Consider the following 144,179-nt stretch of genomic DNA (forward strand, 5'->3'; position numbering starts at 1 on the left):
TGATATCTCAAAGTGCTGTACAGAAACCCAGCCTAAAACCCCAAACAGCAAGTAATGCAGATGTAGAAGCACGGTGGCTTAGGAAAAACTCCCTAGAAAGGCCAAAACCTAGGAAGAAACCTAGAGAGGAACCAGGCTATGAGGGGTGGCCAGTCCTCTTCTGGCTGTGCCGGGTGGAGATTATAACAGAACATGGCCAAGATGTTCAAATGTTCATAAATGACCAGCAGGGTCAAATAATAATAATCACAGTGGTTGTCGAGGGTGCAACAGGTCAGCACCTCAGGAGTAAATGTCAGTTGGCTTTTCATAGACGATCATTCAGAGTGTATCTACTGCTCCTGCTGTCTCTAGAGAGTTGAAAACAGCAGGTCTGGGACAAGGTAGCACGTCCGGTGAACAGGTCAGGGTTCCATAGTCGCAGGCAGAACAGTTGAAACTGGAGCAGCAGCACGGCCAGGTGGACTGGGGACAGCAGGTGGACTGGGGACAGCAGGTGGACTGGGGACAGCAGGTGGACTGGGGACAGCAGGTGGACTGGGGACAGCAGGTGGACTGGAGACAGCAGGTGGACTGGGGACAGCAGGTGGACTGGAGACAGCAGGTGGACTGGGGACAGCAGGTGGACTGGGGACAGCAGGTGGACTGGAGACAGCAGGTGGACTGGAGACAGCAGGTGGACTGGGGACAGCAGGTGGACTGGGGACAGCAAGGAGTCATCAGGCCAGGTAGTCCTGAGTCACGGTCCTAGGGCACAGCTCCTCCGAGAGAGAGAGAAAGAAAAGAGAGAAAGAGAGAGAGGGAGAATTAGAGAGAGCATACTTAAATTCACACAGGACACTGGATAAGACAGGAGAAACACTACAGATATAACTGACTGATCCTAGCCACCAGACACATAAACTACTGCAGCATAAATACAGCATAAAAAGGGAACATGGTGTCATTAGGGATGCAGCCCTGCCAGCATCTATAGAGTGGATACCAGAGGACTGGGTGGTCCCAGGTTGTACTGGTGGATACCAGAGGACTGGGTGGTCTCAGGTTGTACTGGTGGATACCAGAGGACTGGGTGGTCCCAGGTTGTACTGGTGGATACCAGAGGACTGGGTGGTCTCAGGTTGTACTGGTGGATACCAGAGGACTGGGTGGTCCCAGGTTGTACTGGTGGATACCAGAGGACTGGGTGGTCTCAGGTTGTACTGGTGGATACCAGAGGACTGGGTGGTCTCAGGTTGTACTGGTGGATACCAGAGGACTGGGTGGTCCCAGGTTGTACTGGTGGATACCAGAGGACTGGGTGGTCCCAGGTTGTACTGGTGGATACCAGAGGACTGGGTGGTCTCAGGTTGTACTGGTGGATACCAGAGGACTGGGTGGTCTCAGGTTGTACTGGTGGATACCAGAGGACTGGGTGGTCCCAGGTTGTACTGGTGGATACCAGAGGACTGGGTGGTCCCAGGTTGTACTGGTGGATACCAGAGGACTGGGTGGTCTCAGGATGTACTGGTGGATACCAGAGGACTGGGTGGTATCAGGTTGTACTCGTGGATACCAGAGGACTGGGTGGTCTCAGGTTGTACTGGTGGATACGAGAGGACTGGGTGGTCCCAGGTTGTACTGGTGGATACGAGAGGACTGGGTGGTCCCAGGTTGTACTGGTGGATACCAGAGGACTGGGTGGTCCCAGGTTGTACTGGTGGATACCAGAGGACTGGGTGGTCCCAGGTTGTACTGGTGGATACCAGAGGACTGGGTGGTCCCAGGTTGTACTGGTGGATACCAGAGGACTGGGTGGTCCCAGGTTGTACTGGTGGATACCAGAGGACTGGGTGGTCTCAGGTTGTACTGGTGGATACCAGAGGACTGGGTGGTCCCAGGTTGTACTGGTCGATACCAGAGGACTGGGTGGTCCCAGGTTGTACTGGTGGATACCAGAGGACTGGGTGGTCTCAGGTTGTACTGGTGGATACCAGAGGACTGGGTGGTCCCAGGTTGTACTGGTGGATACCAGAGGACTGGGTGGTCCCAGGTTGTACTGGTGGATACCAGAGGACTGGGTGGTCCCAGGTTGTACTGGTGGATACCAGAGGACTGGGTGGTCTCAGGTTGTACTGGTGGATACCAGAGGACTGGGTGGTCTCAGGTTGTACTGGTGGATACCAGAGGACTGGGTGGTCTCAGGTTGTACTGGTGGATACCAGAGGACTGGGTGGTCCCAGGTTGTACTGGTGGATACCAGAGGACTGGTCTGTAATACCAGTAGATACCAGAGGACTGGGCTGTAATACCAGTGGATACCAGAGGACTGGGCTGGGCTGTAATACCAGTTGATACCAGAGGACTGGACTGTAATACCAGTAGATACCAGAGGACTGGTCTGTAATACCAGTAGATACCAGAGGACTGGTCTGTCTGTAATACCAGTGTATAGCAGAGGACTGGTCTGTAATACCAGTAGATACCAGAGGACTGGTCTGTAATACCAGTAGATACCAGAGGACTGGTCTGTAATACCAGTAGATACCAGAGGACTGGTCTGTCTGTAATACCAGTTGATACCAGAGGACTGGTCTGTAATACCAGTGGAAACCAGAGGACTGGTCTGTCTGTAATACCAGTGGATAGCAGAGGACTGGTCTGTAATACCAGTAGATACCAGAGGACTGGGCTGTAATACCAGTAGATACCAGAGGACTGGTCTGTAATACCAGTAGATACCAGAGGACTGGGCTGTAATACCAGTAGATACCAGAGGACTGGTCTGTAATACCAGTGGATACCAGAGGACTGGTCTGTAATACCAGTAGATACCAGAGGACTGGGCTGTCTGTAATACCAGTTGATACCAGAGGACTGGGCTGTAATACCAGTAGATACCAGAGGACTGGACTGTAATACCAGTAGATACCAGAGGACTGGGCTGTAATACCAGTAGATACCAGAGGACTGGGCTGTAATACCAGTGGATACCAGAGGACTGGTCTGTAATACCAGTGGATACCAGAGGACTGGGCTGTAATACCAGTAGATACCAGAGGACTGGTCTGTAATACCAGTGGATACCAGAGGACTGGGCTGTAATACCAGTGGATACCAGAGGACTGGTCTGTAATACCAGTGGATACCAGAGGACTGGGCTGTCTGTAATACCAGTGGAAACCAGAGGACTGGGCTGTCTGTAATACCAGTGGAAACCAGAGGACTGGGCTGTAATACCAGTAGATACCAGAGGACTGGTCTGTAATACCAGTAGATACCAGAGGACTGGGCTGTAATACCAGTAGATACCAGAGGACTGGGCTGTAATACCAGTAGATACCAGAGGACTGGGCTGTAATACCAGTAGATACCAGTGGACTGGTCTGTAATACCAGTAGATACCAGAGGACTGGGCTGTAATACCAGTAGATACCAGAGGACTGGGCTGTAATACCAGTAGATACCAGTGGACTGGTCTGTAATACCAGTAGATACCAGAGGACTGGGCTGTAATACCAGTAGATACCAGAGGACTGGGCTGTAATACCAGTAGATACCAGAGGACTGGGCTGTCTCAGGTTGTACTGGTGAATCTTTAAGCCCTATTTGGTGATAGTGATATCTCAGACTATGTTCTCATACAACAGAGTCATGTTGAGAAGGATGGCAGGGCGGGAGCAGGGAGAACATACAACGCTGTATTTACAGCTACTGCAACTTAGAATTTCACATTTACATTTTACATTTACGTCATTTATCAGACGCTCTTATCCAGAGCGACTTACAGTAGTGATGCATACATTTCATACATTTCATACATGTTTTTTTCTTCCCCGTACTGGTCCCCCGTGGGAATCGAACCCACAAACACCATGCTCTACCAACTAAGCCACACGGGACTAGAATTGTCCTAAATAAGGCAGGCTAAACTCATAATCAACAGATTTTTTGCTGCCAACATTTTTTACACTTTACCAAGCACACTACATTGCATTTTTTTGGGGGGGGGTTTCAATGAAACTTGATCAGATCAAGGTTGGGGTTGTATCTCTGTGTCTGTTGGCCTCGGTATTGTAGTCATTGCAAGCGAGGTACTGCCCCTTATTGGAGAACAGTGGAATGAAATGTGTTTTGATTGAGAGTTTAAAAGTACAACAGCTGATAAAACTAACAGTGTGTAAACATTTGATCAGCGTTATTTCCTGATAGTTACGATCTACACAACACTTTCTAATCAGCAGGTTTTGTTTTAATGGGTGGAGTTTTGACTTGCCTGGTGATGTCACCAGGCGGTACATTAGTTATTAAAGGCCTAGTGCTGTCAAAAACATGACATTTGCTGTGTTTCATATATATATTTCCACAATATGAGGTTGGAATAATACTGTGAAATTGTGAAAATTATGATAATGCCCTTTTAGTGTAAGAGCTGTTTGAAAAGACTACCTCAAATCTCAGCCTGTTTTGGTGGGATGTTGTTTTGGCCTGCCTGGTGACATCACGAAGCCGGTACATTAGTTAAAGGACCAATAAGAAAGAGTTCCAATACTTTCTCTGCCAATAACAGCTAGTTTTCAGTTTTCCCCTCCCCACTTAAACCCCTCACAGACAGTCCTAGCTAAATTCTTGCTTAGTATTTAATAGTATTTTTCAAAAAAAAAAATATATATATATTTTGTTTCTTTTTGACCATTTTAATGGAAAACAAAAAAATTACCCAGAAAATGTTTTGATATTGATATAAAACGGCTGCATTGGGCCTTTAAAACGTTGAACGTTGTGAAGAAGCTTTAGTAAAGAGTAATGTGCTCTATGCAGGAACATAAACGAATAACCGCAACCCTTCAGGATGCTAAATATATCACCCAGAACATCTGCAAAATGCATCAGGGATCATTCTGGAATGTATTTGCATTGCCTTTCCCATAGCTGAGCGAGGAATCCCAAGCTCTCAGCACGGAACAACATATGGGCCTTTCAGTAGTAAAGTAAATGTTCTCACCTCTTGAATTGACTTCTACATTTTGTTGTTTCGGGCCTGAATTCAAAATGGATTAAATATTATGTATTCCCCCCCCCCCTCACCCTTCTACACACAATACATAATAATGACAAAGGGAAAACATGCTTTTAGATATTTTAGCAAATGTATTGAAAATGAAATACAGAAATATCTATATTCACACCTCTGAGTCAATACTTGAAACACCAGCGATTGGCAGTGATTACAGCTGTGAGTCTTTCTGGGTAAGTCTCTGGGTAAGTCTCTGGGTAAGTCTCTGGGTAAGTCTCTGGGTAAGTCTCTGGGTAAGTCTCTGGGTAAGTCTCTGGGTAAGTCTCTGGGTAAGTCTCTGGGTAATTCTCTGGGTAAGTCTCTGGGTAAGTCTCTGGGTAAGTCTCTGGGTAAGTCTCTGGGTAAGTCTCTGGGTAAGTCTCTGGGTAAGTCTCTGGGTAAGTCTCTGGGTAATTCTCTAAGAGCTTTCCACACCTGGATTCTGCAATATTTGCCCATTATTCTTCTCTAAATTCTTCAAGCTCTGTCAAATTGGTTGTTGATCATTGGTAGACAACCAGGTTTTCAGGTCTTACCATAGATTTTCAAGTAGATTTAAGTCAAAACTGTAACTCGGCCACTCAGGAACCTTCACTGTCTTCTTGGTAAGCAACTCCAGTGTAGATTTGGCCTTGTGTTTTAGATTACTGTCCTGCTGAAAGGTGAATTAATCTCCCAGTGTCTGGTGGAAAGCAGACGTAACCAGATTTTCCTCTCGGATTTACCCTGAGCTTAGCTCCATTCGGTTACTCTTTGATTCTGAAAAACCCCCTAGTCCTTGCCGATGACAAGCATACCCATAACATGATGCAGCCACCACCATGCTTGAAAATATGGAGAGTGGTACTCAGTAATGTGTTGTATTGGATTTGCCCCAAACATAAATCTGTGTTTGAAATTCACTGCTCGACTGAGGGACATTAAAGTTAATTGTATGCGTCACGAACCGGCTCGAAGTTCGTAACTTAAAAGGGGAGTCAACGTGTAGATTAGGAATAACATAAATATATCTATTACCTGAGGTAATGTAAATACAGTTAACAATGGTGTGTGTAGTCAGTAGTCAGTAGTGTGAGGGAGTGGTTGCGTGCATAAATGTGATAATGAGGGGTGTTGAAAGGTGCCAAAGCAAAACAAACAAACAAACAATCAAACAAACAAACAAAACAGCCACAAAAAATGCAACAACCAAAATCTGTCAGTGTTTCTGCATGGAGAGAGTCTCCTCAATGAATGTGGAAGAGGTGTATTTATCTTGGGACATACCTGGGCCCAGGTGTGTCTGCATGGAGAGAGTCTCCTCAATGAATGGGGAAGTGGTGTATTTATCCTGGGACACACCCGGGCCCAGGTGTGTCTGCATGGAGAGAGTCTCCTCAATGAATGGGGAAGTGGTGTATTTATCCTGGGACACACCCGGGCCCAGGTGTGTCTGCATGGAGAGAGTCTCCTCAATGAATGGGGAAGTGGTGTATTTATCCTGGGACACACCCGGGCCCAGGTGTGTCTGCATGGAGAGAGTCTCCTCAATGAATGGGGAAGTGGTGTATTTATCCTGGGACACACCCGGGCCCAGGTGTGTCTGCATGGAGAGAGTCTCCTCAATGAATGGGGAAGTGGTGTATTTATCCTGGGACACACCCGGGCCCAGGTGTGTCTGCATGGAGAGAGTCTCCTCAATGAATGGGGAAGTGGTGTATTTATCCTGGGACACACCTGGGCCCAGGTGTGTCTGCATGGAGAGAGTCTCCTCAATGAATGGGGAAGTGGTGTATTTATCCTGGGACACACCCGGGCCCAGGTGTGTCTGCATGGAGAGAGTCTCCTCAATGAATGGGGAAGTGGTGTATTTATCCTGGGACACACCCGGGCCCAGGTGTGTCTGCATGGAGAGAGTCTCCTCAATGAATGGGGAAGTGGTGTATTTATCCTGGGACACACCCGGGCCCAGGTGTGTCTGCATGGAGAGAGTCTCCTCAATGAATGGGGAAGTGGTGTATTTATCCTGGGACACACCCGGGCCCAGGTGTGTCTGCATGGAGAGAGTCTCCTCAATGAATGGGGAAGTGGTGTATTTATCCTGGGACACACCCGGGCCCAGGTGTGTCTGCATGGAGAGAGTCTCCTCAATGAATGGGGAAGTGGTGTATTTATCCTGGGACACACCCGGGCCCAGGTGTGTCTGCATGGAGAGAGTCTCCTCAATGAATGGGGAAGTGGTGTATTTATCCTGGGACACACCTGGGCCCAGGTGTGTCTGCATGGAGAGAGTCTCCTCAATGAATGGGGAAGTGGTGTATTTATCCTGGGACACACCCGGGCCCAGGTGTGTCTGCATGGAGAGAGTCTCCTCAATGAATGGGGAAGTGGTGTATTTATCCTGGGACACACCCGGGCCCAGGTGTGTCTGCATGGAGAGAGTCTCCTCAATGAATGGGGAAGTGGTGTATTTATCCTGGGACACACCCGGGCCCAGGTGTGTCTGCATGGAGAGAGTCTCCTCAATGAATGGGGAAGTGGTGTATTTATCCTGGGACACACCCGGGCCCAGGTGTGTCTGCATGGAGAGAGTCTCCTCAATGAATGGGGAAGTGGTGTATTTATCCTGGGACACACCCGGGCCCAGGTGTGTCTGCATGGAGAGAGTCTCCTCAATGAATGGGGAAGTGGTGTATTTATCCTGGGACACACCCGGGCCCAGGTGTGTCTGCATGGAGAGAGTCTCCTCAATGAATGGGGAAGTGGTGTATTTATCCTGGGACACACCCGGGCCCAGGTGTGTCTGCATGGAGAGAGTCTCCTCAATGAATGGGGAAGTGGTGTATTTATCCTGGGACACACCTGGGCCCAGGTGTGTCTGCATGGAGAGAGTCTCCTCAATGAATGGGGAAGTGGTGTATTTATCCTGGGACACACCTGGGCCCAGGTGTGTCTGCATGGAGAGAGTCTCCTCAATGAATGGGGAAGTGGTGTATTTATCCTGGGACACACCTGGGCCCAGGTGTGTCTGCATGGAGAGAGTCTCCTCAATGAATGGGGAAGTGGTGTATTTATCCTGGGACACACCTGGGCCCAGGTGTGTCTGCATGGAGAGAGTCTCCTCAATGAATGGGGAAGTGGTGTATTTATCCTGGGACACACCTGGGCCCAGGTGTGTCCCATGTCGTTGACGACCCTCCAGGCTCCGCCCACCGACATCCTAATAAGGAAAACAAGAGCAAAGAGAAAGAATACAGCAGACAGAGTTCGAGGATACAGAGATGAAGTAGTCATTCAAAAATCATGTTAAACACTATTATTGAACACAGAGTGAGTCCATGCAACTTATTAAGTGTCTTGTTGAGCAAATTATTACTTATTTAGTCTTGCTATAACAAAGAGGTTGATACTTATTGACTCAAGACATTTCAGCTTTTCATGTTGTGTTAATGTATAAAAACATAATTCCACTTTGACATTATGGGGTATTGTGTTTAGGCCAGTTAAAAAAAACACAACATTTCATTCATTTTAAATTCAAGGCCTCCCGAGTGGCGCAGTGGTCTAAGGCACTGCATCGCAGTGCTAGCTGTGCCACCAGAGATTCTGGGTTTGAGCCCAGGCTCTGTCGCAGCCGCCTCTGGCGCTGTCGCCCAGGCTCTGTCGCCCAGGCTCTGTCGCCCAGGCTCTGTCGCCCAGGCTCTGTCGCCCAGGCTCTGTTGCCCAGGCCCAGGCTCTGTTGCCCAGGCTCTGTCGCCCAGGCTCTGTCTCGGAGGCCCATGGGGCAGCGCACAATTGGCCTAGTGTCGTCCGGGTTAGGGAGTGTGTGGCCGGCAGGGATATCCTTGTCTCATTGTGCACTAGCGACTCCTGTGGCGGGCCGGGCGCAGTGCACGCTGACCAGGGTGCTAGGTGTACGGTGTTTCCTCCGACATGTTGGTGCGGCTGGCTTCCATGTTGGATGTGCGTTGTATCAAGAAGTAATGTGGCTAGGTTGAGTTGTGTTTCGGAGGACGCACGGCTCTCGACCTTCACCTCTCCGAGTCCATACGGGAGTTGCAGCGACGAGACAAGACTGTAACTACCAATTGGATGCCATGAAAATTGGGGAGAAAAAAAGGGGGTAAATAAAAATATTAATAATTAAATTCAAGCTGTAACGCAACAAAATGTGGACTGGCCGGCCCCAGGTGGTTTAGTAGGCAACAACACGTCTGCCACGCTGATCCTCAACACTGCTTAGTCCCCTCCTGTTCTCCCAGTTCACCCACGACTGCATGGCCAAACACTGTTGTTGACACAATAGTGGTAGACCTGATCACCGCCAATGATGAGGCAGCCTATAGGGAGGAGGTCAGAGAACTGGCAGTGTGTTGCCAGGACAACAACCTCTCCCTCAATGTGAGCAAGACAAAGGAGCTGATCGTGGACTACAGGAAATGGAGGGCCGAACAGGCCCCCATTACCATCAACGGGGCTGAAGTGGAGCGGGTCGAGAGTTTCAAGTTCCTTGGTGTCGACATCACCAACAAAACTATCATGGTCCAAATACACCAAGACAGTCGTGAAGAGGGCATGACAAAACCTTTTCCCCCTCAGGAGACTGAAAAGATTTGGCATGGGTCCTCAGATCCTCAAACAGTTCTACAGCTGCACCATCAAGAGCATCCTGACCGGTTGCATCACCGCCTGGTATGGCAACTGCTCGGCATCTGACCGTAAGGTGTTACAGAGGGTAGTGAGTACAGCCCAGTACATCACTGGGGCCAAGCTTCCTGCCATCCAGGACCTATATAATAGGCGGTGTCAGATGAAAGCCCATAAAATTGTCAGAGACTCCAGTTACCCAAGTCATAGACTGTTTTCTCTGCTACCGCACAGCAAGCGGTACCGGAGCGCCAGTCTAGGACCAAAAACAGCTCCTTAACAGCTTCAGCTTCCTGTTGTAGGAGGAAATCGGCTCCAATTTACAGCCGTCCAAAGGGTATGGCATGGCGTTGCAAAATGGAATGATAGCCTTCCTTCTTCAAGATCTCTTTTACCCTGTTCAAATCTCCCACTTTACCACCACCAAAGCAGCCCCAGACCATCACATTGCCTCCACCATGATGACAGATGGCGTCAAGCACTCCTCCAGCATTTTTTCATTTTTTCTCATGAATGTTCTTCTTTGTGATCCGAACATCTCAAGCTTAAATTTGTCTGTCCATAAAACTTTTTTCCAATCTTCCTCTGTCCAGTGTCTGTGTTCTTTTGCCCATCTTAATTTTTTATTTTTATTGGCCAGTCTGAGATATGGCTTTTTCTTTGCAACTCTGCCTGGAAGGCCAGCATCCCGGAGTCACCTCTTCACTGTTGACGTTGAGACTGGTGTTTTGTGGGTACTATTTATTGAAGGTGCCAGTTGAGGACTTGTGAGGCGTCTGTATCTCAAACTAGAGACTCTAATGTACTTGTCCTCTTGCTCAGTTGTGCCCCGGGGCCTCCCACTCTTTCTATTCTGGTTAGAGCCAGTTTGCGCTGTTCTGTGAAGAGATTAGTACACAGCGTTGTACGAGATCGTCAGTTTCTTGGCAATTTCTCGCATGGAATAGCCTTTCTCGCATGGAATAGAACAAGAAGAGATGAGAGTTTCAGGAGAAAGTTCTTTGTTTCTGGCCATTTTGAGCCTGTAATCAAACCCACAAATGCTGATGCTCCAGATACTCAACTAGTCTAAAGAAGTCCTGTTTTATTGCTTCTTTAATCAGGACAGTTTTCAACTGTGCTAACACAATTGCAAAAGGGTTTTATAATGATCAATTAGCCTTTTAAAATTGTCACAACCGTCGTCTAAATAACTGGACTAAGGCGCAGCGGGAGTAGAGTTCCACATTTTATTGCTCGTGAAACTTAAAAAACAACAACAAAGATATAACGATCATGCAAAGGCACTCACACAAAACAATATCCCAGATCGCAGGTGGGAAAAGGAACACACTAAGTATGATCCCCAATTAGAGGTAACGATTATCAGCTGCCTCTAATTGGGAACCATACACATACACCAACGTAGAAATAAACTCACTAGAAATCCCCCTAGTCACGCCCTCACCTAAAACACTATAGGGAACCCCGAGGGCTCTCTATGGTCAGGGCGTGACAGCACAGTGAGGGAAAAAAGTATTTGATCCCCTGCTGATTTTGTACGTTTGCCCACTGACAAAGAAATGATCAGTCTATAATTTTAATGGTAGGTTTATTTGAACAGTGAGAGACAGAATAACAACAAAAAAATCCAGAAAAACGCATGTCAAAAATGTTAAATCCCTGCGGTTGTGGGCAATGCATTTTCCATACCAGGCGGTGATACAGCCCGACTGGATGCTCTCAATTGTGCACCTGTAAAAATTTGTGAGGGTTTTAGGGGCCAAGACAAATTTCTTCCTGCCTCCTGAGGTTGAAGAGGTACTCTTTTGTTTTGTGAGGTTGTTTTCCTGACACCACACTCCAAGTTCCCTCACCTCCTCCCTGTAGACCGTCTCCTCATTGTTGGTAATCAAGCCCTACTACTGTTGTGTCGTCTGCAAACTTGATGATTGAGTTGGAGGTGTGCGTGGCCACGCAGTCATGGGTGAACAGGGAGTACAGGAGGGGGCTGAGCACACACCCTTGTGGGGCCCCAGTGTTGAGGATCAGTGAAGTGGAGGTGTTGTTTCCTACCTTCACCACCTGGGGGCGGTCCGTCAGGAATTCCATTTCTACAGTTGATCTTACTGACAGATTAAAAACTTGATGGAGTTTATGTTTTATAGAGATTAACATTTAATAATTTTAATAAATTTTTCTTCATTCAAGTGGTTTACAAAATAACAATCTAGTTTTTCCTCAGTTGTTTTTATGACTCTAAACCCTAATTAAAATAAACATATTGGAAACAAAATCTAAATCTATCAGGGAAATGGAGTTGACAGTTTATGGTTGTGACCATGGTGATTTGAATATTGTTTGTTTAACTTCACTAGGGTAGGGGACAGCATTCGGAATTTTGGATGAAAAGCGTGCCCAAATTAAACTGCCTGCTACTCAGGCCCAGAAACTAGGATATGCATATAAATTGGTAGATTTGGATAGAAAACACTCTAAAGTTTCCAAAACTGTTAAAATAATGTCTGTGAGTATAACAGAACTGATATGGCAGGTGAAAACCTGAGGAAAATCCATCCAGGAAGTACTATTATTTTGAAAGGCTGTTTTTCCATTGAAAGCCTATCCACCATACAAAGACTTAGGACCTAGTTCACAATCTCTATGGCTTCTTCTACATGTGGCCAGTCTTTAGGCATTGTTTCAGGCTTTTACTCTGAAAAATGAGGGAGATACAGCACTTTCAATGAGCGGACAGTGGAAATATCCAGACATGACCGAGCGCGTGATCGGCAGTGTGCCTTTTTTGTTTCTCCTTTTCTATTGACGAAGCTTTTGTCCGGTTGAAATATTATTGATTATTTATGACAAAAACAACCTGAGGGTTGATTTTAAACATCGTTTGACATGTTTCTACAAACTTTTATTGTACTTTTTTGACTTTTCGTCTGGATATTGAGAGCGCGCTTTGTGCCTTTGGATTACTGAACTAAACGCACCAACAAAACTGAGATTTTTGGACATAAAGAGGGACATTATCGAACAAAACGAACATTTATTGTGTAACATGGAGTCCTGGGAGTGCCACCAGATGAAGATCATCAAAGGTAAGTGATTAATTTAATCGCTATTTCTGACGTTTGTGAGTCCTCTCCTTGGCTGGAAATTGTCTGTATGGTGTTTTGTGGCTAGGCACTGTCCTAACATAATCACATGGTGTGCTTTCGCCGTAAAGCCTTTTTTGAAATCGGACACTGTGGTTGGATTAACAAGAAGTGTATCTTTAAAATGGTGTATAACACTTGTATGTTTGAGGAATTTTAATGATGGGATTTCTGTTTTTGGCGCCCTGCAATTTGACTGGCTGTTGTCGAGGTGGGACGATAGCGTCCTAATGATACCAGAGAGGTTAAATCTATCAAAAGCAGAGAACTTTCCAGACAATGAGGTCTTGTTGCACTAGATGTAATGAGGACATGAAAAAGGGGTCTTTACGGTGAAACGCACCCTGATCCATTTTGGATTTTAAACAAATCTGACAGAGTTGACCAAATCTGCGGATCAATGTTTTGGAATCACAGTTTTGGGAGAGATATTCTTTAAAGTCAGAGAGAGCTATTGCAAGCAACTACGTAAGATCCTTTTTCAGTTAATATTCATTACTGAGTTGTGGTATCCCGGAAAACTACCTCGGGGGGGTTGTAATAGAGGGGAGATCCGTTCTGCGACGTTGGCTCCCTCTGCTGGGAGTACACGAGCTTGGGCACCCCGACACGGATGGCTCCAAGTGGAGGTAATTAGGGGAAAGTGCCAACCAGCCGTGGAGGCCACAGAGAAGGAGAACTGTGGCACACCGCGAGACAGAAACCGGGAGAGACCGACCCAGAGCCAACGCTGAGAAGAAGGACCGAGCCAAACCTATGGGATTTTCTTTGTTATGTTTATTTTATGGCCTAGTAAAGTTGTGTTTGCTGACTGAAACTTCCCGGTCTCTGTGTTAATCTCTGCATGCTCAACCCAACACCCCACGGGTTCACCACACAGTTTACATAATATCCTTTTTCAGTTCATTTTCATTATTGACCGTTTTTATTTTATTTTAAACACTTTTTTTTAGAGAGTTAGAAATTGGAATCCTTCGCTCCAGAAAAGGTGATTTCTGGGCATGACAAATATATATATTATGAACATTCCTAAAACAAATCTTTCCCTTTATAAAATGTGCCTAAATGTAATTTTTATGCTCAAATAATGCAACAAAATACACTTAAAAAAAAATTAAGGTTCCTGAAGGACAAGGATTGTCTCGACGTTCCAGAATCTACATGCATTACGAGAGTGAAAGTACATATGATCAGAATCATTTATAAACAGAGTTTCTCCATATTTGATTTTGGGGTTTTCAGTTTTTTCCTTGTAATGTGGTGTCCTTTTCAGTCTGACAAGTGCACAAAATAAACCGAATGTCCTACAACAACGAAACAGATATCCTGCACAACTTAAGCCACAGCCTATAGGCCTACAATGGGCAAGAAGGTCAAATAGGCATCAGTTAAAGCTGACATGTCCCCTTCCTCTCCTATTAAATAATCATCAGTTAAAGCAGCCAGTATCCCTGCAGCAAGGGCATCTGTTATCCTAACAGGTAAAGGATATGTTTTAGTTGTCACCTTATAGGATCATGTATCATAACCGTAGGGCTGGAAGGTTAAACACATTTCCTCTCTGAGTTGAGGACATGTCTCTAATCCAGGATCAAGCAGCGTTCTGCCCACGGGGCAAGGCACCAACCCTCCTCCATCCATCCATCCATCCATCCATCCATCCATCCATCCATCCACCGCTCTGTGCTTCATCTTCAGGAGTGAGTCCCAAAAATGGCTCCCTATTCCCTATATAGTGCACTACTTTTGACCAGGGCCCATAGGGGTCGTGCACTATATAGAGAATAGAGTACCATTTGGGAAGCAGACGAGTTGTAAAAGATGTATAAAGCCAAACTCTGGATCAGCTGCCATATAAATGAGAGCAGAGCAAATAAAAAAGGTAGCTAGAGCTCTCCAGATGAATTCACTAGGTAAGGTTTCACAACCTCTTACTGCTGAGGAACATTAAATGAAGATGTCATCCCAATTTATTGTATGTACTGTAAGATACTTTGCATTCCGGTATAACAAATGTAGCAATCAGCCAAGTCAAGACTTCAAATACTGTCCGAGACTTAATTACGATTTACGGGTTGTAGACATCGCGGCTTTTAAAAAAGGCAACGTGTCATTCAGCTGACATGTGAATAAATGCGGTATCCGCGAACATTGCCTTTAATCAATCAATCAATAAATAAAATGTATTTATTAAGCCCTTTTTACATCAGCTGATGTCACAAAGTGCTGTACAGAAACCCAGCCTAAAACCCCAAACAGCAAGCAATGCAGGTGTAGAAGCACGGTGGCTAGGAAAAACTCCCTAGAAAGGCCAAAACCTAGGAAGAAACCTAGAGAGGAACCAGGCTACGAGGGGTGGCCAGTCCTCTTCTGGCTGTGCAGGAACCTAGGGAGAAACCTAGAGAGGAACCAGGCTCTGAGGGGTGGCCAGTCCTCTTCTGGCTGTGCCGGGTGGAGATTATAACAGAACATGGCCAAGATGTTCAAAGATGACCAGCATGGTCAAATAATGATCACAGTGGTTGTCGAGGGTGCAACAGGTCAGCACCTCAGGAGTAAATGTCAGTTGGCTTTCCATAGCCAAGCATTCAGAGATCGAGACAACAGGTGCAATAGAGAGAGAGAGAGTTGAAAACAGAAGGGTATGGTATTTTGGTATTTCATTAGGATCCCCATTAGCTGTTGCAATAGCAGCAGCTACTCTTCCTGGGGTTCCACACAAAACATGAGCCATCACATAAAACAGAATATTAATAGACAAGACAGGGGGGTGTCAGGGGGCACTGTGGCCCCGTCGGATGATACCCCCGTACAGGACCAACCAGGCAGGATATAACACCACCCACTTTGCTAAAGCACAGCCCCAACACCGCTAGAGGGATATCAACAGACCACCAACTTACTAACCCTGAGACCAGGCTGAGTATAGACCCCACAACACTAGAGGGATATCAACAGGCCAGGCTGAGTATAGACCCCACACCACTAGAGGGATATCAACAGGCCAGGCTGAGTATAGACCCCACACCACTAGAGGGATATCAACAGGCCAGGCTGAGTATAGACCCCACACCACTAGAGGGATATCAACAGACCAGGCTGAGTATAGACCCCACACCACTAGAGGGATATCAACAGACCAGGCTGAGTATAGACCCCACACCACTAGAGGGATCTCAACAGACCACCAACTTACTACCCGGAGACAAGGCTGAGTCTGGCCCACGAAGATCTCCTCCACCGCACAAACCCGAGGGTGGAGCAAAACCGGAAAGGAAGATCACGTCAGTGACTCAACCCACTCAAGTGACGCACCCCTCCTAGGGACGGCATGGAAGAACACCAGTAAGCCAGTGACTCAGCCCCTGTAATAGGGTCAGAGGCAGAGAATCCCAGTGGAGACAGGGGAACTGGCCAGGCAGAGACAGCAAGGGCGGTTCGTTGCTCCAGAGCCTTTCCGTTCACCTTCACACTCCTGGGCCAGACTACACTCAATCATAGGACCTACTGAAGAGATGAGTCTTCTATAAAGACTTAAAGGTTGAGACCGAGTCTGCGTCTCTCACATGGGTAGGCAGACCATTCCATAAAAATGGAGCTCTATAGGAGGAAGCCCTGCCTCCAGCTGTTTGCTTAGAAATTCTAGGGACAATTAGGAGGCCTGCGTCTTGTGACCGTAGCGTACGTGTAGGTATGTACGGCAGGACCAAATCGGAGAGATACAGTTGAAGTCGGAAGTTTACATACGCCAAATACATTTAAACTCAGTTTTTCACAATTCCTGACATTTAATCCTAGTAAAAATTCACTGTCTTAGGTCAGTTAGGATCACCACTTTATTTTAAGAATGTGAAATGTCAGAATAATAGTAGAGAGAATGATTTATTTCAGCTTTTATTTCTTTCATCACATTCCCAGTGGGTCAGAAGTTTACATACACTCAATTAGTATTTGGTAGCATTGCCCTCAAATTGTTTAACTTGGGTTAAACGTTTCGAGTAGCCTTCCACAAGCTTCCCACAATAAGTTGGATGAATTTTGTCCCATTCCTCCTGACAGAGATGGTGTAACTGAGTCAGGTTTGTAGGCCTTTTTGCTCTCACACACTTTTTCAGTTCTGCCCACAAATTTTCTATATGATTGACGTCAGGGCTTTGTGATGGCCACTCCAATACCTTGACTTTGTTGTCCTATTTTGCTACAACTTTGGAAGTATGCTTGGGGTTATTGTCCATTTCGAAGACCCATTTGCGACCAAGCTTTAACTTCCTGACTGATGTCTTGAGATGTTGCTTCAATATATCCACATCATTTTCCTCCCTCATGATGCCATCTATTTTGTGAAGTGCACCAGTCCCTCCTGCAGCAAAGCACCCCCACAACATGATGTTGCCACCCCCGTGCTTCACGGTTCGGATGGTGTTCTTCGGCTTGCAAGCCTCCCCCTTTTTCCTCCAAACATAACGATGGTCATTATGACCAAACAGTTCTATTTTTGTTTCATCAGACCAGAGGACAATTCTCCAAAATGTACAATCTTTGTCCCCATGTGCAGTTGCAAACCATAGTCTGGCTTTTTATGGCGGTTTTGGAGCTGTGGCTTCTTCCTTGCTGAGTGGCCTTTCAGGTTATGTTGATGTAGGACTCGTTTGACTGTGGATATGCATACTTTTGTACCTGTTTCCTCCAGCATCTTCACAAGGTCTTTTGCTGTTGTTCTGGGATTGATTTGCACTTTTTGCACCAAAGTACGTTCATCTCTAGGAGACAGACCGCGTCTCCTTCCTGAGCGGTATGACGGCTGCGTGGTCCCATGGTGTTTATACTTGTGTACTATTGTTTGTACAGATGAACGTGGTACCTTCAGGCGTTTGGAAATTGCTCCCAACAATGAATCAGACTTGTGTCTTGACTGAATTCTTTTGATTTTCCCATGATGTCAAGAAGAGGCACTGAGTTTGAAGGTAGGCCTTGAAATACATCCACAGGTATACCTCCAATTGACAAAAATTATGTCAATTAGCCTATCAGAAGCTTCTAAAGCCATTACATAATTTTCTGGAATTTTCCAAGCTGTTTAAAGGCACAGTCAACTAAGTGTATGTAAACTTCTGACCCACTGGAATTGTGATACAGTGACTTATAAGTGAAATAATCTGTCTGTAAACAATTGTTGGAAAAATTACTTGTGTCATGCACAAAGTAGATGTCCTAACCGACTTGCCAAAACTATAGTTTGTTAACAAGACATTTGTGGAGTAGTTGAAAAACGAGTTTTAATGACTCCAACCTAAGTGTATGTAAACTTCCGACTTCAACTGTAGGTAGGAGCAAGCCCATGTAATGCTTTGTAGGTTAGCAGTAAAACCTTGAAATCAGCCTTAGCCTTAACAGGAAGCCAGTGTAGAGAGGCTAGCACTGGAGTAATATGATCACATTTTTTGGTTCTAGTCAGGATTCAAGCAGCCGTATTTAGCACTAACTGAAGTTTATTTAGTGCTTTATCCGGGTAGCTGGAGAGTAGAGCATTGCAGTAGTTTAATCTAGAAGTGACAAAAGCATGGAATATCTTTTCTGCATCATTTTTTGGACAAAAATATTTAAAAGATGTATTGTTGACAAACTGCCATCAAATTGAGTTCCCGCATTAATTTCCCTTTACAGTTAAAGTTCATATTAAACTGAGTTTGGTTATGTCTTGAAGTGTCCATCCCCCCCAAAAAATCTTGTTTGTTTTACTGTACATACAGTGAAGGCCTAGCTATAGTTTAGAAGGCTATAGTTAGTTTTACACACCGGAATGACTGTTTCCGCTGATGAGTTATTGTAATCACTCTGTCATAATCATCTTTAGTTAGAATAAAGTTATATATAATCATTCCTGATGTGCTTTCCTGTATCAGTACCCATTGATATCATAATTATATGTTTCATTCTTCATGAAGCTGTGTTTTTATGATGCTGATATTCATGGGTAATTGACAATAATTAGGTGTGTTTTTCACCATTCCAGATCAGACATCCCCCTCTCTCCCTCTCTTTCTCTCTCCCTATCTCTTCTGTTTTCATAATAGACAGCAGCAACAATTTATGTGTTTTTATAAGGGTCTTAGAGTGTTCTTGAAAATATGTGATTCACTCGAAGCCAAAACGTGTCCAAACGACAGTAGTGTCCTTGGATGTTCTTCTGATTCCATTAGAAGACTTCATGTTTGGAGCTTTAGAACACGATGTTTACTGATTACATCGTATCGTCATGGAAACAAAACAACAGGTTTTATGTCTAATTAAACAGTGATCTCAGGTTTTATGTCTAATTAAACATTAATTTCAGGTTTTATGTCTAATTAAACAGTAATCTCAGGTTTTATGTGTTACTAAACATTAATTTCAGGTTTTATGTCTAATTAAACAGTAATCTCGGTGGAAAATGACACTTTTGTGTCTCCTCATGGCAGAATTATGAATATGTCAAACAAAAGATTTGTAAATGAATCATGAAAATACCAGAAGTCAAATGATGCGTTTCTGGGTGAAGGAAGGCATTGTTAGAAGTCTTCTAGTGGAAAGGTGTAGAAAGGTACATTTTACAAACTGCTTTAAAAAGTTCCAGTGATCCTTACCTGTGCATTCAGGGGTGTATAATTCAACTGTGTATAATTCAGGTGTTTATCATTCAGGTGTGTGTAATTCAGGTGTGTTAGAATGTCTGCATGGGCGAGGTGCAGAGTGGGGATGATGAATCGCCTGAGAGGTGTTCTAGTTAGCGTTCCATTTTGGGAAGGTAAGCCAACGCCCGAGGAAGAGAATATGGGCTGAACTTCAATCCAATTATACTTACTAAAATAGCATCTAACTGACGAACTGGCAGCTTGAGTCTCCCTTCCTTCTGACAATAAATCAGAGATTTTACATTTTCTACACACATGTATCAGAAAGACAAGCTACATACAGTACCAGTCAAAAGTTTGGACACATCAACTCATTCATGGGTTTTTCTTTATTTTGACTATTTTCTACATTGTAGAATAATAGTGAAGACATCAAAACAATGTTCACCGGACGTGCCAACCTGTCCCAGACCTGCTGTTTTCAACTCTCTGGAGACAGCAGGAGCGGTAGAGATACTCTCAATGAACGGCTATGAAAAGCCAACTGACATTTACTCCTGAGGTGCTGACCTGTTGCACCCTCGACAACTACTGTGATTATTATTTGACCATGCTGGTCATCTTTGAAAATCTTGGCCATGTTCTGTTATAATCTCCACCCGGCACAGCCAGAAGAGGACTGGCCACCCCTCATAGCCTGGTTCCTCTCTAGGTTTCTTCCTAGGTTCCTGCACAGCCAGAAGAGGACTGGCCACCCCTCATAGCCTGGTTCCGCTCTAGGTTTCTTCCTAGGTTCCTGCACAGCCAGAAGAGGACTGGCCACCCCTCGTAGCCTGGTTCCTCTCTAGGTTTCTTCCTAGGTTTTGGCCTTTCTAAGGAGTTTTTCCTAGCCACTGTGCTTCTACACCTGCATTTAGGCTGGGTTTCTGTATAGCACTTTGAGATATCAGCTGATGTAAGAAGGGCTATATAAATAAATTGGATTTGAATTTGATTTGATAATAACACATATGGAATCATGTAGTAACCCAAAAAAGTGTTTCACAAATCTAAATATATTTTATATTTGAGATTCTACAAAGTAGCCACCCTATACCTTGATGACAGCTGTGCACACTCTTGGCATTCTCTCAACCAGCTTCATGAGGTAGTCACCTGGAATGCATTTCAATTAACAGGTGTGCCACGTTAAAAGTTAATTTATGGAATTTCTTTCCTTCTTAATGCGTTTTTGGCCAATCAGTTGTGTTGTGACAAGGTAGAGGTGGTATTCAGAAGATAGCCCTATAGAATAGAAAGGTGATTATGTAGAAAAAATAGATTTTGAGAAACAAACATTCTGAGCCAGAGCTAGAGGTAGTTTTTATAAGTGTTGCAAAAACGCTACATTGGGATGTACGGACATAGTGTCACGCCCTGACCTTAGAGAGACGTTTTATTTCTCTATGTGGTTAGGTCAGGGTGTGATGTGGGGTGGGCATTCTATGTTATCTATTTCTTTGTTTGTTTTGGGAGAGTAGGGTTCCTAATCAGAGGCAGCTGTCTATCGTTGTCTCTGATTGGGAATCATACTTAGGCAACCTTTTCCCACCTGTGTTTTGTGGCTAGTTGTTTTCTGTTTTGTTATTCTGTACCTGACAGAACTGTGCGCTTTCGTTTTTCCCTTACGTTATTTTGTTTGAGTGTTTTTGGTATAATAATAAACATCATAAACACGTTCCACGCTGCGCTTTGGTTCCACTCCTTCCGACGAAACCCGTGACACATAGGGCCACACTCATATTGATAGAGATAGTTTCCCTTCCAAATTCTGCAAATATGGAAAATATTTATATATATAACCAAAAACTTCAAGAGTAACTTTGATGTACTAGCAAGCTAAGAACATTAACTTGCTAGTAAAAAGTAAGAAAGGAGATTCTCTCCAAGTTAAACCAGAAAAGACAAGTAAAATATTACCAAAACCCACAAAATAATTAATCCTTTCAAAAAATATATGTTTTTGATAGGAAACTAATACAATTCAGATAGATGAAGTTGATAAATGTTGAAATTTCAGACAAAATATGACTTAATTTCACTGACTGTATATACCATAAGACAAAACACATGTCAATGGATTGTTTTCTTACCACAAATTTCTTACCAATTATCAGAGTCCTAACAGAAGTTTTTTTTCCCGCTAATTTGGATCTATGCTTTGGTCTCACAGTGTTAAGAAAGGGATTTGAGATGAATCAACCTCGTTCTCTGCTGTACAGTTGAACGTAGAACAACCACCCATTCAGAACACTGGGGGTACTGGGTAATAGTCACACTCATGCTGTACATCTTCGGTTATAAATGAGAAGCCACAAATCTGGGAGGAGGAACGTTGAGGTAAAGGTGACACTTCTTTAAAGGTGACGATTCTTCTCCCTTCTAAGAGGTCAACCGCCAGTCTTATTGCTGTAGTGTGAGTCCCAAATGGCACCCTATTCCCTATATAGTGCACTACTTTAGACCAGAGCCCTATTCCCTATATAGTGCACTACTTTAGACCAGAGCCCTATTCCCTATATATCAAATCAAATCAAATCAAATTTATTTATATAGCCCTTCGTACATCAGCTGAAATCTCAAAGTGCTGTACAGAAACCCAGCCTAAAACCCCAAACAGCAAGCAATGCATGTGAAAGAAGCACGGTGGCTGGGAAAAACTCCCTAGGAAAAACTCCTGAGAAAGGCCAAAAACCTAGGAAGAAACCTAGAGAGGAACCAGGCTATGAGGGGTGGCCAGTCCTCTTCTGGCTGTGCCGTGTGGATATTATAACAGAACATGGTCAAGATGTTAAAATGTTCGTAAATGACCAGCATGGTCAAATAATAATAATCATAGTAATTGTCGAGGGTGCAACAAGCACGTCCGGTGAACAGGTCAGGGTTCCGTAGCCGCAGGCAGAACAGTTGAAACTGGAGCAGCAGCATGGCCAGGTGGACTGGGGACAGCAAGGAGTCATCATGCCAGGTAGTCCTAGGGCTCAGGTCCTCCGAGAGAAAGAAAGAAAGAAAGAAAGAAAGAGAGAATTAGAGAGAGCATATTTACATTCACACAGGACACCGGATAAGACAAGAGAATACTCCAGATGTAACAGACTGACCCTAGCCCCCCCGACACATAAACTACTGCAGCATAAATACTGGAGGCTGAGACAGGAGGGATCAGAAGACACTGTGGCCCCATCCGATGATACCCCCGGACAGGGCCAAACAGGCAGGATATAACCCCACCCACTTTGCCAAAGCACAGCCCCCACACCACTAGAGGGATATCTACAACCACCAACTTACCGTCCGAAGACAAGGCCGAGTATAGCCCACAAAGATGTCCGCCACGGCACAACCCAAGGGGGGGGCGCCAACCCAGACAGGAAGACCACGTCAGTGGCTCAACCTACTCAAGTGACGCACCCCTCCCATGGACGGCATGAAGAACACCAGTAAGTCAGTGACTCAGCCCCTGTAAAAGGGTTAGAGGCAGAGAATCCCAGTGGGAAGAGGGGAACCGACAAGGCAGAGACAGCAAGGGCGGTTCGTTGCTCCAGCCTTTCCGTTCACCTTCACACTCCTGGGCCAGACTATACTTAATCATAGGACCTACTGAAGAGATAAGTCTTCAGTAAAGACTTAAAGGTTGAGACTGAGTCTGCGTCTCTCACATGGGTAGGCAGACCATTCCATAAAAATGGAGCTCTATAGGAGAAAGCCCTACCTCCAGCCGTTTGCTTAGAAATTCTAGGGACAATTAGGAGGCCTGCGTCTTGTGACCGTAGCGTACGTGTAGGTATGTACGGCAGGACCAAATCGGAAAGATAGGTAGGAGCAAGCCCATGTAATGCTTTGTAGGTTAGCAGTAAAACCTTGAAATCAGCCCTTGCCTTAACAGGAAGCCAGTGTAGGGAAGCTAGCACTGGAGTAATATGATCAAATTTTTTGGTTCTAGTCAGGATTCTAGCAGCCGTATTTAGCACTAACTGAAGTTTGTTTAGTGCTTTATCCGGGTAGCCGGAAAGTAGAGCATTGCAGTAGTCGAGCCTAGAAGTAACAAAAGCATGGATTAATTTTTCTGCGTCATTTTTGGACAGAAAGTTTCTGATTTTTGCAATGTTACGTAGATGGAAAAAAGCTGTCCTTGAAGCAGTCTTGATATGTTCTTCAAAAGAGAGATCAGGGTCCAGAGTAACGCCGAGGTCCTTCACAGTTTTATTTGAGACGACTGTACAACCATCCAGATTAATTGTCAGATTCAACAGAAGATCTCTTTGTTTCTTGGGACCTAGGACAAGCATCTCTGTTTTGTCCGAGTTTAAAAGTAGAAAATTTGCAGCCATCCACTTCCTTATGTCTGAAACACAGGCTTCTAGCGAGAGCAATTTTGGGGCTTCACCATGTTTCATTGAAATGTACAGCTGTGTGTCGTCCGCATAGCAGTGAAATTTAACATTATGTTTTCGAATGACATCCCCAAGAGGTAACATATATAGTGAAAACAATAGTGGTCCTAGAACGGAACCTTGAGGAACACCGAAATTTACAATTGATTTGTCAGAGGACGAACCATTCACAGAGACAAACTGATATCTTTCCGACAGATAAGATCTAAACCAGGCCAGAACTTGTCCATGTAGACCAATTTGGGTTTCCAATCTCTCCAAAAGAATGTGGTGATCGATGGTATCAAAAGCGGCACTAAGATCTAGGAGCATGAGGACAGATGCAGAGCCTCGGTCTGACGTCATTAAAAGGTCATTTACCACCTTCACAAGTGCAGTCTCAGTGCTATGATGGGGTCTAAAACCAGACTGAAGCGTTTCGTATACATTGTTTGTCTTCAGGAAGGCAGTGAGTTGCTGCGCAACAACTTTTTCTAAAATTTTTGAGAGGAATGGAAGATTCGATATAGGCCGATAGTTTTTTATAATTTCTGGGTCAAGATTCGGCTTTTTCAAGAGAGGCTTTATTACTGCCACTTTTAGTGAGCTTGGTACACATCCGGTGGATAGAGAGCCGTTTATTATGTTCAACATAGGAGGGCCAAGCACAGGAAGCAGCTCTTTCAGTAGTTTAGTTGGAATAGGGTCCAGTATGCAGCTTGAGGGTTTGGAGGCCATGATTATTTTCATCATTGTGTCAAGAGATATAGTACTAAAACACTTTAGTATCTCCCTTGAGCCAAGGTCCTGGCAGAGTTGTGCAGACTCTGGACAATGAAGCCCTGGAGGAATACCCAGATTTAGAGAGGAGTCCGTAATTTGCTTTCTAATGATCATGATCTTTTCCTCAAAAAAGTTCATAAATTTATTACTGCTGAAGTGAAAGCCATCCTCCATTTGCGAATGCTGCTTTTTAGTTAGCTTTGCGACAGTGTCAAAAAGAAATTTCGGATTGTTCTTATTTTCCTCAATTAAGTTGGAAAAATAGGATGATCGTGCAGCAGTGAGGGCTCTTCGATACTGCACGGTACTGTCTTTCCAAGCTAGTCGGAAGACTTCCAGTTTAGTGTGGCGCCATTTCCGTTCCAATTTTCTGGAAGCTTGCTTCAGAGCTCGTGTATTTTCTGTATACCAGGGAGCTAGTTTCTTATGACAGATGTTTTTAATTTTTAGGGGTGCAACTGCATCTAGGGTATTGCGCAAGGTTGAATTGAGTTCCTCGGTTAGGTGGTTAACTGATTCTTGTCCTCTGACGTCCTTGGGTAGGCAGAGGGAGTCTGGAAGGGCATCAAGGAATATATAGTGCACTACTTTAGACCAGAGCCCTATTCCCTATATAGTGCATTACTTTAGACCAGAGCCCCTATCCCCTATATAGTGCATTACTTTAGACCAGAGCCCTATTCCCTATATAGTGCATTACTTTAGACCAGAGCCCCTATCCCCTATATAGTGCAGTACTTTAGACCAGAGCCCTATTCCCTATATAGTGCACTACTATAGCTGCCTGGGATCAGTGGGATGCTAACACCCTGATCAGAGCTGCCATTTAGGATGCTAACACCATTAGCGGAGCTGCCATTTAGGATGCTAACACCCTGAGCAGAGCTGCCATTTAGGATGCTAACACCCTGATCAGAGCTGCCATTTAGGATGCTAACACCCTTAGCAGAGCTGCCATTTAGGATGCTAACACCCTTAGCAGAGCTGCCATTTAGGATGCTAACACCCTGATCAGAGCTGCCATTTAGGATGCTAACACCCTTAGCGGAGGTGCCATTGAGGATGCTAACACCCTTAGCAGAGCTGCCATTTAGGATGCTAACACCCTTAGCGGAGCTGCCATTTAGGATGCTAACACCCTTAGCAGAGCTGCCATTTAGGATGCTAACACCCTTAGCAGAGCTGCCATTTAGGATGCTAACACCCTGATCAGAGCTGCCATTTAGGATGCTAACACCCTTAGCGGAGCTGCCATTTAGGATGCTAACACCCTTAGCGGAGCTGCCATTTAGGATGCTAACACCCTTAGCGGAGCTGCCATTTAGGATGCTAACACCATTAGCGGAGCTGCCATTTAGGATGCTAACACCCTGAGCAGAGCTGCCATTTAGGATGCTAACACCCTTAGCGGAGCTGCCATTTAGGATGCTAACACCCTTAGCGGAGCTGCCATTTAGGATGCTAACACCCTGAGCGGAGCTGCCATTTAGGATGCAAACACCCTTAGCGGAGCTGCCATTTAGGATGCTAACACCCTTAGCGGAGCTGCCATTTAGGATGCTAACACCGTGAGCAGAGCTGCCATTTAGGATGCTAACACCCTTAGCAGAGCTGCTATTTAGGATGCTAACACCCTGATCAGAGCTGCCATTTAGGATGCTAACACCCTGAGCAGGGCTGCCATTTAGGATGCTAACACCCTTAGCGGAGCTGCCATTTAGGATGCTAACACCCTTAGCGGAGCTGCCATTTAGGATGCTAACACCGTGAGCAGAGCTGCCATTTAGGATGCTAACACCCTTAGCAGAGCTGCCTGGGATCAGTGGGATGGTCGGGGGCGTCAGAGTAACATAAGACACATTTTTGGAGACACTAGCGATCCTGATTTGGCACGCAGCTCTGCATATCCCTCCCTGGAACACCTTCAGAGATAGTCATAGCCCCTAGACTAGAGAGATAGATACACAGATACACACACACACACACACACACACACACACACACACACACACACACACACACACACACACACACACACACACACACACACACACACACACACACACACACACACGTACAAACACACATACAGTATGCATCCACACAAAGATAGATAGTATGTCGGTTAGGATGGTGAGCTGTTTTTCACGGGTCATGTTATCTCCAGCCTCCATGTAAATTTTTCTCCCGTCCATCTGCATGCCTGGCCTGTTTGTTCGGTAAACATGCTGCACCTGTCCATGGAATGCTGGTTGCCAACCAACAAGACTTGCTGGTTATTATATTCTATGACCCTCTTCCTGGCCTGTCTGTCTGTGACCCTCTCCCTGGCCTGTCTGTCTGTGACCCTCTCCCTGGCCTGTCTGTCTGTGACCCTCTCCCTGGCCTGTCTGTCTATGACCTTCTCCCTGGTCTGTCTGTCTGTGACCCTCTCCCTGGCCTGTCTGTCTGTGACCCTCTCCCTGGCCTGTCTGTCTGTCTGTGACTCTCTCCCTGGCCTGTCTGTCTGTGACCCTCTCCCTGGCCTGTCTGTCTGTCTGTGACTCTCTCCCTGGTCTGTCTGTCTGTGACCCTCTCCCTGGCCTGTCTGTCTGTGACCCTCTCCCTGGCCTGTCTGTCTGTGACCCTCTCCCTGGCCTGTCTGTCTGTGACCCTCTCCCTGGCCTGTCTGTCTGTGACCCTCTCCCTGGCCTGTCTGTCTGTGACTCTCTCCCTGGCCTGTCTGTCTGTGACCCTCTCCCTGGCCTGTCTGTCTGTGACCCTCTCCCTGTCCTGTCTACCCCTCGCTCCTTATTCCATCTGTCGCCCCTATAAAGCTGTGTGTAAGTTTGGTTTAAATTTGAAGATGGCGCCGTACTGCGTGGCAGCTATCTTGCGAGCTCTGACCCAACTTTGCTATTTTGTGATTCTTCCGCGACGCGTACAAGGCCCTCCCTCGCCCCCTTTTGACAAATCTGACCATGAATCCATCTTGCTGCACCCCTCCTATAGGCAGAAACTAAAACAGGAAGCGCCCGTGCTTAGGTCTATCCAACGCTGGTCTGACCAATCGGATTCCACGCTTCAAGATTGTTTTGATCACGTGGCCTGGGATATGTTCCCCGGTAGCCTCAGAGAATAATGATGTATACACTGACTCGGTGAGCGAGTTTATAAGGAAGTGTATAGGAGATACACTGTACCCACTGTGACTATTAACACCTTCCCTAACCGGAAACCGTGGATGGATGGCGGCATTCGCGTTAAACTGAAAGCACTTTCCACCGCATTTAACCATGGCAAGAAGACTGGGAATATGGCCGAACACTAACAGTGTAGTTATTCCCTCCGTAAGCCAATCAAACAAGCAAAGTGTCAGTAAAGAGACAAAGTAGAGTCGCAATTCATCGGCTCAAACACGAGACGTATGTGGCAGGGTCTACAGTCAATCAAGGATTACAAACAGGAAACCAGCCCCTGAGTCGCAGACATCGATGTTTTGCTTCCAGACAAGCTAAACACCTTCTTTACCCGCTTTGAGGATAGTACAGTGCCACCAATGCAGCCCGCTACCAAGGACCCTGGACGCTCTTTCTCCGTGGCCGACGCGAGTAAAACATTTAAACGTGTTAACCATCGCAAGGCTGCCGGCCCAGACGGCATCCCTAGCCGCATCCTCAGAGCATGTGCAGACCGGCTGCCTGGTGTGTACATATTCAATCAATCCCTATCCCAGTCTGTTGTCCCCACATGCTTCAAGATGGCCACCATTGTTCCTGTTCCCAAGAAAGCAAAGGTAACTGAACTAAATGACTATCACCCCATAGCACTCACTTCTGTCATCAGGAAGTGCTTTGAGAGACTAGTCAAGGATCATATCACCTCCACCTTACCGGTTACCCTAGACCCACTTCAGTTTGCATACCGCCCCAACAGGTCCACAGACGACGCCATCACACTGCACACTGACTTATCCCATTTGGACAAGAGGAATACCTATGTAAGAATACTGTTCATTGACTACAGCTCAGCATTCAACACCATAGTAACCTCAAAACTCATCATTAAGCTCGAGGCCCTGGGTCTCAACCCCACCCTGTGCAATTGGGTCCTGGACTTCCTGACGGGCCGCCCCCAGGTGGTAAAGGTAGGAACCATCACCTCCACTGATCCTGAACACAGGGGCCCCACAAGGGGGAATTATCAGCCCCCTCCTGTACTCCCTGTTCACCCACGACTGCGTGGCCATGCACGCCTCCAACTCAATCATCAAGTTTGCAGACGACACTACAGTGGTAGGCTTGATTACCAACAACGACGAGACAGCCTACAGGGAGGAGGTGAGGGCTCTCAGAGTGTGGTGTCAGGAAAACAACCACTCACTCAATGTCAGCAAAAAAGAGACAATCGTGGACTTCAGGAAACAGCAGAGGGAGCACCCCCCTATCCACATCGACGGGACAGCAGTGGAGAAGGTGGAAAGTTTTAAATTCCTCGGTGTACACATCACGGACAAACTGAAATGGTCCATGCACACAGACAGCGCTGTGAATAAGGCGCAACAGCGCCTCTTCAACCTCAGGAGGCTGAAAAAATGTGGCTTGTCATCGAAAACACTCAAACTTTTTACAGATGCACAATTGAGAGCATCTTGTCGGGCTGTATCACCGCCTGGTACGGCAACTGCACCGCCCACAACGGCAGGGCTCTCCAGAGGCTGGTGCGGTCTGCCCAACGCATCGCCAGGGGGCAAACTACCTGCCCTCCAGGGAAGACCTACACCACCCGATGTCACAGGAAGGCCCGAAAAAGATCATCAAGGACAACAACCACCTCGAGCCACTAGCCTGTTCACGACAACAAGAAAAGGCATTTCACTGTACTAGTGTACGTTACAATAAAAACTTGCAACTTGTGTATGTGCATGTCGTGTGTGTGAGAATGTGTCTGGGCCAGATGATATACAAGATATCTCTCAGGCGACGATAGAGATGTTGTTATTTATCCCTCCTCCTCCGTCCGGCATGCAGCGCTGTGTCTGAAGCAACACTTGGGGGGGGGGGGGGGTTTGCATCCCAAATGGCACCCTATTTCCTACATAGTGCACTACTTTAGACCAGAGCGCCCCTTATTGGATTCCCAATGGGTTTCTGGTCAAAAGTAGTGCACTATAGAGAGAATAAGGTACCATTTGGGACACATGCTTGGAGAACCTCCAACCTCTCCGAACCTCTTCCTGTCCTCCAGATATGTAGGAGAGTTAGAGAGCTGACAGAACACACCCTAGATTCTTCCCATTGGAAAACATTAGCTATGTAGAATATGTCAGACATGTTCAACTTGTTAATTATGGATGTGGTTCCTGTGTGAACTAGCCACTGGTGCTATTTGCTTATTTATTTTTTTACAAACAAGATAAACGTTTTACCCAGACTTGAATTATAACTCCACATGAATCTAATGGGACAGGCTGCAGGGGGATGTCCAGCATTTTGATACAGACTTGACGAGTGGATGTCCCTTTGATAAACAATAGCAGCTGTATAAATGTTTCTGTTTATAACCTCATGTTGGTGACAGAAAGGAAAGTGTAAACATGAAATCAATTAACATATACTGTATATAGGCCTCTCATTTCTTCATTAGATTATTCTCAGTGGAGAAAGGGTTGTATTGTTTTATGTCCTGTGTAGTTTAGTGAAGGAGAAGGTGTTGTATTGGTTTCTGTCCTGTGTAGTATAGTGAAGGAGAAGGTGTATTGTTTTCTGTCCTGTGTAGTTTAGTGGAGGTGTTGTTGTATTGTTTTATGTCCTGTGTAGTATAGTGAAGGAGAAGGTGTTGTATTGTTTTCTGTCCTGTGTAGTATAGTGAAGGAGAAGGTGTATTGTTTTCTGTCCTGTGTAGTTTAGTGGAGGTGTTGTTGTATTGTTTTATGTCCTGTGCAGTTCAGTGGAGGAGAAGGGGTTTGTATTGTTTTCTGTCCTGTGTAGTTCAGTGAAGGAGAAGGGGTTTGTATTGTTTTATGTCCTGTGCAGTTCAGTGGAGAGTGTACAGTACGTTTCTCCCCTCGTACCGGTGTTGGTGTAAATTCAGTCAGCCATTGTTATTTCTGTGAATGTGGAGTGGGGGGGGGGGGGTGCCTGCTCCTCCGCAGACAGGTACAGTATCACATGACCGAAGAATACAACAAGTAAATGAACTAACTAGGTTGTAGAACTCCTACAAAATTAACAAAAAGAGAAACGCAAAACAAATCAACAATTTCTAAGATTTGACTGAGTTACAGTTCATGGCGGTGGATGAATGGTACGACAATGGGCCGTGAAGATCTCATCACGGTATCTCTGTGAATTCAAATTACCATCGATAAAATGGAATTGTGTTATGGTATGGTCCAGTTTATGCCTGTCCATACCATAACCCCACTGCCACCATGGGGCACTGTGTTCACAATGTTGACATCAATAAACCGCTCGCCCACGCGACACCATACACGCTGTCTGCCATCTGCCCGGTACAGTTGAATCCGGGATTCATCCATGAAGAGCACACTTCTTCAGCGTGCCAGTGGCCATCGAAGAGGAGCATTTGCCAACTGACGTCGTAACTGCAGTCAGGGAAAGACCCTGGTGAGGATGAACGAGCACGCAGATGAACTTCCTTGAGACGGTTTCTGACAGTTTGTGTAGAAATTCTTCGGTTGTGCAAAACACACAGTTTCATCAGCTGTCCAGGTGGCTGGTCTCAGACGATTCCACAGGTGAAGATGCCGGATGAGGAGGTCCTGGGCTGGCGTGGTTACATGTGGTCTGCGGTTGTGAGGCCGGTTGGACATACTGCCAAATTCTCTAAAACGACGTTGGAGGTGGCTTATGGTAGAGAAATTAACATTCAATTCTCTGGCAATAACTCTGGTGGACATTCCTGCAGTCAGCATGTCAATTGCCCACTCTCTCAAAACTTGAGACATCTGTGGCATTGTGTAGTGTGACAAAATTGAACATTTTAAAGTGGCCTTTTATTGTCCCCAGCACAAGGTGCACCTGTGTAATGATCATGCTGTTTAATCAGCTTCTTGATATGCCACACCTGTCAGGTGGATGAATTATCTTGGCAAAGGAGAAATGCTCACTAACAGGAATGTAAACAAATTTGTGGGATCTTTTATTTCAGCTCATGAAATACCTCATCCCCATATTGTTTTTATTTACTTTGCTGCTCTTTTACACACCAGTATCTCTACTTGCACATCATCATCTGCTCATCTATCACTCCAGTGTTAATCTGCTAAATTGTAATTACTTTGCTACTATGGCCTATTTATTGCCTTACCTCCTCACACCATTTGCACACACTGTATATAGACTTTCTTTTTTTCTATTGTGTTATTGACTGTACGTTTGTTTATTCCATGTGTATCTCTGTGTTGTTGTTTCTGTCGAACTGCTTTGCTTTATCTTGGCCAGGTCACAGTTGTAAATGAGAACTTGTTCTCAACCGACCTACCTGGTTAAATAAAGGACTTGTTCTCAACTAGCCGACCTGGTTAAATAAAGGACTTGTTCTCAACTAGCCGACCTGGTTAAATAAAGGACTTGTTCTCAACTAGCCGACCTGGTTAAATAAAGGACTTGTTCTCAACTAGCCGACCTGGTTAAATAAAGGACTTGTTCTCAACTAGCCGACCTGGTTAAATAAAGGACTTGTTCTCAACTAGCCGACCTGGTTAAATAAAGGTGAAATAAAATAAATGATAAAAGATGGGACAAACACTTTCCATTTGTATTTTTTGTTAGGATATGTACTGTAGATAGAGTAGGAGTGAAACCCAGCAGGTCAGATGAGACAAGAATGACCTGACAATAACCTATAGTCTGGTGAACAAAGCAAGAAAACATATTGTATTGTCTACTGAAAGAATAAATCCAGGGGGAGAATCTCAATTGTATACTCCTTGCGTCCTCTCTCCTCCTCAAAAACCCATTGGATGAGAAAGCCAGAGGTCCCGCCCCTCTGACCTTTTCCTCCAATTGATTTTGAGAAGGAGGTGAGGAGAGAGGACGTGAGGAGTATGCAATTGAGATTCTCCCCAGGCATTAATATCCTGAACAAAATTATAAAGGCAACATGTAAAGTGTTGGTCCCATGTTTCATGAGCTGAAATAAAAAGATGCCAGTAATTTTTCATACTCACAAAAAGCGTATTTCGTTCCCAATTTTGTGCACACATTTGTTTACATCCCTGCTAGTAAAGATTTCTCCTCATTTCAGTTTGTGACAAAATAAGGAAGTATAGTTTAGAGAATCATTGTACTGTGTAATATCTTTTCCATAACAAAAATATTGTATTTCAGCAGTTTGAAGCTGGTGTACAAAACTGAAAGTAAAAGACGCCATTTTTTTTTACTTAGGAACGGTAAGCACAGAAAAAGCAAATATAGAACAAATCTACTGCTTCTTAGATTTGCTTTCAATGAGAATGACAGATCTATAACTCACATTTCTATGTGTATTTGGTTGGGTCACCCAAAAACGTACATATTGCCGCATTAAAAGCGAGATTTTCACTGGAAAGTTACTTTAACAGATACCCAGACCCTTTTGGTATTGAGATTCAGCAGGTAGTGAAACACACAACAAAACACAATCCCCTCATTAACTGGGACAGGCTCATTAACTGGGACAGGCTCATTAACTGGGACAGGCTCATTAACTGGGACAGGCTCGGCTCATTAACTGGGACAGGCTCGGCTCATTAACTGGGACAGGCTCGGCTCATTAACTGGGACAGAATCAGGACAGGATGGATAGGATTTACCAGGACAGGACAGGATGGATAGGATTTACCAGGACAGGAGAGGATGGATAGGATTTACCAGGACAGGAGAGGATGGATAGGATTTACCAGGACAGGACAGGGTGGATAGGATTTACCAGGACAGGACAGGATGGATAGGATTTACCAGGACAGGAGAGGATGGATAGGATTTACCAGGACAGGATGGATAGGATTTACCAGGACAGGACAGGATGGATAGGATTTACCAGGACAGGAGAGGATGGATAGGATTTACCAGGACAGGACAGGGTGGATAGGATTTACCAGGACAGGAGAGGATAGATAGGATTTACCAGGACAGGATAGGATCGGCAGGCTGGTTATTGTCTGACATGGGCCCAGTGCTATTGATACAAGCATGGCAACAGGACATGTGGAATATACTCACAAATCAGGGGAAATGACCAGTACCTTGCTCACTGTATTAACACACTATACACCTTTAAACAGAGCTGACAAACACACCCTCTTTGCTCCAGTGAGTCTGTAAGAGAATGACACAGGGATAATATCTCGTTCGCGTCCAAAATGTCATCCTATTCCCTAAGTAGTGCGCTACATAGGGATTAGGGTGCCATTTTTGGGACACATCCAAGGACCATGGAGGGAGAAACTCCCATTGCAAACAGTGGCGAATTATTATAACATCAGTGAAGAGGTCAATGTAAAGCTCCTGGAATACCAATGGAATCAATCATCCATAGCCAAAGAATCTGGTGAAATGTGGATTTTACTGGCTGTTTGTACATTAAGCTAAGTTATTAAGTTAGAGAACGGTAAATCAGATGAGCTGTAGAAGAGAGTCACGGTGTTGTATAAACTTTATCAACTCTGGGACGGCAGGAACAAATTTGGCACGGTAACTACGTAGGAAATCAACCCTAAGGAGATCAGAATGACAGAACTACCATTTACACATTAACACTTTTCTACTAAAACGTACAGAAAACTAAACTAACAAACACCAACATTTTCAAAATTGAACTCTGAAAATACATTTTAAATTAGCATCAAAACATAATCCTTCCGACTATTAAATTATATAAAACTACTTCAAATCTGTAAATAGGCCGAAATGAATGTAAACAAAGAAACAGAAAGAAATGAAGAATAAATTCTAGTCTAGTTAAAGCTTAGTTAAAACCAGAGCGTGGACTATAAGGAATGCCCAAGGGAAGATTAGACACCAGATTAAAAATTATTTATAATGTTACTTCATATCTATAACTAAGCCACAACTGCAAACTATGATTAAGTAATCAAGTAGTGATGTACATTCAAAGATTCTAGCTAAAGCGTTGTTTAAAAGCCAATGTTTCCCCGTGCCAGGCAGTATCCCAGCTTGTTCTGGTTCCCGATGAAGGACATCAGACCCACGTAGGACTCGATGAGCAGGGGCTGGTTCAGCACCAGGACCCCGTTGGCCTTCCCAGGGATGGGCTTCTTAAGGTGGGCCTTCTGGGCTGCCTCTGTCAGCTGCTCACGGAAGCTCTGGATCTGAGAGAGGGAGGGAGGAAAAAGGGAGGGAGAGAGTGGAAGGGAGGGAGGAAAGAGGGAGAGAGAGAGCAGAAGGGAGGGAGGAGAGAGGGAGGAAAGAGGCAGGGAGAGAGAGGAAGGGAGGGAGGAAAGAGGGAGGGAGAGAGAGAGAGGAAGGGAGGGAGGAAAGAGGGAGGGAGAGGAAGAGGGAGGAAAGAGGGAGGGAGAGAGAGGAAGGGAGGGAGGAGAGAGGGAGGGATGGAGAGGGAGGGAGAGAGAGGAAGGGAGGGAGAGGGAGAGAGAGGAAGGGAGGGAGAGGGAGAGAGAGGAAGGGAGGGAGAGGGAGAGAGAGGAAGGGAGAGAGAGAAAACAGACCGCATTGACAAACTGTTAAAAACAATAGTTGGTCGACCAACTGTCTCTGACCAAAGAACATTATCCGTCATTTTTTCTGTTAATTTCCTGACAACTCATTTGAATTGCAGCTTCTCGCCAACACCCAGCAGGAGGTTACTAACACAGTGGACACCCGCTGCTTTTTACTGTTGAACAGTCTGGAGTGTTTTCTCTATAAGAGAGGGAAGGAGAGAGAGAAGGAGAGAGGGAAGGAGAGAGGGAAGGAGAGAGGGAAGGAGAGAGGGAAGGAGAGAGGGAAGGAGAGAGGGAAGGAGAGAGGGAAGGAGAGAGGGAAGGAGAGAGAGAAGGAGAGAGGGAAGGAGAGAGGGAAGGAGAGAGGGAAGGAGAGAGGGAAGGAGAGAGGGAAGGAGAGAGGGAAGGAGAGAGAGAAGGAGAGAGGGAAGGCAGGGTGGCTCCATCCCATCAAAACATGAAAAACATCCCAGTGGTATAAACCCTCAACCCACGCTGTAATGTAACCCAACCCACTCTGTAATGTAACCCACGCTGTAATGTAACCCAACCCACTCTGTAATGTAACCCAACCCACACTGTAATGTAACCCAACCCACTCTGTAATGTAACCCAACCCACACTGTAATGTAACCCAACCCACTCTGTAATGTAACCCAACCCACTCTGTAATGTAACCCAACCCACTCTGTAATGTAACCCAACCCACACTGTAATGTAACCCAACCCACGCTGTAATGTAACCCAACCCACTCTGTAATGTAACCCAACCCACACTGTAATGTAACCCAACCCACTCTGTAATGTAACCCAACCCACTCTGTAATGTAACCCAACCCACTCTGTAATGTAACCCAACCCACTCTGTAATGTAACCCAACCCACTCTGTAATGTAACCCAACCCACACTGTAATGTAACCCAACCCACTCTGTAATGTAACCCAACCCACACTGTAATGTAACCCAACCCACGCTGTAATGTAACCCAACCCACTCTGTAATGTAACCCAACCCACTCTGTAATGTAACCCAACCCACACTGTAATGTAACCCAACCCACGCTGTAATGTAACCCAACCCACTCTGTAATGTAACCCAACCCACACTGTAATGTAACCCAACCCACGCTGTAATGTAACCCAACCCACTCTGTAATGTAACCCAACCCACTCTGTAATGTAACCCAACCCACTCTGTAATGTAACCCAACCCACTCTGTAATGTAACCCAACCCACTCTGTAATGTAACCCAACCCACTCTGTAATGTAACCCAACCCACTCTGTAATGTAACCCAACCCACTCTGTAATGTAACCCAACCCACCTGTAATGTAACCCAACCCACTCTGTAATGTAACCCAACCCACTCTGTAATGTAACCCAACCCACTCTGTAATGTAACCCAACCCACTCTGTAATGTAACCCAACCCACTCTGTAATGTAACCCAACCCACTCTGTAATGTAACCCAACCCACTCTGTAATGTAACCCAACCCACTCTGTAATGTAACCCAACCCACTCTGTAATGTAACCCAACCCACTCTGTAATGTAACCCAACCCACTCTGTAATGTAACCCAACCCACTCTGTAATGTAACCCAACCCACTCTGTAATGTAACCCAACCCACTCTGTAATGTAACCCAACCCACTCTGTAATGTAACCCAACCCACTCTGTAATGTAACCCAACCCACACTGTAATGTAACCCAACCCACTCTGTAATGTAACCCAACCCACTCTGTAATGTAACCCAACCCACTCTGTAATGTAAACCCAACCCACTCTGTAATGTAACCCAACCCACTCTGTAATGTAACCCAACCCACGCTGTAATGTAACCCAACCCACTCTGTAATGTAACCCAACCCACTCTGTAATGTAACCCAACCCACTCTGTAATGTAACCCAACCCACTCTGTAATTTAACCCAACCCACTCTGTAATGTAACCCAACCCACTCTGTAATGTAACCCAACCCACTCTGTAATGTAACCCAACCCACTCTGTAATGTAACCCAACCCACTCTGTAATGTAACCCAACCCACACTGTAATGTAACCCAACCCACGCTGTAATGTAACCCAACCCACTCTGTAATGTAACCCAACCCACTCTGTAATGTAACCCAACCCACTCTGTAATTTAACCCTCTGTTGCAACTTCCTGTGAGCTTTTCCTGAATATTTATATTAAGGTTTGCTGAGCTGTGTAGGACATCTTGTGTTACAGTTGATTGGGTCTCAATACAGTTTATTCAAATGACATCAAATAGCCTATCAGAAGCTTCTAAAGCCATGACATCATTTTCTGGAATTTTCCAAGCTTTTTAAAGGCCCAGTCAACTTAGTGTATGTTAACTTCTGACCCACAGGAATTGTGATACAGTGAATTATACGTGAAATAATCTGTCTGTAAACAATTGTTGGAAAAATTACTTGTGTCATGCACAAAGTAGATGTCCTAACCGACTTGCCAAACGTTTGTTAATAAGAAATTTAGTGGAGTGGTTGAAAAAAACGAGTTTTAATGAGTCCAACCTCAGTGGACGTAAACTACCCACTTCAACTGTATATCTGGGAATCACTGACTAAGAAATGTGTACCAGGATGTGATGTCGCATTTCAACATTTCAGTGGAAAGGCGAGGTGCCGGGCCCATTAGCATACCTTGCTGATTAACCATATGAAAAGAAAGAGTATTTTGAGGGAAGGTGGTTACACAATGTACAGTATGATATACGTGTTTATTCATATAAAAGCACAGTGGTTGCATTTTCAGGTGCAATTCATAATGCTGACCCTATCAAAATCATATTAAATGATACCTTGAACTCTATAAATCTACCTTTTGAAAATGTGACGATGCAGTACACCTCTACAAATACACGTACAAATACATCTACAAATACACCTACAAATACACCTACATCTACAAATACACCTACAAATACATCTACAAATACAAATACACCTACATCTACAAATACACATACACCTACATCTACAAATACACCTACAAATACACCTACAAAAACATCTACAAATAAATCTACATCTACAAATACACATACACCTACAGGACAGACATAACTACTGCTGTTGTCCTCAGGCTACAGGACAGAGAGATCTACTGCTGTTGTCCTCAGGCTACAGGACAGAGATAACTACTGCTGTTGTCCTCAGGCTACAGGACAGAGATAACTACTGCTGTTGTCCTCAGGCTACAGGACTGTTGTCCTCAGGCTACATGACAGACAGATCTACTGCTGTTGTCCTCAGGCTACAGGACTGTTGTCCTCAGGCTACAGGACAGAGAGATCTACTGCTGTTGTCCTCAGGCTACAGGACAGAGATAACTACTGCTGTTGTCCTCAGGCTACAGGACAGACAGAACTACTGCTGTTGTCCTCAGGCTACAGGACAGAGATAACTACTGCTGTTGTCCTCAGGCTACAGGACAGAGAGATCTACTGCTGTTGTCCTCAGGCTACAGGACAGACAGAACTACTGCTGTTGTCCTCAGGCTACAGGACAGACAGAACTACTGCTGTTGTCCTCAGGCTACAGGACTGTTGTCCTCAGGCTACAGGACTGTTGTCCTCAGGCTACAGGACAGAGAGATCTACTGCTGTTGTCCTCAGGCTACAGGACTGTTGTCCTCAGGCTACAGGACAGAGAGATCTACTGCTGTTGTCATGTATGGTGGAGATAGAGCCCATAAACCTCTACCCTACAACAGATGGATACCGGAGCTGAAATCTACTTCACAGAGGGCATTGAACTTGTGGTTTATGTCCTGACAGGGTGCAGGGTAGTAGGATAGGGTGATAGGGTGGTAGGATGGTAGGATGGTAAAGTGGTAGGATGGTAAAGTGGTAGGATGGTAGGATGGTAAAGTGGTAGGATGGTAGGGTGGTAGGATGGTAAGGTGGTAGGGTGGTAGGATGGTAAAGTGGTAGGATGGTAAAGTGGTAGGATGGTAAGGTGGTAGGGTGGTAGTGTGGTAGGATGGTAAAGTGGTAGGATGGTAAAGTGGTAGGATGGTAAAGTGGTAGGATGGTAGGATGGTAGTGTGGTAGGATGGTAGGATGGTAGGGTGGTAGGATGGTAAGGTGGTAGGGTGGTAGTGTGGTAGGACGGTAAAGTGGTAGGGTGGTAGGATCCTCACCTCACAGAGAGCAGTGAACCTGTGGTCTATGTTCCTGACAGGGTGATAGGTAAAGGTGCTGAATGGATAGTCTGTAGTGAACGGGTTCCATTTAGACAAGAACGAGGGTTCCCTTAGCCGGTCCCAGAACACACGCACACCCTCCCCTTCTCTCCTGGAAACACAGGAACAACATTATCACACCCTCTCCTTCTCTCCTGGAAACAACATTATCACAACACACCCTCTCCTTCTCTCCTGGAAACAACATTATCACAACACACCCTCTCCTTCTCTCCTGGAAACACAGAAACAACATTATCACAACACACCCTCTCCTTCTCTCCTGGAAACACAGGAACAACATTATCACAACACACCCTCTCCTTCTCTCCTGAAAACACAGGAACAACATTATCACAACACACCCTCTCCTTCTCTCCTGGAAACAACATTATCACAACACGCCCTCTCCTTCCCTCCTGGAAACACAGGAACAACATTATCACAACACACCCTCTCCTTCTCTCCTGGAAACACACACAGCCACAGAACAACACAGTCGGACCCTCGCCTTCCCTCCCGAAACCACAGAAACAGAAAACCAGCCGGTTAACGGATACAGACAGACACTCTCTCCTCTCCTCCAGTCCTGAAGGAAAGCATAGACGAAAACAACACAATCAGTCCAGCTGGTAGAGAATGATACCTGCACCGCCAGGACCACCCAAACATATAATGTAGGAACACATGACTATAATACGCTTTGGATAAAAGAGTCATGTTAAAATGTCATATATTATATACAGTATTTTTTTATAACATTATGAAACCATAAACAAAAAACAAACAAACAACAATAAACAACAACAACCAGTCAACACAAACAACAACAATAAACAACAACATTATGAAACCATAAACAAAACAAAAAAACAACAATAAACAACAACAACCAGTCAACTGCACATGTATATTTATCATCTGATTTCAATTATGCATTCATCTTCATTCTGTCACAAAACATCAAAATCAAAACTTGATGTTTCCACATTCTAAGTATGTTCCCCTCTCTTTCAGAAGTAAACAGGAAGCTCAGTCTTATCATTGGTCTATTACTAAACATTGCTATCATGTTAAAACATTACAGCAGTTTCTCTGTAATCTCTGGCCATAACCAGAAATCTATCTCAACGGTCAGTCTTCCTGCCTGGACAGTCTTCCTGCCTGGTCCATAAGGATGTGATAGACTAGGATACTATCTGCCTGGACAGTCTTCCTGCCTGGACAGTCTTCCTGCCTGGACAGTCTTCCTGTCTCGACAGTCTTCCTGTCTCGACAGTCTTCCTGTCTGGACAGTCTTCCTGCCTGGACAGTCTTCCTGCCTGGACAGTCTTCCTGCCTGGCCCGTATAGATGTGATAGACTAAGATACTATCTGTCTGGACAGTCTTCCTGCCTGGACAGTCTTCCTGCCTGAACAGTCTTCCTGCCTGGACAGTCTTCCTGCCTGGACAGTCTTCCTGCCTTGGACAGTCTTCCTGCCTTGGACAGTCTTCCTGCCTTGGACAGTCTTCCTGCCTTGGACAGTCTTCCTGCCTGGACAGTCTTCCTGCCTGGACAGCAGATTTTTAAACAGGCATTGCCCAGGGCAGCAGATTTTTCAACAGGCATTTCCCAGGGCAGCAGATTTTTCATCAGGCATTGCCCAGGGCAGCAGATTTTTAAACAGGCATTCCCCAGGGCAGCAGATTTTTCAACAGGCATTGCCCAGGGCAGCAGATTTTTCAACAGGCATTCCCCAGGGCAGCAGATTTTTCAATCTTTTACTAATGACCTGAGACTGGCTCTGAGTAAAGGCAGTGTGTCTGTGTATGCTGATGGCTCAGTACTATACCCATCAGTAAAATCACTGAAATACTTAAAGAGCTGCAGTTAGTTTCAGAGTGGGTGGCAAGAAATAAGTTAGTCCTAAATATTTCCAAAATGAAAAGCATTGTATTTAGGACAAATCATTCACTAAACCCTAAACCTCAACTACGTCGTTTAATAAATAATGTGGTAATTGAGCAAGTTGAGGTGACTAAACTGCTTGGAGTAACCCTGGATTGTAAACTGTCATGATCAAAGTAGCTAAGATGGGGAGAAGTCTGTCCATAATAAAGCGCTGCTCTGCCTTCTTAACAGCACTATCAACAAGGCAGGTCCTACAGGCTCTAGTTTCTACCTTCTTAACAACACTATCAACAAGGCAGGTCCTACAGGCCCTAGTTTCTACCTTCTTAACAACACTATCAACAAGGCAGGTCCTACAGGCCCTAGTTTCTACCTTCTTAACAACACTATCAACAAGGCAGGTCCTACAGGCCCTAGTTTCTACCTTCTTAACAACACTATCAACAAGGCAGGTCCTACAGGCCCTAGTTTTGTTGCACCTGGACTACTGTTCAGTCGTGTGGTCAGGTGCCACAAAGAAGGACTCAGAACAGGGCCTCACGGCTGGCCCTTGGATGGACACAGATAGCTAACATTAATAATATGCATGTCAATCTCTCCTGGCTGACTTCAACACTACTTGTATTTATGAGAGGTATTGACTTGTTGAAAGCACCGAGCTGTCTGTTTAAACTACGGACACCCATACATACCCCACAAGACATGCCACCAGAGGTCTCTTCACAGTCCCCAAGTCCAGAACAGACTATGGGAGGTACACAGTACTACATAGAGCCATGACTACATGGAACTCTATTCCACATCAGGTAACTGATGCCAGCAGGGGAATCAGATAAAGCAGTAAAACCATTTTTTAACGTATAAATATAAACCTTATTGAACAGCGTGAACTGTGAAGAGTCACACACACGGGTTCAAACACACTACACACACACACTATACACACACTATACACACACTATACACACACTACACACACTATACACACACTATACACACACTATACACACACTATACACACACACACACACACACACACTATACACACACTATACACACACACACACACACACACACTATACACACACACACACTATACACACACTATACACACACACACACTACACACACACTACACACACACACACACACTACACACACACTACACACACACACACACTATACACACACTACACACACACACACACTATACACACACACTACACACACACACACACTATACACACACACTACACACACACACACACACTACACACACTATACACACACTATACACACACACACACACACACACACACACACACACTATACACACACACACTACACACACTACACACACTATACACACACACACTACACACACTACACACACACACTATACACACACTATACACACACTATACACACACACACTATACACACACACACACACACTATACACACACTATACACACACTACACACAACCTATACACACACCCACCAATATACACACACTATACCACACCACTATACACACACTATACACACTTACACACACTATACCACACACACTATACACACACTATACACAACCCCACTATACACACACACACTACTACACCACCACTACTTACCACACACTACACACACTAGAACACACTATACACACACATATCACACACACACTATTACACACACGACCACACACAACTATACACACTACACACCACACTATACACAACACTATACACACACTATACACACTAAACAAAACACACTAACACAACAACATACACACAGACACTATACACACACACACACGACACACACACGAACACACACTATACACCACACTGATCACTACCACACACTAACACCCACTATACACACACTATACACACACTATACACACACTACCACACACACTACACACACACTATACACACACTACACACACACACACCCCACTACACACACCTACACACAACACACACACACCACACACACACACTACACACACACTACACACACACACTACACACACTATACACACACACACACTACACACACACACACACACACACACTATACACACACTACACACACTATACACACACACACACTACACACACACACACTACACACACACTATACACACACTATACACACACACACTACACACACACACTATACACACACACACTATACACACACACTATACACACACACTATACACACACTACACACACTATACACACACACACACTATACACACACACTATACACACACACACGATACACACACACACACACACTATACACACACACACACACACTATACACACACTATACACAACACACACTATACACACACACACACACACACTATACACACACTATACACACACTACACACACACACTATACACACCACACACACACACTATACACACACTATACACACACTATACACACACACTATACACACTATACACACACTATACACACACTATACACACACACACACACTATACACACACACTATACACACACACACTATACACACACACACACACACATACACACACTATACACACACTACACACACACACTATACAACAACACACACACACTATACACACACTACACACACACTATACACACTATACACACACACACACACACTATACACACACTACACACACACTATACACAACACACACACAACACACACACTATACACACTATACACACACTATACACACACTACACACACACACACACTACACACACACTATACACACACTACACACACACACACTACACACACACTATACACACACTATACACACACTATACACACACACACTATACACACACTATACACACACTATACACACACTTAACACACACTATACACACACTACACACACTATACACACACTATACACACACTACACACACTATACACACACTATACACACACTATACACACACTATACACACACTACCACTATACACACACTATACACACTACACACACACACACACACTATACACACACTATACACACACTATACACACACTATACACACACTATACACACACTATACACAACATACACAACATACACACACACACTATACACACACTATACACACACACTACACACACACTATACACACACTATACACACACACACACTACACACACACTATACACACACTATACACACACTATACACACACTATACACACACTATACACAACATACACAACATACACACACACACTATACACACACTATACACACACACTACACACACACTATACACTACATACACACACACACACACACTATACACACACTATACACACACACTACACACACTATACACAACATACACAACATACACACACACACTATACACACACTATACACACACACTACACACACACTATACACTACATACACACACACACACACACTATACACACACTATACACACACTACACACACACTATACACACATACACACATACACACACACACTATACACACACTATACACACACCTACACACACCTATACACTACTACACACACACACCACACACTATACACACACTATACACACACTATACACAACACTACACACACACACACTATACACACACTATACACACACTATACACAACATACACACACACACACTATACACACACTACACACACACCACACTACACACACACTATACACACACTATACACACACTACACACACACACACACTACACACACACTATACACAACACTACACACACACTACACACACACTATACACACACTACACACACACTATACACACACTACACAACACACACACACTACACACACACTATACACACACTATACACAACACTACACACACACACACCACTACACACACTACTACACACACACTATACACACACTACACACACACTATACACACACTATACACACAACACACACACACACACTATACACACACTACACACACACACACACTACACACACACTATACACACACTACAACAACACACCACACCACCACACTAATACACACACTCACCACACTATACACACACCATACCACACACACCCACACACTATAACACACACACTACACCACACTACACAACACACTATACACACACTACCATACACACTATACACACACTACACACACACTCAGACACACACTATAACACAATCACACACACGACCACACACTAATAACACACACTACACACACACTTAACACACACTACCACCACTACAGAACACACACTATACACACAACACACACACACACACTATAACAACACAATATAACACACACCTACACACTACACACCACACTATACACACACTATACACACAACACCACACTATACACAACGACACACACACTATACACACACTATACACACAACTAACACACACTATACACACACTATAGCACATCACTACACAACACAACTAATACACACACTATACACACACTACACACACACACCCTATAGCACACACACTATACACAGGTTCAGCTACACACAACACACACAACACTATACAACCACGATCACAAACACACTTAATAGCACAACACACACAACACTATACAGCACACGTATCACACACTAATAAATACACCACACTATACACACATATACACACACTACACACACTATACACACACTATACACACACTATACACACACTATACACACAACACACACACTATACACACAACACGGATACCACACACTATACCACAACACATAGCACACAACTATACACACACTACACACACTATACACACACTATACACACACTATACACAACAACACCCACACACTATACACACACTATACACACACTATACACACACTATACACACACTAACACACACTACACACACACTATACACACACTAACACACTACTCACTATAACACACACATGATACACACACTATACACACACATTATACACACACATGATACACACACTACACACACACTATACACACACTACACACACAATACACACACTATACACACACACTATACACACACTATACACACAACACACACACACTATACACACACTATACACACAACAACACACACTATACACACACTATACACACAACACACACACACTATACACACACTATACACACAACACACACACACTATACACACACTATACACACACTATACACACACTATACACACACTATACACACACTACACACAACTATACACACACACTATACACACACTATACACACAACACACACACACTATACACACACTATACACACACTATACACACACTATACACACACTACACACACACTATACACACTATACACACACACTATACACACACTATACACAACAACACACACACACTATACACACACTATACACACAACACACACACACTATACACACACTATACACACAACACACACACACTATACACACACTATACACACAACACACACACACTATACACACACTACACACACACTATACACACACTATACACACACTATACACACACTATACACACACTACACACACACTATACACACAACACACACACACTATACACACACTATACACACACTATACACACACTATACACACACTATACACACACTATACACACACTATACACACACTATACACACACTATACACACACTACACACACACATACACACACTACACACACACTACACACACTATACACACACTACACACACACTATACACACACTACACACACACTATACACACACTATACACACACTATATACACACTACACACAACACACACACACTATACACACACTATACACACACTATACACACACACTATACACACACTATACACACACTATACACACACTATACACACACTACACACACACTATACACCACTACACACCACACAACTATACACACTATACACACACTACACACACACTATACACACACTATACACACACTATACACACACTACACACACACTATACACACACTATACACACACTATACACACACTATACACACACTATACACACACCACACACACACTATACACACACTATACACACACTACACACACACTATACACACACTATACACACACTATACACACACTATACACACAACTATACACACACTATACACACATACACACACACCTAGAACACACACTATACACACACTATACACACACTAGTAACACAACACTAGACACACACTATACAACACACTATACACACACTATACACACACTATACACACACTATACACACTACACACACTACACACACACTATACACACACTATACACACACTACACACACACTATACACACACTACACACACACTATACACACACTACACACACACACTATACACACACATACACACACTATACACACACTATACACACACTATACACACACTATACACACACTACACACACTATACACACACTACACACACTATACACACACTACACACACTATACACACACTACACACACTACACACACTACACACACTATACACACACTATACACACACTACACACACTACACACACTACACACACTATACACACACTACACACACACACACACACACACACACTATACACACACTATACACACACTATACACACACTACACACACTATACACACTATACACACACTACACACACTACACACACTACACACACTATACACACACTACACACACTATACACACACTACACACACTATACACACAACACACACACTATACACACACTATACACACACTATACACACACTATACACACACTACACACACTATACACACACACACACTAACAACCACACTATACACACACTACCCACCACACACACACAAACACACACACACACACTACACACACTATACACACACACACACACACACACACACACTACACACACTATACACACACACACACACTATACACACACACTATACACACACACACACACTATACACACACACTACACACACTATACACACACACACACACACACACACTACACACACACTATACACACAACACACACACACACACACTATACACACTATACACACACACAACACACACACACACTATACACACACTATACACACACTATACACACACTATACACACTATACACACACTATACACAACACACACACACTATACACACACTATACACACACTATACACACACTATACACACTATACACACACTATACACAACACACACACACACACTATACACACACTATACACACACTATACACACACTACACACACACTATACACACAACACACACACACACACACTATACACACTATACACACACTATACACACACTATACACACTATACACACACTATACACACTATACACACACTATACACACACTATACACACACTATACACACACTACACACACACTATACACACAACACACACACACACACACTATACACACTATACACACACACACACACACTACACACACTATACACACACACACACACACACACTACACACACACTATACACACAACACACACACACACACACTATACACACTATACACTACACACACACACACACACTACACACACTATACACAACACTATACACACACTATACACACACTATACACACACTATACACACACTACACACAACACACACACACTATACACACACCCACTACACACACTATACACACCTATACACACTATACACACACTATACACACAACACACACACTATACACACACTATACACACCACACTATACACACACTATACACACTATACACACACTATACACACAACACACACACACTATACACACACTATATACACACACTATACACACACTAACACACACACACTATACACACACTATACACACACTATACACACACTACACACACTATACACACACACACACTACACACACACACTATACACACACTACACACACACACACACACACACCACACACACACTACACACACTATACACACACACACACACACACACACACTACACACACTATACACACCACACACACCTACTACACACACTATACACACACCACACACCCACTATACACACACACTACACACACTATACACACACCACACACACACAACAGCACTACAACCACACCTATACAACACACACACACCACACCACACACTATACACACTATACACACACACAACACACACACACCACACTATACACACCACTATACACACACTATACACAACATATAAACACCTATACACACACTCTACCACAACACACACACACTCTACCAAACACTATACACACACTATACACACACTATACACACACTATACACAACACACACACACTATACACACACTATACACACACTATACACACACTATACACACACTACACACACACTACACACACAACACACCACACACACCTACAACCTATACACACACTATCACACACTATACACACTATACACACACTATACAACACTATACCACACTATACACACACTATACACACAATATACACACACTACACACACACTATACACACAACTACACACACTACACACACTACACACACTATACACACACACACACCACACACCTATAGCACACACTATACACACACTACTACCACCACACTACACACACACACACACACACACTATACACACTACACACACACCACACTACACACACATATACACACCACTATACCCACACTATACACACACTACACACACTATACACACTATACACACACTATACACAACACACACACACTATACACACACTATACACACACTATACACACACTATACACACTATACACACACTATAACACACACACACACACTATACACACTATACACACACTATACACACACTATACACACTATACACACACTATACACAACACACACACACTATACACACACTATACACACACTATACACACACATACACACACACACTATACACACACTATACACACACTACACACAACACACACTATACACACACCTTATACCAGCACTATACACACACACACACACTATCACACACTATACACACACTATACACAACACATACACACACTATACACACACACCACACACACTATACACACACTACTATACACACACTAACACACACACACATACACACACATACACACAACACACCACCACACTATACACACACACTATACACACACTATACACACCACTATACAACACACACACACACACACACTATACACACACACACACACACCCACACTATACACACACTATACACACACTATACACACACACACTATACACACACACACACACACACACTATACACACACACACACACACACACACACACTATACACACACTATACACACACACTATACACACACTACACAACACACACACACACTATACACAACACACACACACACTATACACACTATACACACACTATACACACACACACACACACACACTATACACACACACTATACACACACTATACACACACTACACAACACACACACACACACTATACACACACACTATACACACACTACACACAACACACACACACACACTATACACACACTATACACACACTATACACAACACACACACACTATACACACACTATACACAACACACACACACACTATACACACACTATACACACACTATACACACACTATACACAACACACACACACACTATACACACACTATACACACACACACTATACACACACTATACACACACTACACACACTATACACACACTATACACACTATACACACACACGGGTTCAAACACTATACACACACTACACACACTATACACACACACGGGTTCAAACACACTACACACACACTATATACAACACACACACACACACTATACACACACTATACACACACTATACACACACACACACACACACTATACACACACTATCCACACACACACACACACTATACACACACTCACACACACTATACACCCACATACACAACACACCACACACACTATACACACACTATACACACACTATACACACACTATACACACACTACACACACACACACACTACACACACACTACACACACACTATACACACACTATACACACACTATACACAACACACACACACACACTACACACACACTACACACACACTACACACACACTATACACACACTATACACAACACACACACACTATACACAACACACACACACACTATACACACACTATACACAACACTATACACACACTATACACACACTATACACAACACTATACACACACTATACACACACTATACACAACACTATACACACACTATACACACACTATACACACACTATACACAACACTATACACAACACTATACACACACTATACACAACACTATACACAACACTATACACACACTATACACACACTATACACAACACTATACACACACTATACACACACACTATACACACACTACACACACACTATACACAACACTATACACACACTATACACACACACTATACACACACTATACACACACTATACACAACACTATACACAACACTATACACACACTATACACACACACACTATACACACACATACACAACACACACACACACACTATACACACACTATACACACACACACACACACACTATACACACACTATACACAACACTATACACACACTATACACACACACTATACACACACTATACACAACACACACACACACACTATACACACACTATACACACACACACACACACACTATACACACACTATACACAACACACACACACACACTATACACACACTATACACAACACACACACACACACACTATACACACACTACACACAACACACACACACACACACTACACACACACTATACACACACTATACACACAACACACACACACACACACTACACACAACACACACACCACACACACTACACACACACTATACACACACTATACACAACACACTACACACACTATACACACACTATACACACACTATACACACACTCTACACAACATACACACACACACTATTACAACACATATACACACCACTCTACACACACTCTACCACACACATACAAACAACACACCACTATACACACACATATACACACACACTATACACACACTATACCACACCCCCCCTATACACACTATACACACACTATACACACACTATACACACACACACTATACACACACTATACACACAACATACACACACTACACACACACTACACACACACTACACACACACTTAACACACACACTATACACACACACTACACACACACGTAACATACACACTATACACACACACACTTAAAATACACACACACACACACACGTAACATACACTATACACACACACTATACTCACAACATACACACTATACATACACATTATACACACATTTCATGTATTTTTAAATCTGTTGGAAAACGTATTTTAAAGTTTAAAAATGGTATTATAATGTATATTACTGCCTTAATTTTTGCTGGACCCCAGGTAGAGTAGCTGCTGCCTTGGCAGGAACTAATGGGGATCCTTAATAAACCCCAGGAAGAGTAGCTGCTGCCTTGGCAGGAACTAATGGGGATCCATAATAAACCCCAGGAAGAGTAGCTGCTGCCTTGGCAGGAACTAATGGGGATCCATAATAAACCCCAGGAAGAGTAGCTGCTGCCTTGGCAGGAACTAATGGGGATCCATAATAACCCCCAGGAAGAGTAGCTGCTGCCTTGGCAGGAACTAATGGGGATCCATAATAACCCCAGGAAGAGTAGCTGCTGCCTTGGCAGGAACTAATGGGGATCCATAATAACCCCCAGGAAGAGTAGCTGCTGCCTTGGCAGGAACTAATGGGGATCCATAATAAACCCCAGGAAGAGTAGCTGCTGCCTTGGCAGGAACTAATGGGGATCCATAATAAACCCCAGGAAGAGTAGCTGCTGCCTTGGCAGGAACTAATGGGGATCCATAATAAACCCCAGGAAGAGTAGCTGCTGCTTTGGCAGGAACTAATGGGGATCCATAATAAACCCCAGGAAGAGTAGCTGCTGCCTTGGCAGGAACTAATGGGGATCCATAATAAACCCCAGGAAGAGTAGCTGCTGCCTTGGCAGGAACTAATGGGGATCCATAATAAACCCCAGGAAGAGTAGCTGCTGCCTTGGCAGGAACTAATGGGGATCCATAATAAACCCCAGGAAGAGTAGCTGCTGCTTTGGCAGGAACTAATGGGGATCCATAATAAACCCCAGGAAGAGTAGCTGCTGCCTTGGCAGGAACTAATGGGGATCCATAATAAACCCCAGGAAGAGTAGCTGCTGCCTTGGCAAGAACTAATGGGGATCCATAATAAACCCCAGGAAGAGTAGCTGCTGCCTTGGCAGGAACTAATGGGGATCCATAATAAACCCCAGGAAGAGTAGCTGCTGCCTTGGCAGGAACTAATGGGGATCCATAATAAACCCCAGGAAGAGTAGCTGCTGCCTTGGCAGGAACTAATGGGGATCCATAATAAACCCCAGAAAGAGTAGCTGCTGCCTTGGCAGGAACTAATGGGGATCCATAATAAACCCCAGGAAGAGTAGCTGCTGCCTTGGCAGGAACTAATGGGGATCCATAATAAACCCCAGGAAGAGTAGCTGCTGCCTTGGCAGGAACTAATGGGGATCCATAATAAACCCCAGGAAGAGTAGCTGCTGCCTTGGCAGGAACTAATGGGGATCCATAATAAACCCCAGGAAGAGTAGCTGCTGCCTTGGCAGGAACTAATGGGGATCCATAATAAACCCCAGGAAGAGTAGCTGCTGCCTTGGCAGGAACTAATGGGGATCCATAATAAACCCCAGGAAGAGTAGCTGCTGCCTTGACAGGAACTAATGGGGATCCATAATAAACCCCAGGAAGAGTAGCTGCTGCCTTGACAGGAACTAATGGGGATCCATAATAAACCCCAGGAAGAGTAGCTGCTGCCTTGGCAGGAACTAATGGGGATCCATAATAAACCCCAGGAAGAGTAGCTGCTGCCTTGGCAGGAACTAATGGGGATCTATAATAAACCCCAGGAAGAGTAGCTGCTGCCTTGGCCAGGAACTAATGGGGATCCATAATAAACCCCAGGAAGAGTAGCTGCTGCCTTGACAGGAACTAATGGGGCTCCATAATAAACCCCAGGAAGAGTAGCTGCTGTCTTGGCCAGGAACTAATGGGGATCCATAATAAACCCCAGGAAGAGTAGCTGCTGCCTTGACAGGAACTAATGGGGATCCATAATAAACCCCAGGAAGAGTAGCTGCTGCCTTGGCAGGAACTAATGGGGATCCATAATAAACCCCAGGAAGAGTAGCTGCTGCCTTGGCAGGAACTAATGGGGATCCATAATAAACCCCAGGAAGAGTAGCTGCTGCCTTGGCAGGAACTAATGGGGATCCATAATAAACCCCAGGAAGAGTAGCTGCTGCCTTGGCAGGAACTAATGGGGATCCATAATAAACCCCAGGAAGAGTAGCTGCTGCCTTGACAGGAACTAATGGGGATCCATAATAAACCCCAGGAAGAGTAGCTGCTGCTGACTAGCTGGGAGCCTTGTTTGCAAATAGGTCTACTTGACCTTAGAGACCTCAGGCCCTGCAGCAGTAGCAGTGTAACACAGCCTGTGAGTGACTAACATATAACAGTACAACAGCCTCCCAGTCTGTCAATAACCTAGCTACTACCTCCAGGGCTCATACTTTACTGAATGTGTTTACGAGGCTTACAGGCCAACTAGCTACAGCATATTTCTCCCTCCAACTTTTTTTCTTTGCCAGTATCTTTCTCTTGACATTTAAAAAAAATATTTCTCTCTCTCTCTCTCTCTCTCTCTCTCTCTCTCTCTCTCTCTCTCTAAATGAAAAGGCCTTGAAGGCATATCTTTACACAGCTAGGCTCAGTAAACAGAGCCCTACTAACCCTGTAGTGTCTGAGAGGTAAACAGAGCCCTACTAACCCTGTAGAGTCTGAGAGGTAAACAGAGCCCTACTAACCCTGTAGAGTCTGAGAGGTAAACAGAGCCCTACTAACCCTGTAGAGTCTGAGAGGTAAACAGAGCCCTACTAACCCTGTAGAGTCTGAGAGGTAAACAGAGCCCTACTAACCCTGTAGAGTCTGAGAGGTAAACAGAGCCCTACTAACCCTGTAGAGTCTGAGAGGTAAACAGAGCCCTACTAACCCTGTAGTGTCTGAGAGGTAAACAGAGCCCTACTAACCCTGTAGAGTCTGAGAGGTAAACAGAGCCCTACTAACCCTGTAGTGTCTGAGAGGTAAACAGAGCCCTACTAACCCTGTAGTGTCTGAGAGGTAAACAGAGCCCTACTAACCCTGTAGAGTCTGAGAGGTAAACAGAGCCCTACTAACCCTGTAGAGTCTGAGAGGTAACAGAGCCCTACTAACCCTGTAGAGTCTGAGAGGTAAACAGAGCCCTACTAACCCTGTAGAGTCTGAGAGGTAAACAGAGCCCTACTAACCCTGTAGAGTCTGAGAGGTAAACAGAGCCCTACTAACCCTGTAGAGTCTGAGAGGTAAACAGAGCCCTACTAACCCTGTAGTGTCTGAGAGGTAAACAGAGCCCTACTAACCCTGTAGAGTCTGAGAGGTAAACAGAGCCCTACTAACCCTGTAGAGTCTGAGAGGTAAACAGAGCCCTACTAACCCTGTAGAGTCTGAGAGGTAAACAGAGCCCTACTAACCCTGTAGAGTCTGAGAGGTAAACAGAGCCCTACTAACCCTGTAGAGTCTGGTCTGAGAGGTAAACAGAGCCCTACTAACCCTGTAGAGTCTGAGAGGTAAACAGAGCCCTACTAATCCTGTAGAGTCTGAGAGGTAAACAGAGCCCTACTAACCCTGTAGAGTCTGAGAGGTAAACAGAGCCCTACTAACCCTGTAGTGTCTGAGAGGTAAACAGAGCCCTACTAACCCTGTAGTGTCTGAGAGGTAAACAGAGCCCTACTAACCCTGTAGAGTCTGAGAGGTAAACAGAGCCCTACTAACCCTGTAGAGTCTGAGAGGTAAACAGAGCCCTACTAACCCTGTAGAGTCTGAGAGGTAAACAGAGCCCTACTAACCCTGTAGAGTCTGAGAGGTAAACAGAGCCCTACTAACCCTGTAGAGTCTGAGAGGTAAACAGAGCCCTACTAACCCTGTAGAGTCTGAGAGGTAAACAGAGCCCTACTAATCCTGTAGAGTCTGAGAGGTAAACAGAGCCCTACTAACCCTGTAGAGTCTGAGAGGTAAACAGAGCCCTACTAACCCTGTAGAGTCTGAGAGGTAAACAGAGCCCTACTAATCCTGTAGAGTCTGAGAGGTAAACAGAGCCCTACTAACCCTGTAGAGTCTGAGAGGTAAACAGAGCCCTACTAACCCTGTAGAGTCTGAGAGGTAAACAGAGCCCTACTAACCCTGTAGAGTCTGGTCTGAGAGGTAAACAGAGCCCTACTAACCCTGTAGAGTCTGAGAGGTAAACAGAGCCCTACTAACCCTGTAGAGTCTGAGAGGTAAACAGAGCCCTACTAACCCTGTAGAGTCTGAGAGGTAAACAGAGCCCTACTAACCTTGTAGTCTGCATCCCAAAGGCACCCTATTCCCTACATAGAGCACTACTTTTGACAAGATCCTCATTGTTTAAAATGACATGATGTTGGTACCTCCCTGTATGCAGTGGAGATCTATCGTTCACAGTAGCCTTTACAGTTCCTCTATCAATCACTATGTAGATTCTAGTGCACACATATTAAACAACAGCTCTTCAAGGTATTAACGTCTGCCAGTAACTGCCATTATGATACTTGGGGTTTGTGCCAAATGGTAGCCTATTACCTTCACAGTGCACTATATATTCCTCCGCTCTCCAACCTCTTATCCCTCTGCTCCCTCTCCCCAATCTCTGCCCTCCTTCCCCTCTCTCCCCTCTTCTCCCCCTTCGTTCTGCTACCTCACTCCCCTCCCTCCCTCTTTCTCCCTGCCCTCTCCCCCCTCCCCTCTGCTCCCTCCTCTCCCCTCTGCTCCCTCCCCTCCCCTCCCCTCTGCTCCCTCCCCTCCCCTCTGCTCCCTCCCCTCTGCTCCCTCCCCTCTGCTCCCTCCCCTCTGCTCCCTCCCCTCTGCTCCCTTCCCTCCCTCCCTCCCTCCCCTCTCCAACCTCCTTCCCCTCTGCTCCCTCTCCTCACCCTCTCACACCTCCGCTCCCTCCTTCCCCTCTCCTCCCTCCCTCCCACCCCTCTCCCCCTCCCACCTACCCCTCCCCCCCACCTCTCTCCTTCCCATCTGCTCCCTCTTCACTCTCTCCTCCTTCCCTCTCTCCACTCTTCCGCCCCTCCTATCCCTCTGCTCCCTCTCCTCTCTCCCTCTGCTCCCTCTCTCACCCCTCCCCCTCCCTCCTCTCTCCTTCCCATCTGCTCCCCCTTCACTATCTCCTCTTTCCCGCTCTCTCCTCCCCGATGCGCCTCCTCTCCCCTCTGGTCCCCCCTTTCCCCTCTGGTCCCCCGTCTCCCCTCTGGTCCCCCGTCTCCCCTCTGGTCCCCCCTCTCCCCTCTGGTCCCCCCTCTCCCCTCTGGTCCCCCCTCTCCCCTCTGGTCCTCTGGTCCCCCCTCTCCCCGTCTCACCTCTGGTCCCCCGTCTCCCCTCTGGTCCCCCGTCTCCCCTCTGGTCCCCCGTCTCCCCTCTGGTCCCCCTCTCCCCCATAAATTAACTCACTAACATTCCCTCACTTACTCTCTTGGACAGCCCTGTGGATTTTTTCTTCTGATTTTCTCAGAAATTAATATTTTACGTAATTTAGCGATGAACTGCTCGCTCAGGTAACAGTAAACGATTGGTTTCCCTGTTACTCATTAATCGTTGTAGCTCAGGGATGACTGGGTGTTCACAAACAGTAGCTCTTTGTTTTCCAGTGAATTGATTGATTCATTCTACCTGGTGAAAACGTATTTCATCTTTATTTCCTTGGTATAAATAATGTCTTTTTTTTCATTTATTTTTTACGAGGGAGACCTGATGGCAGCTGGTTACATAGTCAAATATATAACGAGGAACATATAGGATTCTCTTGTGTAAATTATAGTGTAAATGATAGTGTATGTTGTAGTGTAAATTGCATGAGCAAATAGACAAATCCCTCTGAGCTAGAGTTCAGGGTGTGTCTATTTGCAGATGGGATCTCAGCAGGGCGGTGTCTCACTCTCTCTCACACACACACACACACACACACACACACACACACACACACACACACACACACACACACACACACACACGTTCAAATCTAACTCCCTTTCCATAGCCGCGGGAAGTAGGGGTGCTGGAAATGTTGAAGCACCCCCTGGTGTTGAGATGGTAATACTGCGAGAATGTGTGTCTTTACAGTAAAAAAATAAAAATAATATATATATATATATATACACACCACATGACCAAAAGTATGTGGACACCTGCTCGTTGAACATCTCATTCTAAAATCATGGGCATTAACATGGAGTTGGTCCCCCCCTTTTGCTGCTATAACAGCCTCCACTCTTCTGGGAAGGCTTTCCACTACATGTTGGAACATTGCTGCTATAACAGCCTCCACTCTTCTGGGAAGGCTTTCCACTACATGTTGGAACATTGATCCTATAACAGCCTCCACTCTTCTGGGAAGGCTTTCCACTAGATGTTGGAACATTGCTGCTATAACAGCCTCCAGTCTTCTGGGAAGGCTTTCCTCTAGATGTGGGAACATTGCTGCTATAACAGCCTCCACTCTTCTGGGAAGGCTTTCCACTAGATGTTGGTACATTGCTGCTATAACAGCCTCCAGTCTTCTGGGAAGGCTTTCCACTACATGTTGGAACATTGCTGCTATAACAGCCTCCACTCTTCTGGGAAGGCTTTCCACTACATGTTGGAACATTGATCCTATAACAGCCTCCACTCTTCTGGGAAGGCTTTCCTCTAGATGTTGGAACATTGCTGCTATAACAGCCTCCACTCTTCTGGGAAGGCTTTCCACTACATGTTGGAACATTGCTCCTATAACAGCCTCCACTCTTCTGGGAAGGCTTTCCACTAGATGTTGGAACATTGCTGCTATAACAGCCTCCAGTCTTCTGGGAAGGCTTTCCTCTAGATGTGGGAACATTGCTGCTATAACAGCCTCCACTCTTCTGGGAAGGCTTTCCACTAGATGTTGGTACATTGCTGCTATAACAGCCTCCAGTCTTCTGGGAAGGCTTTCCACTAGATGTTGGAACATTGCTGCTATAACAGCCTCCAGTCTTCTGGGAAGGCTTTCCTCTAGATGTGGGAACATTGCTGCTATAACAGCCTCCACTCTTCTGGGAAGGCTTTCCTCTAGATGTGGGAACATTGCAGTGGGGACTTGCTTCTAATTCAGCCACAAGCATCAGTGAGGTCTGTGCAACTTCCAGTGTGTGTTTACTGTGAACACTGAGGCTGTACCTGCTTTAAGTTACAGTTTTACTGTGAACACTGAGGCTGTACCTGCTGCTTTAAGTTAGTTTTACTGTGAACACTGAGGCTGTACCTGCTTTAAGTTACAGTTTTACTGTGATCACTGAGGCTGTACCTGCTGCTTTAAGTTAGTTTTAACAGTGACAAAGTGGGCTACTGTGGCTATTTGATCATAATGTAGGCCTACCAGAGTAGCCTACCATCAGAAACAATGGGGAAAAATGCATCCCATAATATTTTAACATGGAAATAGCTGTTCTATCATTCAGACTACAGTAGCAGCCAATGGGTAGTGTTCAATGTAGAGCTACATTCCATGAGACTTTTCAAAACAACATGCAGGGCTTCACATGAACCTGTTTATCCACTTGTCCTTCAGACAAGGAAGTGACTGAATGTTTGATGCAAGAAACTACATCATTATTTCATAACATTATTACAGAGAATCAGACAAATCATGATACCCTCTGCCTATTGGCTACTTAGCTTATTCAAGCCCGTCTCAAAATACAACACTGCCCCTTTAAGACAACAACAAAAAAAGCTCTTTACCTGACTGGCTTTTTAAAGATGGCTAGAAATGTGCTCTTGTGGAAGCAACCACTTTGCTGACTACAAATGACCCATAACTGGGCTGATAACTCACTAACTAGCAACGGATATGAACAAACGTGCACATGGCTACATGTAGCTCTCACTTTGATCTCAAAACAAGCACATCTACTCATGACTACTCATGCTGTAAACACAGTCCAGTTCACAATGAATGGCACAGAGCCATATATGGCAATGGTCAAATTTGCAAATTGGACTACTGCAGCTGTGATTAAGATTTCCCTTCACTGGAACGAAAGGAGCGGCAGGGTAGCCTAGTGGTTAGAGCGTTGGACTAGTAACCGAAAGGTTGCAAATTCGAACCCCTGAGCTGACAAGGTACAAATCTGTTGTTCTGCCCCTGTAAATAAGAATTTGTTCTTAACTGACTTGCCTAGTTAAATAAAGGTTGAAAAAAAGGGCCTAGCCAGAACCATAAAAAACAGACCCATTATTCCTCATCCACCAAACTTTACAGTTGGCCCTACACATTGGGGCAGGTAGTGTTCTCCTGGCATCTGCCAAACCCAGATTAGTCTGTTGAACTACCAGATGGTGAAGTGTGATTCATCGCTCCAGAGAATTGTGTGTTTCCAATGGTGGCAAGATTTATACCACTCCAGCCGATGCTTGGCATTGGGCAGTGATCTTAGTGTAAAATATATGTATGTATTTTTTAAATATGACAAATCACAGAGTATATACAGATTTTTTTAATTTGTCATATTTAAAAAAAATATTCTCCAGTGATATAAAGTAGAATTGTATGAAATGTGTTTCTAAACATAAAAAGAAAGAAGCTACGTTATATGATATAGACTCTACGCCACGACGTGCAGTAGCTTGTGGGCCTATACACTGATCAATAAAAACAACCTTGTCTGCAACCATCTAATCTAAGGGAAACACAAATTCTAAAAATATGACGTCCGTCTAACCTGGAGGATTCAATTATTTTCCAAAAACAAAGCTTTTTAAGTGGATTGGTTGATTGTGGCTGTCAGTTTGCCTTGCACAAATATCTAAATACAATTGAGAGGAAAAACTAGGTCCATCGTTTGGGAAAAGCAAACACCTGAAAAAAGACTAATCTGTTTGTAGAAGCAAAAATAATTCTCAACAACTTTTGAGCGATTCTGAGCAAACTGTTTTCCAAAGTATCTGAGATATTGGCTTGAGTGTATCGGCTGTTACCGGTTAGCAGCCAAATGGTTCATCTTCATCATTGGGTGAATTAGTGTCACTAGAAACCAACTGTAGCCTATACTCTAGTCAGGAAAATTTGGGACGTTTTTAAATTTATCGGACATTTGAGAAATTGACCAGTCATCCATACGTAACCCACTAGGGTGTCCACCCACACAGTCAGCTCCATCAACAAACGAGGGATGTTGTCCATAAAAAAACAACCTTTCACAAATTACAAAAACACTATTCCTTGTGCGCACCTAGAATAGAGATACCACTTAGACTGGCTTTCAATGAGAATGACAGATCTATAACTCACATTTCAAAAAAGTCCATATTTCAGCTTAAAAATATACATATGAAGGAAGAGAAGCTTAGGCCTATCCCCCCGAGAGAGAGAGATAGAGAGAGAGGGGGAGAGACAGAGAGAGGGGGGGAGAGAGAGAGAGAGGGGGGAGAGAGGGAGGGGGGAGAGAGAGGGAAGGGGGAGAGAGAGGGAAGGGGGAGAGAGAGAGATAGAGAGAGGGAGGGGAAGAGGGAGGGAGGGGGGAGAGAGAGAGAGGGAAGGGGGAGAGACAGAGAGAGGGGGAGAGGGAGCGGGAGGGGGAGAGAGAGAGAGAGGGAAGGGGGAGAGACAGAGAGAGGGGGAGAGACAGAGAGAGGGGGGGAGAGAGATATATATATTTCTCCCATGGGGCAAAGAAATTCAAAAGGGGGTGATGATGTTAATTAACAGTAATTTTGATGTGAAAATTGTCCAAAACAGATCCTCAAGGTAAATGGATGATTGTTTAAAATATGTTATTGGACCATAAACAGATATGGCTTATTAACCAATACGGTCCAAATAATGATGATCCAAGCTTCTTTGAAAATATATATAAGAGTTTATCAACTCTACAAGCAACACTAGACTCTATTATTATGGTGGGAGATTTAAATACAGTCTTAAATACCTCTATGGACCAGAAAGGAAATCACACTACAAACTATCACCCTCAGGCCTTTAAGGAAATCATGAATGTCATGGATATATTGGAATTAGTGGATATATGGAGACTTAAATACCCTGACCTAGTGAGATATACATGGAGGAGGATTAATATCCTGACCTAGTGAGATATACATGGAGGAGGTTTAATATCCTGACCTAGTGAGATATACATGGAGGAGGTTTAATATCCTGACCTAGTGAGATATACATGGTGGAGGTTTAATATCCTGACCTAGTGAGATATACATGGAGGAGGTTTAATATCCTGACCTAGTGAGATATACATGGTGGAGGTTTAATATCCTGACCTAGTGAGATATACATGGAGGAGGTTTAATATACATGGTGGAGGTTTAATATCCTGACCTAGTGAGATATACATGGAGGAGGTTTAATATCCTGACCTAGTGAGATATACATGGAGGAGGCTTAATACCCTGACCTAGTGAGATATACATGGAGGAGGTTTAATATCCTGACCTAGTGAGATATACATGGAGGAGGTTTAATATCCTGACCTAGTGAGATATACATGGAGGAGGTTTAATATCCTGACCTAGTGAGATATACATGGAGGAGGTTTAACATCCTGACCTAGTGAGATATACATGGAGGAGGTTTAATATCCTGACCTAGTGAGATATACATGGAGGTTTAATATCCTGACCTAGTGAGATATACATGGAGGAGGTTTAATATCCTGACCTAGTGAGATATACATGGAGGAGGTTTAATACCCTGACCTAGTCAGATATACATGGAGGAGGTTTAATACCCTGACCTAGTGAGATATACATGGCGGAGGTTTAATACCCTGACCTAGTCAGATATACATGGAGGAGGTTTAATACCCTGACCTAGTCAGATATACATGGAGGAGGTTTAATACCCTGACCTAGTGAGATATACATGGAGGAGGTTTAATATCCTGACCTAGTGAGATATACATGGAGGTTTAATATCCTGACCTAGTGAGATATACATGGCGGAGGTTTAATATCCTGACCTAGTGAGATATACATGGAGGAGGTTTAATATCCTGACCTAGTGAGATATACATGGAGGTTTAATATCCTGACCTAGTGAGATATACATGGAGGAGGTTTAATATCCTGACCTAGTGAGATATACATGGAGGTTTAATATCCTGACCTAGTGAGATATACATGGAGGTTTAATATCCTGACCTAGTGAGATATACATGGAGGAGGTTTAATATCCTGACCTAGTGAGATATACATGGAGGAGGTTTAATACCCTGACCTAGTGAGATATACATGGAGGAGGTTTAATACCCTGACCTAGTGAGATATACATGGAGGAGGTTTAATACCCTGACCTAGTGAGATATACATGGCGGAGGCTTAATCCAGCGAGTCGTCTTGACTACTTTCTTATGTCATTCTCTCTGGCACCAAACACTTAAAAAGTGTTGATGGGGACAGAATACGGTCGGATCATCACATAACTGGCATATATATTACTCTTACAGAATTTCCACAGGGGCGAGCATATTGGAAATGTAATCAAAGCCTATTTGATGATAACTTGTTTTTAACCAGGACAGAAGAATTTATAACTGACTTTTTCCAGACATAACATAGGTACAGCAGATCCCCTTATTGTATGGGACACTTTTAAATGTGCCTTTAGAGGCCATGCAATTCAGTACTCAGCTCTAAAATAAAAGCAATTTAGGTCAAAAGAGTTCATATTAACAAAGGAAATTGTAGGACTAACAGAACAAATAGATAACAATAAACACTGTACCATAGAGGCTCAGAGTAAGTTAGAGAAAAATCAAAAAGAAATGGAGGAACTTATTCAACAAAGATCAAGTGCAATTTATTATAAAAATAAAGTGAACTGGATGGAATATGGGAGAAAATGCACCAAATTATTTTTCAATCTTCAATATAGAAATGCTACCAAAAATGTTTTTATGAAACTTGTTACAAATGACGGAGTCACGCATGATTCACCGAATGATATTTCGAAAGAGGAAGTAAAGTCATTTAAGAATATGTTTTCATTTCAGTCTCCTCCATCTCCACTAACCGAAGCTAATTGTATGGATTTTTTTCCTAATAATAATAATAATGTAAAATTAATATCTGTACAGAAAGACTCATGTGAAGGCCAAATTACAGAGGAGGAACTTCTTGATTCAATTAAAGCCTTTAAGTCCGGGAAAACTCCAGGGCTGGATGACATACCAGTGCAAGTATACAAAATGTTTTTTTGATATACTCAGAGGACCATTATTAGCATGTCTTAACCACTCCTATATAAATGGTAGATTATCAGACACGCAACAAGAAATTCTGATATCATTATTACTGAAACAGGACCCAAGTGGTGTATATAAAGATCCAGTCCATTCAAAAAATTGCCGGCCTCTTACACTTCAGTGTTGTGATGAAAAATTTCTAGCAAAATGCTTGACGCATAGAATTGAAAAGGTTTTGTCGGATATTATTCATCCTAATCAGACAGGTTTTTAACATGGACGATACATTGGAGATAATATAGGACAAGTACTGGAAACAATAAAACACTTTGAAATATCGAGGAAACCAGGCCTGGTTTTCATAGCTGACTTTGAAAAGGGTTTTGATAAAGTACGACTGGAATTTATATATAAATGCCTGGAATATTTCAATTTTGGAGAATCTCTTATAAAACGGGTTAAAGTTATGTATAGTAACCCTAGGTGTAAAATAGTAAAAAATGGCTACATCTCAGAAAGCCTTAAACTGTCAAGAGGATTAAAACAAGGTTGTCCACTATCAGCATATCTATTTATTATTGCCATTGAAATGTTAGCTATTTCAAATTAATTAATTCATTAAAATTAATCCAACAACAAAATATTAAGGGGTTAGAAATCCAATACATTTTCCCTCCTCTTATGAATAAAGGTCTCAATAAATTATCATTGGGTTATTATATGAAGATATGATAACCACTGGAGCTTGCTGGGACAAATCTAGTTTTAAAAGTGTCCAAGTAGGCTTCTGTGGCTATTTGATCATAACGTAGGCCTACCAGAGTGGCTACCATCAAAAATAATGGAGAAAACACATCCCATAACATTTTAACAGTGGTAGAAAAAGTACCCAATTGTCATACTTGAGTAAAAGTAAAGATTCCTTGATAGAAAATGACTCTAGTAAAACTGAAGTCACCCAATAAAATACTACTTGAGTAAAAGTCTAAAAGTATTTGGTTTAAAATATACTTGTAATTCCTAAAATATACTTAAGTATCAAAAGTAAAAGTATAAATAATAAAAAATTCCTTACAAAGCAGACGGCACATTTTTCTTGTTTAAAAATAAATTACAGATAGCTAGGGGCACACTCCAACACTTAGACATCATTTACAAATGAAGCATTTGTGTTTTAGTGAGTCCTCCAGATCAGAGGCAGCAGGGATGACCAGGGATGTTCTCTGTTTAGTGAGTCCTCCAGATCAGAGGCAGTAGGGATGACCAGGGATGTTCTCTGTTTAGTGAGTCCTCCAGATCAGAGGCAGTAGGGATGACCAGGGATGTGTGAATTGGACCCTTGTTAAGCAACGAAATATGGCCACTGCTTGTATACTTCGTATTTTGGTGAATGTAGTACGACATCCGGGAAATTATGGCATACTAAATACTGTACACTACCGTTCAAAAGTTTGGGGTCACTTAGAAATGTCCTTATTTTCCATGAAATGAGTTGTAAAATGAATAGAAAATATAGTCAAGACATTGACAAGGTTATAAATGAATGATTTTTAATTGAAATAATAATTGTGTCCTTAAAACTTTGCTTTTGTCAAATAATCCTCAATTTGCAGCAATTACAGCCTTGCAAACCTTTGGCATTCTAGTTGTCAATTTGTTGAGGTAATCTGAAGAGATTTCACCCCATGCTTCCTGAAGCACCTCCCACAAGTTGGATTGGCTTGATGGGCACTTCTTACGTACCATACGGTCAAGCTGCTCCCACAACAACTCAATAGGGTTGAGATCCGGTGACGGTGCTGGCCACTCCATTATAGACCAGAATACCAGCTGACTGCTTCTTCCCTAAATAGTTATTGCATCGTTTGGAGCTGTGCTTTGGGTCATTGTCCTGTTGTAGGAGGAAATTGGCTCCAATTAAGCACCGTCCACAGGGTATGGCACGGCTTTGCAAAATGGAGTGATAGCCTTCCTTCTTCAAGATCTCTTTTACCCTGTACAAATCTCACACTTTACCACCACCAAAGCAGCCCCAGACCATCACATTGCCTACACCATGCTGACAGGTGGCGTCAAACACTCCTCCAGCATCTTTTCCTTTTTTCTGCGTCTCATGAATGTTATTCTTTGTGATCCGAATACCTCAAACTTTTCACACCTCTGTCCATAACACTTTTTTCCAATCTTCCTCTGTCCAGTGTCTGTGTTCTTTTGCCCATCTTAATCATTTCTTTTTATTGGCCAGTCTGAGATATGGCTTTTTCTTTGCAACTCTGCCTAGAAGGCCAGCATCCCGGAGTCACCTCTTCACTGTTGACGTTGAGACTGGTGTTTTGCGGGTACTATTAAATGAAGCTGCCAGTTGAGGACTTGTGAGGTGTCTGTTTCTCAAAATAGACACTCTAATGTACTTGTCCTCTTGCTCAGTTGTGCACCGGGGCCTCCCACTCCTCTTTCTATTCTGGTTGGAGCCAGTTTACGCTGTTCTATGAGGGGAGTAGTACACAGCGTTGTACGAGATCTTCAGTTTCTTGGCAATTTCTCGCATGGAATAGCCTTCATTTCTCAGAACAAGAAGAGACTGACGAGTTTCAGAAGAAAGCTCTGTTTCTTGCCATTTTGAGCCTGTAATCGAACCCACAAATGCTGATGCTCCAGATACTCAACTAGTCTAAAGAAGGACAGTTTTATTGCTTCTTTAATCAGGACAACAGTTTCCAGCTGTGCTAACATAATTGCAAAAGGGTTTTCTAATGATCAATTAGCCTTTTAAAATGATAAACTTGGATAAGCTAACATAACGTGCCATTGGAACACAGGAGTGATGGTTGCTGATAATGGGCCTTTGTACGCCTATGTAGATATTCCATTAAAAATCTGCCGTTTCCAGCTACAATAGTTATTTACAACATTAACAATGTCTACACTGTATTTCTGATCAATTTGATGTTATTTTAATGGACAAAAAAAAATGTTGCTTTTCTTTCAAAAACAAGGACATTTCGAAGTGACCCCAAACTTTTGAACGGTAGTGTATATGCAACGATTTTATTTGTTGTAATGTTCTATCGTCAGCCAGGTGAGCCCTCAGGAACACATCTTGAGCAATAGTACTTCCTGCCAAGCACAACAGCATTTCCTCTCCTCCCCTCCTCTCTCCTCCTCCGCATCTGTCCCTCTGCCCAAGCTGTCATACAGGAGGTATTCAGAGCACTGGGGCATTACCAGTTGCCAGTCTTTGGTCCTTTAAAAACCATACTGTATGTAAAATATTGTGTGAGATAGCTTGGAAAATAAATCAATGTGACTCTGGCTGACAACATAATCAAATTTGTTTCCAACATTTGGGCTGTTTTCATAAAGAAGTTAATTCCTCTTGATATGGTCCCACCCTAATCATCAGCCAGGTGAGCAATGGTACTTCCTGCCTGCCAAGCCCACTTCACCACTCGAGGCTATAGAAAATAGCCGTCTCCTCCTTGTCAATATATTACACACCCAGTAGTTCAGGGTGAGGCTGTGTTAATAACGCAATCATCTACTATCCCTGTCCACAAAACCACTCTACACACACACACCACACACCCACACCGGCTCCTGAACTCTGCGTGCTGCCAGCCATCCCAGCCTAGCTGCCACCATACAAACTACGTACCAAATGGCTACCTATTCCCTATGTACAGATGTAGGATCTGAATTTGAGCCAGTTTGCTACAGCAGGAAAAGAATCCTGCAGCAACAGGAAATGTGAATTATTATGTGAATTATAATGAATGGACATTTTTGGAGGGGTTAATCAACTTCGAAATGTCAAGGTGGAAATTAATAACTTTAGAAGCCTTTTTAAAACTCAAATACACTACAAGTGTTGCATTTGATTTTCTGCTTTGCAGGAAAATTCGCAGAAACAAAGGAGTGATCAAATTAAAATCCTGCATCTGTAGTGCACTACTTCTGCCCAGGGCCCGCTACTTTTGACATAGGCCTCTAGTCAATACTGCACTACATATGGAATAGGGTGCCATTAAGGATGCAGACCAAACGTTCTGCTGGAAGGAAAGGGGAGGAAAGGAGACCCCAGGAGGGTACAAAGATCTAAAGGGGAGGGAAGGAGACTCCAGGAGGGTACAAAGACCTAAAGGGGAGGGAAGGAGACTCCAGGAGGGTACAAAGACCTAAAGGGGAGGAAAGGAGACTCCAGGAGGGTACAAAGATCTAAAGGGGAGGGAAGGAGACTCCAGGAGGGTAGAAAGACCTAAAGGGGAGGAAAGGAGACTCCAGGAGGGTACAAAGACCTAAAGGGGAGGGAAGGAGACTCCAGGAGGGTACAAAGATCTAAAGGGGAGGGAAGGAGACTCCAGGAGGGTACAAAGACCTAAAGGGGAGGGAAGGAGACTCCAGGAGGGTACAAAGATCTAAAGGGGAGGGAAGGAGACTCCAGGAGGGTACAAAGACCTAAAGGGGAGGGAAGGAGACTGCAGGAGGGTACAAAGATCTAAAGGGGAGGGAAGGAGACTCCAGGAGGGTAGAAAGACCTAAAGGGGAGGGAAGGAGACTCCAGGAGGGTACAAAGACCTAAAGGGGAGGAAAGGAGACTCCAGGAGGGTAGAAAGACCTAAAGGGGAGGAAAGGAGACTCCAGGAGGGTACAAAGACCTAAAGGGGAGGAAAGGAGACTCCAGGAGGGTAGAAAGACCTAAAGGGGAGGGAAGGAGACTCCAGGAGTGTAGAAAGACCTAAAGGGGAGGGAAGGAGACTCCAGGAGGGTAGAAAGACCTAAAGGGGAGGAAAGGAGACTCCAGGAGGGTAGAAAGACCTAAAGGGGAGGAAAGGAGACTCCAGGAGTGTAGAAAGACCTAAAGGGGAGAGAAGGAGACTCCAGGAGGGTAGAAAGACCTAAAGGGGAGGAAAGGAGACTCCAGGAGGGTAGAAAGACCTAAAGGGGAGGAAAGGAGACTCCAGGAGGGTACAAAGACCTAAAGGGGAGGAAAGGAGACTCCAGGAGGGTAGAAACACCTAAAGGGGAGGGAAGGAGACTCCAGGAGGGTAGAAAGACCTAAAGGGGAGGGAAGGAGACTCCAGGAGGGTAGAAAGACACAAAGTCCCGAAAGCCATAAGCCCAAAGCCTTGGCTCAAAGACTACTGATTATGTTTCACCAAAAGAAGGCGAGGGTGGAGGAGAGGGGATAAGGTGTGTGTATACACTTCCCTTTGTATGAGCGTGGAGCCTATTGGCCTGGTATCAATGGAGATATGAAAGGGTCTGAAGAGGCAGGGATTCCTCAGGTAAGCACCAGGGTGGAGGGACTAGCCCAGACAGGCACAACAGGGCTGGGCTCTCTAACCTGCCAGAGGCCTTGGAAGTCTTTACTGTGTAGATAATACACCACAACGCTCGGGATTGGACTTTCACTGATCGCCCTGAGAGCTGTACCTAGGTAGGTCCTTAACAACACACAATCACTTAACACATAGACACATACAGTGCCCGGGGGGAAAAAAAGGATTTGCCTCATTTCTGATTTTCTCCATTTTTGTTGTTGTTGCATATTTCAGTATCAAATACTATATTTAAATACTTTTTTCACGTCGCTGTACATGGAGACGAGAAGGAGATGAACCTCTGTCAATCACACGTCTTACAGAGACAACTTTACACTGTAGAACAAAAAACCATGCAGTATAAAATGAGAAGAAAGCAAAAACAAATAAAAAGGTCGAGGAAACAGAAACACATCTAAAACAGACAGGAGAATGACACACACACACACACACACACACACACACACACACACACACACACACACACAGTCCCTGTGGTTATATCCGCGGAGAGGGCAGGTTTAGGGCCATTACATATTGTGTGGATAAAGGGCTGGTGGGTGGCAGGCAGGTTGAATGAAGAGAAAACAATGCATCAACAAACAAACAAAAAATCTCTAAGTGTATATTGAGGTTTCTCTTTCATTATTTGTATCTGGTGTTAGTGTGTAGGCTAAGCCTCAGCTTTAGGGCCTAACTGTCTCACTCCAAATACACAGAAACTGAAGAAAAAAAAATACTTTGTGAAACTTGGCTGCTATAAGTTAACGTTGGTCCACTGAGGCAAAAAAAGGACAAGAGTTTAATTCAATAAGAGAAAAAGCTGCGAAATGGACAGTTCAAAAATAACGGAGGGCCAGAACAGTAGTCTAATGTTTAGGAAAGATTAGGTGAAGTGGTAAAAGAGAATGACAGCAGTGCTCCCCTATGTTATGGCGTGCTCCCCTATGTTATGGCGTGCTCCCCTATGTTGTGGCGTGCTCCCCTATGTTATGGCGTGCCCCCCTATGTTGTGGCGTGCTCCCCTATGTTGTGGCGTGCTCCCCTATGTTATGGCGTGCCCCCCTATGTTATGGAGTGCTCCCCTATGTTATGGCGTGCTCCCCTATGTTGTGGCGTGCTCCCCTATGTTATGGCGTGCTCCCCTATGTTATGGAGTGCTCCCCTATGTTATGGAGTGGTCCCCTATGTTATGGCGTGCTCCCCTATGTTATGGCGTGCTCCCCTATGTTATGGAGTGCTCCCCTATGTTGTGGAGTGCTCCCCTATGTTATGGCGTGCTCCCCTATGTTATGGAGTGCTCCCCTATGTTATGGCGTGCTCCCCTATGTTATGGAGTGCTCCCCTATGTTATGGCGTGCTCCCCTATGTTATGGCGTGCTCCCCTATGTTATGGAGTGCTCCCCTATGTTGTGGAGTGCTCCCCTATGTTATGGCGTGGTCCCCTATGTTATGGAGTGCTCCCCTATGTTATGGAGTGCTCCCCTATGTTATGGCGTGCTCCCCTATGTTATGGAGTGCTCCCCTATGTTATGGCGTGCTCCCCTATGTTATGGCGTGCTCCCCTATGTTATGGAGTGCTCCCCTATGTTATGGCGTGCTCACCTATGTTATGGCGTGCTCCCCTGTGTTATGGCGTGCTCCCCTGTGTTATGGCGTGCTCCCCTATGTTATGGCGTGCTCCCCTATGTTATGGCGTGCTCCCCTATGTTGTGGAGTGGTCCCCTATGTTGTGGAGTGGTCCCCTATGTTGTGGAGTGGTCCCCTATGTTGTGGAGTGCCCCCCTATGTTATGGAGTGCCCCCCTATGTTATGGCGTGGTCCCCTATGTTGTGGAGTGGTCCCCTATGTTGTGGAGTGGTCCCCTATGTTGTGGAGTGGTCCCCTATGTTGTGGAGTGGTCCCCTATGTTGTGGAGTGCTCCCCTATGTTATGGCGTGCTCCCCTATGTTATGGCGTGCTCCCCTATGTTATGGCGTGCTCCCCTATGTTAAATGAGTGCTCCCCTATGTTATGGAGTGCTCCCCTATGTTATGGAGTGCTCCCCTATGTTATGGAGTGCTCCCCTATGTTATGGCATGCTCCCCTATGTTATGGCATGCTCCCCTATGTTATGGAGTGCTCCCCTATGTTATGACGTGCTCCCCTATGTTATTGAGTGGTCCCCTATGTTATGGAGTGCTCCCCTATGTTACGTGTGATGATTGTGAGGCGCGATACAAATTCCACAGTCAAAAGACGACACGTGAAGGGAACTGTACTGTTCAGATGGATTACATGGGATTGTAGCCTAACTGAAATCTGGACACTGACTGTAGGTCCATGACCTCTCACATAGTCTAATATAATATTAAATGTAGGTTTATAACCTCACATAGTCTAATATAATATTAACTGTAGGTTTATAACCTCTCACATAGTCTAATATAATATTAACTGTAGGTTTATAACCTCTCATATAGCCTCATATGATTAATTTCTTTCAGCATCTTCAGCGAATAAATGAGCGGTTAGGGACCGTCTGTAGAGGTGCTATCTTTATCAGCATCATAAAAGCTTATAGTATTTCAACCACATAAAATATGCATCCAAGCCAAACTGAAAACTTATCAAAAACATGTTGGTGTAACGGCTGTCGTCTGAAGAAGTGGACCAAGGTGCAGCGGAGTTAGTGTTCATTATTAGACTTTAATATAAACAACGTGAACACTATACAAAACAAGAAAAGAGCAAACCGACAGCAAACAGTCCTGTCTGGTACAAAACACTGACAGAAACAATTACCCACAAACCCAAAGGAAAAACATGCTCCTTATGTGTGACTCCCAATCAGCAGCAACGAGCTTCAGCTGTGCCTGATTGGGAGCCACACACACACGGCCCAAAACAAAGAAATACAAAAACATAGAAAAAGGAACATAGAACGCCCACCCAATGTAACACCCTGGCCTAACCAAAATAAAGAACAAAAACCCCTCTCTATGGCCAGGGCGTTACAGTTGGATTATTTTAAAAAAATGGCCAAACTGACATCATTTGGAAATGTGGCCCAGAAAATATTTACAGGTATTATTTTTTTCGTTATTTCATTTTCTCCCCGGTCCCTAAACGTCTTTGCTGCGTGAGAGAAGCAGAGGTGAACGTTTTTTTTTATGTCAACCAGATTGAAGCATTCATTCTATCCCTTTATGACATCATTCATTCTATCCCTTTATGACATCCTTCATTCTATCCCTTTATGACATCATTCATTCTATCCCTTTATGACATCCTTCATTCTATCCCTTTATGACATCATTCATTCTATCCCTTTATGACATCATTCTGGTGAGGGTTTTTATTAAAAAGTCTTCTAGGGGGCAACAATAATGACAGAAGAGAAGCTGCATGTACTGTATGTAATGATACCATCCGCCATCATAGCGCATTTTCTATATTAAGCGGGTTAGGGTCGAGTGCGGGCCTCAGATTTTCACTTTATTACATATAAATGGGCGGTTGCGGATGGGTTATCAGCAATTGTGGGCGGGTACGGGTGAACAAATAGCTGACCTGCGCATCACTAACACCCACCCACCCACCCCAATCCACACCCCCTAGACACAAACACACACTGACTGTATTCTTAGTTAAGCTGATGGGCAAGCGACTATAAATTCCTGGGCCTCCCTGCAACAACACTAGATAAATATCAGAAACAGTTCAGCTGTCATGGCAGTGTCCCATATTGTCTCTCGGCCAACACACAAATCCCCTGATTGCTCAATACAGCCTCATAGTCTCCTTCTCAGCCAGCTATCCAACCATGTATCCAGCCAGCCAGCCAGCCATCCAGCCTCCCTCCCTACATGCTTTCACCCCAAAGGATATGCATGAAGGAACTAAAGAACGAGAGGAGAATGGGATGGAGTCAGAGCTAGGGATGGAGTCAGAGCTAGGGATGGAGTCAGAGCTAGAGATGGAGTCAGAGCTAGGGATGGAGTCAGAGCTAGGGATGGAGTCAGAGCTAGAGATGGAGTCAGAGCTAGGGATGGAGTCAGAGCTAGGGATGGAGTCAGAGCTAGGGATGGAGTCAGAGCTAGGGATGGAGTCAGAGCTAGGGATGGAGTCAGAGCTAGAGATGGAGTCAGAGCTAGGGATGGAGTCAGGGCTAGGGATGGAGTCAGAGCTAGGGATGGAGTCAGAGCTAGGGATGGAGTCAGGGCTAGGGATGGAGTCAGAGCTAGGGATGGAGTCAGAGCTAGGGATGGAGTCAGAGCTAGGGATGGAGTCAGAGCTGGGGATGGAGTCAGAGATGGGGATGGAGTCAGAGCAGGGGATGGAGTCAGAGCAGGGGATGGAGTTAGAGCTAGGGATGGAGTCAGAGCTAGAGATGGAGTCAGGGCTAGGGATGGAGTCAGAGCTAGGGATGGAGTCAGAGCTAGGGATGGAGTCAGAGCTAGAGATGGAGTCAGGGCTAGGGATGGAGTCAGAGCTGGAGATGGAGTCAGAGCTGGAGATGGAGTCAGAGCTAGAGATGGAGTCAGAGCTAGGGATGGAGTCAGAGCTAGGGATGGAGTCAGGGCTAGAGATGGAGTCAGAGCTAGGGATGGAGTCAGAGCTAGGGATGGAGTCAGAGCTGGAGATGGAGTCAGAGCTAGGGATGGAGTCAGAGCTAGGGATGGAGTCAGAGCTAGGGATGGAGTCAGAGCTAGAGATGGAGTCAGAGCTAGGGATGGAGTCAGAGCTAGGGATGGAGTCAGAGCTAGGGATGGAGTCAGAGCTAGAGATGGAGTCAGAGCTAGGGATGGAGTCAGGGCTAGGGATGGAGTCAGAGCTAGGGATGGAGTCAGAGCTAGGGATGGAGTCAGGGCTAGGGATGGAGTCAGAGCTAGGGATGGAGTCAGAGCTAGGGATGGAGTCAGAGCTAGGGATGGAGACAGAGCTGGGGATGGAGTCAGAGATGGAGTCAGAGCAGGGGATGGAGTCAGAGCAGGGGATGGAGTTAGAGCTAGGGATGGAGTCAGAGCTAGAGATGGAGTCAGGGCTAGGGATGGAGTCAGAGCTAGGGATGGAGTCAGAGCTAGGGATGGAGTCAGAGCTAGAGATGGAGTCAGGGCTAGGGATGGAGTCAGAGCTGGAGATGGAGTCAGAGCTGGAGATGGAGTCAGAGCTAGAGATGGAGTCAGAGCTAGGGATGGAGTCAGAGCTAGAGATGGAGTCAGAGCTGGAGATGGAGTCAGAGCTGGAGATGGAGTCAGAGCTAGGGATGGAGTCAGAGCTAGAGATGGAGTCAGAGCTAGAGATGGAGTCAGAGCTAGAGATGGAGTCAGAGCTGGAGATGGAGTCAGAGCTAGAGATGGAGTCAGAGCTGGAGATGGAGTCAGAGCTGGAGATGGAGTCAGGGCTAGAGATGGAGTCAGAGCTAGAGATGGAGTCAGAGCTAGGGATGGAGTCAGAGCTAGAGATGGAGTCAGAGCTAGAGATGGAGTCAGAGCTGGAGATGGAGTCAGGGCTAGAGATGGAGTCAGAAATGGAGATGGAGTCAGAAATGGAGATGGAGTCAGAGCTAGAGATGGAGTCAGGGCTAGGGACGGAGTCAGAAATGGAGATGGAGTCAGAGCTAGAGATGGAGTCAGGGCTAGGGACGGAGTCAGGGCTAGGGACGGAGTCAGGGCTAGGGACGGAGTCAGGGCTAGGGACGGAGTTGGGCTACGGATGGAATCAGAGCTAGGGATGGAGACAGAGTTGGGGATGGAGTCAGAGCTGGGGATGGAGTCAGAGCTGGGGATGGAGTCAGAGCTGGGGATGGAGTCAGAGATGGGGATGGAGTCAGAGATGGGGATGGAGTCAGAGCTGGGGATGGAGTCAGAGCTGGAGATGGAGTCAGAGCTGGAGATGGAGTCAGAGTTGGAGATGGAGTCAGAGATGGAGTCAGAGTTGGAGTCAGGGCTAGGGACGGAGTCAGGGCTAGGGACGGAGTTGGGCTACGGATGGAATCAGAGCTGGAGATGGAGTCAGAGCTAGAGATGGAGTCAGAGATGGGGATGGAGTCAGAGCAGGAGATGGAGTCAGAGCTGGAGATGGAGTCAGAGCTAGAGATGGAGTCAGAGCTAGGGACGGAGTCAGGGCTAGGGACGGAGTTGGGCTACGGATGGAATCAGAGCTAGGGATGGAGTCAGAGCCAGAGATGGCGTCAGAGCTGGAGATGGAGTCAGAGCTAGAGATGGAGTCAGAGCTGGAGTCAGAGATGGAGTCAGGGCTAGGGATGGAGTCAGAGCTGGAGTCAGAGCTAGAGATGGAGTCAGAGCTAGAGATGGAGTCAGAGCAGAATCAGAGTTTGAATGGAGGGAGAGAAGAGAACAGATATGCTCCTTGTGGCCTCCCTCTTCCCCACACCCCTCTGAATTTGAGTGACCCAGACCCAGCATCTATTATGTTGTTTATGGACCCAGCAGAGGATTCCATTGACTCTATTACATGGCTTCTAGCATATCCTTCAGGTGTGTTATAAGGTGCCCACCTGTACTACAGCACACCAATGTGTTATCATTTCAATTCATTCATTTAATACAACATTGTGCAAAGACAGTAAAGGAAAGTAGGTTAACAAATAAAGCTGAAGTGGACGTTGAGGCAACTGAAGTAATGTCCTAGAGCACCCTCTGCTGTTTCTCTCGTTAATTGCTACTGGTTACAGCCGGCACAGTTAAACCTGCTTTCAAATGTAGAAATAGAAATCAACCAATCAAGTGCAACCAAATAGAAATCTTTAAATGCATGGTTTTGATTTTCTCTGTAAGAAAAAGCTAATTATAGTGTAAATTGCATGAGCAAATAGGCAAATCCCTCTGAGCTAGAGTTCAGGGTGTGTCTATTTGCAGATGGGATTTCAGCAGGGCGGTGTCTCACGCACGCGCGCACGCACACACGCACGCACACGCACACACACACGGACGCTCTCTGTCTGTCTGTCTGTCTGTCTGTCTGTCTGTCTGTCTGTCTGTCTGTCTGTCTGTCTGTCTGTCTGTCTGTCTGTCTGTCTGTCTGTCTGTCTGTCTGGAATGAATAGAAACATTTCAAATGTCATATTATGTCTATATACAATGTTGTGACGATATGCAAATAGTTAAAGTACGAAAGGGAAAATAAATAAACATAAATATGGGTTGTATTTACAATGGTGTTTGTTCTTCACTGGTTGACCTTTTCTTGTGGCAACAGGTCACAAATATTGCTGCTGTGATGGCACACTGTGGTATTTCACCCAGTAGATATGGGAGTTGCTTACTTGCTGTTTGGGGGCTTTAGGCTGGGTTTCTGTACAACACTTTGAGATATCAGCTGATGTAAGAAGGGCTATATAAATACATTTGATTTGATCTGTGTAATCTGAGGGAAATATGTGTCTCTAATATGGTCATACATTTGGCAGGAGGTTAGGAAGTGCAGTTCAGTTTACATCTCATTTTGTGGGCAGTGTTGCACATAGCCTGTCTTCTCTTGAGAGACAGGTTTGCCTATGGCGGCCTTTCTCAATAGCAAGACCATGCTCACTGAGTCTGTACATAGTCAAAGCTTTCCTTAAGTTTGGGTCAGTCACAGTGGTCAGGTATTCTGCCACTGTGAACTCTCTGTTTAGGGCCAAAGAGCATATTCGTTTGCTCAGTTTTTTTGTTGATTCTTTCCAATGTGTCAAGTAATTCTCTCTTTGTTTTCGCATCAGATCAAATCAAATTGTATTTGTCACAACCTTACAGTGAAATGCTTACTTACAAGCCCTTAACAAACAATGCAGTTTTAAGAAAATACTTATTTTTTTGTAAGAGATAAGATGAACAAATAATTAAAGAGCAGCAGTAAATAACAATAGCAGTGATATATACAGGGTGTTACGTTACAGAGTCAATGTGGAGGCTATATACAGGGTGTTACGGTACAGAGTCAATGTGGAGGCTATATACAGGGGGTACCGGTACAGAGTCAATGTGGAGGCTATATACAGGGTGTACCGGTACAGAGTCAATGTGGAGGCTATATACAGGGGGTACCGGTACAGAGTCAATGTGGAGGCTATATACAGGGGGTACCGGTACAGAGTCAATGTGGAGGCTATATACAGGGTGTTACGGTACAGAGTCAATGTGGAGACTATATACAGGGGGTACCGGTACAGAGTCAATGTGGAGGCTATATACAGGGTATTACGGTACAGAGTCAATGTGGAGGTTATATACAGGGTGTTACGGTACAGAGTCAATGTGGAGGCTATATACAGGGTGTTACGGTACAGAGTCAAGGTGGAGGCTATATACAGGGGGTACCAGTACAGAGTCAATGTGGAGGCTATATACAGGGTGTTACGGTACAGAGTAAATGTGGAGGCTATATACAGGGTGTTACGGTACAGAGTAAATGTGGAGGCTATATACAGGGTGTTACGGTACAGAGTTAATGTGGAGGCTATATACAGGGGGTACCGGTACAGAGTCAATGTGGAGGCTATATACAGGGGGTACCGGTACAGAGTCAATGTGGAGGCTATATACAGGGGGTACCAGTACAGAGTCAATGTGGAGGCTATATACAGGGTGTTACGGTACAGAGTAAATGTGGAGGCTATATACAGGGTGTTACGGTACAGAGTAAATGTGGAGGCTATATACAGGGGGTACCGGTACAGAGTCAATGTGGAGGCTATATACAGGGTGTTACGGTACAGAGTCAATGTGGAGGCTATATACAGGGGGTACCGGTACAGAGTCAATGTGGAGGCTATATACAGGGGGTACCGGTACAGAGTCAATGTGGAGGCTATATACCTGTCCTCTCTCTCTTTACCACACTCTTCTCTTCCTTTAAACTAATGAGGTACAGAAAACAGTGGAGGCAGAATTCATAAACATCTTTCTCTCACATCACTTTGCTGACACAACTCCTGGTAGGTTTTCTTATTTTGAATTACTTCACAACATCTTCTTTAGAGGGAATAAAGAAGAAGGTATGTGATTTATGCCCTGGATACCACCCTAATTACCACATCTAGACAGTTTCAAAAACATTCAACTCTCACACACTCTCTCGTTCCCTCTCTCTCTCCCTCTCTTTCTTTCTCTCCTCATCCACATTAACAAAAGTTTGTCTAGAGAAAACCTGGGATGAAACCGTAACCACCATGACACATTTAACTCTCCCTTCCCCTGCAGCATCAAAACATTTAATTCTGCCTCCCCTGCAGCATCAAAACATTTAATTCTCCCTCCCCTGCAGCATCAAAACATTTAATTCTGCCTCCCCTGCAGCATCAAAACATTTAATTCTCCCTCCCTGCAGCATCAAAACATTTAATTCTGCCTCCCCTGCAGCATCAAAACATTTAATTCTCCCTCCCCTGCAGCATCAAAACATTTAATTCTGCCTCCCCTGCAGCATCAAAACATTTAATTCTCCCTCCCCTGCAGCATCAAAACATTTAATTCTGCCTCCCCTGCAGCATCAAAACATTTAATTCTCCCTCCCCTGCAGCATCAAAACATTTAATTCTCCCTCCCCTGCAGCATCAAAACATTTAACTCTTCCTGCCTTGCATCATCAAAACATTGTCTTCTTTTCCAGTAAGCAAATTCAGTTTTCAGCCTGAGGCAGTTATACACACAACAGGATAACCAACCAAGCCTTGGAATCAGTTCAATCGTAACAAAGACCATTTCATGAGCTGTGTCCCAAATTACACCCTATTCCTTATTTAGTGCACTACACAGGGCTCTTGTCAAAAGTAGTGAACTATTTACGGAAGAAGATGACATTTGGTATATTTTAAATTTGAGTAATTTAGCAGACGATCTTATCCAGAGCGACATACAGTAGTGAGTGTATACATTTTCATATATAATTTTTTCCCATACTGGTCCCCAGTGGGAATCGAACCCACAACCCTGGCATTGGGGCGGCAGGTAGCCTAATAGTTAGAGCGTTAGACTTGTAACCGAAAGGTTGCAAGATCGAACCCTTGAGATGACAAGGTAAAAATCTGTCGTTCTACCCCTGAACAAGGCAGTTAACCCACTGGTCCCCTGTAGGCCGTCATTGTAAATAAGAATTTGTTCTTAACTGACTTGCCTAACTTGCCTAGTTAAATAAATAAAGGTTAAATAAAAATAAAAAATTGCAAGCACCATGCTATACCAACTGAGCTACACAGGAGCACGTACCCTGGCAATGTACTCTGGGTAATAATTGCATGAGATATGATGATGAAGCTGAGGATATGGAGGAACGGGTGAGCTAACGGGGAGCCAGAAAAAAGAGCTGACAGTATGTTTACCACTTAGGGGATCTAGATCCAGACAGATGGCTGCCGTTTTACGGGCTCCTAACCAACTGTGCTATTTTTGATCGTTATTTTCGCATTGTTTGTAACTTATTTTGTACATAATGTTGCTGCTACCATCTCTTATGACCGAAAAGAGCTTCTGGACATCAGAACAGCGATTACTCACCTCGAACCGGACAAAGATATTTTCTTTAATGAGTCCGACGTGAAGGATTTACTTTAGACCTTTTGACCTTTGGACAAGGCCCAAATCCCCATCATTCAAGTCAAGAGAAAATGGAAATACAGGGGGCGTAGATTCAGGTGCCTTGTTAGAATTCGCTGGCGAGTGGGTAACCCTCCTCTACCATCCGTTCTATTGACCAACGTGCGATCACTGGAGAATAAACTGGATGATTTCCGTTTGAGACTATCCTACCAACGGGACATTAAAAACGGTAATATCTTATGTTTCACCAAGTCGTGGCTGAACGACGTCACAGATAACATGCAGCGGCAGGACAGAGACGTTACGTCTGGTAAGAAGAGGGGAGAGGGTGTGTGTCTATTTGTGAATAACTGTTAGTGGGCGATGTCTAATATTAAAGAAGCCTCAAGGTATTGCTCGCCTGAGGTAGAGTACATCATGATAAGCTGTAGACCACATTATCTACCAAGAGAGTTCTCATCTATATTATTTGTAGCCGTCTATTTACCACCACAAACTGATGCTGGCACTAAGACTGCACTCAACCAGCTGTATAAAGGCAATAAGCAAACAATAAAATGCTCATCCAGAAGCGGCGCTCCTAGTGGCTGGGGACTTTAATGCAGGGAAACTTTAATGCGTTTTACCTAATTTCTACCAGCATGTTACATGTGCAACCAGAGGAAAAAAACCTCTATATGCCCTTTACTCCACACACAGAGATGTATACATACAAAGCTCTCCCTCACCCTCCATTTGGCAAATCTGACCATAACTCTATCCTCCTGATTCCTGCTTACAAGCAAAAACTAAAGCAGGAAGTACCAGTGACTCGCTCAATACGGTAGTGGTCAGATGACGCGGATGCTACGCTACAGGACTGTTTTACTGCACAGACTGGAATATGTTCTGGGATTCATCCAATGGCATTGAGGAGTACACCACATCAGTCACCGTCTTCATCAATAAGTGCATCGACGACGTCGTCCCCACAGTGACCGTACGTACATATTCCAACCAGAAGCCATGGATTACAGGCAACATCCACACTGAGCTAAAGGCTAGAGCTGCCGCTTTCAAGGAGTGGGACACTAATCCGGTCGCTTATAAGAAATCCCGCTATGCCCTTAGACGAACCATCAAACAGGGAAAGTGTAAATAAAGGACTAAGATTCTGGCAGGGCTTAAAAACTATTAAGGGAAACCCAGCCATGAGCTGCCCAGTGACACGAGTCTACCAGACGAGCTAAATACTGAAGCATGCATGAGAGCACCAGCTGTTCCGGATGACTGTGTGATCACGCTCTCCGTAGCCAAGACCTTTAAACAGGTCAACATTCACAAGGTCGTGGGCTCAGACGGATTACCAGGATTTGTACTCAGAGCATGCGCTGACCAACTGGCAAGTGTCTTCACTGATATTTTCAACCTCTCCCTAACCGAGTCTGTAATACCTATATGTTTCAAACAGACCACCATAGCTCCTGTGCCCAAGGAAGCGAAGGTAACCTGCCTAACTGACTACCGCCCTGTAGCACTCACGTCGGTAGCCATGAAGTGCTTTGAAAGGCTGGTCATGGCTCACATCAACACCATCAACCTGGAAACCCTGGACCCACACCAGAACTAAAGGCAGTCCTACCCAACTCTGTGGAGACTGCAGAGTAATCATAGTTTAAAACCGTTAATCTCTATTGCACTCCACACTGCCCTTTCACACCTGGACAAAACAAACATCTATGTGAGAATGCTGTTCATTGACTACAGCTCAGCGTTCAACACCATAGAGCCCTCAAAGCTCATCACACACCAAAACAGTCATGAAGAGACTGAAAAGATTTGGCATGGGTCCCCAGATCCTCAAAAAGTTCTACAGCTGCACCATCGAGAGCATCATCTCCAGTTGCATCACTGCCTGGTATGGCAACTGCTCGGCATCCAACCGAAAGGTGCTACAGAGGGTAACGCGTACGGCCCAGTACATCCCTGGGGCCAAACTTCCTGCCATCCAGGACCTATATACTAGGCGGTATCAGAGGAAGGCCCAAAAAATTGTCAGAGATTCCAGTCACCCAAGTCATAGACTGTTCTCTCTGCTAACGCACAGCACGTGTCTAGGTCCAAAAGGCTCCTTAACAGCTTCTACCCCCAAGCCATAAGACTCCTGAACAATTAATCAAATGGCCACCCGGACTATTTACATTGACCCCCCCCCCCGTTTATTATCTATGTATAGTCACTTCACCCCTACCTAAATGTACAAATTATCCCACACATTGACTCGGTACCAGTACCCCCTGTATACAGCCTCGATATTGTCATTTTATTGTGTTAGTTTTTATTTCATTTTTTACTTTAGTTTATTTGGTAAATATTTTCTTAACTCTTCTTGAACTGGACTGCTGGTTAAGGGGCCTGTATTCAGTATTTCACTGTAAGGTCTACTACACCTGTTGTATTCAGCATTTCACTGTAAGGTCTACTACACCTGTTGTATTCAGCATTTCACTGTAAGGTCTACTACACCTGTTGTATTCAGCATTTCACTGTGAGGTCTACTACACCTGTTGTATTCAGCATTTCACTGTGAGGTCTACTACACCTGTTGTATTCAGCATTTCACTGTGAGGTCTACTACACCTGTTGTATTCAGCATTTCACTGTGAGGTCTACTACACCTGTTGTATTCAGCATTTCACTGTGAGGTCTACTACACCTGTTGTATTCAGCATTTCACTGTGAGGTCTACTACACCTGTTGTATTCAGCATTTCACTGTGAGGTCTACTACACCTGTTGTATTCAGCATTTCACTGTGAGGTCTACTACACCTGTTGTATTCAGCATTTCACTGTGAGGTCTACTACACCTGTTGTATTCAGCATTTCACTGTGAGGTCTACTACACCTGTTGTATTCAGCATTTCACTGTGAGGTCTACTACACCTGTTGTATTCAGCATTTCACTGTGAGGTCTACTACACCTGTTGTATTCAGCATTTCACTGTAAGGTCTACTACACCTGTTGTATTCAGCATTTCACTGTGAGGTCTACTACACCTGTTGTATTCAGCATTTCACTGTAAGGTCTACTACACCTGTTGTATTCAGCATTTCACTGTAAGGTCTACTACACCTGTTGTATTCAGCATTTCACTGTGAGGTCTACTACACCTGTTGTATTCAGCATTTCACTGTGAGGTCTACTACACCTGTTGTATTCAGCATTTCACTGTGAGGTCTACTACACCTGTTGTATTCAGCATTTCACTGTGAGGTCTACTACACCTGTTGTATTCAGCATTTCACTGTAAGGTCTACTACACCTGTTGTATTCAGCATTTCACTGTAAGGTCTATTACACCTGTTGTATTCAGCATTTCACTGTGAGGTCTACTACACCTGTTGTACTCAGCATTTCACTGTAAGGTCTACACCTGTTGTATTCAGCATTTCACTGTAAGGTCTACTACACCTGTTGTATTCAGCATTTCACTGTAAGGTCTACTACACCTGTTGTATTCAGCATTTCACTGTGAGGTCTACTACACCTGTTGTATTCAGCATTTCACTGTAAGGTCTACTACACCTGTTGTATTCAGCATTTCACTGTGAGGTCTAATACACCTGTTGTATTCAGCATTTCACTGTAAGGTCTACTACACCTGTTGTATTCAGCATTTCACTGTGAGGTCTACTACACCTGTTGTATTCAGCATTTCACTGTGAGGTCTACTACACCTGTTGTATTCAGCATTTCACTGTAAGGTCTACTACACCTGTTGTATTCAGCATTTCACTGTAAGGTCTACTACACCTGTTGTATTCAGCATTTCACTGTAAGGTCTACTACACCTGTTGTATTCAGCATTTCACTGTGAGGTCTACTACACCTGTTGTATTCAGCATTTCACTGTAAGGTCTACTACACCTGTTGTATTCAGCATTTCACTGTGAGGTCTACTACACCTGTTGTATTCAGCATTTCACTGTGAGGTCTACTACACCTGTTGTATTCAGCATTTCACTGTGAGGTCTACTACACCTGTTGTATTCAGCATTTCACTGTGAGGTCTACTACACCTGTTGTATTCAGCATTTCACTGTGAGGTCTACTACACCTGTTGTATTCAGCATTTCACTGTGAGGTCTACTACACCTGTTGTATTCAGCATTTCACTGTGAGGTCTACTACACCTGTTGTATTCAGCATTTCACTGTAAGGTCTACTACACCTGTTGTATTCAGCATTTCACTGTGAGGTCTACTACACCTGTTGTATTCAGCATTTCACTGTGAGGTCTACTACACCTGTTGTATTCAGCATTTCACTGTGAGGTCTACTACACCTGTTGTATTCAGCATTTCACGGTGAGGTCTACTACACCTGTTGTATTCAGCATTTCACTGTAAGGTCTACTACACCTGTTGTATTCAGCATTTCACTGTGAGGTCTACTACACCTGTTGTATTCAGCATTTCACTGTAAGGTCTACTACACCTGTTGTATTCAGCATTTCACTGTGAGGTCTACTACACCTGTTGTATTCAGCATTTCACTGTAAGGTCTACTACACCTGTTGTATTCAGCATTTCACTGTGAGGTCTACTACACCTGTTGTATTCAGCATTTCACTGTGAGGTCTACTACACCTGTTGTATTCAGCATTTCACTGTGAGGTCTACTACACATGTTGTATTCAGCATTTCACTGTGAGGTCTACTACACCTGTTGTATTCAGCATTTCACTGTAAGGTCTACTACACCTGTTGTATTCAGCATTTCACTGTGAGGTCTACTACACCTGTTGTATTCAGCATTTCACTGTGAGGTCTACTACACCTGTTGTATTCAGCATTTCACTGTAAGGTCTACACCTGTTGTAATCAGCATTTCACTGTAAGGTCTACACCTGTTGTATTCAGCATTTCACTGTGAGGTCTACTACACCTGTTGTATTCAGCATTTCACTGTAACGTCTACACCTGTTGTATTCAGTATTTCACTGTGAGGTCTACACCTGTTGTATTCAGCATTTCACTGTGAGGTCTACTACACCTGTTGTATTCAGCATTTCACTGTAAGGTCTACTACACCTGTTGTATTCAGCATTTCACTGTGAGGTCTACAACACCTGTTGTATTCAGCATTTCACTGTGAGGTCTACTACACCTGTTGTATTCAGCATTTCACTGTAAGGTCTACTACACCTGTTGTATTCAGCATTTCACTGTGAGGTCTACTACACCTGTTGTATTCAGCATTTCACTGTAAGGTCTACTACACCTGTTGTATTCAGCATTTCACTGTGAGGTCTACACCTGTTGTATTCAGCATTTCACTGTGAGGTCTACTACACCTGTTGTATTCAGCATTTCACTGTAAGGTCTACTACACCTGTTGTATTCAGCATTTCACTGTAAGGTCTACTACACCTGTTGTATTCAGCATTTCACTGTGAGGTCTACTACACCTGTTGTATTCAGCATTTCACTGTAAGGTCTACTACACCTGTTGTATTCAGCATTTCACTGTAAGGTCTACTACACCTGTTGTATTCAGCATTTCACTGTGAGGTCTACTACACCTGTTGTATTCAGCATTTCACTGTGAGGTCTACTACACCTGTTGTATTCAGCATTTCACTGTGAGGTCTACTACACCTGTTGTATTCAGCATTTCACTGTGAGGTCTACTACACCTGTTGTATTCAGCATTTCACTGTAAGGTCTACTACACCTGTTGTATTCAGCATTTCACTGTAATGTCTACTACACCTGTTGTATGCAGCATTTCACTGTGAGGTCTACTACACCTGTTGTATTCAGCATTTCACTGTGAGGTCTACTACACCTGTTGTATTCAGCATTTCACTGTAAGGTCTACTACACCTGTTGTATTCAGCATTTCACTGTAAGGTCTACTACACCTGTTGTATTCAGCATTTCACTATGAGGTCTACTACACCTGTTGTATTCAGCATTTCACTGTAACGTCTACACCTGTTGTATTCAGTATTTCACTGTGAGGTCTACTACACCTGTTGTATTCAGCATTTCACTGTGAGGTCTACTACACCTGTTGTATTCAGCATTTCACTGTGAGGTCTACTACACCTGTTGTATTCAGCATTTCACTGTAAGGTCTACTACACCTGTTGTATTCAGCATTTCACTGTGAGGTCTACTACACCTGTTGTATTCAGCATTTCACTGTAAGGTCTACTACACCTGTTGTATTCAGCATTTCACTGTGAGGTCTACTACACCTGTTGTATTCAGCATTTCACTGTAAGGTCTACTACACCTGTTGTATTCAGCATTTCACTGTGAGGTCTACAACACCTGTTGTATTCAGCATTTCACTGTGAGGTCTACTACACCTGTTGTATTCAGCATTTCACTGTAAGGTCTACTACACCTGTTGTATTCAGCATTTCACTGTGAGGTCTACTACACCTGTTGTATTCAGCATTTCACTGTAAGGTCTACTACACCTGTTGTATTCAGCATTTCACTGTAAGGTCTACTACACCTGTTGTATTCAGCATTTCACTGTAAGGTCTACTACACCTGTTGTATTCAGCATTTCACTGTGAGGTCTACTACACCTGTTGTATTCAGCATTTCACTGTGAGGTCTACTACACCTGTTGTATTCAGCATTTCACTGTAAGGTCTACTACACCTGTTGTATTCAGCATTTCACTGTAATGTCTACTACACCTGTTGTATGCAGCATTTCACTGTGAGGTCTACTACACCTGTTGTATTCAGCATTTCACTGTGAGGTCTACTACACCTGTTGTATTCAGCATTTCACTGTAAGGTCTACTACACCTGTTGTATTCAGCATTTCACTGTAAGGTCTACTACACCTGTTGTATTCAGCATTTCACTATGAGGTCTACTACACCTGTTGTATTCAGCATTTCACTGTAAGGTCTACTACACCTGTTGTATTCAGCATTTCACTGTGAGGTCTACTACACCTGTTGTATTCAGCATTTCACTGTGAGGTCTACTACACCTGTTGTATTCAGCATTTCACTGTAAGGTCTACTACACCTGTTGTATTCAGCATTTCACTGTGAGGTCTACTACACCTGTTGTATTCAGCATTTCACTGTTAGGTCTACTACACCTGTTGTATTCAGCATTTCACTGTAAGGTCTACTACACCTGTTGTATTCAGCATTTCACTGTGAGGTCTACTACACCTGTTGTATTCAGCATTTCACTGTAAGGTCTACTACACCTGTTGTATTCAGCATTTCACTGTGAGGTCTACTACACCTGTTGTATTCAGCATTTCACTGTGAGGTCTACTACACCTGTTGTATTCAGCATTTCACTGTGAGGTCTACTACACCTGTTGTATTCAGCATTTCACTGTGAGGTCTACTACACCTGTTGTATTCAGCATTTCACTGTAAGGTCTACTACACCTGTTGTATTCAGCATTTCACTGTGAGGTCTACTACACCTGTTGTATTCAGCATTTCACTGTGAGGTCTACTACACCTGTTGTATTCAGCATTTCACTGTGAGGTCTACTACACCTGTTGTATTCAGCATTTCACTGTAAGGTCTACTACACCTGTTGTATTCAGCATTTCACTGTAAGGTCTACTACACCTGTTGTATTCAGCATTTCACTGTAAGGTCTACTACACCTGTTGTATTCAGCATTTCACTGTTAGGTCTACTACACCTGTTGTATTCAGTATTTCACTGTTAGGTCTGCAAAATCTCTCTCTCTCTGTGTCTCTCTCTCCCCCCCTCCCTCCCTCCTCATTCTTGGGGTCTGGTAACAAGTCTAATTTCATTGTGATAACTGCCAGCTTGAACCAGCGCTTTTACATTTCAGGTTAAATTATTCATAGCATTCTTCTGAATACATTACAATGATGTGGCTGTAAGGAAACTAACTTTACATTACAATGATGTGGCTGTAGGGAAAACTAACTTTACATTAGAGTGATGTGGCTGTAGGGAAAACTAACTTTACATTAGAGTGATGTGGCTGTAAGGAAAACTAACTTTACATTAGAGTGATGTGGCTGTAAGGAAAACTAACTTTACATTAGATTTCCCTACAGCCACATCATCCTAACTCTAAAGTGGGAGGACATAAATAAATAAATAAATGAGGTTATTGAGCCCCAAATGACACCCTATTCCATTTATAGTATCCATAGGGCCCTGGTCAACAGTAGTGATCTACATAGGGCCCTGGTCAACAGTAGTGTACTAAATAGGGCCCTGGTCAACAGTAGTGTACTAAATAGGGCCCTGGTCAACAGTAGTGAACTACATAGTTCACTACTGTTGACCAGGGCCCTATGTAAGGAAGAGGGCACCATTTGGGACTCACTTTTATAATCACAGCTGTCAGAACTGAATGAGACCCAAAGGATTATTAAACAACTTTACTGTCTTTTCAACTGCTCTTCTCTCTGTCTGTCTGTAACGTCCTTCTCCCTGAATTACCGTTAAAGAACAAGTCGTCAAATCGTAGATTGATTGATTTGCAGGACATTGATAGTGAATTTGTGACTCTAGTACAAATGGAAGGTGATGTCGTCTAACAGCCATTTACTGAACATATACAGAGATAACAGTTACTAATACAGGCTGTTGTAGCATTGCAATGGGAATATAAAAATCGCAGACACGATCAGCTTTTAATATCTGACGCTTGTAGGACAACGCATTGCTGCAATTAGTTGGGAAAATGCCTGTAGACGACTGTTGAAGAGGAGGAGGACGAGGAAGAGGAGAGGCAGTGATGGAGATGAAGGGGTTACTCACGTGAGAAGAGACCGCTCGGGGAAGCTGAAGTTGCCGTGGGTGATGCGGTCCACAAAGTTGAGAGGGATCCTCTGAATCTGTTCACAGTTGAGCATGACAAAGTCGTATTTACAGATCAGCAGAGAGTTGTCTGTGATCAGCACCACACGCTCTCTCTCGTTGTTCCAATGGTCAACCCTGAAGACGGGACAGAAGTTACGATGAGAACACATTCTCTTTCACAACCAACACCTGACAGAGAGGTGGGGACCTGACAGAGAGGTGGACCTGACAGAGAGGTGGGGACCTGACAGAGAGGTGGACCTGACAGAGAGGTGGAGACCTGACAGAGAGGTGGGGACCTGACAGAGAGGTGGACCTGACAGAGAGGTGGGGACCTGACAGAGAGGTGGACCTGACAGAGAGGTGGACCTGACAGAGAGGTGGGGACCTGACAGAGAGGTGGGGACCTGACAGAGAGGTGGACCTGACAGAGAGGTGGGGACCTGACAGAGAGGTGGACCTGACAGAGAGGTGGACCTGACAGAGAGGTGGGGACCTGACAGAGAGGTGGGGACCTGACAGAGAGGTGGGGACCTGACAGAGAGGTGGGGACCTGACAGAGAGGTGTGGACCTGACAGAGAGGTGTGGACCTGACAGAGAGGTGTGGACCTGACAGAGAGGTGGAGACCTGACAGAGAGGTGGACCTGACAGAGAGGTGGAGACCTGACAGAGAGGTGGAGACCTGACAGAGAGGTGGGGACCTGACAGAGAGGTGGGGACCTGACAGAGAGGTGGGGACCTGACAGAGAGGTGGGGACCTGACAGAGAGGTGGGGACCTGACTGAGAGGTGGGGACATTTACATTTACATTTAAGTCATTTAGCAGACGCTCTTATCCAGAGCGACTTACAAATTGGTGCATTCACCTATAATATCCAGTAGAACAACCACTTTACAATAGTGCATCTAAATCTTTTAAAGGGGGGGGGGGGTTAGAAGGATTACTTTATCCTATCCCAGGTATTCCTTAAAGAGGTGGGGTTTCAGGTGTCTCCGGAAGGTGGTGATTGACTCCGCTGTCCTGGCATCGTGAGGGAGCTTGTTCCACCATTGGGGTGCCAGAGCGGCGAACAGTTTTGACTGGGCTGAGCGGGAACTGTGCTTCCTCAGAGGTAGGGGGGCCAGCAGGCCAGAGGTGGATGAACGCAGTGCCCTTGTTTGGGTGTAGGGACTGATCAGAGCCTGAAGGTACGGAGGTGCCGTTCCCCTCACAGCTCCGTAGGCAAGCACCATGGTCTTGTAGCGGGACCTGACAGAGAGGTGGGGACCTGACAGAGAGGTGGGGACCTGACAGAGAGGTGGGGACCTGACAGAGAGGTGGACCTGACAGAGAGGTGTACCTGACAGAGAGGTGTACCTGACAGAGAGGTGTGGACCTGACAGAGAGGTGGACCTGACAGAGAGGTGGACCTGACAGAGAGGTGGAGACCTGATAGAGAGGTGGACCTGACAGAGAGGTGTACCTGACAGAGAGGTGTGGACCTGACAGAGAGGTGTGGACCTGTGACACAACATTCACACTGTATAAAGAACCCAACTATGTATTTCCCCTCAATACACTATCGACATCTTTCACGGTCAGACACAACTTGATTCATAAAATGCAAAGTGTTAGAATGCAGAGAAAGTTTAGAACAGAGAGAAATACAAGTGTTAACAGTAAAGCTTTGATTCAGTAGCCTCCTGCTGTGCCTGCTGACTATATAGTGATCTGAGGCAATTGTAGCAGAATTAAATACCCACAAAATTAATTCAGTGGATGCTAGATTGACTCAGTTCACACAGACTGCTCTGCTGGCTGCTGAGGTTGATGAGGAGGTCATGAGGAGATAGGATAGAACACGGGTGGGTGAGGAGATAGGATGCAAGGATTCAAGTCAACAAGGAAAATACCAAGAGAGACACAGCACTAGTAGCCATCGTGCGGTGATGTCACCCGCCCTGAGATTCTAACCCAACCAAGACAATGGTAGGATAACGGACACCGGTCCCGTGTGGCTCAGTTGGTAGAGCATGGTGTTTGCAACGCCAGGGTTGTGGGTTCGATTCCCACGGGGGACCAGTACGGGGGAAAAAAATGAATGAAATGTATGCATTCACTACTGTTAGTCGCTCTGGATAAGAGCATCTACTAAAAATATAAATCTAAAAATGGGTATGAAGTGCTGTTGTGGACTGGGGTTGCATCATTGGTCAGTCATACAGGGATTGTTACACCAAGGACTGCAGCTGCACATCTGTGTAATATTGTTGGGGCGAAATGGTTCTGTTACAGTCTAAATGTAATTGCTTGAGGTGAATAGTAGCATACGGGCTGTCCCCCGCTTAAAAAAATTCTTAGTCGGCCAATTGGTCAAAATGTTTCTATGTGTATTTTTCCATATATCGACACACCCTATGTGTTTTAATAAAAACAACTATATGCATTGAGCTTGTCTGATGCTTTAAGCGCACTGTTTTGATGAAATTCATTCAAACAGCACCTTCATGCGTTTGCCAGCAGCTCTTCGCAATGCTTCAAGCATTGCGCTGTTTATGACTTCAAGCCTATCAACTCCCGAGATTAGGTTGGCAATACTATAGTACCTATTAGAACATCCAATAGTCAAAGGTATATGAAATACAAATGGTATAGAGAGAAATAGTCCTATAATAACTACAACCTAAAACTTCTTACCTGGGAATATTGAAGACTCATGTTAAAAGGAACCACCAGCTTTCATATGTTCTCATGATCTGAGCAAGGAACTTAAACATTAGCTTTCTTACCTGGCACATATTGCACTTTTACTTTCTCCAACACTGTGTTTTTGCATTATTTAAACCAAATTGAACATGTTTATTTATTTATTTGAGACTAAATAGATTTTATTGATGTATTATATTAAGTTAAAATAAAAGTGTTCATTGTTCATTCCGTATTGTTGTAATTGTCATTATTACAAATATATATATAAATCAGCCGATTAATCGGTATCGGCTTTTTGGTCCTCCAATAATCGGTATCGGCGTTGAAAAATCATAAATCGGTCGACCTCTAACATTGATAGGAGCGCTCCAAACAAAAAACTATGAATAAATTGATTGATAAAACTCATAAACGGAATGAAATAAACCAAAACTTGTTTCTCACAAGCATAGGTTGTGCGCTCTGCAAACAATGTGTCCAGTCCGACAATGAGAACGGTAAAAGACTGGAATAATTATAGATTTAATGTATAAACAGAAATTACCGTAATCAAACAAACACTATAGATTACAAATTATAGGAATTAATGGTAAATGTTCTACTGATAATGTAACAATTCACACAATGAAGTTATGAAACAATGAATTTGCACAAAATGACTGGAGAGAGAGAAGTGCATTGCATCTTGCTGGAAAGTTCTCTGACCCCTTGACTTTCCCACATTCTGTTACGTTACAGCCTTATTCTAAAAGTAATTAAATAGTTGTTCCCCCTCATCAAACTGCACACAATAACCCATAATGACATCACAATACCCCATAATGACATCACAATACCCCATAATGACATCACAATACCCCATAATGACAAAACAAAAACTGTTTTTTAGAAATGTAGCAAATTTATAAATTCTTTCAAACTGAAATATCACTCTGGAGCAAGTTTTCATCAAGGATCTCTCTGTACTTTGCTCCGTTGATCTTTCCATCAATCCTGACTAGTCTCCCAGTCCCTGCCGCTGAAAAACATCCCCACAGCATGATGCTGCCACCACCATGCTTCACCGTAGGGATGATGCCAGGTTTCCTCCAGATGTGACGCTTGGCATTCAGGCCAAAGAGTTCAATCTTGGTTTCATCAGACCAGAGAATCTTGTTTCTCATTGTCAGAGTCCTTTAGGTGCCTTTTGGCAAACTCCAAGCGGGCTGTCATGGGCCTTTTACTGAGGAGTGGCTTCTGTCTGGCCACTCTACCATAGAGGCCTGATTGGTGGAGTCTCACGAGTGGTCATCTCCACCCTGCTACCATACAGCGGGTAAAGACATTTATTTCCTGTGACTGTGCTTCAAAACCTAACACCTACCCGGCCTACCACTCCACCCTGGACTTGAACAGCCTTTATGACCAGGTCCACCTCTACGACCAGGTCCACCTCTACAAGGCAGCAGTGCCCACCGTAATGACCAGGTCCACCTCTACAAGGCAGCAGAGCCCACTGTAATGACCAGGTCCACCTCTACAAGGCAGCAGTACCCACCGTAATGACCAGGTCCACCTCTACAAGGCAACAGAGCCCACTGTAATGACCAGGTCCACCTCTACAAGGCAGCAGAGCCCACTGTAATGACCAGGTCCACCTCTACAAGGCAGCAGAGCCCACCGTAATGACCAGGTCCACCACTACAAGGCAGCAGAGCCCACCTTAATGACCAGGTCCACCTCTACGACCAGGTCCACCTCTACGACCAGGTCCACCTCTACGACCAGGTCCACCTCTACAAGGCAGCAGTGCCCACCGTAATGACCAGGTCCACCTCTACAAGGCAGCAGTGCCCACCGTAATGACCAGGTCCACCTCTACAAGGCAGCAGAGCCCACCGTAATGACCAGGTCCACTTCTACAAGGCAGCAGAGCCCACCGTAATGACCAGGTCCACCTCTACGACCAGGTCCACCTCTACAAGGCAGCAGAGCCCACTGTAATGACCAGGTCCACCTCTACAAGGCAGCAGTGCCCACCGTAATGACCAGGTCCACCTTTATGACCAGGTCCACCTCTACAAGGCAGCAGTGCCCACCGTAATGACCAGGTCCACCTCTACAAGGCAGCAGAGCCCACCTTTATGACCAGGTCCTCCTCTACGACCAGGTCCACCTCTACGACCAGGTCCACCTCTACAAGGCAGCAGAGCCCACTGTAATGACCAGGTCCACCTCTACAAGGCAGCAGAGCCCACCGTAATGACCAGGTCCACCTCTACAAGGCAGCAGAGCCCACCGTAATGACCAGGTCCACCTCTACAAGGCAGCAGAGCTCACCGTAATGACCAGGTCCACCTCTACAAGGCAACAGAGCCCACTGTAATGACCAGGTCCACCTCTACAAGGCAGCAGTGCCCCCCATAATGACCAGGTCCACCTCTACAAGGCAGCAGAGCCCACCGTAATGACCAGGTCTACCTCTACAAGGCAGCAGTGCCCACTATAATGACCAGGTCCACCTCTACAAGGCAACAGAGCCCACTGTAATGACCAGGTCCACCTCTACAAGGCAGCAGTGCCCCCCGTAATGACCAGGTCCACCTCTACAAGGCAGCAGAGCCCACCGTAATGACCAGGTCCACCTCTACAAGGCAACAGAGCCCACCTTCGCCAGGACCTTAAAGGACATCGCCTCAACATGAAAGTCAGACATACGCCCGGGCCGCGAGCAGGTAAACAGCCCCAACCTCCACTCTTACACTAGCCCAAACCAATGGCATTTACATTTACATTTACATTTAAGTCATTTAGCAGACGCTCTTATCCAGAGCAACTTACAAATTGGTGCATTCACCTTAAGATATCCAGTGGAACAACCACTTTACAATAGTGCATCTAAATCTTTCGGGGGGGGGGTTAGAAGGATTACTTTATCCTATCCCAGGTATTCCTTAAAGAGGTGGGGTTTCAGGTGTCTCCGGAAGGTGGTGATTGACTCCGCTGTCCTGGCGTCGTGAGGGAGCTTGTTCCACCATTGGGGTGCCAGAGCAGCGAACAGTTTTGACTGGGCTGAGCGGGAGCTGTGCTTCCTCAGAGGTAGGGAGGCGAGCAGGCCAGAGGTGGATGAACGCAGTGCTCTTGTTTGGGTGTAAGGCCTGATCAGAGCCTGAAGATACGGAGGTGCCGTTCCCCTCACAGCTCCGTAGGCAAGCAGCATGGACTTGTAGCGGATGCGAGCTTCAACTGGCAGCCAGTGGAGAGAGCGGAGGAGCGGGGTGACGTGAGAGAACTTGGGAAGGTTGAACACCAGACGGGCTGCGGCGTTCTGGATGAGTTGTAGGGGTTTAATGGCACAGGCAGGGAGCCCAGCCAACAGCGAGTTGCAGTAATCTAGACGGGAGATGACAAGTGCCTGGACTACGACCTGCGCCGCTTCCTGTGTGAGGCAGGGTCGTACTCTGCGAATGTTGTAGAGCATGAACCTACAGGATCGGGTCACCGCCTTGATGTTAGTGGAGAACGACAGGGTGTTGTCCAGGGTCACGCCAAGGTTCTTAGCACTCTGGGAGGAGGACACAAGGGAGTTGTCAACCGTGATGGCGAGATCATGGAACGGGCAGTCCTTCCCTGGGAGGAGGAACAGCTCCGTCTTGCCGAGGTTCAGCTTGAGGTGGTGAGCCGTCATCCACACTGATATGTCTGCCAGATATGCATGTACCAGATGCTCAGCAGGCTCTGCTCACACTTACTGGTCTGAGGCCAAACCACACAACCAACAACATTTGACACTTTATGGAACATAAAGCAAAGAGCAGGAACCTGGACTTCCTCAAAGAAATCGGAAATACAGACATTGTCGTCCTACAAGAAACCTGGTGTAGAGGAGACGGACCCAATGGTTGCCCTCTGGGTTACAGAGAACTGGTAGTCCCATCCACCAAACTACCAGGTGGGTGGTATAGAGGAGACGGACCCACTGGTTGTCCTCTAGGTTACAGAGAGCTGGTAGTCCCATCCACCACACTACCAGGTGGGTGGTATAGAGGAGACGGACCCACTGGTTGTCCTCTAGGTTACGGAGAGCTGGTAGTCCCATCCACCACACTACCAGGTGGCTGGTATAGAGGAGACGGACCCACTGGTTGCCCTCTAGGTTACGGAGAGCTGGTAGTCCCATCCACCACACTACCAGGTGGCTGGTATAGAGGAGACGGACCCACTGGTTGTCCTCTAGGTTACAGAGAGCTGGTAGTCCCATCCACCAAACTACCAGGTGTGAAACAGGGAAGAGACTCAGGGGGTATGCAAATCTGGTATAGAGCAGACCTAACTAACTCGTTATTAAATTAAATCAAAACAGGAACATTTTACATCTGGCTAGAAATTCAAAAGGAAATGATCTCAACAGAGAAAAATGTCCTCCTGTGTGCTACCTATATCCCCCCACTAGAATCCCCATACTTTAATGAGGACAGCTTCTCCATCCTACCTATATCCCCCCACTAGAATCCCCATACTTTAATGAAGACAGCTTCTCCATCCTACCTATATCCCCCCACTAGAATCCCCATTCTTTAATGAAGACAGCTTCTCCATCCTACCTATATCCCCCCACTAGAATCCCCATACTATAATGAAGACAGCTTCTCCATCCTACCTATATCCCCCCACTAGAATCCCCATACTTTAATGAAGACAGCTTCTCCATCCTACCTATATCCCCCCACTAGAATCCCCATACTTTAATGAAGACAGCTTCTCCATCCTACCTATATCCCCCCACTAGAATCCCCATACTTTAACGAAGACAGCTTCTCCATCCTACCTATATCCCCCCCACTAGAATCCCCATACTATAATGAAGACAGCTTCTCTATTCCTACCTATATCCCCCCACTATAATCCCCATACTTTAATGAAGACAGCTTCTCCATCCTACCTATATCCCCCCACTAGAATCCCCATACTTTAATGAAGACAGCTTCTCCATCCTACCTATATCCCCCCACTAGAATCCCCATACTATAATGAAGACAGCTTCTCCATCCTACCTATATCCCCCCACTAGAATCCCCATACTATAATGAAGACAGCTTCTCCATCCTACCTATATCCCCCCACTAGAATCCCCATACTTTAATGAAGACAGCTTCTCCATCCTACCTATATCCCCCCACTAGAATCCCCATACTATAATGAAGACAGCTTCTCCATCCTACCTATATCCCCCCACTAGAATCCCCATACTTTAATGAAGACAGCTTCTCCATCCTACCTATATCCCCCCACTAGAATCCCCATACTTTAATGAAGACAGCTTCTCCATCCTACCTATATCCCCCCACTAGAATCCCCATACTATAATGAAGACAGCTTCTCCATCCTACCTATATCCCCCTACTAGAATCCCCATACTTTAATGAAGACAGCTTCTCCATCCTGGAAGGAGAGATCAAGTCCAGGTCATGTACTAGTCTGTGCTGACCACCTTCAATACTTCAACTATTTGCACATTGTTAAAACACCGTACATAGCCAATAATGAGCTGCGCCACTCGGGAGCAAGACAAAGAGAGAGACATAAAAAGAGAGAGAGATAAAGAGATAGAAAATGAATAAATAATATGAGGCGAGAGAGAGTGAATCCACATCCCTTCTTCCTCCTGAAGGCCTCTGCCTCTAACAAGGAGAAATGTTTTCTTAGTCATTTATGACAGGAGGACCTCGGTTTGTTTGCACACACACACACACACACACACACGTCCCTCGCTACATGCACACAAGTTATTCACGATGGCATGGATTCTCGGTCTCTCTTATTTTCCCTCCCTCGCTCACTCTCTCACAGCCTGGTGAGCTGGGAGCACTCCGTTTGTTTGTGTATGTGTGTGTGTGTGTGTGTGTGTGTGTGTGTGTGTGTGTGTGTGTGTGTGTGTAGTGGGTCTTCTACTGCTGCTGCACATAAACCCTCAGGAAGATATTACTGCTGCAACCACTTCCACCACACTGCTAGTTAGTTAGTTAGTTAGTTAGTTAGTTAGTTAGTTAGTTAGTTAGTTATAGTTAGTTGTCTAGTTGCCTAGTTAGTTAGTTAGTTAGCTAGTTAGATATAGTTAGTTGGCTAGTTGGTTAGATAGTTATTTGGCTAGTTGGCTAGTTAGTTAGATAGTCATTTGGCTAGTTGCCTAGTTAGCTAGTTAGCTATAGTTATTTGTCTAGTTGGCTAGTTGTCTAGTTAGTTAGCTAGTTAGATATGGCTAGTTGTCAAGTTAGTTAGTTAGCTAGTTAGATGTCTAGTTGTCTAGTTAGTTAGTTAGCTAGTTAGATATGGCTAGTTGTCTAGTTAGCTAGTTAGATATGGCTAGTTGTCTAGTTAGTTAGCTAGTTAGATATGGCTAGTTGTCTAGTTAGCTATATCTAACTAGCTAACTAACTAACTAGACAACTAGGCAACTAGCCAAATGACTATCTAACTAACTAGACAACTAACTAACTAGCCAACTAGCCAAATAGCTATATCTAACTAGCTAACTAACTATTTGGCTAGTTAGTTAGTTGTCTAGTTAGTTAGATAGTCATTTGGCTAGTTGCCTAGTTAGTTAGTTAGCTAGTTAGCTATAGTTAGTTGCCTAGTTAGTTAGCTAGTTAGATATAGTTATTTGGCTAGTTGCCTAGTTGTCTAGTTAGTTAGCTAGTTAGATATGGCTAGTTGTCTAGTTAGTTAGCTAGTTAGTTAGCTAGTTAGTTAGCTAGTTATGTATCTAGCTAGCTAGCTAGCTAGCTAGTTAGTTAGTTAGTTAGTTAGTTAGTTAGTTAGTTAGTTAGTTAGTTAGCGATGGGGGGAAAATCAATACAGTTAAATATCACATTATTATTTTGGGGCGATATCAATATTTGACTCAAAGTATCAATTTGTAAAAAAATATATAAATAAATATTTAAATATATATATACAAATAAAAGTACACGGAGTATACAAAACATTAGGAACACCTTCTCTTTCCATGACATAGACTGACCAGGTGAATGCAGGTGAAAGGTATGATCGCTTATTGATGTGCCTTTGAACAGGGTATGGTAGTAGGTGGATCACATGACACCCTGTAGAGTCCACGCCCTGACGAATTGAAGCTGTTCTGAGGGCAAAGGGGGGGTGCAACTCAATATTAGGAAGGTGCGCCGAATGTTTGGTATAGTCAGGTGTGTATACATACATACATACATACATACATACATACATACATACATACATACATACATACATACATACATACATACATACATACATACATACATACATACATACATACAAAAGTATGTGGACAACCCTTCAAATGAGTGCATTTGGTTATTTCAGCCACATCCGTTGCAGTCAGGTCAATAAAATCAAGCACACAGCCATGCAATATCCATAGACAAACATTGGCAGGAGAATGGTCTTATGAAAAGCTCAGTGACTTTCTTTTTTTTGTGGTATCCAATTGGTAGTTACAGTCTTGTCTCGTCGCTGCAACTCCCGTACGGACTCGGGAGAGGCGAAGGTCGAGAGCCGTGCGTCCTCCGAAACACAACCCAACCAAGCCGCACTGCTTCTTGACACAATGCCCGCTTAACCCGGAAGCCAGCCGCACCAATGTGTCGGAGGAAACACCGTACACCTGGAGACCGTGTCAGCATGCACTGCACCCGGCCCGCCACAGGAGTCGCTCGAAGGCGATGTGACAAGGACATCCCTGCCGGCCAAACCGTCCCCTACCCCGGACAACGCTGGGCCAATTGTACACTGCCCCATGGGTCTCCCGGTTGCGGCCGACGGCGTCCGAGGAGCTCAGTGACTTTCAACGTGGCACCGTCATAGGATGCCACCTTTCCAACAAGTCAGTTCGGATACAGGTGTAAACAGTACAGTGAAATGGTTACTTGCATAGTGGAGTCTTTTGTCTAGACATTTAGCTAGCTAGCTAAACAAGGAACCATAAATTAATCCCAATTCATACTAACATGCAGGAATCTTCAGTTAGCTAAAGCTAACCAACTAGGTTCAATGTTATCTAGCTAACATTAGGATATAACTAGCAATGCAAATGGTTTTCTGACACACAAATAATATTACGACATTACACGTCACGTTAGCTAGCGAGCCAGACAGCTAACTTTAGCTAGCTAGATAACAGAAAATTACTTTCTGACAAAATTAGAAACGTATAATATCTGAAAATGTAGCTAGAATCTCTTACCCGTATACATGGATGAATGCTTCTCCCTCTCTGTCATGGATGCCATGGTTGCCCTCAGTTTGAAGATGTAATCCGGATACAAGTGTTTTATACAACAGCCTTCTCTTTTCGAATCTCTACACATATGGCGCATCATCTCTCTGCTTCAAAACTCCGTCAACTTCTTCCGTGACAACAACACTGTTGATCGCCGTTTCTTCTCCATCACTGTCATCAGAAGACTCTACAATGTCTGGTTCAATGAAAATGTTTTTATCTAAAAATCAGGGATTTCCTCATCCGTCTGATTCATTTTCATTATCAGAGAGAGTCAACATGAAAGTAGTCCATCATAACTTTTTCCCGCTCACCTTTGATCTTTGTCGATAGCGCCTGTTAACAATTCAGACCAATCTGAACTCTTCTCTCTCATGTCCAGCCCACTCATTATCTCAGCCAATCATGGCTAGCGGGAAAGTTCCTGTATTTTTCAGTGGCTAAACCAACTAGGCTCGTAATTTAACAATTTTATTCATATTTACAGATGGCTTACAAGTTTGTTATTAAGGCACATGAAAGTTCACATGTTCCAGAGGGCATTTCTGCCAAAAAAAAACAGCAAATGCCTCTCCTGTAAAGTAGTGACGTGTGACATACGCCTAGCTTCTTGAAACAAGTCACAAATATTTGTGGGAAGAACGTAGCGATTGTCCCATCTTTGAAGAATCCCTGTGCTATAAACCCTCTGTGCACTACAGTAGCTACTTGAGACGGATGAAACTCATAAACTGTAGTCACCTTATACGACATCTTCAACAGAAACACCTAAGTACTGTTGTATCTAACATTCCTTTGTTACAAGAAGTCCACACACACACACAAGTCCCAAACATAGAACTGCAGAGCCATTGTACGACTTTACACCCTGAAGGACAGGATATATAATTTATTTTACACGGCTAAAGCTTTTAAATGTTTCCTGAAAGAGCATGGTACCCAACCGGGCTGTGTGATAGGCTCTGACAGATGTTAGTGCTGCTGGGTAAATGTCACCATCTCACTGAAATCCACTTTCTGAATGTTCATTTACTGAACATGTTGTAACAATTGACTGACTTGAACTTAGATGGGGAAGAAGATCAGAGACATAAGAGGGTAATTGTAACATGCAGTTGAATATCATACTCACTCAGCATTGCAGTAAGAACCACAACTGTAAAAAGAGTTTCCAGCCGTCAAAAATATACTCTCTCTCCACTCACCCCCCCCCCCCCCCCCCCATCCTCAGCTCTGGCATCTTCCCCAATATTTGGAACCAAGAACTGATCACCCCAATCCACAAAAGTGGAGACAAATTTGACCCCAACAACTACCGTGTGATATGCGTCAACAGCAACCTTTGGAAAATTCTCTGCATTGTAATTAACAGCAGACTCGTACATTTCCTCAGCGAAAAAAGTTTGGCTTTTTACCAAATTACCGTACGACAGACCACATTTCACCCTGCACACCCTAATTGACAAACAAACAAACCAAAACAAAGGCAAAGTCTTCCCATGCTTGGCTCAATTTGGCTCGAGGGCCTGATATACAAATTGATGGAAAGAGGTGTTGGGAGAAAAACATATGACATTATAAAATCCATGTACACAAACAACAAGTGAGCGATTCAAATAGGCAAAAAAAACACACGGATTTCTATCCACAGGGCCGTGGGATGAGACAGGGATGCATCTTAAGCCCTCAACAACATATATGTCAACAAATTGGCGAGGGCACTAGAACAATCTGCAGCACCCGGCCTCACCCCACTAGTCAAATGTCTACTGTTTGCTGATGATCTGGTGCTTCTGTCCCCAACCAAGGAGGGTCTACAGCAGCACCTAGATCTTCTGCACAGATCATCATCTTCTGCACAGATTCTGTTAGACCTGGGCCCTGACAGACCTGGGCCCTGACAGACCTGGGCCCTGACAGACCTGGGCCCTGACAGACCTGGGCCCTGACAGACCTGGGCCCTGACAGTAAATCTCAGTAAGACCAAAATAATGGTGTTCCAACAAAGGTCCAGTTGCCAGGACCACAAATACAAATTCCATCTAGACACCGTTGCCCTAGAGCACACAAAAACTATACATACCTTGGCCTAAACATCAGCGCCACAGGTAACTTCCACAAAGCTGTGAACCATCTGAGAGACAAGGCAAGAAGGGCCTTCTATGCCATCAAAAGGAACATAATATTTTACATGCCAATTAGGATCTGTCTAAAAGTACTTGTTATAGAACTAAAAGTATCAGTTATAGAACTCATTGCTCTTTATGGTTGTGAGGTATGGGGTCCACTCACCAACCAAGAATTCACAAAATGGGACAAACACCAAAACACACTGAGAACGACCAGGGACTATAATGAATTTACACCAGGCTGAGAACAACCAGGTACTATAATGCTGATAACGACGAGGTACTATATATCAGCTGAGAACAACCAGGTACTATAATGCAGAGAACAACCAGGTACTATAATGCTGATAACGACAAGGTACTATAATGCTGAGAACAACCAGGTACTATATATCAGCTGAGAACGACCAGGTACTATATATCAGCTGAGAACAACCAGGTACTATAATGCTGATAACGACCAGGTACTATATACCAGCTGAGAACGACCAGGTACTATATACCAGCTGAGAACGACCAGGTACTATATATCAGCTGAGAACAACCAGGTACTATATATCAGCTGAGAACGACAAGGTACTATAATGCTGAGAACGACCAGGTACTATATATCAGCTGATAACAACCAGGTACTATAATGCTGATAACAACCAGGTACTATATATCAGCTGAGAACGACCAGGTACTATAATGCTGAGAACGACCAGGTACTATAATGCTGATAACAACCAGGTACTATATACCAGCTGAGAACAACCAGGTACTATAATGCTGAGAACGACCAGGTACTATATATCAGCTGAGAACAACCAGGTACTATATATCAGCTGAGAACAACCAGGTACTATATACCAGCTGAGAACAACCAGGTACTATATATCAGCTGAGAACGACCAGGTACTATAATGCTGATAACAACCAGGTACTATAATGCTGACAACGACCAGGTACTATATATCAGCTGAGAACAACCAGGTACTATATATCAGCTGAGAACGACCAGGTACTATAATGCTGAGAACAACCAGGTACTATAATGCTGACAACGACCAGGTACTATAATGCTGACAACGACCAGGTACTATATATCAGCTGAGAACAACCAGGTACTATATACCAGCTTAGAACAACCAGGTACTATAATGCTGAGAATGACCAGGTACTATATATCAGCTGAGAACGACCAGGTACTATATATCAGCTGAGAACAACCAGGTACTATAATGCTGATAACGACCAGGTACTATAATGCTAAGAACGACCAGGTACTATATATCAGCTGAGAACGACCAGGTACTATATATCAGCTGAGAACGACCAGGTACTATATATCAGCTGAGAACGACCAGGTACTATAATGCTGATAACGACCAGGTACTATAATGCTAAGAACAACCAGGTACTATATATCAGCTGAGAACGACCAGGTACTGTATATATCAGCTGAGAACGACCAGGTACTATATATCAGCTGAGAACGACCAGGTACTATAAATCAGCTGAGAACGACCAGATACTATATATCAGCTGAGAACAACCAGGTACTATATATCAGCTGAGAACGACCAGGTACTATATATCAGCTGAGAACGACCAGGTACTATAATGCTGATAACGACCAGGTACTATAATGCTGATAACGAACAGGTACTATAATGCTGATAACGACCAGGTACTATATATCAGCTGAGAACGACCAGGTACTATAATGCTGATAACGACCAGGTACTATAATGCTGAGAACGACCAGGTACTATAATGCTGAGAACGACCAGGTACTATATATCAGCTGAGAACAACCAGGTACTATATATCAGCTGAGAACGACCAGGTACTATAATGCTGAGAACAACCAGGTACTATATATCAGCTGAGAACAACCAGGTACTATATATCAGCTGAGAACGACCAGGTACTATATATCAGCTGAGAACGACCAGGTACTATAATGCTGATAACGACCAGGTACTATAATGCTGACAACGACCAGGTACTATAATGCTGATAACGACCAGGTACTATATATCAGCTGAGAACGACCAGGTACTATAATGCTGATAACGACCAGGTACTATAATGCTGAGAACGACCAGGTACTATATATCAGCTGAGAACAACCAGGTACTATATATCAGCTGAGAACGACCAGGTACTATAATGCTGAGAACAACCAGGTACTATATATCAGCTGAGAACAACCAGGTACTATATATCAGCTGAGAACGACCAGGTACTATATATCAGCTGAGAACGACCAGGTACTATAATGCTGATAACGACCAGGTACTATAATGCTGACAACGACCAGGTACTATAATGCTGATAACGACCAGGTACTATATATCAGCTGAGAACGACCAGGTACTATAATGCTGATAACGACCAGGTACTAAAATGCTGAGAACGACCAGGTACTATATATCAGCTGAGAACAACCAGGTACTATATATCAGCTGAGAATGACCAGGTACTATATATCAGCTGAGAACAACCAGGTACTATAATGCTGAGAACGACCAGGTACTATATATCAGCTGAGAACAACCAGGTACTATATATCAGCTGAGAACGACCAGGTACTATAATGCTGAGAACAACCAGGTACTATAATGCTGAGAACGACCAGGTACTATAATGCTGATAACAACCAGGTACTATAATGCTGATAACGACCAGGTACTATATATCAGCTGAGAACAACCAGGTACTATATATCAGCTGAGAACGACCAGGTACTATAATGCTGATAACGACCAGGTACTATAATGCTGAGAACGACCAGGTACTATATATCAGCTGAGAACGACCAGGTACTATAATGCTGAGAACAACTAGGTACTATATATCAGCTGAGAACGACCAGGTACTATATATCAGCTGAGAACAACCAGGTACTATATATCAGCTGAGAACGACCAGGTACTATAATGCTGAGAACAACCAGGTACTATATAACAGCTGAGAACAACCAGGTACTATATATCAGCTGAGAACGACCAGGTACTATATATCAGCTGAGAACGACCAGGTACTATAATGCTGATAATGACCAGGCACTATATATGAGCTGAGAACGACCAGGTACTATAATGCTGATAACGACCAGGTACTATAATGCTGATAATGACCAGGTACTACATATCAGCTGAGAACAACCAGGTACTATAATGCTGAGAACGACCAGGTACTATATACCAGCTGAGAACAACCAGGTACTATAATGCTGATAACGACCAGGTACTATATATCAGCTGATAACGTCCAGGTACTATAATGCTGATAACGACCAGGTACTATATACCAGCTGAGAACGACCAGGTACTATAATGCTGAGAACAACCAGGTACTATAATGCTGATAACGACCAGGTACTATAATGCTGATAACGACCAGGTACTATAATGCTGAGAACAACCAGGTACTATAATGCTGATAACGACCAGGTACTATAATGCTGATAACGACCAGGTACTATAATGCTGAGAACGACCAGGTACTATAATGCTGAGAACAACCAGGTACTATAATGCTCAGAACGACCAGGTACTATATGTCAGCTGAGAACGACCAGGTACTATAATGCTGAGAACGACCAGGTACTATAATGCTGACAACGACCAGGTACCATAATGCTGAGAACGACCAGGTACTAGAATGCTGATAACGTCCAGGTACTATATATCAGCTGAGAACAACCAGGTACTATAATGCTGAGAACGACCAGGTACTATATACCAGCTGAGAACGACCAGGTACTATATAACAGCTGAGAACGACCAGGTACTATAATGCTGATAACGTCCAGGTACTATATATCAGCTGATAACAACCAGGTACTATATATCAGCTGATAACAACCAGGTACTATATACCAGCTGAGAACGACCAGGTACTATAATGCTGATAACGACCAGGTACTATACATCAGCTGAGAACGACCAGGTACTATAATGCTGAGAATGACCAGGTACTATATATCAGCTGATAACAACCAGGTACTATATACCAGCTGAGAACAACCAGGTACTATAATGCTGATAACGACCAGGTACTATACATCAGCTGAGAACGACCAGGTACTATAATGCTGAGAATGACCAGGTACTATATATCAGCTGATAACAACCAGGTACTATATACCAGCTGAGAACAACCAGGTACTATAATGCTGATAACGACCAGGTACTATACATCAGCTGAGAACAACCAGGTACTATAATGCTCAGAACGACCAGGTACTATATATCAGCTGAGAACGACCAGGTACTATAATGCTGATAACGACCAGGTACTATAATGCTGACAACGACCAGGTACTATAATGCTGATAACGACCAGGTACTATATATCAGCTGAGAACGACCAGGTACTATAATGCTGATAACGACCAGGTACTATAATGCTGAGAACGACCAGGTACTATATATCAGCTGAGAACAACCAGGTACTATATATCAGCTGAGAACGACCAGGTACTATAATGCTGAGAACAACCAGGTACTATATATCAGCTGAGAACAACCAGGTACTATATATCAGCTGAGAACGACCAGGTACTATATATCAGCTGAGAACGACCAGGTACTATAATGCTGAGAACAACCAGGTACTATAATGCTGAGAACAACCAGGTACTCTATATCAGCTGAGATCGACCAGGTACTATATATCAGCTGAGAACGACCAGGTACTATATATCAGCTGAGAACGACCAGGTACTATAATGCTGAGAACAACCAGGTACTATATATCAGCTGAGAACAACCAGGTACTATATATCAGCTGAGAACGACCAGGTACTATAATGCTGATAACGACCAGGTACTATAATGCTGAGAACGACCAGGTACTATATATCAGCTGAGAACGACCAGGTACTATATATCAGCTGAGAACGACCAGGTACTATATATCAGCTGAGAACGACCAGGTACTATAATGCTGAGAACAACCAGGTACTATATATCAGCTGAGAACAACAAGGTACTATATATCAGCTGAGAACAACCAGGTACTATATATCAGCTGAGAACGACCAGGTACTATAATGCTGAGAACAACCAGCTACTATATATCAGCTGAGAACAACCAGGTACTATATATCAGCTGAGAACGACCAGGTACTATAATGCTGAGAACAACCAGGTACTATATATCAGCTGAGAACAACCAGGTACTATATATCAGCTGAGAACGACCAGGAACTATAATGCTGATAACGACCAGGTACTATAATGCTGACAACGACCAGGTACTATAATGCTGATAACGACCAGGTACTATATATCAACTGAGAACGACCAGGTACTATAATGCTGATAACGACCAGGTACTATAATGCTGATAACGACCAGGTACTATACATCAGCTGAGAACGACCAGGTACTATAATGCTGAGAATGACCAGGTACTATATATCAGCTGATAACAACCAGGTACTATATACCAGCTGAGAACAACCAGGTACTACAATGCTGATAACGACCAGGTACTATACATCAGCTGAGAACGACCAGGTACTATAATGCTGAGAATGACCAGGTACTATATATCAGCTGAGAACGACCAGGTACTATAATGCTGATAACGACCAGGTACTATAATGCTGACAACAACCAGGTACTATAATGCTGATAACGACCAGGTACTATAATGCTGAGAACGACCAGGTACTATATATCAGCTGAGAACAACCAGGTACTATATATCAGCTGAGAACGACCAGGTACTATAATGCTGAGAACAACCAGGTACTATATATCAGCTGAGAATAACCAGGTACTATATATCAGCTGAGAACGACCAGGTACTATATATCAGCTGAGAACGACCAGGTACTATAATGCTGATAACGACCAGGTACTATAATGCTGACAACGACCAGGTACTATAATGCTGAGAACGACCAGGTACTATATACCAGCTGAGAACGACCAGGTACTATAATGCTGATAACGACCAGGTACTATATATCAGCTGATAACGTCCAGGTACTATAATGCTGATAACGACCAGGTACTATATACCAGCTGAGAACGACCAGGTACTATATATCAGCTGAGAACAACCAGGTACTATTTATCAGCTGAGAACGACCAGGTACTATAATGCTGATAACGACCAGGTACTATATATCAGCTGAGAACGACCAGGTACTATATATCAGCTGAGAACGACCAGGTACTATATATCAGCTGAGAACGACCAGGTACTATATATCAGCTGAGAACGACCAGGTACTATAATGCTGATAACGACCAGGTACTATATATCAGCTGATAACGACCAGGTACTATAATGCTGATAACGACCAGGTACTATATATCAGCTGAGAACGACCAGGTACTATATATCAGCTGAGAACGACCAGGTACTATATATCAGCTGAGAACGACCAGGTACTATATATCAGCTGAGAACGACCAGGTACTATAATGCTGATAACGACCAGGTACTATATATCAGCTGATAACGACCAGGTACTATAATGCTGATAACGACCAGGTACTATATATCAGCTGATAACAACCAGGTACTATAATGCTGATAACAACCAGGTACTATAATGCTGATAACGACCAGGTACTATATACCAGCTGAGAACATCCAGGTACTATATATCAGCTGAGAACGACCAGGTACTATAATGCTGAGAACGACCAGGTACTATATATCAGCTGAGAATGACCAGGTACTATAATGCTGATAACGACCAGGTACTATAATGCTGATAACAACCAGGTACTATATATCAGCTGAGAACGACCAGGTACTATATACCAGCTGAGAACGACCAGGTACTATATATCAGTGAGGGTTTTCAGTTACACTGTTGATGGGAACGCAACAGGCAATATTTCTGGACATCATTACAACTGGTTCTAACAGAAAAATCTGTTGTTTTGCAACTTCCTGTCACATGATTTCTTCTGCTCATCCAGCAGGTCTAGAATGGCTATGGAAGACCAGGACGTAGTAGGTGAGAGAGAGAGATATGATACGGATAGATACTCACTCAGTCATCAGCCAGACACCATGGACATCGCCATCCTCATCCTGATTGACCATACTCTTTATATCCTCTAGGGCTTGGTCCATGGTCCCTGGCTAAACAGAAAATAAACAAAAAAAAAACGCATGGTTAAAGATTATTCCACCGTAAATGGGACAATTATTAGATGTAGAAGCACAAATGGTATCAATGTTTCGTAATAAGAACAAAAGGTTTTGCTGTGTTTTCTCTGGAGTCCAGCAGTATCACTGCCCCTGCACATTGACTCTGTACCGTAACACCCTGTATATAGCCTCCACATTGACTCTGTACCGTAACACCCTGTATATAGCCTCCACATTGACTCTGTACCAGTACCCCCTGTATATAGCCTCCACATTGACTCTGTACCGTAACACCCTGTATATAGCCTCCACTTTGACTCTGTACCGTAACACCCTGTATATAGCCTCCACATTGACTCTGTACCGGTACCCCCTGTATATAGCCTCCACATTGACTCTGTACCGGTACCCCCTGTATATAGCCTCCACATTGTACCGGTACCCCCTGTATATAGCCTCCACATTGACTCTGTACCGGTAACCCTGTATATAGCCTCCACATTGACTCTGTACCGTAATACCCTGTATATTGACTCTGTACCGGTACCCCTGTATATAGCCTCCACATTGACTCTGTACCGTAATACCCTGTATATTGACTCTGTACCGTAATACCCTGTATATAGCCTCCACATTGTTATTTTACTGCTGCTCTTTAACTTTTTGTTACTGTTATTTTTTACTCATTACTTATTTTTTCTTAAAACTGCATTGCTGGTTAAGGGGCTTGTAAGTCAGCATTTTACTGTAAGGTCTACTACACCTGTTGTATTCAGCATTTCACTGTAAGGTCTACTACACCTGTTGTATTCAGCATTTCACTGTGAGGTCTACTACACCTGTTGTATTCAGCATTTCACTGTAAGGTCTACTACACCTGTTGTATTCAGCATTTCACTGTAAGGTCTACACCTGTTGTATTCAGCATTTCACTGTAAAGTCTACAGCTGTTGTATTCAGCATTTCACTGTAAGGTCTACTACACCTGTTGTATTCAGCATTTCACTGTGAGGTCTACAGCTGTTGTATTCAGCATTTCACTGTAAGGTCTACTACACCTGTTGTATTCAGCATTTCACTGTAAAGTCTACAGCTGTTGTATTCAGCATTTCACTGTAAGGTCTACTACACCTGTTGTATTCAGCATTTCACTGTGAGGTCTACTACACCTGTTGTATTCAGCATTTCACTGTGAGGTCTACACCTGTTGTATTCAGCATTTCACTGTGAGGTCTACACCTGTTGTATTCAGCATTTCACTGTAAGGTCAACTACACCTGTTGTATTCAGCATTTCACTGTGAGGTCTACACCTGTTGTATTCAGCATTTCACTGTAAGGTCAACTACACCTGTTGTATTCAGCATTTCACTGTGAGGTCTACACCTGTTGTATTCAGCATTTCACTGTGAGGTCTACTACACCTGTTGTATTCAGCATTTCACTGTGAGGTCTACTACACCTGTTGTATTCAGCATTTCACTGTGAGGTCTACACCTGTTGTTTTCAGCATTTCACTGTGAGGTCTACTACACCTGTTGTATTCAGCATTTCACTGTAAGGTCTACTACACCTGTTGTATTCAGCATTTCACTGTAAGGTCTACTACACCTGTTGTATTCAGCATTTCACTGTAAGGTCTACTACACCTGTTGTATTCAGCATTTCACTGTAAGGTCTACTACACCTGTTGTATTCAGCATTTCACTGTAAGGTCTACTACACCTGTTGTATTCAGCGTTTCACTGTAAGGTCTACACCTGTTGTATTCAGCATTTCACTGTGAGGTCTACTACACCTGTTGTATTCAGCATTTCACTGTAAGGTCTACTACACCTGTTGTATTCAGCATTTCACTGTGAGGTCTACACCTGTTGTATTCAGCATTTCACTGTGAGGTCTACTACACCTGTTGTATTCAGCATTTCACTGTAAGGTCTACTACACCTGTTGTATTCAGCGTTTCACTGTAAGGTCTACTACACCTGTTGTATTCAGCATTTCACTGTGAGGTCTACTACACCTGTTGTATTCAGCATTTCACTGTGAGGTCTACTACACCTGTTGTATTCAGCATTTCACTGTAAGGTCTACACCTGTTGTATTCAGCATTTCACTGTGAGGTCTACTACACCTGTTGTATTCAGCATTTCACTGTAAGGTCTACTACACCTGTTGTATTCAGCATTTCACTGTGAGGTCTACACCTGTTGTATTCAGCATTTCACTGTGAGGTCTACTACACCTGTTGTATTCAGCGTTTCACTGTAAGGTCTACTACACCTGTTGTATTCAGCATTTCACTGTAAGGTCTACTACACCTCTTGTATTCAGCATTTCACTGTAAGGTCTACTACACCTGTTGTATTCAGCGTTTCACTGTAAGGTCTACTACACCTGTTGTATTCAGCATTTCACTGTGAGGTCTACTACACCTGTTGTATTCAGCATTTCACTGTAAGGTCTACTACACCTGTTGTTTTCAGCATTTCACTGTGAGGTCTACTACACCTGTTGTATTCAGCATTTCACTGTAAGGTCTACTACACCTGTTGTATTCAGCATTTCACTGTGAGGTCTACTACACCTGTTGTATTCAGCATTTCACTGTGAGGTCTACACCTGTTGTATTCAGCATTTCACTGTGAGGTCTACTACACCTGTTGTATTCAGCATTTCACTGTAAGGTCTACTACACCTGTTGTATTCAGCATTTCACTGTAAGGTCTACTACACCTGTTGTATTCAGCATTTCACTGTAAGGTCTACTACACCTGTTGTATTCAGCATTTCACTGTGAGGTCTACTACACCTGTTGTATTCAGCATTTCACTGTGAGGTCTACTACACCTGTTGTATTCAGCATTTCACTGTGAGGTCTACTACACCTGTTGTATTCAGCATTTCACTGTGAGGTCTACTACACCTGTTGTATTCAGCATTTCACTGTGAGGTCTACTACACCTGTTGTATTCAGCATTTCACTGTAAGGTCTACTACACCTGTTGTATTCAGCATTTCACTGTGAGGTCTACTACACCTGTTGTATTCAGCATTTCACTGTAAGGTCTACTACACCTGTTGTATTCAGCATTTCACTGTGAGGTCTACTACACCTGTTGTATTCAGCATTTCACTGTAAGGTCTACTACACCTGTTGTATTCAGCATTTCACTGTAAGGTCTACTACACCTGTTGTATTCAGCATTTCACTGTAAGGTCTACTACACCTGTTGTATTCAGCATTTCACTGTAAGGTCTACTACACCTGTTGTATTCAGCATTTCACTGTAAGGTCTACTACACCTGTTGTATTCAGCATTTCACTGTAAGGTCTACTACACCTGTTGTATTCAGCATTTCACTGTAAGGTCTACTACACCTGTTGTATTCAGCGTTTCACTGTAAGGTCTACACCTGTTGTATTCAGCATTTCACTGTGAGGTCTACTACACCTGTTGTATTCAGCATTTCACTGTAAGGTCTACTACACCTGTTGTATTCAGCATTTCACTGTGAGGTCTACACCTGTTGTATTCAGCATTTCACTGTAAGGTCTACTACACCTGTTGTATTCAGCATTCACTGTAAGGTCTACTACACCTGTTGTATTCAGCATTTCACTGTAGGTCTACTACACCTGTTGTATTCAGCATTTCACTGTGAGGTCTACTACACCTGTTGTATTCAGCATTTCACTGTAAGGTCTAATACACCTGTTGTATTCAGCATTTCACTGTAAGGTCTAATACACCTGTTGTATTCAGCATTTCACTGTAAGGTCTACTACACCTGTTGTATTCAGCATTTCACTGTAAGGTCTACTACACCTGTTGTATTCAGCATTTCACTGTGAGGTCTACTACACCTGTTGTATTCAGCATTTCACTGTAAGGTCTAATACACCTGTTGTATTCAGCATTTCACTGTGAGGTCTACTACACCTGTTGTATTCAGCATTTCACTGTAAGGTCTACTACACCTGTTGTATTCAGCATTTCACTGTAAGGTCTACTACACCTGTTGTATTCAGCATTTCACTGTAAGGTCTACTACACCTGTTGTATTCAGCATTTCACTGTAAGGTCTACTACACCTGTTGTATTCAGCATTTCACTGTGAGGTCTACTACACCTGTTGTATTCAGCATTTCACTGTAAGGTCTAATACACCTGTTGTATTCAGCATTTCACTGTGAGGTCTACTACACCTGTTGTATTCAGCATTTCACTGTAAGGTCTACTACACCTGTTGTATTCAGCATTTCACTGTAAGGTCTACTACACCTGTTGTATTCAGCATTTCACTGTGAGGTCTACTACACCTGTTGTATTCAGCATTTCACTGTGAGGTCTACTACACCTGTTGTATTCAGCATTTCACTGTGAGGTCTACTACACCTGTTGTATTCAGCATTTCACTGTGAGGTCTACTACACCTGTTGTATTCAGCATGAGACAAATAGCATTTGATTTTATTTGATTTAGTCCTGTCCAGCCCTGGCCTCAGCAGGTGATAACATTTGGCAGTAAACAACAACAATAAACACACACAATGTTTCCACGTGGGCTCCTGAATGGCACAGCGGTCCAAGGCACTACATCTCAGTGCTAGAGGCGTCACTACAAACTCTGGTTCGATTCCAAGCTGTATCACAACCGGCTGTGATTGGGAGTTCCATAGGGCGGCGCACAATTGGCCCAGTGTCGTCCGGGTTAGGGTTTGGCCGGGGTAGGCTGTCATTGTAAATAAGAATTTGTTCTCAACTGATTTGCCCAGTTAAATAAAAGGTCAAATAAATAAGATCTGAGATGAATGGTGTTCATGCCAACATCCCCAATGGCACCCTATTCCCTATATATAGTTCTGACTTAGAATATGTGGACAACTACAAATACCTAGGTTTCTGATTAGACTGCAAACTCTCCTTCCAGACTCATATTAAACATCTCCAATCCAAAGTTAAATCTAGAATCGGCTTCCTATTTCGCAACAAAGCATCCTTCACTCATGCTGCCAAACATACCCTCGTAAAACTGACCATCCTACCGATCCTCGACTTCGGCGATGTCATCTATAAAATAGCCTCCAACACTCTACTCAGCAAATTTGATGCAGTCTATCACAGTGCCATCCGTTTTGTCACCAAAGCCCCATATACTACCCACCACTGCGACCTGTACGCTCTAGTTGGCTGGCCCTCGCTTCATTTTGCACTTTCTTCCACTACAAATCTACCATTCCAGTGTTTTACTTGCTATACTTTATTTACTTCGCCACCATGGCCTTTTTTGCCTTTATCTCCCTTATCTCACCTCATTTGCTCACATTGTATATAGACTTATTTTTCTACTGTATTATTGACTGTATGTTTGTTTTACTCCATGTGTAACTCTGTGTTGTTGAATGTGTCGAACTGCTTTGCTTTATCTTGGCCAGGTCGCAATTGTAAATGAGAACTTGTTCTCAACTTGCCTACCTGGTTAAATAAAGGTGAAATAAATTAAAAATAAAATAAATATAGTGCACTACTTTTGACCCAGGACCGATAGAGCACTGATCTAAAGTAGTGCACTAATAGTGATGCTATTTGGGACACGTACGTTTTATAACAGCTCAGATGAATGTGATTAGTTTAGGAGTGTCTGACTGGCCTGGCAGCTAATGAAGCACTGGTATATTTACTGTAGGTGTGGACACATGGAGCCGGGTAAATCTGTTCACATTGTCTTGAGACAAGTTACATTTCATGAATCTGTGCAGTGGAACCATGGACATGTTCCACATAAATTGGATTAATTGAATTTACTAAAACATACTATTGTTTTAACTAAAATTATTTTTAAGGACAATACTAATTTGGAACCGTTCTGATTCAGTATGTACTATATATAATTACTGTAAGGATGATTTGCATGTAACAACACGGCACTGTGCACAGATAGGCTTCCGGTTTGTTCTATAATGATGCCCGTGTTCAAGTCATTATAAACGCCTACCCTCAAGACGAAGAACCGCTTCAGTTTAAACTGGTCCAGTGTTGAGGTCCATCGATTCCCTTGAGCCTCAGCATCAATTGTAAGGCCAACAGGGCCTTTCTCCTCTGTCCCTGGGTGTCCACTGTCCAGGGCTTGGAGGTCTGTCTGTTCTAAAGCAGGGGGCTGATGGGAGGTATGAGTGGGGTCCAGGTGAGAGGATGAGAACCATGATTCTGGTTCTACCAGATCCACAGGCTTCAATGTGACTGTTTTATCCTCAGACATGGTGATGTTCTGTGTATGACCTGAACAAAATAACATAACAGTCCACAATTATTAGCACCTTTGATAAAGATGAGCAAAAAAATACAGTATAAAATAAATAAAAAATACTGTATAAAATAAAAAAAATACTGTATAAAATAAATAAAAAATACTGAACTATATTGTATGGACATTTTTTTGGGGGGGGGGAGGTTATAAAAATATATTTGTATATATATCTGAAAAAGATAGGGGTTAAATGTATTGGCACCCCTGTTTTCAATACCTCACCTTGCGAGGATAATAATGTTTTATGAGATTGGAGAACATGTCGGAAGGGATCGGACGCGAGCTATATCTGACACTAGCTCCGTATATCTGACACTAGCTATATCTGACGCTGGCTATATCTGACACTGGCTATATCTGACACTAGCTATATCTGACACTAGCTATATCTGACACTAGCTATTTCTGACACTAGCTATATCAGCCCCCATAGAGTTCTGGCCAAAAGTAGTGCACTGTTAGGAATAGGGTATGACTTAGGACATGCTAATTATCTTACACAAATGTAAGCTACATTGGTTGTCATGTTTGACAGTTTTAAATCACTGATTAAACAACTTGTGTTGTCTTCCTGGATTCAATCCACATTTACTGTGCATCCGTCAAGTAGACTACACATACTACGATTCGGGTCTTGATTCATCAAAAGTAGGCTATTTGCACTTTTGGGCAGGAAGTATTTCAGAGAAGAGAAAAAAACAAAGTATTTTCACAAAGAACAGAGCTATTCAATCTACATTACGCACCAAGCAATCTGACGTTACGCTGTTTATTGAAATAATATCGAGATAAAACTCCTTACTTACAAACATATTCGGATAGTATAATTAGCAGTAGGAAGCTATACTTACTAGTAGTTCGTGGACGTGAGTGTAAGATGCGCAACGGCAGCAGGTGTTGTCGTTTCCTTGTTCCTTATGTTATTATAATGGGCGGACCGCGGAAACGCACACGGAAACAAGTGTTTGTTCACTTTGACAGGTAGCTCTGATCCTGGTCGGTCCGTTCACTGGACTAGGAGCTGTAGTAGCATAAAATAATAAATGAACTAGTTTTACCTAAACATAATGATGTCTTTATGCAAATGCCTTGTCTGATTTGTTTAAAGGAGGATGCTGTAGCTTAGGCTATGTAGGCCAACTTGGCCACAGTCAGCTATATTTGATATCAATTCAATGTAATTCAATTACATTTCTATTTGAAAATGTGTCACATTTAGTGCGTATTCCAACCCCATACATTGTGGTTGCAGGGGCCTAGCCTATAGCTCCTCACACCACAATAAACATGTCAGAATGTTTTATCTAAATAGATCAAGCCAGGCTACAAATAGGCCTACAGTCTATGAAATATGTCCATAGTGAATGACATACAATATCATTTCCTAGGCTCTATTTGATTTTCCAAATGTAACCCTGTTAGGCGTTGTGTACTGTATGGTATTACACATGGATGGAGATTAGGTTTTAGGATAGATACCAGGGATGTTAATGAAAAGAAGAAATAGGTTTTTGCTTTGGCTATTCCCCCTCTCCCTTCTCCGATTTATGTTCCCATTCTGATGTGTTTGTGCCTAAAATACCACTCATTTTATTTCACCGTATTTGACATTGAGAGATAGACAGTAATCTATCAAACAATTTGATGAGTGGGTGGTCTGTAGGGATCTACAGGATTGTCGCAGAGTGATTTTGAACCTCTCTCCTACAAAGTATTGAATAGGCCTAGCATCGTCAAGTGTTGAAGCATCATTCATCCATTCGGGCTAATCGTTACTGACATGCCGTGAGACTAAGGCCACTAATTCCTCTTTCTCTAATTCTTTGAAGACTCTATTCATTCTGTAAAAAAAAAAAAAAAAAGCCTTGAAGTTTAAAAACACAAATGTAGTTGTAATCCTGAAGAACCACCAAAAGCCGTGTTGACAAGCAGCCGTTGTTTAAAAGGCTGTCTGTCCTGCGGAGGATCTCGTTTAGCTACTCCCACACACTACGTTTCCTGTTACAATAAAGTCTTTAGTGTTTCAACTACAGCCGTAAGACCAGGAACTAACCATTGGATTGATGTCATTGCCTCGCATTCATCTCTGTACTGTTTTTTGTTTGTTTGTTACGTGTTAATAATATCATTTTATTTACAGATAAAATAAAGTATTTAGTGTTAACTACAGTACAGTACAGTACAGTACAGTACAGTACAGTACAGTACAGTACAGTACAGTACAGTACAGTACAGTACAGTATAGCAGAATGGGAGGGATATGTAACCTGAAAATGAGCTGCTATTGGTAGAGAGGTTTAGAACTCTTTGTTATTGGTCTATTAACTCCAACCACCCGGTAATGTCACCAGGCAATCCAAAACTCCACCCATGCAAAACCTGCGTGTTAAAAAGTCCTAGACTGGATTTACACACGGCAACCATTACATTTCACAGTCACAGTGTTCAGTTCTTCAGCTATTGTATAATATGATACAAAACACAGGGGAAAAACAGAATTTTGACTGCACTGTGCACTCTGGAAGTTTTGTAAAAACTTTTTTTTAAGGACAATATAGAAAAGCCAATGGGTGTGATAATGTTTTACCCCTTACATTTCAGAGCCTTTAAAAAATATATACTTTATTTGGGTTGGTTTGCCACCCACAGATTTGGAAAATGGGGTAGGTACCGGTCAAGCCAATTATACAATCCACTGCCAAATAGTAATCACCCACTGCCCAGCAATGGGCTAAACAAGTCTTACAAATCTTCATGGGAATAAAAGTGTATACCTCATATGGTTCTAGGCAGGGGTGGAAAAATGGTGGAAAAATGGTGGAATAATAACCCAATTGTCATCCTTGAGTAAAAGTAAAGATACCTTAATTAAAAAATGACTCCAGTAAAATACTACTTGAGTAAAAGTCTAAAAGTATTTGAAAAATTTGTCCTCCAGATCAGGGAGGACCAGGGATGTTCTCTGTTTAGTGAGTCCTCCAGATCAGAGGCAGTAGAGATGACCAGGGATGTTCTCTGTTTAGTGAGTCCTCCAGATCAGAGGCAGTAGGGATGACCAGGGATGTTCTCTGTTTAGTGAGTCCTCCAGATCAGAGGCAGTAGTGATGACCAGTGATGTTCTCTGTTTAGTGAGTCCTCCAGATCAGAGGCAGTAGGGATGACCAGGGATGTTCTCTGTTTAGTGAGTCCTCCAGATCAGAGGCAGTAGGGATGACCAGGAATGTTCTCTGTTTAGTGAGTCCTCCAGATCAGATGCAGTAGGGATGACCAGGGATGTTCTCTGTTTAGTGAGTCCTCCAGATCAGAGGCAGTAGGGATGACCAGGGATGTTCTCTGTTAAGTGAGTCCTCCAGATCAGAGGCGGTAGGGATGACCAGGGATGTTCTCTGTTTAGTGAGTCCTCCAGATCAGAGGCAGTAGGGATGACCAGGGATGTTCTCTGTTTAGTGAGTCCTCCAGATCAGAGGCAGTAGGGATGACCAGGGATGTTCTCTGTTTAGTGAGTCCTCCAGATCAGAGGCAGTAGGGATGACCAGGGATGTTCTCTTGATAAGTGTGTGAATTGGACAATTTTTCTGTCCTGCCAAGCATTCAAAATGTAACGAGTTATTTTGGGTGTCAGGGGAAAATGTATGGAATATAAAGTACATTATTTTCTTTAGGAATGTAGTGAAGTAAAATTAAAAGTAGTCAATACCAAAAACTACTTAAGTAGTTCTTTAAAGTAGTACTTTAAAGTATTTTTACTTATTAACTGCTTTACACAGCTGGTTATAGGCTGAAATTGAAGAAACCAATACAATGTGAAATACTAAAGTGGAAATGTATTTAAGTTTGTGTTTACGTCACAAGCAGAGTTGTAAAATCACAACGGTAAACAACCAACGAGGAATGCCAAAGGATGAAAGTTTCTTAATAATTATAAATTCAGCTTTTAAAACAATGACAATAAACAGTATTAGAAACAGAAAGATATAGGGCTATAGGTTAAGAATGAAACCCGGAGCAAACGAACAGCTCACTCACAAAGCGCTGGCCAACGTTCGCCCCACCATGTCTTTAGTAGTGTTATAGAGTGTTGTATGAGTCCCTCCCCACCACCATGTCTTTAGTAGTGTTATAGAGTGTTGTATGAGTCCACCACCATGTCTTTAGTAGTGTTATAGAGTGTTGTATGAGTCCCCACCACCATGTCTTTAGTAGTGTTATAGAGTGTTGTATGAGTCCACCACCATGTCTTTAGTAGTGTTATAGAGTGTTGTATGAGTCCCCCCCCATGTCGTTAGTAGTGTTATAGAGTGTTGTATGAGTCCCCCCCCCACCATGCCTTTAGTAGTGTTATAGAGTGTTGTATGAGTCCACCACCATGTCTTTAGTAGTGTTATAGAGTGTTGTATGAGTCCACCACCATGTCTTTAGTAGTGTTATAGAGTGTTGTATGAGTCCCCCCCCACCATGTCTTTAGTAGTGTTATAGAGTGTTGTATGAGTCCTCCACCATGTCTTTAGTAGTGTTATAGAGTGTTGTATGAGTCCCCCACCATGTCTTTAGTAGTGTTATAGAGTGTTGTATGAGTCCCCCCCCCACCATGTCGTTAGTAGTGTTATAGAGTGTTGTATGAGTCCCCCCCCCCACCATGTCTTTAGTAGTGTTATAGAGTGTTGTATGAGTCCCCCCCCCCACCATGTCGTTAGTAGTGTTATAGAGTGTTGTATGAGTCCCCCACCATGTCTTTAGAAGTGTTATAGAGTGTTGTATGAGTCCCCCCCCACCATGTCTTTAGTAGTGTTATAGAGTGTTGTATGAGTCCCCCCCCCCCACCATGACTTTAGTAGTGTTATAGAGTGTTGTATGAGTCCTCCACCATGTCTTTAGTAGTGTTATAGAGTGTTGTATGAGTCCCCCCCCACCATGTCTTTAGTAGTGTTATAGAGTGTTGTATGAGTCCCCCCCCCACCATGTCTTTAGTAGTGTTATAGAGTGTTGTATGAGTCCCCCCCCACCATGTCTTTAGTAGTGTTATAGAGTGTTGTATGAGTCCACCACCATGTCTTTAGTAGTGTTATAGAGTGTTGTATGAGTCCCCCACCATGTCTTTAGTAGTGTTATAGAGTGTTGTATGAGTCCCCCCCACCATGTCTTTAGTAGTGTTATAGAGTGTTGTATGAGTCCCCCCCCACCATGTCTTTAGTAGTGTTATAGAGTGTTGTATGAGTCCTCCACCATGTCTTTAGTAGTGTTATAGAGTGTTGTATGAGTCCCCCCCCCACCATGTCTTTAGTAGTGTTATAGAGTGTTGTATGAGTCCACCACCATGTCTTTAGTAGTGTTATAGAGTGTTGTATGAGTCCCCCCCCCACCATGTATTTAGTAGTGTTATAGAGTGTTGTATGAGTCCACCACCATGTCTTTAGTAGTGTTATAGAGTGTTGTATGAGTCCCCCCCCCCACCATGTATTTAGTAGTGTTATAGAGTGTTGTATGAGTCCTCCACCATGTCTTTAGTAGTGTTATAGAGTGTTGTATGAGTCCCCCACCATGTCTTTAGTAGTGTTATAGAGTGTTGTATGAGTCCCCCCCCCACCATGTCTTTAGTAGTGTTATAGAGTGTTGTATGAGTCCCCCCCCCACCATGTCTTTAGTAGTGTTATAGAGTATTGTATGAGTCCCCCCCCCACCATGTCTTTAGTAGTGTTATAGAGTGTTGTATGAGTCCCCCCCCCCCACCATGTCTTTAGTAGTGTTATAGAGTGTTGTATGAGTCCCCCCTCCACCATGTCTTTAGTAGTGTTATAGAGTGTTGTATGAGTCCCCCACCATGTCTTTAGTAGTGTTATAGAGTGTTGTATGAGTCCCCCCCCCACCATGTCGTTAGTAGTGTTATAGAGTGTTGTATGAGTCCCCCCCCCACCATGTCTTTAGTAGTGTTATAGAGTGTTGTATGAGTCCCCCCCCCCACCATGTCGTTAGTAGTGTTATAGAGTGTTGTATGAGTCCCCCACCATGTCTTTAGAAGTGTTATAGAGTGTTGTATGAGTCCCCCCCCACCATGTCTTTAGTAGTGTTATAGAGTGTTGTATGAGTCCCCCCCCCCCCACCATGACTTTAGTAGTGTTATAGAGTGTTGTATGAGTCCTCCACCATGTCTTTAGTAGTGTTATAGAGTGTTGTATGAGTCCCCCCCCACCATGTCTTTAGTAGTGTTATAGAGTGTTGTATGAGTCCCCCCCCCACCATGTCTTTAGTAGTGTTATAGAGTGTTGTATGAGTCCCCCCCCACCATGTCTTTAGTAGTGTTATAGAGTGTTGTATGAGTCCACCACCATGTCTTTAGTAGTGTTATAGAGTGTTGTATGAGTCCCCCACCATGTCTTTAGTAGTGTTATAGAGTGTTGTATGAGTCCCCCCCACCATGTCTTTAGTAGTGTTATAGAGTGTTGTATGAGTCCCCCCCCACCATGTCTTTAGTAGTGTTATAGAGTGTTGTATGAGTCCTCCACCATGTCTTTAGTAGTGTTATAGAGTGTTGTATGAGTCCCCCCCCCACCATGTCTTTAGTAGTGTTATAGAGTGTTGTATGAGTCCACCACCATGTCTTTAGTAGTGTTATAGAGTGTTGTATGAGTCCCCCCCCCCACCATGTATTTAGTAGTGTTATAGAGTGTTGTATGAGTCCACCACCATGTCTTTAGTAGTGTTATAGAGTGTTGTATGAGTCCCCCCCCCCACCATGTATTTAGTAGTGTTATAGAGTGTTGTATGAGTCCTCCACCATGTCTTTAGTAGTGTTATAGAGTGTTGTATGAGTCCCCCACCATGTCTTTAGTAGTGTTATAGAGTGTTGTATGAGTCCCCCCCCCACCATGTCTTTAGTAGTGTTATAGAGTGTTGTATGAGTCCCCCCCCCACCATGTCTTTAGTAGTGTTATAGAGTATTGTATGAGTCCCCCCCCCACCATGTCTTTAGTAGTGTTATAGAGTGTTGTATGAGTCCCCCCCCCCCCCACCATGTCTTTAGTAGTGTTATAGAGTGTTGTATGAGTCCCCCCCCCACCATGTCTTTAGTAGTGTTATAGAGTGTTGTATGAGTCCACCACCATGTCTTTAGTAGTGTTATAGAGTGTTGTATGAGTCCCCCCCCCACCATGTCTTTAGTAGTGTTATAGAGTGTTGTATGAGTCCCCCACCATGTCTTTAGAAGTGTTATAGAGTGTTGTATGAGTGCAGCATGAACGTCTCTAGTCTAGTTTAGTAGTGTGAATGTTAGATGTCTCCACAACACAATTGAGTTGACTGTCCTGGTAAATAAGGGACGATGGTAAACATGCTGATAATAGAAGGTAGCGTGAACGTCTCTAGTCTCGCAAAATTCAGTGTCTCTTCACATTAACATCCCAATATTACACTTTTTTGGGGGGGGGGGGGGTACTGTCACGTCCTGACTTATTTGTTATTGTAGTTTGGTCAGGACGTGGCAGGGGGGTATTTGTTTTATGTGGTTCGGGGTGGTTGGTTGTTTAGAAGGATGTTTGATTTATTATTTCCGGGTTTTGGGCTATGTTATATGTTTTGTATTTCTATGTTCATTCTAGTATTAGTATTTCTTTGTTTAGGTCATTGGGTGTTGGACTCTCAATTGGAGGCAGGTGTTTCTAGTTGCCTCTGATTGAGAGTCCTATATATAGGTATGTGTTGGTAGTTTGTGGGAGATTGTGCTAGGTATAGCTTTTATGCCTTACCGGCCTGTTATTCATCATTGTGTTTTGTGTACGTGTTTATTTTGGTTTTTCCTTCTTTGCCAATTTAATAAAAGAAGATGAGTGCACATAACCCCGCTGCGTTTTGGTCAGACAATGATTTTTCTTTATCATCTGACGAAGAAGATTGTGACAACAGGTGTGACCACGGATGATGTCACTGCTAAGCGTCTTCAGAACCTGTCGAGAGGTTGAGTACATGACCGTTGCTTTGTGTAGAAGTGTTTGCTTTGTGTAGAAGTGTTTGCTTTGTGTAGAAGTGTTTGCTTTGTGTAGAAGTGTTTGCTTTGTGTAGAAGTGTTTGCTTTGTGTAGAAGTGTTTGCTTTGTGTAGAAGTGTTTGCTTTGTGTAGAAATTGCTTCGTGTAGAAACCTCTCACTAGCAGGATTCTTACTAGTGGCCTCCCAAGTCTGGACATGAACAATATGGAGTAATCCGGGTATTGGCAACCCTCACGTAGTGGAGCCGTCACTGGCTAACCACCTCAACACCTCGCGCCATGTTACTAACTAACGACACGACACGGAGTGCTTTATTGCCTCCATTTTTTCAGAAAACGTCCAAAGCATTGGTCCGTTCAATCAGCGCTCTCAATGTGACCTCTTTATTGTTTATTCTTAATCTTTTAAATAATTACAGGCCAATCTCAAAGCTGTCACCCCTGGTGAAAATACTTGAAACCCTTGTGAGTGAACATCTAAAATAGTTTTTATATATTAACTCTGTTTTATCAATGTACCAATCGGGCTTCAGGAAGAAGCACAGCACAATTACAGCAGCCATGAAGGTTTTAAATGATATCACTGAAGCCTTTGACAAAAAACAGCACTGTGTCTCACTTTGTATTGATCTCTCTAAGGCTTCTGATCCAGTTGATCATGTTATACTGAGGCAGAGATTGTCGAGTGTAGGTCTTTCAGAGCATCCAGTTGCATGGTTTGTTAACTATCTGTCTGATAGAACTCAGTGCACTCAATGTGATGGGCTCATGTCTGTTAAATTGTCTGTCTGTAATGGCGTGCCCCAGGGCCCTGTACTTGGTCCCCTCTTATTCACTATTTATATAAATAATTTTGACAAAAATGTGCAAAATGCTCAACTTCACTTTCATGCTGATGATTCTGTTATTTATTGTTGTGCCTCATCTCTCACAAAAGCTTTCCAGAACTTGCAAACTGCTTTTTATACTGTTCAACATACCTTGTGTCAATTGAAGCTTATCCTCAATATCGCCAAAACTAAACTAATGGTGTTTCCTAAAGCAAGAAATAGACCTCTGAACCTTTCACCTATTACTACCTGTCAGGGCAACGAGATTGACACTGTAACCTCATATAAATATCTTGGAATTTTAATTGATGATGGCCTCTCTTTTAAATTGCATATTCAACAACTTACGAAAACATTTAAGTTGAAGTTGGGATTTTATTTCAGGAATAACGCCTGTTTTTCTTTTGAAGCCAGAAGGAGGCTAGAATCAGCTACATTTATGACTATACTAGACTGTGGGGATATTTTATATATGAACGCTTCCGCTCAGTGTTTCAGATCAATTGACACCCTTTAACATGGCGCTTTGAGATTTATTTTAAACTGCACAAACCTTACGCACCACAGCACTTTGTATACCAGGGTTGGCTGGCCTTCTCTAGTCACTCGTAGGCTTAGTCACTGGTGTACTTTTATTTGCAAAGCCATTTGGGGTTTACTACCATTATATTTGGGCATTTTATTGTTCAGAAATGTGGTGGGTACTCTCTTCGTTCTCAGGACTTTATCCGGCTAACTTCCAAATGTCCGAACTGAATTTGGTTGAAGGGCTTTTATGTACTCTGCACCATCGTCTTGGAACGCCTTACAAAATACTTTTAAACTTGAAGAACTTGGTCCCGATTGGTGCTTTTAAATCACTGATGAAGGATTTTGAGTCTGATTCCCTGACCTGTCAATGTTTTTTTAATTTGCTGTTTTATGGTTTTGTTATACTCTTGTGAATTCTATGGTTTTAACTAGATTACTTGTAGTTTTTCATGTCTGTCTGTAATTGTGTAATGACTTGGTGCTGCTTATCATGGCCAGGACGCTCTTGAAAAGAGATTTCCAATCTCAATGAGCCCTTCCTGGATAAATAAAGGTTAAACAAAATAAATACAAAAATTGTTGGCTTATCAGGCTGAGCTACTGGAGGAGGAGCAACAGGACTTGGACTCTTGACCCAGATGCTTGGCAGGAGATCTGTGTGATTACACTAAACCTCCGTTCCTCCCGTAGTGCCGCCCAAGGCTGTAGTCGTACCATGAGCCTAACGATGGTGGGAGAAAGGGTGCTTTGGCTGAACTTATCCAGCTTAATAACAAGGACAAAGAAAAGGTGGATATCCTCAATGCCCCGGTGGTACCCAAGGAGATGTTCGAGCCCACTGTCGCCGCCGAAGTGTGACATGCACAAGAAAGAAGGTAAAGCCTTCAACTTCTGCCTGTCCGGCAGACTTGGCTCCATTGTAGCCCCTGAACCAGCTGAACCGTGAACCAGGCCAAACCTGTAGGTAAGCAGTCCTACGCTGCAGCTGCAGCAGGGATCTGCACTTCTAACCCTCCTAAAGGATGTAAGAAGAGTCGGCCAACCTAGGGTGCAGCCCTAGCAGCTGAGCTCTCTGCCCTACCCTCTCTCTTCGGGTTTAACGTTTGCCGCTCCTTCCCCCCCTCTCTGAGTTTCGGAACAGTGAGGGAAGGCAGGGCTGCGTTAAGATAAAACCTTATTCTCTGTGCAGCAGCTGTCTTTGTGACCGTGTTTACATGAGAAAATAAGGGAGACGTACCTTTTGTTCCCTCTGAGTGCCTCCCTCTCTCAGGCTCTCTCCCCCCCCCCCCCCCCAGCGTCTTCACAGGTTTTCAGCCAGGGGCTGAAGTCAGCACGTCGAACCTCCCTCCAGTCCCACTGACACACGGAGCCGGGACAGCAATCTGTCTTTTGCCATCCACTGTGGCCCCTTTCCCCTTGCCAATAGCCTTTGTGCATGTTTACATCTGGAATTGTGACATGTATAGTTAAAAAGTGTCTATTTAGTGTTTAAGTGTAGCTGCCAAGTGACAATAATATATATTTGAAAACAATAACTTTATGCCTACCTTTGTTGATTTTGAGCACAGACATATAGCCTAGACAGTGTAGGATAGGCTACGGAAACTCGAGGAACTCCGTTCAAGAGAGAATACTGTTATGTAGAAAGAACGAGACGAGCTGAATTCTTTATAAACTGCTAGGTTGTATTAGCTACAACTCTCCTCACGTTCATGAGCCAAGATCACAGGAGGCACGCTACGGTGGCTCCCGTAGGACATATAAGTCAAATGTAACAAACAACATTAATTAACAAGGGCTACATAGCGAACGTAACAAATACGGCCATTAGTCCTCCAGTACTTCCTACAGCCATCAATCCTCCAGTAACCCAACAGCCATCAGTCCTCCAGTACTCCCAACAGCCATCAGTCTTCCTGTATCCCCAAAAGCCATCAGTCCTCCAGTAACACCAACAGCCATCAGTCCTCCTGTATCCCCAAAAGCCATCAGTCCTCCAGTACCCCAACAGCCATCAATCCTCCAGTAACCCAACAGCCATCAGTCCTCCAGTAACCCCAACAGCCATCAGTCCTCCAGTACCCCTACAGCCATCAGTCCTCCAGTAACCCCTACAGCCATCAGTCCTCCAGTAACCCCTACAGCCATCAGTCCTCCAGTACCCCAACAGCCATCAGTCCTCCAGTAACCCAACAGCCATCAGTCTTCTAGTAACCCCAACAGCCATCAGTCCTCCAGTACTCCCTTCAGCCATCAGTCCTCCAGTAACCCCTACAGCCATCAGTCCTCCAGTACTCCCAACAGCCATCAGTCCTCCAGTACTCCCTACAGCCATCAGTCCTCCAGTACTCCCTACAGCCATCAGTCCTCCAGAACCCCAACAGCCATCAGTCCTCCAGTACCCCTACGGCCATCAGTCCTCCAGTACCCCTACAGCCATCAGTCCTCCAGTAACCCCTACGGCCATCAGTCCTCTAGTACCTCAACGGCCATGTCCTCCAGTCCTCCCAACGGCCATCAGTCCTCCAGTACCCCTACAGCCATCAGTCCTCCAGTACCCCTACAGCCATCAGTCCTCCAGTCCTCCCAATGGCCATCAGTCCTCCAGTAACCCCTACAGCCATCAGTCCTCCAGTACCCCTACAGCCATCAGTCCTCCAGTACCCCTACGGCCATCAGTCTTCCTGTACTCCCAATGGCCATCAGTCCTCCAGTAACCCCCTACGGCCATCAGTCTTCCTGTATCCCCAAAAGCCATCAGTCCTCCAGTAACACCAACAGCCATCAGTCCTCCTGTATCCCCAAAAGCCATCAGTCCTCCTGTATCCCCAACAGCCATCAGTCTTCCTGTATCCCCAAAAGCCATCAGTCCTCCAGTAACACCAACAGCCATCAGTCCTCCTGTATCCCCAAAAGCCATCAGTCCTCCTGTATCCCCAACAGCCATCAGTTCTCCAGTACTCCCTACAGCCATCAGTCCTCCAGTACTCCCTACAGCCATCAGTCCTCCAGTAACCCCTACAACCATCAGTCCTCCAGAACCCCAACAGCCATCAGTCCTCCAGTACCCCTACGGCCATCAGTCCTCCAGTACCCCTACAGCCATCAGTCCTCCAGTAACCCCTACGGCCATCAGTCCTTTAGTACCCCAACGGCCATGTCCTCTAGTCATCCCAATGGCCATCAGTCCTCCAGTACCCCTACAGCCATCAGTCCTCCAGTACCCCTACAGCCATCAGTCCTCCAGTCCTCCCAACGGCCATCAGTCCTCCAGTACTCCCAACAGCCATCAGTCCTCCAGTAACCCCTACAGCCATCAGTCCCCCGGTACCCCTACGGCCATCAGTCCTCCAGTACCCCTACGGCCATCAGTCTTCCTGTACTCCCAACGGCCATCAGTCCTCCAGTAACCCCCTATGGCCATCAGTCTTCCTGTATCCCCAAAAGCCATCAGTCCACCAGTAACACCAACAGCCATCAGTCCTCCTGTATCCCCAAAAGCCATCAGTCCTCCTGTATCCCCAACAGCCATCAGTCTTCCTGTATCCCCAAAAGCCATCAGTCCTCCAGTAACACCAACAGCCATCAGTCCTCCTGTATCCCCAAAAGCCATCAGTCCTCCTGTATCCCCAACAGCCATCAGTTCTCCAGTACTCCCAACAGCCATCAGTCCTCCATTAACCCCAACAGCCATCAGTTCTCCAGTACTCCCAACAGCCATCAGTCCTCCAGTAACACCAACAGCCATCAGTCCTCCTGTATCCCCAAAAGCCATCAGTCCTCCTGTACTCCCAAAAGCCATCAGTCCTCCAGTAACCCCAACAGCCATCAGTCCTCCAGTAACCCCAACAGCCATCAGTCTTCCAGTAACCCAACAACCATCAGTCCTCCAGTACTCCCAACAGCCATCAGTCCTCCAGTACTCCCAACAGCCATCAGTCCTCCAGTACTCCCTACAGCCATCAGTCCTCCTGTATCCCCAACAGCCATCAGTCTTCCAGTACTCCCAACAGCCATCAGTCCTCCAGTAACCCCAACGGCCATCAGTCCTCCAGTAACCCCTACAGCCATCAGTCCTCCAGTAACCCCTACAGCCAAGCAAGCTTCCCCTGATGCCAAGTTGTGTGTGTGTGTGTATGTGTGTATGTGTGTGTGTGTGTGTGTGTGTGTGTGTGTGTGTGTGTGTGTGTGTGTGTGTTTCTATCATTATAGGCCTGAACGAGCTGAATGCAATTGAACAATCATCTCTGATATACCCACTGGACGATGTACCTGCCATCTGCGATAATATCCATTCCTCAGTATTTACTGTAAGCCTTTTTAGGAACTGTCTACGTCAAGCGCAACACTAGCATATGTGGGCAAACTATAAATCATTTTGTTAAGCAGAGATACAGTAGGAAGTATATCTAGATAGTACATATATACATTCCACAGCGCATTCGGAAATTAGTCTGACCCCTTGACTTTCCCCCCATTTTGTTACGTTACAGCCTTAATCTAAAATGGATTAAATTGTTTTTTTTTTCCCTCATCAAACTGCACACAATACCCCATAATGACATCACAATACCCCATAATGACATCACAATACCCCATAATGACATCACAATACCCCATAATGACATCACAATACCCCATAATGACGTCACAATACCCCATAATGACGTCACAATACCCCATAATGACGTCACAATACCCCATAATGACATCACAATACCCCATAATGACATCACAATACCCCATAATGACAAAGCAAAAACTGTTTTTCAGACATTTTTAATAACAGAAATATCACATTTACATAGGAATTCAGACCTTTAACTCAGTACTTTATTGAAGGACCTTTGGCAGCGATTACAGCCTTGAGTGTTCTTGGGTTTGACACTACAAGCTTGGCACACCTGTATTTGGGGAGTTTCTCCCATTCTTCTCTGCAGATCCTTTCAAGCTCTGTCAGGTTGGATGGGGAGCGTTGCTGCACAGCTACTCAGGTCCAGGCTACGGCTAGGCCAGTCAAGGACATTCAGAGACTTGTCCTGTTCTTAACTGAATTGCCAAGTTAAATAAAAGGTTAAAAAAAATGGGGGAGTCTCATGTGTTTGGCAGTCTAAGCTCTACAGTTGACTTGTCAGGTCAATGTGGAAGTGTCTACTTCATGTGTTTGGTGCCGGGTGGCAACCTTAAAACATTATCACTTTTACAGTCCTCCATCCTACAAAAGAACAATCACGAGTTTAGATACGGCATTGTCACTTAAAACGGGGCTTTAAAATACATCTGGAAAGAAAAAGAATAAATTATTATTATTATTAAAACCACTTTACATCTGCTGTGAGGGAGATGGTAGTTCTTGCTTCAACCACTAGGGGTCAGTATAGTCTCAGTGTTAGTGTGTGTAAAGCACAGCCTGATGGACCACGGGAAGCAGAGACATGATAAACATGTTATTATGCTGATATTCAGACATCACTGCATGGTTACTGTAAATAATATCAGGCTATAGTTACTGTAAATAATATCAGGCTATAGTTACTGTAACTAATATCAGACTATAGTTACTGTAACTAATATCAGACTATAGTTACTGTAACTAATATCAGACTATAGTTACTGTAACTAATATCAGGCTCTAGTTACTGTAACTAATATCAGACTATAGTTACTGTAACTAATATCAGACTATAGTTACTGTAACTAATATCAGACTATAGTTACTGTAACTAATGTCAGACTATAGTTTAGCCCTCTGGGGCAGTTAGTTTAGTCCTCTGGGGCAGTTAGTTTAGTTTAGCCCTCTGGGGCAGTTAGTTTAGTCCTCTGGGGCATTTAGTTTAGTTTAGCCATCTGGGGCAGATAGTTTAGCCCTCTGGGGCAGTTAGTTTAGCCCTCTGGGGCAGATAGTTTAGTTTAGCCCTCTGGGGCAGTTAGTTTAGTTTAGCCCTCTGGGGCAGTTAGTTTAGTTTAGCCCTCTGGGGCAGTTAGTTTAGTTTAGTCCTCTGGGGCAGTTAGTTTAGCCCTCTGGGGCAGTTAGTTTAGCCCTCTGGGGCAGTTAGTTTAGCCCTCTGGGGCAGTTAGATTAGTTTAGCCCTTTGGGGCAGTTAGTTTAGCCCTCTGGGGCAGTTAGTTTAGCCCTCTGGGGCAATTAGTTTAGTGTTCTGGGGCAGATAGTTTAGCCCTCTGGGGCAGTTAGTTTAGTTTAGCCCTCTGGGGCAGTTAGTTTAGTCCTCTGGGGCAGATAGTTTAGCCCTCTGGGGCAGTTAGTTTAGCCCTCTGGGGCAGTTAGTTTAGTTTAGTCCTCTGGGGCAGTTAGTTTAGTCCTCTGGGGCAGTTAGTTTAATTTAGTCCACTGGGAGCAGATAGTTTAGTTTAGTCCTCTGGGGAAGTTAGTTTAGTTTAGCCCTCTGGGGCAGTTAGTTTAGTTTAGCCCTTTGGGGCAGTTAGTTTAGCCCTCTGGGGCAGTTTAATTTAGTCCTCTGGGGCAGTTTAATTTAGTCCTCTGGGGCAGTTAGTTTAGTTTAGCCCTCTGGGGCAGTTAGTTTAGCCCTCTGGGGCAGTTAGTTTAGTTTAGCCCTTTGGGGCAGTTAGTTTAGTTTAGCCCTTTGGGGCAGTTAGTTTAGCCCTCTGGGGCAGTTAGTTTAGCCCTCTGGGGCAGTTAGTTTAGTCCTCTGGGGCAGTTAGTTTAGTCCTCTGGGGCAGATAGTTTAGCCCTCTGGGGCAGTTAGTTTAGTTTAGCCCTCTGGGGCAGTTAGTTTAGTTTAGTCCTCTGGGGCAGTTAGTTTAGTTTAGTCCACTGGGGCAGTTAGTTTAGTTTAGCCCTCTGGGGCAGTTAGTTTAGTTTAGTCCTCTGGGGCAGTTAGTTTAGTTTAGTCCTCTGGGGCAGTTAGTTTAGTTTAGCCCTCTGGGGAAGTTAGTTTAGTCCTCTGGGGCAGTTAGTTTAGCCCTCTGGGGCAGTTAGTTTAGTTTAGCCCTCTGGGGCAGTTAGTTTAGTTTAGCCCTCTGGGGCAGTTAGTTTAGTTTAGCCCTCTGGGGCAGTTAGTTTAGTTTAGCCCTCTGGGGCAGTTAGTTAGTTTAGCCCTCTGGGGCAGTTAGTTTAGTTTAGCCCTCTGGGGCAGTTAGTTTAGTCCTCTGGGGCAGTTAGTTTAGCCCTCTGGGGCAGTTAGTTTAGCCCTCTGGGGCAGTTAGTTTAGCCCTCTGGGGCAGTTAGTTTAGCCCTCTGGGGCAGTTAGTTTAGCCCTCTGGGGCAGTTAGTTTAGTCCTCTGGGGCAGTTAGTTTAGTCCTCTGGGGCAGTTAGTTTAGTTTAGCCCTCTGGGGCAGTTAGTTTAGTTTAGTCCTCTGGGGCAGTTAGTTTAGTCCTCTGGGGAAGTTAGTTTAGTCCTCTGGGGCAGTTAGTTTAGCCCTCTGGGGCAGTTAGTTTAGCCCTCTGGGGCAGTTAGTTTAGTCCTCTTGGGCAGTTAGTTTAGCCCTCTGGGGCAGTTAGTTTAGTTTAGCCCTCTGGGGCAGTTAGTTTAGTCCTCTGGGGCAGTTAGTTTAGTCCTCTGGGGCAGTTAGTTTAGTTTAGCCCTCTGGGGCAGTTAGTTTAGCCCTCTGGGGCAGTTAGTTTAGTCCTCTTGGGCAGTTAGTTTAGCCCTCTGGGGCAGTTAGTTTAGCCCTCTGGGGCAGTAAGTTTAGTCCTCTGGGGCAGTTAGTTTAGTTTAGCCCTCTGGGGCAGTTAGTTTAGCCCTCTGGGGCAGTTAGTTTAGTTTAGCCCTCTGGGGCAGTTAGTTTAGTCCTCTAGGGCAGATAGTTTAGTCCTCTGGGGCAGTTAGTTTAGCCCTCTGGGGCAGTTAGTTTAGTTTAGCCCTCTGGGGCAGTTAGTTTAGCCCTCTGGGGCAGTTAGTTTAGTTTAGTCCTCTGGGGCAGTTAGTTTAGTTTAGCCCTCTGTGGCAGTTAGTTTAGTTTAGTCCTCTGGGGCAGTTAGTTTAGTTTAGTCTTCTAGGACAGTTAGTTTAGCCCTCTGGGGCAGTTAGTTTAGCCCTCTGGGGCAGTTAGTTTAGTCCTCTGGGGCAGTTAGTTTAGTTTAGCCCTCTGGGGCAGTTAGTTTAGTTTAGCCCTTTGGGGCAGTTAGTTTAGCCCTCTGGGGCAGTTAGTTTAGTCCTCTGGGGCAGATAGTTTAGCCCTCTGGGGCAGTTAGTTTAGTTTAGCCCTCTGGGGCAGTTAGTTTAGTTTAGCCCTCTGGGGCAGTTAGTTTAGTCCTCTGGGGCAGTTTAATTTAGTCCTCTGGGGCAGTTAGTTTAGTTTAGCCCACTGGGGCAGTTAGTTTAGCACTCTGGGGCAGTTAGTTTAGCCCTCTGGGGCAGTTAGTTTAGTCCTCTGGGGCAGTTAGTTTAGTCCTCTGGGGCAGTTAGTCCTCTGGGGCAGTTAGTTTAGTCCTCTGGGGCAGTTAGTTTAGTTTAGTCCTCTGGGGCAGTTAGTTTATCCCTCTGGGGCAGTTAGTTTAGTTTATCCCTCTGGGGCAGTTAGTTTAGTTTCGTCCTCTGGGGCAGTTAGTTTAGTTTAGCCCTCTGGGGCAGTTAGTTTAGCCCTCTGGGGCAGTTAGTTTAGTTTAGCCCTCTGGGGCAGTTAGTTTAGTCCTCTGGGGCAGTTAGTTTGATTTAGTCCTCTGGGGCAGTTAGTTTAGCCCTCTGGGGCAGTTAGTTTAGCCCTCTGGGGCAGTTAGTTTAGCCCTCTGGGGCAGTTAGTTTAGCCCTCTGGGGCAGTTAGTTTAGTTTAGCCCTCTGGGGCAGTTAGTTTAGCCCTCTGGGGCAGTTAGTTTAGTTTAGTCCTCTGGGGCAGTTAGTTTAGTTTAGCCCTCTGGGGCAGTTAGTTTAGTTTAGTCCTCTGGGGCAGTTAGTTTATTTTAGTCTTCTGGGACAGTTCGTTTAGCCCTCTGGGGCAGTTAGTTTAGCCCTCTGGGGCAGTTAGTTTAGTCCTCTGGGGCAGTTAGTTTAGTTTAGCCCACTGGGGCAGTTAGTTTAGTTTAGCCCTCTGGGGCAGTTAGTTTAGTTTAGTCCTCTGGGGCAGTTAGTTTAGTTTAGTCCTCTGGGGCAGTTAGTTTAGTTTAGCCCTCTGGGCAGTTAGTTTAGTCCTCTGGGGCAGTTAGTTTAGCCCTCTGGGGCAGTTAGTTTAGCCTTCTGGGGCAGTTAGTTTAGTCCTCTGGGGCAGGTAGTTTAGTCCTCTGGGGCAGTTAGTTCAGTTTAGCCCTCTGGGGCAGTTAGTTTAGTCCTCTGGGGCAGTTAGTTTAGCCCTCTGGGGCAGTTAGTTTAGTCCTCTGGGGCAGTTAGTTTAGCCCTCTGGGGCAGTTAGTTTAGCCCTCTGGGGCAGTTAGTTTAGTCCTCTGGGGCAGTTAGTTTAGTTTAGCCCTCTGGGGCAGTTAATTTAGTTTAGCCCTCTGGGCAGTTAGTTTAGTCCTCTGGGGCAGTTAGTTTAGCCCTCTGGGGCAGTTAGTTTAGCCTTCTGGGGCAGTTAGTTTAGTCCTCTGGGGCAGTTAGTTTAGCCCTCTGGGGCAGTTAGTTTAGTTTAGTCCTCTGGGGCAGTTAGTTTAGTTTAGTCCTCTGGGGCAGTTAGTTTAGTTTAGCCCTCTGGGGCAGTTAGTTTAGCCCTCTGGGGCAGTTAGTTTAGTCCTCTGGGGCAGTTAGTTTAGCCCTCTGGGGCAGTTAGTTTAGCCCTCTGGGGCAGTTAGTTTAGTCCTCTGGGGCAGTTAGTTTAGTTTAGCCCTCTGGGGCAGTTAGTTTAGTTTAGTCCTCTGGGGCAGTTAGTTTAGTCCTCTGGGGCAGTTAGTTTAGTCCTCTGGGGCAGTTAGTTTAGTTTAGCCCTCTGGGGCAGTTAGTTTAGTCCTCTGGGGCAGTTAGTTTAGTTTAGTCCTCTGGGGCAGCTAGTTTAGCCCTCTGGGGCAGTTAGTTTATTTTAGCCCTCTGGGGCAGTTAGTTTAGCCCTCTGGGGCAGTTAGTTTAGCCCTCTGGGGCAGTTAGTTTAGTCCTCTTGGGCAGTTAGTTTAGCCCTCTGGGGCAGTTAGTTTAGTTTAGCCCTCTGGGGCAGTTAGTTTAGTCCTCTGGGGTAGTTAGTTTAGTTTAGCCCTCTTGGGCAGTTAGTTTAGCCCTCTGGGGCAGTTAGTTTAGTTTAGTCCTCTGGGGCAGTTAGTTTAGTACTCTGGGGCAGTTAGATTTATTCCTCTGTGGCAGTTAGTTTAGCCCTCTGGGGCAGTTAGTTTAGTCCTCTGGGGCAGATAGTTTAGTCCTCTGGGGCAGTTAGTTTAGCCCTCTGGGGCAGTTAGTTTAGTTTAGCCCTCTGGGGCAGTTAGTTTAGCCCTCTGGGGCAGTTAGTTTAGTTTAGCCCTCTGGGGCAGTTAGTTTAGCCCTCTGGGGCAGTTAGTTTAGTTTAGTCCTCTGGGGCAGTTAGTTTAGTTTAGCCCTCTGGGGCAGTTAGTTTAGTTTAGTCCTCTGGGGCAGTTAGTTTATTTTAGTCTTCTGGGACAGTTCGTTTAGCCCTCTGGGGCAGTTAGTTTAGCCCTCTGGGGCAGTTAGTTTAGTCCTCTGGGGCAGTTAGTTTAGTTTAGCCCACTGGGGCAGTTAGTTTAGTTTAGCCCTCTGGGGCAGTTAGTTTAGTTTAGTCCTCTGGGGCAGTTAGTTTAGTTTAGTCCTCTGGGGCAATTAGTTTAGTTTAGTCCTCTGGGGCAGTTAGTTTAGTTTAGCCCTCTGGGCAGTTAGTTTAGTCCTCTGGGGCAGTTAGTTTAGCCCTCTGGGGCAGTTAGTTTAGCCTTCTGGGGCAGTTAGTTTAGTCCTCTGGGGCAGTTAGTTTAGCCCTCTGGGGCAGTTAGTTTAGTTTAGTCCTCTGGGGCAGTTAGTTCAGTTTAGCCCTCTGGGGCAGTTAGTTTAGTCCTCTGGGGCAGTTAGTTTAGCCCTCTGGGGCAGTTAGTTTAGTCCTCTGGGGCAGTTAGTTTAGCCCTCTGGGGCAGTTAGTTTAGTCCTCTGGGGCAGTTAGTTTAGTTCAGCCCTCTGGGGCAGTTAGTTTAGTTTAGCCCTCTGGGCAGTTAGTTTAGTCCTCTGGGGCAGTTAGTTTAGCCCTCTGGGGCAGTTAGTTAGCCGTCTGGGGCAGTTAGTTTAGTCCTCTGGGGCAGTTAGTTTAGCCCTCTGGGGCAGTTAGTTTAGTTTAGTCCTCTGGGGCAGTTAGTTTAGTTTAGCCCTCTGGGGCAGTTAGTTTAGTCCTCTGGGGCAGTTAGTTTAGCCCTCTGGGGCAGTTAGTTTAGTCCTCTGGGGCAGTTAGTTTAGCCCTCTGGGGCAGTTAGTTTAGCCCTCTGGGGCAGTTAGTTTAGTCCTCTGGGGGCAGTTAGTTTAGTTTAGCCCTCTGGGGCAGTTAGTTTAGTTTAGTCCTCTGGGGCAGTTAGTTTAGTCCTCTGGGGCAGTTAGTTTAGTTTAGCCCTCTGGGGCAGTTAGTTTAGTCCTCTGGGGCAGTTAGTTTAGTTTAGTCCTCTGGGGCAGCTAGTTTAGCCCTCTGGGGCAGTTAGTTTAGCCCTCTGGGGCAGTTAGTTTAGCCCTCTGGGGCAGTTAGTTTAGCCCTCTGGGGCAGTTAGTTTAGTCCTCTTGGGCAGTTAGTTTAGCCCTCTGGGGCAGTTAGTTTAGTTTAGCCCTCTGGGGCAGTTAGTTTAGTCCTCTGGGGTAGTTAGTTTAGTTTAGCCCTCTTGGGCAGTTAGTTTAGCCCTCTGGGGCAGTTAGTTTAGTCCTCTGGGGCAGTTAGTTTAGTACTCTGGGGCAGTTAGTTTTATTCCTCTGTGGCAGTTAGTTTAGCCCTCTGGGGCAGTTAGTTTAGTCCTCTGGGGCAGATAGTTTAGTCCTCTGGGGCAGTTAGTTTAGCCCTCTGGGGCAGTTAGTTAGTTTAGGCCTCTGGGGCAGTTAGTTTAGCCCTCTGGGGCAGTTAGTTTAGTTTAGTCCTCTGGGGCAGTTAGTTTAGTTTAGCCCTCTGGGGCAGTTAGTTTAGTTTAGTCTTCTGGGACAGTTAGTTTAGCCCTCTGGGGCAGTTAGTTTAGTTTAGCCCTTTGGGGCAGTTAGTTTAGCCCTCTGGGGCAGTTAGTTTAGTCCTCTGGGGCAGTTAGTTTAGCCCTCTGGGGCAGTTAGTTTAGTTTAGCCCTCTGGGGCAGTTAGTTTAGTTTAGCCCTCTGGGGCAGTTAGTTTAGCCCTCTGGGGCAGTTAGTTTAGCCCTCTGGGGCAGTTAGTTTAGCCCTCTGGGGCAGTTAGTTTAGTTTAGCCCTTTGGGGCAGTTAGTTTAGCCCTCTGGGGCAGTTAGTTTAGTCCTCTGGGGCAGATAGTTTAGCCCTCTGGGGCAGTTAGTTTAGTTTAGCCCTCTGGGGCAGTTAGTTTAGTTTAGTCCTCTGGGGCAGTTAGTTTAGTTTAGCCCTCTGGGGCAGTTAGTTTAGTTTAGTCCTCTTGGGCAGTTAGTTTAGTTTAGCCCTCTTGGGCAGTTAGTTTAGTGTAGCCCTCTTGGGCAGTTAGTTTAGCCCTCTGGGGCAGTTAGTTTAGTTTAGCCCTCTGGGGCAGTTCGTTTAGTTTAGACCTCTGGGGCAGTTAGTTTAGTTTAGACCTCTGGGGCAGTTAGTTTAGTTTAGCCCTCTGGGGCAGTTAGTTTAGTTTAGTCCTCTGGGGCAGTTAGTTTAGTACTCTGGGGCAGTTAGATTTATTCCTCTGTGGCAGTTAGTTTAGCCCTCTGGGGCAGTTAGTTTAGTCCTCTGGGGCAGATAGTTTAGTCCTCTGGGGCAGTTAGTTTAGCCCTCTGGGGCAGTTAGTTTAGTTTAGCCCTCTGGGGCAGTTAGTTTAGCCCTCTGGGGCAGTTAGTTAGTTTAGCCCTCTGGGGCAGTTAGTTTAGCCCTCTGGGGCAGTTAGTTTAGTTTAGTCCTCTGGGGCAGTTAGTTTAGTTTAGCCCTCTGGGGCAGTTAGTTTAGTTTAGTCCTCTGGGGCAGTTAGTTTAGTTTAGTCTTCTGGACAGTTCGTTTAGCCCTCTGGGGCAGTTAGTTTAGCCCTCTGGGGCAGTTAGTTTAGTCCTCTGGGGCAGTTAGTTTAGTTTAGCCCACTGGGGCAGTTAGTTTAGTTTAGCCCTCTGGGGCAGTTAGTTTAGTTTAGTCCTCTGGGGCAGGTTAGTTTAGTTTAGTCCTCTGGGGCAATTAGTTTAGTTTAGTCCTCTGGGGCAGTTAGTTTAGTTTAGCCCTCGGGCAGTTAGTTTAGTCCTCTGGGGCAGTTAGTTTAGCCCTCTGGGGCAGTTAGTTTAGCCTTCTGGGGCAGTTAGTTTAGTCCTCTGGGGCAGTTAGTTTAGCCCTCTGGGGCAGTTAGTTTAGTTTAGTCCTCTGGGGCAGTTAGTTCAGTTTAGCCCTCTGGGGCAGTTAGTTAGTCCTCTGGGGCAGTTAGTTAGCCCTCTGGGGCAGTTAGTTTAGTCCTCTGGGGCAGTTAGTTTAGCCCTCTGGGGCAGTTAGTTTAGTCCTCTGGGGCAGTTAGTTTAGTTCAGCCCTCTGGGGCAGTTAGTTTAGTTTAGCCCTCTGGGCAGTTAGTTTAGTCCTCTGGGGCAGTTAGTTTAGCCCTCTGGGGCAGTTAGTTTAGCCTTCTGGGGCAGTTAGTTTAGTCCTCTGGGGCAGTTAGTTTAGCCCTCTGGGGCAGTTAGTTTAGTTTAGTCCTCTGGGGCAGTTAGTTTAGTTTAGCCCTCTGGGGCAGTTAGTTTAGTCCTCTGGGGCAGTTAGTTTAGCCCTCTGGGGCAGTTAGTTTAGTCCTCTGGGGCAGTTAGTTTAGCCCTCTGGGGCAGTTAGTTTAGCCCTCTGGGGCAGTTAGTTTAGTCCTCTGGGGCAGTTAGTTTAGTTTAGCCCTCTGGGCAGTTAGTTTAGTTAGTCCTCTGGGGCAGTTAGTTAGTCCTCTGGGGCAGTTAGTTTAGTCCTCTGGGGCAGTTAGTTTAGTTAGCCCTCTGGGGCAGTTAGTTTAGTTAGCCCTCTGGGGCAGTTAGTTTAGTCCTCTGGTGCAGTTAGTTTTTGTCCCTCTGGGGCAGTTAGTTTAGCCCTCTGGGGCAGTTAGTTTAGCCCTCTGGGGCAGTTAGTTTAGCCCTCTGGGGCAGTTAGTTTAGCCCTCTGGGGCAGTTAGTTTAGTCCTCTTGGGCAGTTAGTTTAGCCCTCTGGGGCAGTTAGTTTAGTTTAGCCCTCTGGGGCAGTTAGTTTAGTCCTCTGGGGTAGTTAGTTTAGTTTAGCCCTCTTGGGCAGTTAGTTTAGCCCTCTGGGGCAGTTAGTTTAGTTTAGTCCTCTGGGGCAGTTAGTTTAGTACTCTGGGGCAGTTAGTTTTATTCCTCTGTGGCAGTTAGTTTAGCCCTCTGGGGCAGTTAGTTTAGTCCTCTGGGGCAGATAGTTTAGTCCTCTGGGGCAGTTAGTTTAGCCCTCTGGGGCAGTTAGTTTAGTTTAGCCCTCTGGGGCAGTTAGTTTAGCCCTCTGGGGCAGTTAGTTTAGTTTAGTCCTCTGGGGCAGTTAGTTTAGTTTAGCCCTCTGGGGCAGTTAGTTTAGTTTAGTCTTCTGGGACAGTTAGTTTAGCCCTCTGGGGCAGTTAGTTTAGTTTAGCCCTTTGGGGCAGTTAGTTTAGCCCTCTGGGGCAGTTAGTTTAGTCCTCTGGGGCAGTTAGTTAGCCCTCTGGGGCAGTTAGTTTAGTTTAGCCCTCTGGGGCAGTTAGTTTAGTTTAGCCCTCTGGGGCAGTTAGTTTAGCCCTCTGGGGCAGTTAGTTTAGCCCTCTGGGGCAGTTAGTTTAGCCCTCTGGGGCAGTTAGTTTAGTTTAGCCCTTTGGGGCAGTTAGTTTAGCCCTCTGGGGCAGTTAGTTTAGTCCTCTGGGGCAGATAGTTTAGCCCTCTGGGGCAGTTAGTTTAGTTTAGCCCTCTGGGGCAGTTAGTTTAGTTTAGTCCTCTGGGGCAGTTAGTTTAGTTTAGCCCTCTGGGGCAGTTAGTTTAGTTTAGTCCTCTTGGGCAGTTAGTTTAGTTTAGCCCTCTTGGGCAGTTAGTTTAGTGTAGCCCTCTTGGGCGTTTAGTTTAGCCCTCTGGGGCAGTTAGTTTAGTTTAGCCCTCTGGGGCAGTTCGTTTAGTTTAGACCTCTGGGGCAGTTAGTTTAGTTTAGACCTCTGGGGCAGTTAGTTTAGTTTAGCCCTCTGGGGCAGTTAGTTTAGTTTAGCCCTCTGGGGCAGTTAGTTTAGCCCTCTGGGGCAGTTAGTTTAGCCCTCTGGGGCAGTTAGTTTAGCCCTCTGGGGCAGTTAGTTTAGTTTAGTCCTCTGGGGCAGTTAGTTTAGTCCTCTGGGGCAGTTAGTTTAGCCCTCTGGGGCAGTTAGTTTAGTCCTCTGGTGCAGTTAGTTTAGCCCTCTGGGGCAGTTAGTTTAGTCCTCTGGGGCAGTTAGTTTAGTTTAGCCCTCTGGGGCAGTTAGTTTAGTTTAGCCCTCTGGGGCAGTTAGTTTAGTTTAGTCCTCTGGGGCAGTTAGTTTAGTCCTTTGGGGCAGTTAGTTTAGTCTAGCCCTCTGGGGCAGTTAGTTTAGTATAGCCCTCTGGGGCAGTTAGTTTAGTCTAGCCCTCTGGGGCAGTTAGTTTAGTCCTCTGGGGCAGTTAGTTTAGTTTAGCCCTCTGGGGCAGTTAGATTAGTTTAGCCCTCTGGGGCAGGTAGTTTAGTCCTCTGGGGCAGATAGTTTAGTCCTCTGGGGCAGTTAGTTTAGCCCTCTGGGGCAGTTAGTTTAGTTTAGCCCTCTGGGGCAGTTAGTTTAGTTTAGTCCTCTGGGGCAGTTAGTTTAGTTTAGCCCTCTGGGGCAGTTAGTTTAGTTTAGTCCTCTGGGGCAGTTAGTTTAGTTTAGTCTTCTGGGACAGTTAGTTTAGCCCTCTGGGGCAGTTAGTTTAGCCCTCTGGGGCAGTTAGTTTAGTCCTCTGGGGCAGTTAGTTTAGTTTAGCCCACTGGGGCAGTTAGATTAGTTTAGCCCTCTGGGGCAGTTAGATTAGTTTAGCCCTCTGGGGCAGTTAGTTTAGTTTAGTCCTCTGGGGCAGTTAGTTTAGTTTAGCCCTCTGGGGCAATTAGTTTAGTCCTCTGGGGCAGTTAGTTTAGTCCTCTGGGGCAGTTAGTTTAGCCCTCTGGGGCAGTTAGTTTAGCCTTCTGGGGCAGTTAGTTTAGTCCTCTGGGGCAGTTAGTTTAGCCCTCTGGGGCAGTTAGTTTAGTTTAGTCCTCTGGGCAGTTAGTTTAGTTTAGCCCTCTGGGGCAGTAGTTTTAGTCCTCTGGGGCAGTTAGTTTAGCCCTCTGGGGCAGTTAGTTTTACTTTAGCCCCTGGGGCAGTTAGTTTTAGTCCTCTGGGGAAGTTAGTTTAGTCCTCTGGGGCAGTTAGTTTAGTTTAGCCCTCTGGGGCAGTTAGTTTAGTTTAGCCCTCTTGGGCAGTTAGTTTAGTTTAGCCCTCTTGGGCAGTTAGTTTAGTTTAGCCCTCTGGGGCAGTTAGTTTAGTCCTCTGGGGCATTTAGTTTAGTTTAGCCCTCTGGGGCAGATTTGTCAAGTTAGTTAGCCCTCTGTAGGCAGTTAGTTAGCCCTCTGGGGCAGTTAGTTAGTTTAGTCCTCTGGGGCAGTTAGTTTAGTCCTCTGGGGCAGTTAGTTTAATTTAGTCGACTGGGAGCAGATAGTTTAGTTTAGTCCTCTGGGGCAGTTAGTTTAGTTTAGTCCTCTGGGGCAGTTAGTTTAGTTTAGTCCTCTGGGGCACTTAGTTTAGTTTAGCCCTCTGGGGCAGTTAGTTTAGCCCTCTGGGGCAGTTAGTTTAGTTTAGCTCTTTGGGGCAGTTAGTTTAGCCCTCTGGGGCAGTTAGTTTAGCCCTCTGGGGTAGTTAGTTTAGTCCTCTGGGGCAGATAGTTTAGCCCTCTGGGGCAGTTAGTTTAGTCCTCTGGGGCAGTTAGTTTGATTTAGTCCTCTGGGGCAGTTAGTTTAGTTTAGCCCTCTGGGGCAGTTAGTTTAGTTCAGTCCTCTGGGGCAGTTAGTTTAGTTTAGATTTCTGGGACAGTTAGTTTAGCCCTCTGGGGCAGTTAGTTTAGCCCTCTGGGGCAGTTAGTTTAGCCCTCTGGGGCAGTTAGTTTAGTCCTCTGGGGCAGTTAGTTTAGTCCTCTGGGGCAGTTAGTTTAGTCCTCTGGGGCAGTTAGTTTAATTTAGTCCACTGGGAGCAGATAGTTTAGTTTAGTCCTCTGGGGAAGTTAGTTTAGTTTAGTCCTCTGGGGCAGTTAGTTTAGTTTAGCCCTCTGGGGCAGTTAGTTTAGCCCTCTGGGGCAGTTAGTTTAGCCCTCTGGGGCAGTTAGTTTAGTTTAGCCCTTTGGGGCAATTAGTTTAGTCCTCTGGGGCAGTTTAATTTAGTCCTCTGGGGCAGTTAGTTTAGTTTAGCCCTCTGGTGCAGTTAGTTTCGCCCTCTGGGGCAGTTAGTTTAGCCCTCTGGGGCAGTTAGTTTAGTTAGCCCTTGGGGCAGTTAGTTTAGCCCTCTGGGGCAGTTAGTTTAGCCCTCTGGGGCAGTTAGTTTAGTCCTCTGGGGCAGATAGTTAGCCCTCTGGGGCAGTTAGTTTAGTTTAGTCCTCTGGGGCAGTTAGTTTAGTTTAGTCCTCTGGGGCAGTTAGTTTAGTTTAGCCCTCTGGGGCAGTTAGTTTAGTTTAGCCCTCTGGGGCAGTTAGTTTAGTTTAGCCCTCTGGGGCAGTTAGTTTAGTTTAGTCCTCTGGGGCAGTTAGTTTAGTTTAGCCCTCTGGGGCAGTTAGTTTAGCCCTCTGGGGCAGTTAGTTTAGCCCTCTGTGGCAGTTAGTTTAGTTTAGCCCTCTGGGGCAGTTAGTTTAGCCCTCTGGGGCAGTTAGTTTAGTCCTCTGGGGCAGATAGTTTAGCCCTCTGGGGCAGTTAGTTTAGTTTAGTCCTCTGGGGCAGTTAGTTTAGTTTAGTCCTCTGGGGCAGTTAGTTTAGTTTAGCCCTCTGGGGCAGTTAGTTTAGTTTAGCCCTCTGGGGCAGTTAGTTTAGTTTAGTCCTCTGGGGCAGTTAGTTTAGTTTAGCCCTCTGGGGCAGTTAGTTTAGTCCTCTGGGGCAGTTAGTTTAGCCCTCTGGGGCAGTTAGTTTACTTTAGCCCTCTGGGGCAGTTAGTTTAGTCCTCTGGGGAAGTTAGTTTAGTCCTCTGGGGCAGTTAGTTTAGTTTAGCCCTCTGGGGCAGTTAGTTTAGTTTAGCCCTCTTGGGCAGTTAGTTTAGTTTAGCCCTCTTGGGCAGTTAGTTTAGTTTAGCCCTCTGGGGCAGTTAGTTTAGTCCTCTGGGGCATTTAGTTTAGTTTAGCCCTCTGGGGCAGATAGTTTAGCCCTCTGGGGCAGTTAGTTTAGCCCTCTGGGGCAGTTAGTTTAGTTTAGTCCTCTGGGGCAGTTAGTTTAGTCCTCTGGGGCAGTTAGTTTAATTTAGTCGACTGGGAGCAGATAGTTTAGTTTAGTCCTCTGGGGCAGTTAGTTTAGTTTAGTCCTCTGGGGCAGTTAGTTTAGTTTAGTCCTCTGGGGCAGTTAGTTTAGTTTAGTCCTCTGGGGCACTTAGTTTAG

At 44.5% G+C, this 144,179-nt stretch overlaps 1 protein-coding gene across 1 annotated transcript; it reads right to left on the minus strand.

The window, feature by feature from the left end:
* Positions 1-34,231: 34,231 nt before the first annotated feature.
* On the minus strand, positions 34,232-117,243 carry tprg1 (tumor protein p63 regulated 1). The gene is made up of 6 exons (XM_029695386.1): positions 117,127-117,243; positions 115,964-116,247; positions 109,865-109,956; positions 89,734-89,910; positions 39,446-39,599; positions 34,232-34,925 (listed from the first exon to the last, which is right to left on the minus strand). The coding sequence occupies exons 2-6, from the start codon at positions 116,225-116,227 to the stop codon at positions 34,731-34,733; spliced, it is 882 nt and encodes a 293-aa protein (XP_029551246.1). The 5' UTR covers positions 116,228-116,247; positions 117,127-117,243; the 3' UTR covers positions 34,232-34,730.
* Between the last annotated feature and the right edge of the window lie 26,936 nt (positions 117,244-144,179).

This window comes from Salmo trutta, chromosome 17, assembly GCF_901001165.1.
Source record: "Salmo trutta chromosome 17, fSalTru1.1, whole genome shotgun sequence".
Taxonomy (NCBI): Eukaryota; Metazoa; Chordata; class Actinopteri; order Salmoniformes; family Salmonidae; genus Salmo; species Salmo trutta.

Bases quoted from the DNA above. Each gene is read 5' to 3' on its own strand.
- tprg1 (XM_029695386.1), bottom strand. From the start codon at position 116,227: ATGTCTGAGGATAAAACAGTCACATTGAAGCCTGTGGATCTGGTAGAA. The intron at 109,957-115,963 runs GTAGGCGTTTAT...TTTTCTGTTTAG, and splicing joins AGCGGTTCTTCGTCTTGAGG to CCAGGGACCATGGACCAAGC. The intron at 34,926-39,445 runs GTGAGGATCCTA...TCCCTCTCTCAG, and splicing joins GGTTCACTGCTCTCTGTGAG to ATCCAGAGCTTCCGTGAGCA.